At 34.3% G+C, this 144,179-nt stretch overlaps 4 protein-coding genes and 1 long non-coding RNA gene across 14 annotated transcripts in view; 2 read left to right on the plus strand and 3 right to left on the minus strand.

The window, feature by feature from the left end:
* Positions 1-14,825: 14,825 nt before the first annotated feature.
* Positions 14,826-96,670, minus strand: LOC126827047 (zinc finger protein squeeze). Of its 6 annotated transcripts, none has more exons than XM_050556216.2 (5): positions 96,515-96,670; positions 83,111-83,306; positions 63,557-63,858; positions 27,132-27,316; positions 14,826-15,957 (listed from the first exon to the last, which is right to left on the minus strand). In XM_050556216.2, the coding sequence occupies exons 2-5, from the start codon at positions 83,212-83,214 to the stop codon at positions 15,154-15,156; spliced, it is 1,395 nt and encodes a 464-aa protein (XP_050412173.1). In that variant the 5' UTR covers positions 83,215-83,306; positions 96,515-96,670; the 3' UTR covers positions 14,826-15,153. The 6 variants fall into 6 exon arrangements, with proteins under 6 accessions (XP_050412173.1, XP_050412172.1, XP_050412174.1 ...); XM_050556215.2 differs by lacking the exon at positions 96,515-96,670 and adding an exon at positions 88,472-88,718; XM_050556217.2 differs by lacking the exon at positions 96,515-96,670 and adding an exon at positions 87,750-87,823.
* Positions 96,671-99,686: 3,016 nt separating this feature from the next.
* On the plus strand, positions 99,687-115,931 carry LOC126827046 (protein Spindly). Of its 4 annotated transcripts, none has more exons than XM_050556212.1 (11): positions 99,687-99,803; positions 102,187-102,383; positions 106,353-106,529; positions 107,578-107,763; positions 108,629-108,778; positions 109,554-109,652; positions 110,080-110,190; positions 110,620-110,760; positions 112,475-112,572; positions 113,466-113,650; positions 114,171-115,931. In XM_050556212.1, exons 2-11 carry the CDS (start codon positions 102,222-102,224, stop codon positions 114,554-114,556), a joined length of 1,695 nt encoding a protein of 564 aa, XP_050412169.1. In that variant the 5' UTR covers positions 99,687-99,803; positions 102,187-102,221; the 3' UTR covers positions 114,557-115,931. The 4 variants fall into 4 exon arrangements, with proteins under 4 accessions (XP_050412169.1, XP_050412170.1, XP_050412167.1 ...); XM_050556213.1 differs by lacking the exon at positions 99,687-99,803 and adding an exon at positions 99,888-99,928; XM_050556210.2 differs by lacking the exon at positions 99,687-99,803 and adding an exon at positions 99,972-100,113.
* Positions 115,932-121,877: 5,946 nt separating this feature from the next.
* Positions 121,878-135,234, minus strand: LOC126827055 (solute carrier family 25 member 36). The gene is made up of 7 exons (XM_050556235.2): positions 135,106-135,234; positions 133,743-133,970; positions 131,599-131,676; positions 126,526-126,626; positions 126,152-126,218; positions 125,506-125,765; positions 121,878-124,355 (listed from the first exon to the last, which is right to left on the minus strand). The coding sequence occupies exons 1-7, from the start codon at positions 135,141-135,143 to the stop codon at positions 124,156-124,158; spliced, it is 972 nt and encodes a 323-aa protein (XP_050412192.1). The 5' UTR covers positions 135,144-135,234; the 3' UTR covers positions 121,878-124,155.
* Positions 129,813-138,236, plus strand: LOC126827061 (uncharacterized). The gene is made up of 3 exons (XR_007682555.2): positions 129,813-130,031; positions 130,996-131,113; positions 136,793-138,236. It is a non-coding gene; the product is annotated as an uncharacterized LOC126827061 (long non-coding RNA).
* A 3,258-nt stretch (positions 138,237-141,494) lies between these two features.
* LOC126827041 (myogenesis-regulating glycosidase) overlaps positions 141,495-144,179 on the minus strand; it is a 7,268-nt gene continuing 4,583 nt past the window's right edge. For both annotated transcript variants that reach the window (XM_050556202.2, XM_050556201.2), the window contains exon 2: positions 141,495-143,908. In XM_050556202.2, coding sequence (XP_050412159.1) covers positions 141,892-143,895 — 2,004 coding nt within the window. In that variant the 5' untranslated portion in view covers positions 143,896-143,908 and the 3' untranslated portion in view covers positions 141,495-141,891. The remainder of the gene's footprint in view (positions 143,909-144,179) is intronic.

Below are 144,179 nucleotides of genomic sequence, written 5' to 3' on the forward strand. Positions count from 1 at the left end.
CTGAATAAATTAACTCCTGGGCAAAACAGTAGTAAAGATCCCCAAAACAAAACTAAATTACATATGTTTCATACAGATCCTTTCGAAATTTTGTTGAAGATAAATCATAATTATATGCATGACCTAAGCTTAATTAACTTTGAAAATATTTATCTAATAAATAACCCTACAGATGCTCTTCAAATTTGGTATGAATTAGTAACTCCAATAATTAATCACCATGCTGCTATCAGAACTAGACGTGTTAAGTCTGCTATCAAACCTCAATGGCTCACTAGTCAAATTTTTAATTTAATGCCACAGCGTGATTTCCATAACGACACCGAATATAAAAAGTGTCGAAATCGTTTAAAAGCAATGATTCGTCAGTTTAAATCAAAATACCTCCAGGATCTGATCGGAGATAACAAAAATTCTAAACAGATATGGAATGCATTAAATTCAGCAGCTAACAAAAGTAACAGCAGTCCCCACATACCACTGGATAGCAATATAGTTAATGACTTCTTCTCTAACATAGCCGATAAAATTCTCAAGGCTTGATGATATTAATTTAAAAACATATGTAAACTCTAAAGTACCCGATGACGTATCTTTCCAAATTCCGTTTATGAAAACAAATGATGTAGTTAATTCTCTACAAACATTAGATATTTCCAAGGCAGTCGGTCTTTATTCAATAAATCCACTATTTCTCCGCTTAGGTGCTGTTCAACTTTTTTGCTAGTCTCGCACACATTTTTAACCTGTCAATAAATCATAACAAGTACCCTTCTTTATTTTAACAAGCTAAAGTTATTACTGTTCATAAAGGGGTACCAAAGATGACCCAAATAATTACAGGCCGATATCCATTCTTCTAAATATATCAAAAATTCTTGAAAGACATGTTCAAAAACATCTTAACAACTATTTAAATAAATATCAACTTTTATATAGTAATCAGTAAGGTTTCCGTTCATCTAGCTCTTGTCTAACAGCCTTAACACATACAGTGTATTACTGAAAACATGTATGATGACATTAACAACAAACTCCTTTGACGAGCAATATTCTTTGACTTTGAAAAGGCGTTCGACTTAGTAAATCATGATATTCTTATTGACAAATGTAAACATTTTAAATTTTCTAGAAAATCAATTCTCTTTCTAGAATCATACTTAAAGACCAGAAGTCAGTGCACGTCTGGTAACAGCATATTGTCTGATAATAAATCTATCACGGTGTGCCCCAAGGATCAATATTGGGATCCATGTTATTTAATATTTTTATAAATGATTTACCTTTATACCTACCCTCCAACACTGACCTCTTTGTGGATGACACTGCAACAGTCTACACTTCTGGGGTCTACTGTCAAAGAATTAGAACAAAAATTTCAACTCGATGCCAATATAGTATTAGCGTGGTATGATAAAAACCATATGAGATTAAATATATCAAAAACCAAAGCTATGCTAATCACGACGCAACAAAAAAGAAATATCCTCCCTACTATTTTGAATATTACATTACGTAATGAACCATTAGAAGTCGTTTCCTCGGTAAAAAAAAATATTGGGTGTTTTTCTCAATCATAATCTATCTTGGAAAGATCATATCGAGTATATTTCTAAAAAATTAACCCAGAAACTATTTCAACTCCGTCAAATTAAAAAATATCTTCCAGATCCATTCCGAATCCTTTTCTACAATGTATATGACCCGCATATACATGTACTTAAATTAATCTCTTAACTGATGTGTATATTTATTTTTTTCTCTATTGTAAATTATTGTGGTGTGTTGTTTAATTTATTAGCTATATTTTTTGTATTATATTTTCTACGAAGGGCAGGCTGTTAGAAAGACTATTATAGCCTAATCTTCAATCCTTATTATTATTATAACCCATTAAAGACCGAAACACGAGCACTAACAACTAAACAAAATACTGTTCTACCTACCCTTAGTCGAAATGGTGTTCCTATCAAAGAGGTCTCGGATCACAAATGGAATAAACATATTAACAACATCATAGGAAAAAACCCCCAGAAATTCTGTCAGTTGTTTAAGATCCCTTAAATGCAGACTAAACCGTAAATCGTTACAAACCATCTATACATCTTTCATTCTACCTCATTGTAATTATTGTGACGTCATCTGGGACAGCTGCACTATGAAGAAACCGATTTTATTACGCTAAAAGAGAGACGCAGAAGACATAAACTCAAATTCATTTATAACATTATGAACGGCCTTTCTCCATCTTATCTTCATGATTTAATCTTGACAAAAAGCGCACATTATCATCACCGTAAAACCAGTCTACCTAAATATCAATGTAAAACGGATATTTTCTATAATTGTTTCACACCTACGTCAATTAGAGAATGGGACAAATTAAGCGAAGATACAAAAAAATCAATATCTCTAAATATTTTCAATTCGAAACTTATAGCACAAGATTCCACACCACCTAAAACATTTTCGTTTGGGTCCCGCATAAACCAAATCATTCATTCTAAACTGCGTCTCTCTTGCAGCAATCTAAATGGACATAAATTTTTACGTCATATTTCTGACAATCTATCTTGTAAATGTGGACATCTATTTGAAGATACTGAACACTTTCTATTGAATTGCTCCGTATATTGTAGCACTATGCTTCACTATGCAAAGTTCGGCAACCAAATCAAATATGTCATACGATGCAGTTCTAGGAGTCGCTGGCTAGATGTGGAAAGTCCAGTTGCCCCAAAACTCCCCACATCCAACGTGTGACGCATACTCTCTCCTTGTTGACCTTGTGATCGTCTAGTGTTGTCTCTGGTTCCATTTGGAATTCTTTACTTTACCTGGTTAGGACGTATCTTTAAATGTTTCTTTAATATCTTACGTTGTGTATATCTTTTTGTCAGTCCCCAAAATATCGTATGATTAACAAACAAGATGACAGGAACAAAAGTACGGTTTCTACAGTTGTATATCAAGGTGGATACAGGGGTCATTCCGTGTCAAATGGTTCAGTTTTCAGAAATTGGGAAATCCACCGCCTCGACCTCCACTCCCCTCTGCTCATGCAGAGCATATCGTGTTTCTGCTACATTCATCAATATAATAATCCTACATATGTATGCACCTAAATGAGCAGCACTCAGAGAATCTGATTTTATCACATTCTTGGGTAATACCCCAGATACCACGCCAAACTGGGTGCTGTCTCTTCCCCGTACAGTTAATGAGCACAACATTTTCTTCAGAAAGTATAATAATGACACCAATTTGTTGAAAACAAAAAAACAACAACGACTTTTATTTCAAACATTTACGATTTTATTGAACAAACAAATATTATTTTGACAGGTTAGTTAAAATTTGTGTTGACTAAAAAAGAGAAAATCTAAATATTAAAATCGTAAGATGGTCACAAATATTTGTATCGATAACTGTTCTTTTTTTAAACCTTATATTATCATCATTGCTCAGCAGATTGAAATGACTGCCATATCAATTTAGGATTTGTAGGGTGTTGATTTAATTTTTACCAATTTTACAAGAATTTCATTAAATTATATTAATATTGAATTTTAAACAGTAGATACACCTCATGACATCATTGTTGGGTAGAAGTACATAAAAATACCTACAAGTACATATAACCTACAAATTCTATTTTGTTCCATTTTTTAATGTTCAACATTGTGTTTTGCTTGTCTTCCCTACTTCATAGGAGGCCATCCAAAGTGAAAAAAAAATGGAACGATGTATAGATCTGTATTTTGATCAGTTTGATAGAATAGATATATGTATATGGTTAAACCATGAAACTAAAAGAAAAAGAAGCTTATCACATATTATGTTATAAATTCAACCATAATCATAAATATTATATATTAACCATCAATTGATGGATATTCGTAACACTTTGGATTAAATCCACACAATGCAAGGACAGATAAGCGCATTTAATATATTTCATTAGGAATCAAACTTTTGAAGTTTGTTGTGCAATTTGAAATACTACATATATACATTATATATGTCCTCCTTTCTAAATGCTATGTACAACATGGCTTGCAGCTATTTATAATATAATTATGGATACATGGGAGAAATACAGGTATATTAAAAAGAGCTTGAATATCCTTAATTAACATAATTAAACAGTAACATGCCACAATACAAATCTAAAACAAGGACTTCGGCTGTTGGTAAAATAATAATTATCGATTAATATGATTTGAATATCCATTAAGATTGGGGCTCATTCGAATTAGATTTTATTAAGACATATCTGCCCAGCTACCCCTCAGCTATAAATGTTTAACTTTCAATTTATGAGTTGTACAAGTGTTTAATGGCTTTCAAGCAGTTTAAAAAAGATATCCAAGTAGGTCAGTGCTTGTTGTTGAGATCAAGGTTAATTTGAATATATCATTCAAAATAGATTACCTCATGTATTCACTTAGTGAGAAAAATGCCTTACTAAACTTGTGGTCCTGTTTTACTTGTCCTTGATATACATTTAAAAAACATAACTTAATTTGACACAGGATATAAGAACCAAATCACGATCTATATAACTGGGCCACATCCTATTCAATATCAATTTTTGAAAACCTAAGTCAATAGAAACTACATTTTGCAAATCTATGATTACAGAGTGAATACAATATTACATTAAATTACTGCATGATATACATGAGATATGAATACGGTTTCTAATAATAATGATTTATAGATTATATTTTTTTTGTCATTTATATCCAGGTATAAAGCTTCAGAACATATCAGTAGAGTTAGTTAATCAACAGTTACATCATAATTAGTTGGGAAGTATGGACAAGTTACTAGTATTCATGAACAGTTATTAGTAATACTACTCAAACCAAGAAACACAGAGCTGAATTCAACAACACAATAATGTGTATGATCACCATTAGAATCAATGAAAGGTTGATCCTGCCAAACTGTCTGGCAATGTGACTTATGGCTAACAACAATTCTACAATATCTGTAGCTCTTGTTAAACCTGATACAATTTCTATGGGGTTCAAATCCAATAATCTTTGTAAACTACTAAAGAACTGTAATGTTGTGCAATGCTGGGGAATCGGTTAGAACCCAATCTTACGTTAGTTCTTGAATGGATGGTGGGCAAGCAAATGGTTTCTTTGCAGTAACAAATGATAGTTATGTTGGCCAGGGCTTGCACAGCGGTTGTTTGTTGGGTGAATGATACGACAATCACAATAAACACAACTAACTCGGTTCACCTGTAAATGAACCTAGTTTGGCCACCAGTCATAACTTGAGGGAGACCTGTCAGAGCCTTGTAGTCTGTCAAACAGTCAAATACCTGCTTCCTACTAAGATTTCCAACAGTTTGGTTGGATAAATAATGCTCTGTGAAACATCATATAGCTTTTTCACTGCTTACAGAAAGTAGCCAGCCTCAAAATGATCAATGGCATTCTTTCGTTGAATGAACAAAATTGAGACCCAAGCAAATTTTATAGCAAATTGTTCCTTTAGTTCCAGCATTATGGCTTTTGTAAGATTAATGGGAATTTCATACTTATTCGGCTTATTTCAAATTATGTTCTGACCAAATATGCTGTATTCAGGTGGCAATGCTAACATGTTGGCTACAGTGCTGGATGGGCCTCGCCAAGTCTAAATCCTGGCAGTAAATTCCCATCAATAACAGCTCGATGTTATGTTCTTTTATTGCAAAATAATTTAGCTTTCTGGACGAGGGAGGGGGTCAGCTATATGTTTCTTTTTTGATTTCCAGTAGTATATAATTTCTTGGGTCATATTTCAATCAAAATGAAAAATATAAATACTGCCATTTTTGAAAACATTGATCTGCCATTATTGTTCGAATTGAAAATACAAATATATTGATGATTTAAGTGCCATTCTTCTCAAAAATAAATAAGGAGTTATAGATTAAGACCTTTTAGGACTGTAGGTACCAGTGCAGGATTCCCCCATATGATTGATTATACCTACCCAATGGCAATGGAAGGAAGAGAACATTTATCTGTTACATTTTGCTTCTCGATTTTGGAGTTATGGTTGTTTTGGTTTTGGTTTTAAAGCTAAATAAAAAATTATACGAATTTACATCCTAATTTAATATATATTAATAAAATACCAATTACTTTAACGTTAGGTTGATCATAAAGTCATTTTAATCCACTCTCCATAACATTTTTAAATAATTAAAAGCCTGTTATCAGAAATGTTTGAAATCAGGCACTCAGACTCAGTACAACATTAATAATTGTTCTCTATTTTTCAAATACCCATATTGAATGATATGAATATTGCACAAATGAACAAAGTGATATTTATACTGTCAATGACTTTGTCATTGTGAATAATTATGACTATTACTGAATAATTTATGTAATTATAGGCTTTTTTTAAAAAAAATCCCTTCTGTATTCTCATACATCTTCTATACTGGTGAACTTATCATACAGGTATTATAGTGGTATTGCACAACTCTATCTTAATTACTCAACTTTTTAAAAAGAAAAAGAACTATAATATACATATATTATATATGATACAATGTCACTATTACCAAAACATGTCTGAAATACATGTACACCCTCTACATTTTGAATATCCTACGTGAATTCATTTTAGATTAATTTGATGTTAATTATGATTGAAAATCAAATTTCTATCCATAATCAAAATCACCTTAGATTTTATATTTTAATCTAATATTATGAGCGATTAACAGATAATTTTAAAGAAATACTATCAATTGTACCCCATGCTTAAATATGGCTTCTTATTTTTAGTAAATCAGTTAAATTTGTATATTTATGTGTCCAATTGATGCCATGAATGCAAGTCATTAAAACTGTATCTTTTAAAGATATTCAAAAATTAGAACAACAATCTTTTAAAGATACTCAATAAAATGTAATTAAGACTATAAAAAATTTATCTAGACAGTTCAATCATCTTTTAAAGATATAACCGTAAAAAGTTTTATTTTTTTAAATACATAATAACATATAATTAATAATTCTATAAAATAGTTTATATTTTGAAGATACTCAATACAACGTGATTTAGATAATAGATGGTTCAATTATTTTTAAAAGATAATGAATAAATGTAACTTTGGCTATAGATATTTCATCCATCTTCAAAGATAATGAACAAAATGTAATTTAGACAATACATGTATATAGTTCATGTATAATAAAATGCAATTATGACTATTTTAAAGAAATTCAATAAAATGGAATATATAGTTCAATCATCTTTGAAAGATAATCAATACAATTTACTTAAGACTATAAAATAGTCTATCTTTAAAAGATAATCAATATACTACAGATAGTTCAATCATCTTTAAAAGATAATCAATAAAATGTAATTTAGACTATAAATAGTTCAATCATCTTTAAAAGATAATCAAAAGACTACAAATAGTTCAAATATCTTTAAAAGATAATCAGTAAAATGTAATTTATACTATAAATAGTTCAATCATCTTTAAAAGATAATCAATAGACTACAAATAGTTCAAATATCTTTAAAAGATAATCAGTAAAATGTAATTTAGACTATAGATAAAATGCAATTATGAATAAAGTGTTATTAGGACTATAGATAGTTCAATCGTCTGTTGAAGATACTCAATGAAATGTAAATTAGACTATAGGTAGTTCAATCACCTTTAAAACATCATTAAAATGTTATTAAAACTGTAAATAGTTCAATCATCAGTTAAATATACTCAATAATATGTAATTTAGACTATAGACAGTTCAGTTATCTTTAAAAGAAAATTATTCAAATGTAATTTAGACTAAATAGTTCAATTGTCTGTTAAAGATACTCAATAAAATGTAATTTAGAGTATATAAAGTTTAACCGTCTTTAAAAGATACTCAATAAAATGTAATTTAGACTATAGATAGTTCAATAAAATGTATTTAACATCATGGGTATGAATAGTTAATCTTTTAAAAACAAAATGTTATAAGACTGCAGTTTGAAGAGATTATAGTTTATTTTTTTTATAAATTCTAAATGATGTGTAAATAACATGCAATGCTATAAATAATCAATCTTTCATGCAGTCTACAAACTGTAATTAAGACTTTGATTTGGGTCTAGTAGGACGTTAAACCCCTTTTTTTTTCATTTGGGTCAAATATAAAATTGTTGATGCATTGGATTTTATGTGTTGATTTTGTGGGATGACATACTTCTTGAGACAAAACCAGTGTTGAAATATAACAAATTTTGTGTTCCACAGTCAACACTTACAATAGTTCCAAATGAGGCTAAATTTGTAACCAAGTAGAAATCTGCTTTAATATTTAGAATAAAAATTTCCTCATATTTGATCTATCCCTAATCTAAATAACAAATAAGATCAATCCAATTCAACCCTTCATTTTTACCAAAATCAGAGAGCTATATTTCCTTTCAGATAACAAAAGGTAATTAGCGTAAAAGACTATTATAGATCATTTTTAATCATAGCATTGCCAGGAAACAAATATATGTCTACCAGCAGCATGACTGTTAAATTTTCTGAATATTGATAGGGTTCCTACGACACGTTGAACAATTCTGTAGTGTTTACAAAGTTTCAGTGACAGGAGTGACTTTGAATTTTGATGTAGTTTCTCCTTAATTAGTATCCCAGCAAGTTTGAAAACAAAATATATAAAAATGTTGGCCTATAGCATTAAAAAGATTTTTGTGACAGGGGCGCATTGTCTCTGCAGAAAAACATTGTGTGAATTTCCACAATTATTTCTTAGGACCAGTCGAACGATCCCATCAATTTTGATAATAATTATGTAGTGTGTTTTCAAGAATTGTGAATGGACAGACAGATGTGTTTATCGTTTAAGCATACTTAACGGCAAAAGGATTGATCCAATACTACCCAATACTAATTCAATACTACCAAATACCACCACATACTACCTAATTATTGTGAGAAACTATCACAGTTGTTGACTTATACCAAAAAATAACAATTTTTTTTAGTTAATTTGTAGAATAAGCAAAATCTTTGCGACAAACTTCAACCATATACTACCTTATTATCATCCAAAACTGAAAGAATTCTTCAATTACTTTAGTATTAATGAGTTAATTGCTATAAAGGTAGGTTGCCAGGCAACAAAACATATGCCCACAGCTGCTAAATCGTCCGAGCAGTCGACAAAGGTTATCGCATATTTATTCTTTTGTAGGTAATTAGGGGAATTTAATAGACAATTTCATACAGATGACATTATAATTTTCGTCGTTTGAGGGTTCACAAGGTTCTAAAAACTAAAACAAGGGCCGTAACTCTGGAAGTAATCTACAGAAATTGTTGAAATTCGCGGCAATACTATATACCGGATAACACCGGAAAACAACATTTTATACTGAATACCGGAAAAACACTAAATACCGGAAAACACACTAAATACCGGAAAATACCCTAAATAGGTAACCCGGAGACCGGCACCCTAAATAGGTAACAGGGAGCCTGGTCCTCTGTGTGCCTTGGTTAGGGTTAGTTTCCGGTTTATAGTATAGCCCTTCTCCGGGTTACCTATTTAGGGTGGTTTCCGGTATTTAGTGTGTTTTCCGGTATTTAGTGTTTTTCCGGTATTCAGTATAACATGGTGTTTTCCGGTTGTTTTCTGATGATTTCTGGTATCTAGTATAGGCCGAAATTCGACAGGCTTTATCGTTTTACTAATTGAAATAATTGCTGACATTCAATAGGCTTCTTCATTTCACTAATTTAAATGATGCATATGAATTTCATACAGATTAAACATACATTATGCAAGAGCGAAATCTGATTATTGCAAGTCTTAATTTAGGCTTCAGATGTTATAGAAATTATAAATTAGATCTTTATTTAAACAACAAGCCCAAAATCAACTCTGTAGACCCACGGAGGGCTCGGCTACAGCTCGGATTTAAATAGGATATCACTTATCAATTAATTCAAATATGGCGCATCCTGATGAGAATACGTCAGTTAGATCGAGGCTAAATGATAGAGTGTACTTAGCGAGGCCGCTGTAGAGCGTTTCCGCATGCCATTGAAAACTTTACTTGATAATCGAGATATGTAGGTGGAGTTAACGCCTGTCAATCAAACGATCAGCCATGGTGAAGGCACATTTCACTACCATTTCTAGTCAAATATTACAACGATGATAACTATGTTCAGAATAAAGTAATTTGACTGAAATTTTCAAAATATTCTTTTTTCATCATCTACTTTTGAACTGTTATAGCAAGAATGGCCAATTCTCTGTAAAAATCTCCCATAATGTGTCTTTAAGTGATAACTTTTGTCGTTCAAGCGTTCACAAGATTCAACAAAGCTAAACAAGGGCCATAACTCTAGATGTAATCAATGGAAATTTGCTGAAACTCAATAGACTTGTTCGTTTTTCTAATTTAAACGATACATATAAATTTCATACAGATCAGATAATAACTTTTGTCGTTATTCACAAGGTATAACAAAGTGAAACAAGAGCCAGAACTCACAGAGTAATTAACGGAAACTGCTGAAATTAAATAGGCTTCTTCGGTGCACTAATTTAAATGATGCATATCAATTTCAATCAGATCGGATGATAACTGTTGTCATTAGAGTGTTCACAAGATTCAACAAAGTGAAACAAGGGCCATAACTCTAGATGTAATAAATGGAAATTGCTGAAATTTAATAGGCTTCTTTGTTTAACTAATTTAAATGATGCATATAAATTTCATACAGATCGGATAATAACTTTTGTCGCTAGAGCATTCACAAGGTACAACAAACTGAAACAAAGGTCATAACTCCCGGCATAATTAACAGAAATTGCTGAAATTCAATAGGCTTCTTCTTTTCACTAATTTAAATGATGCATATCAATTTCAAGCAGATCAGATGATAACTGTTGTCATTAGAGCGTTCACAAGATTAAACAAAGTGAAACAAGGGCCATAACTCTAGATGTAATTAACAGAAATTGCTGAAATTCAATAGCCTTCTTTGTTTTACTAATTTAAATGATGCATATCAATTTCATACAGATCGGTTGATAACTTTTGTCGTTAGAGTGTTCACAAGGTGCAACAAAGTGAAACAAGGGTCATAACTCCAGAAGAAATTAACGGAATAGACTTCTTCATCTCACTAATGCAAACAACATATATCAAATTCAAAACAATCTAATGATAAATGTAGTCTGTAGAGTGTTCACAAGAAATTGTGGACGATGGACGGACGGATGGACTGACAGACGGACGGACGGAAGGGGGCGACGGCAATATACGACCACATTTCCATGTGGGCGTATAAAAAGTGTAAACATTTGAAATATCTATTTATAGTGTCAGTGATACATGGAACGGCTAAACAATGAATACATGATTTATTTTCCACAAACATTTTGTTATCCAAACAATTGTACTTTTATCTCATTTTTCTGTAATATTGGCCCATTATTTTATCGAAATGGTTTCATTTTTGATAGCATGGGGTAAGTTTTAAGTGATAACAGTGATAATTGGAATAGCGAGACACTGACAATCACATCTGTCGAACATTTTTTTTTCATGTTTTCCATTAACTCAATTTTTCACATCAGTCATACATTTTTTTTCATGTTTTCCATAAACTCAATTTTTTAATCAATTGAAGTATTATTTTAGTTTTTCACAATAATGAAATAGAATCATCCTGCCTCATACTTAATAGGGTGGTTGGGTGGCCGTATAGTTAACGCACGAGCGTTTGATCATAAGGTCTGTCACTGAGTCGAGTGCTGTATATGTGACAAGGAGTATCGTTGTCTGTCCAACCTTGGGGGTTTTCTATGGGTCCTTCGGTTTCCTCCCTAATTTTTCTGTCTCTCTCCATACTTAACAACATGGAATTACGACTACAGACAGTTTAAAAATACTTCAAAAACAGAAAGCCCAACAGACAGAAATGAAATGAAATGAAATGGGGTTTAACGTCCTACTGTTCTGCTCCTAACCTGGGCTAATGAAGACGGGCAATATACCCCAACATAAAATGAGGGGTGTATAAAAAATTTTTTATATCTTTTAATGATATGCAATATAACATGTTATTTCTACTACAGATAGTTTAAAGATACCCACAAATGTATATATAAAACTGTTATTAAATAGTAACAATTATTAGTCATGCCACAAAGATTTGTATCATGCAACTGGCACAATAATTTAAACCTCGTAACTATACATAATTGTTCCCTAATTTTTAACTTCTAATCTGACAGATATATAAAAAGATTTAGTTACCTGTTAATATTATGTTTCATACAATTAGTGTTTTTAATAAATTCATAATTAATAAAAACAGTTCAGCAAATTTCCCTTTAAAGCAGATTTATATATATACATGTATCCCAGATACACAAAAGAACATGGAAAAAATATGAAACAGACATCAGATTTAGTGCTTATAAAAAGCTAAGCAGTACATTAATAAATATTACAAAAAAAAACATAAACAATTTTACACTTGATTGATCAATAATTGCACATTTTAGCACAGCTCATACATTTTATGTTATGAATCAGTGACACATAGAATTTAATTCTCAGGAATAAAACACTATATAAGGTGCAAAAGTTGTGGTCTTAATTACCTATTATATAGAAGACCCAAATATCACACTAAAATTAGAAACAGTACATCTACCATGTAGCCTATGAAAATATACAAATGGTTATTAAATATATATATAAATGAATGCTTTAAGCTTATTTTTAAAAGTATTTTCCCATTACCAATTATGAAAATCAGCGATTATTTTTTTTTTTTAAATGCAAGGCCATTAAATCGTTTGTGTAAATTAAATATTTATATATATATATATACACATATGTAAATCATTAATATAGATAAAAGGCTACCAATACAATATATAATTTAATTAATAATCTGAAGCTAGGCTTACATAATATATAGGTTTATAACAAAACAAACAAAAGTTTTCAATGCACATTTATCCCAATTTTTACTTATTTAGCAACATTTTTAAAATGCTGCACACAACTCTAATAAAGATTCATTTAAATACACTGAATACTACAACACAACTAATGTTATCAACTAAATTTCATCCTTTCTAAAGCTGTACATTATTATTGACATTAAAATACATCATTCTACTTTCTGCAAAGCAAAAGTTACTGGACACTTACATTTATTATGCCCTTTCTAGAACAGCTGTATCCATTCAGGAATGTCTTAGACCAACAACTTTCTCAAGATTCTAAAAATCTTCTTAAACAACAGACTCTTGATAAATCAACTTTCTATGATACTAGAGACATACATATAGGTTATTTACTTGTTAAAAATCATTTCATCCCCCCAAATCTATCTAATAACAATGCTTTAAGAGAGAAGAAATTACCCTTCAAAAGCGGATTATACCCTACATGCTCTGGCTAAGAACCCTGCAATATTTCTATATCTTTAAGCTACACTGGACCTACACAAAGCTCCTATTCCAATGATTACTTTATATTTAATTTTGTTAAATTCTAATCGGTCCTACTAAACAATCAGATAAAATCCCATTCTGACTTAGACCTTTAAGACTGTAAGCTAGGACCACATGAAAACAACAAATAGTCTTAGAAATATGGAATGGGTGAAAATAAGGATCTGAGCCCCAGGGTCCTGTTCCTCCATAATCCGCCCTGACCTATGTCAACACATATGTCAGTATTACTACAGTTACATGAACATTCACATCATTTTTACTCACATGTACCATTAAAAACCTTATAAATAACTCTATTACTTTCTGAGATTGTGTTATCAGAATTATTTAAGTATTTAGATGTGGAATCCAGTGGTGGATATAATTTGACTATGACTAGCAGATCAAGATGATGTGTATTTTATTGTATATTTTAAAAAAACATTTAAACCCAAATAACCTTCAGAAGATTATTCTCAAATACTCTATTGTGGGGCCTAATTGATCTCATCAATGTTTCTCTTCAATTTTTTGCACTGGACTTCTGCAACTATAATAGTGGGCTTAACAATATCAATATCTTGTCTGTGGTATCACCCGAGGTGAACGCAGACGTAAAACTCTACGAACGAACATAGAAATACCAATGTTTTCTTCTACCGAGAACAATTTAATCTGTGATTTTAATAAAATATTAGGTCACCAATAGATGGTGTACTTAATATCCAAAAACAGTGCCAATGTTTTCTTCTACTGGGAACAATTTAAATCTGTGCTTTTAATTAAATATTGGATAATACTTTTGTGCTCCCTACCCATAATACTATTTAAATTTAAAACAGTCATGGTAACTTAACAATAAAAGTGCCAATGTTTTCTTCCACTGAGAACATTTTCCATATCTGTGATTTTAATAAAATATTAGTCTATAGCTAGTCCTAAATAGATAACACAATTGGTACTCCCTATCCAAAACACTATTTATATTTTAAAAACACAAAATCACCAGTACATTTACAATGTCCTATATTGGACTTGAAGGCTGTTTCGTATGTCTGGTGATTTTTCACACATTTGAATTATATAGTTAGCTGCAATAAATTCGTGAAAATTTACAGTTCAATATAGCACCAATAAAAATTCATTCTTTTAATTCAAGGAGACGTGAATAGGTGATTCATGTGTAAATTAAATTGGGAAATGATTTTTTTTTGGGGGGGGGGGGGAATTGCTTAATATAAAGGGTAATAAAAAATGTGTTAGACACTGTGTGAAAAATGGCCTTGAAAACTTGTGATACAGGGGAAAAAAAAAAAAAAAAAATACCTGTACGTACACACACGATAGCTTTATACATTTTGAATACTGAATCTATCATTTCTGTTTTAAAAGTTATCTCCCTTCAATATTATATAATCCTCTAAATGGTGATACACAACAAGAATGAATATAACAAACATATAAGTTAACAAAAACATTATATATTATAATGTATTATTATACCTATGTAATAACTAATTGTTTTTACCTTTTTATAATAAAACATATGTATAATTAATTACTTACACTATACAATAATAATAACCAACAAACCAAAACAAAGAAATGAGTCATTTCATTCATTAATTAACAACATTATCTAATTCCCAAGTGGAGAGAAAGGCATTGTATCAAGTAATCTAGAAGGAGCAGTTGGTAAGGTCATATGATTAGAGGCCATAGGATTGACCATCATGTGAGGCAACCGATGTGACAACCTCATAGCCGAATTGTTAATTTCTGCACTGTAGTGCTGATGAGCAGGAGTTAATGTTGAAGGAGAAAGATGGCGATTAATGTGGTTAATATGGGCAGGATAAGGATTACTTGATACATTTAGATTTAGAGAAGGATAAGGACTAGGGGAAGTAGGATGATCAATGTGATGTGATGGTAAAGGAGAATACAAATCTCGCGACTGCTGATGCACTAAAGAGCTTTCCCCTAATGAACCCATGGATGTGGGGATAGTGGAGCTGGGGCGACGAGAAATGGACTGATTCGAAAACATTTGTAGACTGGCCGATGCCAGTGGCTCGTGAAGCAGTAGTTCTCTTTGTGCTCTTCTCTCTATCAGATTTAAATCTTCTGCTGTATGATCTGTTGAATTTGAAAAAAGGCTGTTGTGGACCTGGCCATTTTGTTGTCTTTCTGTTAAAGACATATTTTCTCTTACTTGTTGAGCATTATGTGACAATTGTCTCTCTCGCATGACCTGTCTTAGATCTAGATTATGGTCAATACGAGTGATCACACAGTCATTTTGATTACCATTCTCTCGATTACGTAAGGGCACCATAGTCGGCGCGTTGTACATTGAAGGATTCTTTTGTTTCCTTTTTCGTTGACGATTGGCTAGATCTTGAACCTGCTGTTGGTCCAAAGGCTTTATGTGAATATGCATCTGAAAAAAAAGACAAAGAAATGGGGTTTAATTTTCACTCAATACAAATTTCTATTCCAATAATTTGCTCGCAGACGACCTTATTCCTTGTCACGTACAAGTGTTAGATCAAAACCATGTCAATTGATTCAATAAGAGAACTTATGATTTTAATTGCACGCTTTAGACCATTTGGCTACCCACCCATCTCTAGTTCTATTCGAGTCATCTTATTTCCTTCAACAAAACATTTTATCAATTTCTGAATATCAGTAATTTGTCAGATATTCTGTAATTAATTTTGGGAACTTCCATTCTCCAATGATTTGAGTACAAAATAATGTTGCATTACATCAAATGTAGTTTATATTTCTATGGCAAATTCATAAGTTGTAAACAATGTGGGAATAGCCCCACTTTCATAATAACTATGTTTACTTAGTTTACTAATTGCTGTACAGGTGTAATAAAAACAAACACTATCACTGGTAATACAACAGATGAATAAATATATATTTCTACTCTGTTTTCTCCCAATTACATACAATAAAAGGTGAAAATAGCTTTACATTAAATTTTAAGTCCTGCTTTTGGTATTACTAAACCAAGGGCAATAATACTAAACACTAATTGACAAATCTTGTTCAGATTCAAGTTCTGGTAGGACATAGTACTATTTTAAAGTCTCGTTATTTCTTAATCCAGGGCAATAATGCCAAGAATAATTAACAAATCTTGTTCAGATCCAAACTTATCTTAATTTTTATGTATCTAAATACTCTTGTAAATACTTATGATATGCCATAACACCTCCTGTCAATCAATCTGTAACTATTGTATGTATTGCTTTTTTTTTTCAAATCACAACCTAGCTCTCATGAATTGTTTCCAAATGACGTTAGTTCAAATGAAATAGAACATTCTATTTAAAATCCCTGTCAATCGACTGTATTATATGTATATGTATTTTCTTTTTTTAAATCACAGCCTAGCTTTCGTAAATCATTTCCAAATGAAGTTAGTTCAAATGAAACAGAAAATTCTATTTAAACTGAGAAAGCCAGGTATTTCACGCAATAGATCCAATAACTTCATTTGATAATTTATACAGACACTAGCAAATTCAGAAGGAAGTATCTACCAGTAAACTTTTTGTTCAATGTAATAGACATGTGCACTTTACAAGCTGATTTATAGCCACATATTAAGTTTTAAAAAAATCAGATTAAAACTAGAAGTTGTTTTTGACAATTCTTAAGGGCAATAACTCCATGAACAATGAAGGTTTGCAAACACTGATATTTTAATCAAACAAAAGTTAGAAATTTGTTCTTTTTTATTTCTACATGTATTTAGGCTATATTTTAAAAGCTATCAGCTTGGAAAAAAACTTTAAAGAAAGACAAGTCACCAGGCAACAAAACATACAGCAGCTATGTCATCCGATCAGATCACAAAGATTGTCAAACAAGAACACTTTGGTATTGATCAAAGTCTTCATTTTGAGCTATTACTTAAATTTAAATCCATTTATTCAGATCATCATTGAATTCCTCTCCAATGTCAGAAATTGCTTCCATTAAAAACATTCATCAAAAAGCTGTTTATTTCAATGAATGTATCCATAATGTGTAATAAAAGACAATGGATTGTGTGATTTAATGAAGAGATATTGGAGGCAAAACGGGCAGAAAGAAAATGGTGACGTGTGTTATTGCTGCTTTTAGATCTTTCAGCAGCTTTTGATACTGTAGACCACAAGGTGGTTTTTTTAGGACTTGTTGGTCAATTTGCTGTTGCCCGTTTAGTAAAATCAGTAAAAATGAGACAATTGAAACTGTTGATTGGGCACTTATCATATCAATATAATTCTTTACTCATTGGTTTATCATCTCACTTAAACATACATTATGCAAGAGCTAAATCTGTCTATTGCAGGTCTTTCTTTAGGCCTGAAATGTTATCTAAATTATTAATTAAGCTATCCAGACCATAATCAACTCTAGATGGTATCGCTAGCCTGCGATCTTTAGTGGATTATGAGCCGATTTACTGCATAACTTTCCTTCACGATTTAACGATTAAATGGATAATCGAGACTATGCTGTTTATCGTACTGACTTTAGTAATGATGATCGAGGCTAGGCGGAATTTTCAATTGCTTAGTTCTCAGTTCATAGTGGATCAATTTGAATGAAATTTTCAGCAAATTTCCTTTACATTATCTAGTTTTTAACTATTATAGTAAGAACTGTCAACTTGTTATCGAATCTCCCATAATGTATCTTTAACTGATAAATTACAAAAGGGTTGAGAAATGTAAATATCAAGATCATATCACACCTGTTTTCATCCAACTCCACTGATTACCCATTGTTCTTACAATTCAATATAAGTCTTTCTTTTAACTTTTAAATGTTTAGATCATATGAAACCATTGTATCTATCATCTCTTTTAGAAATTAAAACCCCCTACTGACCTAATTATATATTGAGGTCCTCAAGCGGTCAATATACTTGTCTGCTAAAGAGCTACACCGAAAATTTAAAGTTCACAATCATTTACAGTGCAGGCCCCCAAATTGTAGAATAAACTTCCATTTGCTCTCAGAAGTTCTGTTTCTTTATCAAGTTTTAAATTACAATTTTTTATTTAGACAAACTTTTGATTTATAGACTTATTTTTACTATAAGTATTATGTTTTTTTGCTCCGGAAGTTCTGTTTCTTTATCAAGTTTTATTTTGACGAACTTTTGATTTATAGAATTATTTTTACCAAATGTATTTTTATTTATACAACTTAATGCAGTTTTTCATTTTGACAAGTTTTTGATTTAAATATTTATTTTCACTACTTCTAGATATACAATTTCAAATATATAAATACATTTATCATTCTTCCAGATTTTTAAAAGTATGGTTTGATATCTGTAATGTATATTATAAAGTGCATCTGAACATGATTTTATAATAGTAATTATCAGAGCTTATGATCTAAAGCATTAGACCATTCAACCACCGAACTCCCCAATCTTTAATGTAAAACCCTGCATCCAAATTGTGTTCAAATTCCTTCAAGATCTTAAGTTGTTATAAAATTGCACACATCTACTGTCAGATCAACACGATGGGAGTTTGTTAGATACCCTGTAATTTCACCCAGCAGCAAGGTCTCAAATCAATGTAAAAAAATCCCCCTGATTTAGTTTTAAAAAATCCAATAAGCTTTTATCAAATTTCACATATTCACAAAGTCGAAATGTGAACAGAAGGATAAATAAGCAAAATGTGCTCGAAACTTAATATATATAAATGGAGATAACTCAATGATTTACGATCGTAATATTCAAAATTTTCGATACTGTACCACACCATATGCCCCATTAAATAATTACACCATGATTTAAAAGGATCCTTTGCTGAGAAAGTTCAAGATTTTCCGACATAATTCACCTTGTAAGCAGTGTATGATGAAGGGCCTGGCCAGGACATTGTCTTCTTGATAGGATTGGATGAAAAATTGAGGTCCCGTCAACACACTGGCATCCATGTAAAAGAACCCTTGACAGTTGGAATTTGAAAAAAGAGTAGGCCGTAGCTCTGTTTTCCGGGCAAAATTTCCCTCATAGCACACTGTATGGTGTATGCCTGTGTTTATAAGCCCAGTCTGTGCAGAAAAGTATTACGTTAAACCCCATTTCATGTCATGTCAAGATTATCACAACAAGTTTCAAAACATTCCATCAAGCACACTGTCCATGGAATCTGCCAATGTCACAGGTTATTAACAAGAAAAAAACTTTTTCATTTTTGTGGTTACACTCTACTCGTTAATAACCACGATACATAGATATTTAATGATGAAATGAAATGAGGTTTAACATCCTACTATTCTGCTCCGAACTGGGCTAATGAAGACGGGCATTTGCCATACAGTGTGCTACGAGGGAAATTTTGCCCTGACAGTGGCACTATGGCCTACTCTTATATCGAATTCCAACTGTCAAGGGATCTTTTACGTGCGAGCCAATGTGTACACGGGACCTCAGTTTTTTGTCCCATCTGAACGACTAGACAGCTGTCCTTGTCAGGCCCTCCATCCTGCATCACTGACAAGGGGGAACCACGCCAGATAATCTGGATGAACTTTCTCTGCCAATGCAGGGATCGAACACAGCGTCTTACCCACTTAGCCACCGTGACCCCCATTTTTAATGATAAAGATAGATTTCTATACAGCTAACGTACAAAACACAACTTCAAAGGTTTTACCGGATAATACAAATTTCAAAAGGATTTGTCGATAATTTTAACCTCTTTATTGAACAAGAAGTTTTTGGTAGGGATGTAAAAATAGAGGCAGGAGCAAATCATTAAATATCTATATGCTCAACAAGCAAATCAAATTTCAAACAAAGATCATAAATGTGTTAAAATTAGCATATATACATCTATGTGACGTCAACCTATATATAACCTAAGGGTATAAAATAATCATTAGGGTTTCACACTGCGTAGCTTGTGTGAAACACTATCGTTTTTGTTCGGATTATTCTTATTATTATTAAGCTTTGACATTTCATATGAAAGCTTATTGTTTTTGTTAGGATTACTATATTTTTTTTTTTTTGTTTGGCAAATCTTTTTCACAGAATCTAACCATAGAATCCTTCTGAAACTTTTATCTACCCCCCAAAGAATGGGTGGCGGCTTTTGTTTAAATATATTTTCTAAACGTTTTACGAATCCAAAATCAACAAATTTTAAGAACGAAAGCAGTTAACCTACATAGCTGTAACTTTATGACTATTTGACAACTATTTTACTAATTCTTTTTTTTTTGAGTACCTTGAAACATTTACTTCAAATCTGCTTACCGATTTCAATGATATATTAGAAATTTCCTAACTTATCTCGGTATGATCCCCTTGGAGAAATTAAGGGACATAGTTTTGAAGAAATCCCCAAAAAAGTAGGTCAGAATGCCTTGAAATTTTTTATCTGCACTAGCTAAGAAATTACTGATGCGTACACAAAATATTGAGTTTGTCAGTCGAATTGGATGTGCCACCATCTTGAAACGTGAAAAATCCCTAAGGCTTTTGCGATATTTTACTTACAGACATGGGAGTTACATTTGATTGCAGCTCGAAAACTACATGTCGGATCGATATGATGTCTTCAGTTTTACTGGAAAAGTGGGTGTTGTCGTTTTCTGAAATATTGCTGTAATATTAACGATAATCATCAGATTTTAACATATGATCCATTTTTACATTGCTATGCTACTTTTGATTTTTAAATTTTGATGAAATTTCGAAGATATTAGACACCAAATTTTGAAAATTAAACTTTTTTATTTATGAATATTATTTCTTGATGGTATTTTACAAAGGATTAAAAGGTCATTTGACTTGAGCAAAAATGTGAACAGCTATTGACTAATTCAGTTTTTCAGACAGAATAATTATTTATTGTTTTATTAGTATAAAACAAAATTAATATGCTCCCTGGTCCCAAATGTCATGTTTTTTGTTACCAATAAAATTTCGTGTCGCCACCGAAAGTGACATGATTTTACCAAAAACTACAATTTCGACAAGTCGGTACCACTTTTTGAAAGCAAATATTAATTTTTACAAATTTGATAGATCAAGATGATTGCCCACTCTAAAGGCTTACGCACTCATTTTTTTTTAATTTCGGATTTGTATTTGCGCCATTTCAATTTAAGGGTGAAATTCAGGCTTTTCATATTTTAAAATATTTTTTTCGTAATTTTCATAAACTTGTCGTATTAATCCATACGAAGAAAAGGTATGTTAAAATTAGTTTGTATGAGCAGTTGGATGGGTCACTTTTTATTTTATTTTGCCTGTAAATGAGTCAATATGTTCATAAAAGTGACACTATTTGGTGCCTAATGTCACTTTTGACCAGGTCAAACTAATCTAACATTTTCAATGTAACCGGAAATGGATTCATTTGGGCAAAATCTGTATTTTTAGCCTTCAAAACAAATATTCTATTCAACTGAGTCATATTTGTAATTAATTGTTTATAATCAAGCTATTTGCTGCTAATCAACAAATAGATATCACTAAATGGTTTCTAACTTGTTCAGTTGTGGAGAAATAGGCAATTTTTTACAGGTTACTTTTAAAGGTTTCTGGTCCATAAAAATGTCAATTATTATTCAATTTTCATAATTTTGCCTGTAAAGGAGTCAATTATTATTGGATATTCATAAAAGTAACTCTATTTGATGCATAATTCAAATGTGCATTATATCTATTGAAGTAGAATTTAAAATTGACACCAGAAATGATGTCATTTTGTCCAAAACTATTTATAATCTTCAAAACAGATATTTTATTCAAATGAGTCCTAATTGTTATGTGTTTAAAAGTATGATATTTAATTCCATTTAACAAATAGAATGAACCCATATACATATCACAAAATGGTTTATAACTTGTTCAGTTGCAGTGAAACGACGATTTTCTTCAAGTCAATTTTGACGGTTTTTTGGTTCATAAAATCGTTAATTATTATTTGATGTTTATAAAAGTTTCACAAATGAAATGAAATGTTGTTTAATGGCACGTCAGCTTCAACAGGGCTATAGTGCGCCAAACATATGGTGAATCCAACGAGACAAATTAAAAAGATATCCCATAAATGAATTTATATATGTAAATAAAAACAAATATCACAGAAAATATATTAATTAAAAATAAATATAACAAATCTTTAACATATTTAAATATTAAAACGATATACATGATTAAATATATACAATTAAAATTGAGAATAAAAGTTTGCCTCTTAAAAATGTTCGCACTTTATCATATAGCTCCGGTTCAGCAAATAGCTGACGTCTGACTGGCAATGGTAGTATTTAGATCTGATATACTTGAAATGCTTGCACTCAATCAAGATGTGTTTTACTGTCAAAGGAACATGACAGTGAACACATTCTGGTTGAGGCTCTCGCTTCAAAATGAAAATATAAGTTAAAAAGGTACGACCAATGCGAGAGCAACACAAAACAACCTCATCCCTCCTGTTGGTTCTATAGGAGTTTGGCCAGTCTCCTAAGAGACATGCGCACTATATCATAAGGTCTGTCATTGAGTCAACTGGCGTGTTTTCGATACCCCGGTTGTACATGACAAGGAGTAGGGTGGCCTGTCCAACCTCGTGGGTTTTCTCCGTGTCCTCCGGGATTCCTCCCACTGCTAAAGACCCCTACGTGCAAGCGAATTATTGAAATAAAATTTAAACCATGTGTTAGTCCCGAAATGACCTAGTCTGTGTTGAGTGGACGTTAAACCCCATATATCTCTCTCTCTCTCTCTCTCTCTCTCTCGCTAACTTTATAGCCGTAAGTTATTAATCATTTTTGTCAGGATCACTATTTTGACATGTAATACGTGCTAACAAATGTATAAATGGAATTGGTATAGCTGGATTTGGTTGATTCTGCTTCCATTATATAAAAGGTGTCCAATGCTTATGTGGAAATCTGTTTCATTGGTATCGAAAGTGAAGTAAGTTCAAAGGTTAACATGGCACTGGTGAAACCTGTCATTACTGCGTTGCAGTTCTGATGATGATTGTTTTTTTCGTAGCAATAATCCATATGAAAGAAAATATATGTGAAAATTAATTTGTAATATGCATAGTTGCCGAGAAATAGGCGATTTTGCATGCATCACTTTTCATGTTATTTTGCCTGTAAAAGTGTCAATTGTCATTCGATTTTCAATTTTTTTACAATTTGAAGCCTAATGACAATTTTGACTAGGTCAAACCAATTTAACATTTTCACTGTCACCGAAAATGACGGCATTTCAGCAAAAACTGTATTTTTAGCTTTCAAAACAGATATTTCATTCAAATGAGTATGATTTGTAATGTTTTTAAAATTATGATATTTGATTCCAATCAACAAATAGAATGAACCCATACGGTCATACAGATAGCACAGAATGGTTCATAATTTGTATGGTTGCAGAGAAAATTATGATTTTCTACATCTAACTTTTCAAGGTTTTTGGTCTATAAAAGTGTCAATTATTGTTTGATTTTCATAAAATTTTCACCATGTGATGCCTTATGCCATTTATGATTTCATAAAAATAATTAAACATTTTCATTATCACCGGAAGTAATGTCATTTTGGCAAAAACTGTTTTAGTCTTCAAACAAATATTTTTGGGGAGTTATATTTATTATTCGTTTAACATTATGATATTTGATTCCAGTGGACAATACGATCATATAGATATCAAAAAATTGATTCTTGCATCTTCCCTTGTCAAGAAATAAACAATTTTGTCAGGATCACTTTTTAAGAATTTTTTAGCATTCAATTTCCCATTAGAAAGTCAGCTAACTTAGCGGTAATTTAGTAACAAATTTTGTCAGGATCACTTTTTTGACATATGTTAACACATGGTAACGAATGTATAAATGGAATTGATATTGCTGGTTTTGGTTGATTCTGCGTCCATTTAATAACACATGTGCAATGCTTATGTGGAAATCTGTTGAACGGTTTCACTTGTACCGGAAGTGACATAAGTTCAAGGGTAACATGGCATCGAAAGTGTCATAAGTTCAATGGCAACATGGCACCGGACGTGACATAAGTTCAAGGGTAACATGGCACCGGTGAAACCTGTCATTACTGCATCGCAGTTCTAGTTGTATTTAGAAATGCCATAGCATATAAAATGCAACTATAATTGTTAATGGTACAATTTGCCAAAGGCAAAGGTCATAAACTATACCCTTTTGAAGAGTATGACTTCAAACCATGTTTTAGTTATCTTATGACAGTCATGTAGTTCAATGTAATTATTATTTCACTGAGCATAGTCCGTGGCAATTTATACAGATATTTTCTGCTACACCACCTGATGCCACTAATTATTTATTTGGGAAGGTTGCATAGCTAACACTGTCAATGAAGATAAAGATCAGATAACTTTATCATAAGAAATGAGATGTGCATAAGAGTGAATCAGAAACTGTATTGATAGGCAGTTACCATCCAAATGTGCAAATATCAAAAGTGACTGGGATCTTTGGGATATAAAGATATGTTTTAAGTTTCATCAATAACGGATAAAAATTGTGACCTCTAGAGGGTCCACAACCTTTGTATTACACACCTCTACACAATTTGCGTACAAAGAGCGTCCATTTGTCGGGCAGTTTCATTTCGATTTTTCCCAAAATTTCGAATTCAACCTTTATTATGGTGGAATGGTTTTTAAAATCGGAAAAAAATTTTGACCTCTAGAGGGTCCACAACATTGATTTACCAGATGTTTACACTATTTGCGTACAAGGGGCGGCCATTTTGTACGGCAGTTTTGGCCCGATTCTCACAAAATTCGAACTCAACAAACATTACGGTGTAACGGTGATATATTTGAATGTTTTTTAAATCGGATAATAATTTTGACCTCTATAGGGTCCACACGCTAAAAATGCGATTTTTCGTACAATCAGGTGCCATAATTCAGAAAGTTATGGTCCGATATGCGCGAATATTGACAGGAACCGAGACCTGTGGGTTATAAACATACATTTCAAGTTTAAACCAAATCGGTTAAATATATTGACCATTACAGTGTTCACAAGCTAAATACATGATTTTCCGTACAATCAGGGGCCATAATCCATGAAGTTACAGTCAGATAATTGCCAATATCGAACAGAACTGAGATCATAGGGTGATAATCGCATAAAAATTGTGACCTGTAGAGTGTTCACAAACAATTGTGGACAGAAGGAAGGACAGGGGCGACGACAATATACGTCCACATGAAAATATGGGGGTATAAAAAGCCAAGACAATAAAAATATCCTCCACTGGATATGTTTAAAAATCATTATGAAGACTCAATAGGTTGAGCACACAAAAGATCTGACGATATAATTGTGACCTCTAGATTGTAAGTACGATTTCACAAATCAATGGTTCTAATTGTTGCAAATGAAATGGGGTTTAACGTCCTACTGCTCTAATGAAGACTGGCATACACCATACAGTGTGCTATAAGGGTAATTTTGCCTGGACAGCACTATGGCTATCTGATATCGAATTCCAACTGCCAAGGGATCTTTTACATGCACGCCAATGTATGCACGGTACCTCATTTTTTCGTCTCATCCGAACGACTAGATAGCTATCCTTGTCAGCCCCCCCGTCCTTCAACTCTGACATGGGGAAACCGCATCGGAAAATCCTGATGAATTTTCTCAGCCAATGCAGGGATTGAACACCCAACATCCAGGCTAGCGAGCCAGCGTCTTACCTACTTAACCACTGTGGCAATTTCCTTTCAATTAGTTAAATAGCTTATTCAAATTATTCAGTTTTAGTTTTTAGTGACCTAGAGTGTTAAACAAGGTTTCATAAATCAAGAGGAGCAACTGTTGTAATAACATCAAGAAATAATTCAAAAACAATAGTTGTCTGCCTCTCATGAACAATTTAAAGGTGTAACTTTGGTAGTAATTGTTGGAAATCATTTTATATCAGACAGGATGTTCCCTTTCAAAATTTCAAAATAATCCAATGAAAATTGTGACCTGTAGAGTATTATCAAATGTAACTCTGAAAGCATTTCTCATAAATCATTCAAAATCAGTTGTGTCTTCCATTTAACCAGTTCAACAAAACACAATTTAAATATGACCTGTAAAATGCAAACAAGGTTTTGTACATCGGGGGAGTTATGTTTATTACATCAAGTGGGATAACATTACCCTAATAGCAGCTTTTCCACGACTACCTGCCCTCCAACTATCAAATTTTTTATAAGCACCTTACCAAAAGTACAACACACCCATGTCTGTATATAAGCAGGTACGAGGAAATGTGAATGTGAAGGATAGCAAATGAATAATGCTTAAAGTCTATCTGCTTTTGACATAATTTTGCAATGAGCATAGTCAATGTTTAGAGTGGACCACAGTGTAATGCATCATCCAGTTGACAGTTCCCACTAGAATCAAGACAAATAAGAACTAAAGTTAGAAAATTCCACATATTTCTGAAATTTAAACATGAGACTTTCCAGTTTGGTGTCCAGACACAGGGGATAATTAGATGAAAAGAATAGACGAATGTAGGTAGGTGTATATAAAAAAAAACCCTCTTTTTTATTCTTACTTTTAAAGTATGTGATTTCAAGCTGCTTTCATTTGTATAACATCGATGGCAAATAACACATTTAAACTGCTTAGTTGATGCTTTTTTAACTTGATCATCATGGTTTCGTAAATGATGTTGAAGATTAGATAACTGTGCGAAGGCTCTTTCACACCCTTCTACGTTACATCTGTAAGGTTTTTCTCCTACAAGTAAATAAAAACATTCAATAATGTGGTACATGTATGAAAGTTTGAAACAAATTAAGAGGCTTGTCAGAACCCCAAATTACTTCACCAGCAACTAAGCCATCCTTTTCTGCATTTACAAGCTAAACTAGAAGTACAAACCAGTGGCTGCCAGGCAGGATACGGCCACATTTTCGAGAGATGGATAGAGAACAAGCTAAAAAGAAAGTGATTTTTCCTACAATCAAGGGCCATAATTCAGAAAATTACAAATCGATATGCGCAAATATCGCAAGGAACCGAGATCTTTGGGTTATAAACTTACATTTCAAGTTTCAACAAAATCGGATAAAAATTGTGACCTCTATAGGGTCCACAAACTTGATATACCATATTTTTACGCTATTTGAGAACGAGGGGCGGCCATTTTGTCTCTCAGTTTTTGGGCGATTTTCACGAAATTCAAACTCAGCCTTCCTTAGGGTGTAACGATGATATAATAATACGTTTTTTTAAATCAGATAAAAATTATGACCTCTATAGGGTCCACAAGCTAAAAACGCAATTTTTCATACAATCAGGGGCCATAATTCAGGAAGTTACGGTCCGATATGCGCAAATATCGACAGGAACCAAGAACTTTGGATTATAAACCTACATTTCAAGTTTCAACAAAATCGGATAAAAATTGTGACCTCTATAGGGTCCACAACCTTGATATACCATATTTTTACGCAATTTGAGAACGAACGGCGGTCATTTTGTCTGTCAGTTTTGGGCCGATTTTCACAAAATTCGAACTCGGCCGTCCTTACTGTTTAACGGTGATATAATAATATGTTTTTTTTAAATCGGTTTTCGTACAGAAAGTTATGTTCCGATATGCGCGAATATCGAAAGGAATCAAGATCTTTGGGTTATAAGCATACATTTCATGTTTAAACCAAATCGGATAAAAATTGTGACCTCTACAGTGTTCACAAGCTAAAAACGTGATTTTTCGTACAATCAGGGGCCATAATTCATGAAGTTACAGTCCGATACACACCAATATCAAAAGGAACCGAGATCTTTGGGTGATAAACCTATATTTCAAGTTTCATTGAAATCGGATAAAAATTGTGACCTGTAGACTGTTCACAAACAATTGTGGACGGACGGACAGGGGCAAAGACAATATACGTCCACATGAAAATGTGGGCGTATAAAAATTAAATTGGGATATAGTATGTATATATGCTGTATCTGGGCAAGCTTAAAGCAATAGTTACATTTTTTAAGTCATGTGTTTGAAATGTGTTAAAATAAAGCCTTAAAGTTACAACTTCATATTTTCTAAGAAAGTCAAAACATAATTATTTCTATGTCTTTTGCTCAATAGGTTGTCAACTCACTATTATACGATCATAGGTTATCTTTCTCACACTTAAAAATCTACACACCAGAAATATAACACAATTACCTCCCTTGTTTTCCTATTCCCCACCATGGATTTAGCTATCTTCAAATGTTTGAATTTGAAGTTGAAAATGATATTTTTGCTAATTTCTCAACTGGCAATAGTGAATTATAGGATTAAAAGGATTATTCTTTAACAAGGTAGGACTGTTTATAGATACCATCTATTTTAGGGCTTTATTTTAATACATTTTAAAAATATAACTTAAAAATATGAAATTGTATCTTTGAAACACATGAAATCTATACACAGTCCTACTTAAGAATAATCCTATTAATCCAAAAATTCACTTTTACATTATCAGTTGACCAATTGGCAAATATATCATTTTCAAATTGAAACATCAACGTTGAGGTTCGCCAATTCCAGGGAGTGGTGTTATTATTAGAACAATATGACGTGCAGATTTTCTTGGTCAAATCCGTCATCATTATTCTTATCTGTTTGATCAAAGACCTTGACAATCAAGACAACTCCCACAGATTTCCCCATTGCCATTATGCAGACTTAGTTTTCCAGTGAAAAGAAACTAAATAATTTCCAAGTACCACTGTTGAGTAGAAAAATTTCAAATTCCCATGTGCTAGAATGATACCTATGATTGTATAATAGTGATTCAAAAGGCAAAAGATATAGAAATAATTGTGTTTTGACTACTTAGAAAATATGCAATTATCACTTTAAAACTGTTTAACAGATAGCAAATTTCGTAATTTCAGATCATAAAATTCTGAATTTCAGAGGGGTTCTTCATTGCCACATTAAAAGAGAGAGAGAGAGAGAGAGAGCGAGAGAGAGAGAGAGAGAGAGATATTTTAGGATTAATGTCCACTCAACACAAAGTAAGTCATTTCAGGACTAAATTAACATATGGTTCAATTTTTATTTCAATAAAAGCTTGCGGGAAGGGGTCTTGTAGGGGTTTTTAGCAGTGGGAGGAAAACGGAGGACCCAAACCCACGACGTTGGACAGGCAACCTACAACTTGTCACATTCAAGCAGAAAATTGAAACCACTCCACTTGACTCAATGACAGACCATCACTCGCACACGTCAAACCACTAGACCATCCATTGAAAAGTCCCACCAATTTATCTAAAATATCACCTAAAACTTCATCTTTTTTATATTACAAGATCAAAGCTAGATATTTGTAATCAGAACATTCAAAATATCAACAGGATTGTTCTGTATTCTTTGTGAATAATCTTATCATATTTTTTTAAAATTCGATTGAGAATTCTGTGCTGTTTTCAAAGATAGCTATAGGTTACCTGGCAACAAGACAAATGCTGTCAGCAGCATTGTCTCTATCATTCAGACAAATATTTTACAAATATTAGTTTCGATGGGTTGTTAACACTAGAGCATATCTATGTCATTGGCTAGAATATCCAGTCTTTTATGTTTTCATATGTGTTTTTGGCTTTTGATAAGAGAGCTAAATCAAATTTGGTGGCAACTACATGTAACTGAAACCCCTTCAATTCACTTGATTTGATATTTGTTTATTTGGTGCAATGTCTATTTTTCTGTCTTGTCCGCAGGTTTATCTTGTAGATTTTTGTTTTGCGTGTAGTGCGGTCCTCTACTGTTTGTATGAATGTAATGAGTTGTCTATGTATTATTGAATGCATGCTGTCCTTCATGGACGTTTTGATGCAATAAACATCTTATCTTATATAACATTTACTGTTTGCAGTTACAGAGCATAATAAAGGAACTAATTAAATAGCCCTGAAACAAGATATTGACCCCAATGAAATTACTTTAAGAATTATCATTTGATGTGGTTGATTATCCAGTGAAATATTGTCAAATATGGACAATTGGCTCATAAACTTGGTATGTGGAAGATTAAGAGGGTCTGGGTGTCCGAGACTAACAGCAGCCAATTGCAAGTCATACATCCATCTACAAAAAGTTGTCATTAGTCAAATAAAAAGCAACTGGTGTCTGGTTGTACAACATAGGCATAATCAAGGGTAATAACTCTAGCAGTATTTATCAAAAACTTTCAAATTTAGTATATAAAATGCAATAATCGAAAAAAAAAGAATACAAGGTGTAAATGACAGACAGCCAACCAGCTGCTTAGCCCAAGCAGAAAATTTTCATTATCAAACTCAGTCAAGATATTCACCTAATGGACATCTAAACCAACTATAACATTCTTCCCCAATTAGAAGCAGAGTTATTCTGTCCCTAAAAGTGTGACGTACAGACAAACATACCGACTGATGGACAAACCCATGTCAATAGTCTGCTGCTTTCATAGAAAGGCATGGGACAATTAGAAATTGATAGTCACTGGCTCACTATACAGGACTTCCAGGATTTGATGTCGGTATTGATTGATAAAGTTCACTATTATTTTCAACCATGGCTTCCTTTTGTCAGTAGTGCAGAATAGAGGACTGGAAAGGAACAGTGTCTAGTTTTTCAGATGGGACAGTAGAAATTTGATGAAGAATAGGCGGAAACAGGTAGCTCCTTATTCATTTTTGGAAGCAGGTCTCCGATCCGCAGACAAGACCTTTGGCACCCATTTTGCAGAAACTTTTTGTCATTCTTAACTCGTTGCCGATAATGTGCTCAACACTGGAAATATGTCAAGTGATCAATCATAGATCAGCCATCACCATGCACCTGAGTAATGTTTTCTTGAACGGTTGCTGTTGATGGCCTTCAAGGATGTGGGGTCATCTTCAAGGCTGTATTTGCCACGCCTAAATTCTGCAGCCCACTTCTTTGGAGACCATGTCGGCATGTATCTAGCTGTGTTGGAGTTAGTCTTTTCAGTTGCAGGTACTTGATGACTGCCCTGTAGCCAGTTTTGTCCATTTCTGGTGATTTCAATAAGCCAATTGATCTATCCTTTTCAGGCTTAGAACTATTCAGCTAGCCCTCATATCAATCAGTAAATAGCAAGATTGAATTGTGGACGATTTTCTGATGGACATACAATCAATATATGACAACATACATTCTTTAATTGGTTTGTGATACCTGTTTCTATTGATTGCAAGTTTCTAACATTTCAATGTGGGCAAACATAAAGTCAAAATTGGTCTCAAAAGTCAGTTCAGTATGTAGATTACAGAAAATGTATCAATTCATTTGCATATTTAAGCTGGGTCAAAAGGACTGAGTGTATTATTTACATCTTATACTTATATTATTTGAATCTCCTAAAAAAGTATATTTGTCTAGAATCTAAGACAAATATAAATGAATCTACATAAGGCGGAATTGAGCATGGTATAACATGGCCCACAATGACAATCACTGAACAAATGTGATCAATATATTATGTGCATCTTATATTTGGATCCTCGTAAAAAAATCGATTTGTAAAGAAACTAGGCAAAATATAAATGCATTAGAAATGAAATGAAATGAAATGGGGTTTAACGTCCTACTAAATAAATTAGAGCTAGGCGATATTTAAAACCATCACAGAAATAAAAAAACGTCAAAAATACTGTTTTCACCAAAATATCGAAAAAACGAACATACCGCGATATCGCGGTTTTGATTTTTCTGGATGATATTTAATGTAAATACTGAAAAAAATGTCTTCCTTTTTATGTTATTTACGATATTTTATTGCTTAATGATGAATAAATTGCAATAAATACTGTTATAAACTCTTGAGTGTTCATTCCACGAAGTCTGCAAATGCCGCTCACTTTTCCACCCGACCAATACCGTTAGAATTATCCCTGCTTCTGTTCAATTTCTATGCATCTTGATGAATTGTTTTTACCGATGCTTTGATTTTCCAAAATAATTAAATTTTAATTAAGCAGAAATATAAATAATGCCAACTATATTAACAGTTCCGGTAGACTGATTATCATTCAGCGTCGGACGTGTCATGGCGGTCCGTGATCCGGAAATAAATATTTGACTAAATCAATGAACACATTTAAACATAGCACTTATGTTTTATAGTTTAATTTAGTATTCTTGTATTGTATAATGCATTTTCAAGAATAAAGTGTGCTTGAATAAGAAAAACGAGTTTGCAAGGGTAAATGAATAGCATCCAAGTAGCTATAAAAACATGCACTGTCGAAAGAACGCAAGCTTTTTGAAATGTTTTTTGTACCTCCTTCATGTAAATATTCTTAATTTAAATAAAATATCATAATTAATATATTGAAAATTAAAACTGTAATAAGTCCCCGTGACTAGGTAGATCAGTGTTTGAACCAGCTCATTAAATTTTGTTTGAAAATTCGGTAGGCCTACTGTAGCCCATAAGTATATGCTAAAAAAAATTAATAATATTATTGACTACAAGTGAATACTCTGGGTGTATTTTTTTAACTTTCTATGCATGTTTATTTACATGTAAAAAGTGATAAACTGAAATTATTGATATCGGTTTCAAGGGATATCACCCAGCTCTAAAATGAATCCACACAAGGAGGGACACATAACATCTATTTCTGTGTCTTTTGTAAACTGATTGCATTAGGTCATGTCCAAGTTTTATCAGTGATTTATATTAGATTCTTTCCCAAGATGAACAGAATATGAGGTTTTTTTTTACAATAGTGAAGATAATTAATGCCAATAAAGTATGATCAAATCTTATCATGTTTATGTCAAAAACTCTTTTGACATTAAATCTATATCTCTGATTTCATAACAGCAAAAAATACAAATATGGAATTATTGATAATAAAAATGGGATTAAAAATGGTGTTGTGCTGCTGCAACAATTCTAGGATACCTTAATGTATCAGATTTCCCCCACTTAATCATGTGCCAGAAAATGCAAGAAAAACTGGTGCAGTGAAAAATGCGGAGTTTTATTGATTCGACATCAACTGTAAAAATATACTTGTCTGCCTGAACTATTTTTAATATCGCTAAAGTTAAAACCTTACAATGCTGGCAAACAAAATGTCATTGTGATCTCTCTCTATTTGTAATATTGGCATTTTTCCAACTTGGATTCAGTCACTATAAATGAATTATTGAGTTATTTTTTTTTTAATATAATGATATATCTGTTTGAAAACAGCTACATTAGAGACCAAAAAAATCTATATATCCCAAAAGTATTTACATCTCAAAAGAATACAAATGGTAAAAGTATCTTTATTAAAGTCATCAAAATTTTTTTTTAAAAAAACATGTATGCATCAAATAATGATGATGTTCATTACCTTTGATAGATCTATATAGTTCTGGAAAGCTATTTTTATACCTTCCACGATGTTGGAAAGGCAACCCTACTCCTTGTCACATACAAACAGGGAATCGAAACTCTGGCACTTGACTCAATGACAGACCTTATCATGCAATACGCACACGTTAACCATTTGGCAACCCAACCCCCATCACTAATTTAAATAATCCATATGAATTTCATAGAGATCAAATGATTACAAGTGCCATAACTCACAAACTAAAATAATGCATATAAATTTCATACAAATTGAATGATAACGTTTGTCATTAGAGTGTTCACAATGTTCTACAAAGTGAACAACGGCCATGACGCCAGAAGTAAGGAACAAAAATTGTTGAAATTCAATAGGATTTTTCATCTCACAAATTTAACTAATGTAGATAAATTTCATGCACATTCGTTACACTAATTTGCACAATTCATATCAATTCCATACAGATCAAATGAAAACTTTTGTAGTTGGAGCGTTTACAACATTCTACATAGCAAAACAAGGGAAACAATGCAAGAAGTAATTAATAAAATTTGATGAAATTATTTAGGCTTCTTTATTTGTTTTAGTAATCCAAATAATGTACATAAATTTCATACAGAGCATATGATGACTTCAGTCGTTGCTACTAGAGCATTCATAAGGTTCTAAAAAGTGAAACAAGGGCCATAATTCTAGAATTAATAAAAGGACATTGCTGAAATTCAATGGTTTCTTCATCTCATTTTTGTTAACAAACATTTAAAAAAAATCTGATGATAAATGTAGTCTGCAGCATGGTTTCCAAGTCAGCTGTATATGCCGGTCGAGACAGAGGGCTATGCAAAATGACTGTAACTAGATCTGACCCATTGGTCATTTTGCACGCCGTAAAAAAAAATTGTTTTTGTTTTTTTTCAAATCCTAATTTTCTAACAAGCGATCGACCTCCACACAATAACTATAAAATTGAACAGCCAGAACAGAATAATGCACACATACAGAAGCCACATGATCTCATGATTGGTGTTATAAAGTTCTATACATAGTCATCAACAGATTATGCCGAATGTTGTCTCATTATTCATGAGTGTCTGATAGAACAACAATAAAAGTTAATTAATATGTGGGAATCTTATCAATGGCGTGAAATGGTCCATTGTTAGTCATTCACTATTAGAACACCCGCATATTGCCCACATGTCATAAGCATTTTCTAGAACAAAGCCACTTTACTGTTATTAAGGTCCTGCAAGGTCCTGCACGATGTAAACAAGATTATTATGTATGATGTTCGACAAAAGGCAATCAGATATGAAGTACTACTCTTTGAATCCAACCAACTGTCATTATCAAATAAAAACAGCATAGAAAGTACGTAAATACTCAACAACGTACATGTTGGGAGAAAAATTCATTATACTTTTTTGTACAGTGGTATTACGGCCTTGTGGGAATTGTAGAAATAAAATCTAGAGATTAGTTAACTTGCTCACCGAAAAATTAAGAAAATTACGTATATTCCAGTGCTATTGTGTATAATATTGATAATTTCACGTGTTGCAAGAATGTCGTGTATATATGGTTACTCTTATTATACACAACGATATATTAGGTGGCGCTAGTATCAATAGCTGTGAAGTTAGTTATCCGCTAGTTAATTACTGTAAAACATGAAATTATTGCGAGCATGAAATTATTGCGAAAATTGCGTGCGAGGCCCTCTCGCAATAATTTCATGTTCGCAATAATTTCGTTAAAATGTCGGCCATATTGAATTAACCCCCCGCCTCATTACTCTTCACAAGAAAGAGTCCCAATAAGTACATTAGAATCTGTATGAGCAGCCACTCCTTTTCAGCAGCATCTCCTTGTAAGCGGTCACGATAAATTCCCCCCCCCCCCGGTAAAAATTCTGTTGTTTCATCTCTTTATTCAACAGTCACTCCTCTAACGCGGCCAGCGGTCACTATTACAAATAAATTCAACAAAACATCGCCCATTCAACGGCCATTGTTCTCTTTTACCATCTTGTCGTTCTTTGTAACACCCCCGCTAATCCCGTGAGTAGTAGTTAATTAACTGGATCCCCACTGATCAGGTAAAAAGAAATGTAACCCGGGATTATCTATTAATTAATCTTTTGTTTTTTTCACGCGTAACCACACATTATTTGATACTGATTGAATAAAATAAAAGTACCGAGTTTTGTCATGATCATCTAGTATCTCTTTTCCATTGCCACTTTATTGTTAAACAGACGTTTTAGTGCCTCCTATAATATTACATACAAAGTTACATCCCCTGTAAATAGGAGATAAAATTAGCGGTGTTTTTTTGTTCATGTGCTTTTTTGATAAAATAAAATTAATTCATCGATGGATAATGGATAAATATTATCGAATGCATCACAATGGTAGACAGTAGTATCGAAGGTTGGTACAAAATGACAAGTTTACACTATTTGCTGTTACTAATGATCACCAATCAACCGATGTTTTAAAGAGCCGACTGTCACCTCAAAGCTATAATCCTCAATAGTTGTTTATTTACTGTTACTAATGATCACCAATCAACCGATGTTTTGAAGAGCCAACTGTCACCTCAAAATTAACATTCTACCACATTTTATTGACAAATTTACTAAAAAAAATTATTTAAATTCGCAATAATTTCATGTCGCAATAATTTTTTCCCCACTATAGAAATTCGCAATAATTTCATGTCGCAATTATGTTTCACCACCCCAACTCGCAATAATTTCATGTTTTACAATAGTTATTCATTATTAGGATTATGTCACAATTCTGCGGTCCATAACGCCACAAGAGATAGTCTAAAAACGATAAATGTGAGAAATATACCGTGGATAATTATATATTTATCTTCATTTCGAAGTTATTGTATTACAAATCAAAATTATCCAGATCAGTCTGTTTTCAATAGAGCACGTGGTAATACGTGTGAGGTACTAGAATGATTTTTCCATGGCCAATTCAGCTATTTCGATTATTTAAGTAGCCAAAAGGGAATAATTATCATAAGCCTAAATAATATTTCATTTTTAAGTCCAATATATAATTTTTTGTGTACACCATACTGACTAAGTGGTATAGACACGTGAATTGACAATACCCTACCACGAATAAAAAACATGAAATATGAATTATTTTGCGATGTTTTTGTGTGTTATCTAAAATGACCAGCAGTGAAAATTTTGAAGTGGAAGCCTTGGTCTGCAGAGTATTCACAAGAATTCTAGAATTGATTAACAGATTTTGTCTCACTATTTTAACAACATTATAAATAGATCAGATGATAAATGTAGTCTGCAGACGATGGGCAGATGGACTGACGGACAGGAGCAACGACAATATACAACCATATTTCAATGTGGGAGTATAAAAAGTAGGATCTTAGTGGGTTCTGATAGAAATTCAATGTGAATGTTACAATTCATTAATTCACACAATGCTTCTCGAAAAGGTTTGACAAAACATACTGATCCATTTCATTTGCTGAAAAGATTTCTAATCCTGCCAGTGCGTCTACCAGGCCACAAAATTTCAGACATTGTCGTAACCAGAGAACAAGTTACCAGTTATATCTTTTGGTTCATTTGACGTAACTTTATGCAGGATATTATACAGTTTTCATATATCATAATCATATGCTATGATTAATATATTAACTGCAACAAATTGTAACTGAACAACAAGAGATTGTTTCCATTTTCAAATTATTTTTTCAATCTCTGATTTCTGACAACACACTAATCATACCGTTATAATCATAATTAATAATCATGTCTGATTAATATCAGTTGCTGGGTCAAATACAAGATAAGACAAGCCAACAATGAGGCCGATATTCCCTTGCCAGCTGCTTAGCCTAAGCAGAAAATACTCATCATTGAACTCAGTAAAGACATTAACATACTGATAATTTCACCTTCAGTAGAAGCAGAGTTATTACGGACAGCCAGCTGCTTAGTCTAGGTAGAAAATGCTCATCATCAAATGCAGTCCAGAGATTCAACCAAGGCACATCTACACATTTGAAACAGAGTTATTTTGTTGCCAAACAAAAAGGGTAATGGACAGCCGAAGAGATAGACAAAACAATTTTAATAGTCCCTTTGTCACCAGACATTTATAATATATTTCATTGTAATTTGCTGCTGCTATTTGGATCAGATGAAAACCCTACTTGTGCATAGAAAAGAACCTGTGATAGTTTGAAATTGAGTAACCATAATTCTTCTACTCAAATTGCAATAACAGAAATAAAAATCACCATGACTGACTCAAAATGACCAATATATTTGACCCCCCATGGCATACAGGGTCGCGGTTTAGGAAATTTTAAAAATTGAGTTATTGTTACTTTCACATTCTCCAACTCATTACCTTCAATTTGATGTATAGTGTGTTTGAAACGGGCAAAAATTGACTGAGCTCTGTCCATTCGAAGCTACCCAACTCACAAAAGTAAGTTTTGAGAAAAAGCAAGTCAAAGATTTGGTATGTTCCAAAACAAAATCCCATAGCAACAAGGCCATTTATTTGCTGTTTTGTCGTTGTATATATCTTTCCATGGGTTTTCAGGGGTGCTGAAAACGAAAATCGTAGTAAAAATTTGATCCGACGATTTCCGCCATTTATTTGCTATTTTGTCGTTTCAGGAGCTAGTGGTCAGGAGATTAAGATTGTTGATTGGATAATCATCAAAGAAGCCGCCACAGCTGTACGCGTGTTCATTTAACACGTAAATTAAAATAAGATTTTGCGTGTATTATTATTATTTTCAGGTACCATAACGGTATCAAAATATGAGTCCCTATAGAAATGCCAATTTCATAGTCAAGAAATACTTACACGTTCACTTTCGTGCATTCTGGCTTGGATGTAATTAAACAATGGCAGACTCCAGAATCGTCGCAATTCGGCTCGTTGGTCGTTCTTATTTTTCCGACCCATGGTGATAAGAGAATTTAAAAAAATAATATCCAAGATGTATTCCTTACTTTGCATGCCGTATGAAGAAGCGACAGTAAAAGGAATTCTTCTATCAATAAAATTCTCTTCGAAAAGAAAATTATTGGCCATTTTGTTTATTTCCATTTAAGGCCTATAAATTATTTTTTTAAAGATGATATGAGATATCAAATAATTACCGCTTGGATTAATTATTCGGAGTAAATAAGGAGTTGTCGACGGCTTTATCATTGACCCGTGACAGTTGATTAGTATTACTCAATGACACCCACCCGCATGTCGATTAATTTACATAATCAGCCACGTGGTTTGGATTAACACTCAACGGCAATCTATATACGATCAGAATTAATTTTTTTTTGCTACTTATCAGAGTGAATCGCATGTAGGTAACCAAAAACATTATCCATAATGCTTTTCACTCGGTGTCTGGGCCAATCAGCAAACGAGTTGTGTAGACAGCATAGCAACAAGCGGCGGTGGTCTATATTTTTTAGGGGTTTTAAAACTCGATTGTATCCATTCAAAATCAATTCATCGACATTCATTTGATCATATTTGTAATCTAGAGATTCTCTGCTTAACAACGATGCCAATTATTATGCAAATGGAATGACCGGCCGTTCCGCAGCGAGCGAAGAAAAATAACTAATTTCGCATAGAATTTTAAGAAATAGCACAGATTTAAGAATACGGTACTCTTACAAAACGTTCAAATAAAGGTGGTCTAAAATATCTTATTGCTAATTTGATCTTTTGTGTCGATAGATAGTATATTTATAGACTCATTTTTGTGAAAATCTCAATTTCGATCAAAATCAATATTTTCACTTATTTTGTCTCTAGTCCAAAATTAGATTTTGCGTATTCCGACTCACTTTGATATACATTGTCACATATTGTGTTGACTAGAAATTAAGCAACATTCCACATAAGTATTGGAATAAATTTCTTTGCCACATACGCTATTATGAAGCAGTTACATGAATAGTTCAGGCTGCATTGAAAGAGTGAAAAATAAAATTTAAAGCCATTTTGTGTTTCGGTTTATAAATCTGAGATCAATAATGGCGCTGTTTTCCACATTTGTCTCAAAACTTTTATACCCGTTTAATCAATGAAAACTTGGTTTAGACAAGCTTGAATGCCTTTGACCCAAGATACAGAAACCAGGTTGTTTTGGGTACTGGTAACTAAAATATGAAATGCTTTAACTAGGAAATCAACTCGGTCTTCTGCAGCTGACGCAACCGTGACCTGTTTCTAATAAATAGATTCGGGTAATTTTTTGCACGTAATATAACGGTAAATGCAACCTACCAGATTTCTTTCCAGAATCTTATTGACAGATATTTGAGCAGATTCATAATAATTTGTGTTTGTGTCGCCAAGAAAAGTTTAGACTGTGAAAGTTTTCTGAATTGTCTAAACTTCAATTCTTTATGGTCCAGTTAACTGATTGATCTTACTAAGTTCTAAAATAATCAACCAAGAACTCTGCCCTGTACTGCGTTGAAAAGATTTCATCAACATGGATGGGAAGATAAATCAGATATCAACAAGCCCAATGAGTTTTAAAAGATTATATGTTGAAATTTAATTGTCATGTATCGCGTTCAAAAGCATTCATAAGAGTGAATGTAAACTCTGCTGTCAGTGAGGCAAGTAATAAACTTATTACATGTAGAACAATTACTGACTTATTTCCGCAATCAATGTATATGGAAAATATATGTAGACAAACAGTAACTACAAACAAGGGTTTACCGAATACATGGCGGTTACAAAATGCGTCTAATGGATTACCATTAGGAGGAGGGGGTCGTGCACCAACATCATTAGCTGCCGTCCTTAGGGTATAAGAAATAAGTATACCAAGTTCCAAGATAATCCATTCAGAATTGTGGCCTGTAAGCGATAAACGCAAAAATTGGGCTTGGCTCTGCCCCTGGGGATCGGGACATGCAGTTGTCGTCCTTAGGCTATAAGGAATACATATCTAGTTAAAATCTCGAGTATCCGATGCCATCGAGAGTCGATTATGGTCTGGTTTTGTTAATAAATGTCTAATTAATAGTTTATATAACATTTCATGCTCTTACATAATGTATGTTTAACTTGCTTACCGAAAAATTAAGAAAATTACGTATTCCAGTAGTGCTATTGTGTATAATATTGATAATTCCACGTGTTGCAAGAATGCCGTGTATATATGGTTACTCTTATTATACACAACGATATATTAGGTGACGCTAGTATCAATAGCTGTGAAGTTAGTTATCCGCTAGTTATTTAGTTATTCATTATTAGGATTATGTCACAATTCTGCGGTCCATAACGCCACAAGAGATAGTCTAAAACCGATAAATGTGAGAAATATACCGTCGATAATTATATATTTATCTTTATTTCGAAGTTATTGTATTACAAATCAAAATTATCCAGATCAGTGTGTTTTCAATAGAGCACATGGTAATACGTGTGAGGTACTAGAATGATTTTTCCACGGCCAATTCAGCTATTTCGATTATTTAAGTAGCCAAAAAGGAATAATTATCATAAGCCTTAATAATATTTCATTTTTAAGTCCAATATATAATTTTTTGTGCACACCATACTAAGTGGAAAAGACACGTGAATTCACAATACCCTACCACGAATAAAAAACATGAAATATGAATTATTTTGTGATGTTTTTGTGTGTTATCAAAAATGACCAGCAGTGAAAATTTTGAAGTTGAAGCTCTGGTCTGAAGAGTATTCACAAGAATTTTAGATGTAATTAACAGATTTTGTTTCACTATTTTAACAACATTTTAATGTAGTCTGCAGACGATGGGCAGATGGACTGACGGACAGGAGCAACGACAATATACAACCACATTTCAATGTGGGAATATAAAAAGTAGGATCTTAGTGGGTTCAGATAGAAATTCAATGTGAATGTTACAATTCATTAATTCACACAATGTTTCTCGAAAAGTTTTGACAAAACCTTCATATGGCAAAGTGCAGGGCCTCTAAACATACTGATCCATTTCATCTGTTCAAAAGATTTCTAATCCTCCCTGTGCATCTTCCAGGCCACAAAATTTCAGACATTGTCGTAACCAGAGAACATTCAGAATTGTGGCCTGTAAACGATAAACGCAAAAATTGGGCTTGGCTCTGCCCCTGGGGGTCGGGACATGCAGTTGTCGTCCTTAGGCTATAAGGAATACATATCCGAAGTTCAAAGACGATCCATTAAGAATCGTTGCCTGTAAGCAACACACAGAGACACAAAGAAAAAACGAGTATGGCTCTGCCCTTGGGGGTTCAGCAATCACCAAACAACAATAGGGGTCATCCTTAGGGTATAAGGAATAGGTACACAAAGTTTCAAAAGGATCTGTTAAGGAATTGCGGCCTGTAGGCAAAACACAAGACACAGAAACATTGGGGGTTGCTCTGTACCAGGGGGGCGGGCATGCACCAAAAATAAATAGAGGTCAGCCTTAGGGTATAAGGAATAAGTATAAAAAAGTTTTCAAGACGATCGATTACGAATTGCGGGCTGTAAGTGACACACAGACACACAAAAAGAAAATGGGCGTGGCTCTGCCCCTGGGGGTTGGGCATTCACCACAAAAAAAGTGATGTTCCTTAGGATAGAAGGAATAAGTATGGGAAGTTTCAAGGTGATATGTCAAGAAATGCGGTCTGTAGAAAACAAACAAATACAAGAAATGGGCATGGCTCTGCCCCTGGGGGTCGGGCATGCACCAAAAACAATAGAGATCATCCTTAGGGTATAAGGAATAAGTATGTTAAGTTTCAAGATGATCACTTAAGAATTGTGGCCTAGTGACTTGAATTGTTAACACCATTCTCTCTTTCTTGATGCAGGGGGTTGGATGGCTGAATGGGTAGCGTGCGCGTGCTGTATCATAAAGTCTGTCATTGAATTGACTGGCGTGGTTTCGAATTCCCGGTTGTACGTGACAAGGAGTAGGGTCGCCTGTCCAACCTCGGGGGTTTTCTCCGGGTCCTCCGGTTTCCTCCCACTACTAAAGACCCCTATGTGCAAGCGAATTATTGAAATAAAATTAAAACCATATGTTAGTCCCGAAATGACATAGTTTGTGTCGAGTGGACGTTAAACCCCATTTCTCTCTTCAATTTGGACACCTGAGATGTACTGTACAATAATAATTAACTACCACATTACATATTCATCACATTATCAGACATTAAAATGATATTGTACTGTCTGACAACAGGTAAAAAATCAATATGTCTGCTGATAAAGTACAAATTTTCTAGGCATTTAATGTACGCAAGATCTTTCATTACTAATAGTGTATCAATATTTGTAGATCAGAAATTATAGAGGAATAGGGGGAGGAGCATCTTCCAAACAAAGTTATATTGAACTTCCTTCATGAGATAACTTTGACTACATACTAAACTTATGCTGTCTGTGCGTGTACAGTTAGCTCTGCTCAAGAACAGACACTAATCAAGCTATTTGATTGACATTTTACTTCCTAAATCAACAAATTTAGTTGAAAACACTTAGTATACTTCAATAATTTTGAGCAGTATTTATTCCAATTCCATTTAATAAATTTGAAAAGGTTTATTTAGTCTTTGTGTGTATGACAGGTGTTAAATAGAGTAGAAAACATTACAAAATATAGTATACTAATTTTTGGATATGGCAGCCATTCAGTGCAGAGATCTATTCTCGAAGTTGATAGTTCTCTGTGCGCAGAATGTTTTGACCCATGTCTAGATAAGATAAAGGGGGGGGGGGGGGGTAAATAAGGTGTGTGTGTTGCAGTTGTTTACATTGCTTGAATCCAGGAATATAAATTCATTTCTCAATAAACATTGGTCTATATGGGTTCAACAGTTCAAAAATACCTGGACTTTATAACATAAAAGGAAACTAAATATGTAGCTTTTAAACTTAAAGCAGAAGTATGCCTATATAATATCAACATTTTATTGTTGTCATTGTGACATATAAAATAATAAACTTAGGCTTGCAAGCCATGTGAGGTCACCAAATAAACCCACCACAAGCGAGGTAATCACTGTCCATTTAACTGTCAAGACATTTACCTAATGAACATCTACACCAAGTTTAAACATTCTACCTCAATTAAAAGCAGAGCTGTAATGTTCCAAAGTCTTGACCAATCCAATTGAGTATCGCATTCACCTAACAGACACCTTCACCTAGTTTGAACGTTCTACCTCAATTAGAAGGAAAGTTATTGTGTTCCAAAGTATCGACCAATCAGATTGAAGTCTCTACTTTGCCTAAGGAGAAAATGTTCATCATCAAACTTTGTTAATAAGGTATTGATGTAATGAAACTATACATGAAGTTTTACCACTATCACTCATTTTGAATCAAAGTTATTGAGCTCCAAAGTCTCGACCAATCAAATTGCTTATTGCTCTGCTTACCCTAACCAGAAAATGCTCACTATCAAACTTAATCAAGGTATTGATGTAATGAAACTATACACAAGTATCAATACTCTCACTTAATTAAAACCAGTTATTGTGTCCAAAAGCATCAACCAATCAATAATTGCTTATCTCTGCTTAGCCTAAGCAGAAAAGGCCCATCTTCAAATGCCATCAAGGCATTCACCTAATGAATAACTAGACCAAGTTTGAATATTCTACTTCAATTAGAAAGAGAGTTATTGTGTTCCAAAGTCTTGACCAATCAAATTGCTTATCGGCCTGCTTACCCTGATGTAATGAAATTATACACCAAGCTTCGTTACTCTAACTTAATGCTAATCTTCAAACACCATCAAGGCGTTTACCTAATAAACACTAAGGCTGTGCAAAAATATCGATATAATCGATAATCGGTAGAAGTTATTTAGCGATACGATAATCGATATTGAAATTCAAATATCGATTATCGGTATATTTACCTTCTGACGGCAAGTTACGGTCACTTTCACATGACTGAACTTGCCTTAGTCTGGCATGCAGACGAATGAATGAATACACAACGTCAACACAACTATTTCCCCCCTCTGCTTACAAACTGGCACATTTTAAATATATATTATTGTAAAAAACTAAACTTTAAGATTAAATACATTATTTTAATATTTTCGTTGTTTTTGTTGTTATTACTAGTTGAAACTAAAATAGGTCACACACTTTGTGAACAATGACAATCGCACGTGATATATAGTAAAATTAGAATTATCTCCCTTCTTTGTTCTTGGTTGATTTGTAGAGAAATCGTCTGCTTTCACGATAAAACTAATTGTATTATTAATGATCAACTCCGCTTTTATTACAGCCCATACAAAACACGTTTTTGACTTCCAGGGAAAATATCTATATCTCTCGTAATTTCGTGGAAGAATTCTACTTTGGTTTTCATCTAAATTAACCAATCATAAAAATTCTACTTTGAACGCCCGTAATTATTTTTTTATTGTCCAATCAATAGACGCCTTCTATTTTATTTCATTCTAGTAGTAGTAACACTGTGTGATCGCCAGTCACTTGCAAAGAGAAACCATGTATTGTCTTTGTATTTATCGGAGATAAAAAAAAGGTTCAAATGAATCAAGAACAGAACTTAGAATAATACTCAAGTTAGTCCTACATTTAGCAACTAATTATTTTACATTAATTGATTTTTTTACGTACATCGGCACAGTATTAGACTAGGATAATAACACTACTGTAACTCGATCAACACAAATAACAGGTCGGTAAAGTTCGGATTTTTCCGGAAAAATGATAATCGATTATTATCGATAATCGCTGACAAATTATTGCCGATAATCGATATTGAAATTTCATATCGATTCCCAGCCTTAATAAACACCTACACAAAGTTTGAACATTCAAGCTTAATTAGAAGGTTTAATGTGTCCCAAAAATGGACGGAACGGACAGACAGACTGGCAGACAGAAAGATTTTAATAGTCCGGAAGATTGGGGGAGGGGGGGCATAAATTCCGTAGGTGTCCAAGTAACTTTTAGACAGGATCAAAACATCTGTAGAAAGACATGCAACCGACTTTTAGACAGGATCAAAACATCTGTAGAAAGACATGCAACCGTCTTGAAAAAATCCTCCTCTCTTGCACGCAGCACTTATTATTTTAAATATCTGAGTGGTGGTCTCAAAATGTCCAATGTAACAAGTTGATCAAGTTGAATGTACGACCCATCATTTGATATAGCATTATAATATATGTGTCATGATAAACTGAGGACATTGACATTGACAGTAACATTATCATGTAACTTATATTTTAATCTGTTTTAATGTCATGTCGTCTGTGTCAATGAAGAAGTGTGTGTGTATATATACAGTATATATGAGATGACATCTCCAGAGCATGCCTGGAAATAACAAGTCTGACACGGACAATGTCAAATTGAATTCCGCGACTTGTCAGGTGAAACTTCCAAACAGTCTGTCATTTTGTCTGAGGAAAAATTTATCTGCAGATTTTCGCCATTTTTGGAAAATGAAAGTACGGTAGACTGCTACCTTTCATAAAGTTTCTAACTTTACTTGCTATCGTACATGTAGCTCTACATTCTATAACTTGCATGTCACAACCCACAATCCGAAATTTCACATAAAAGTCTATTAATCCATAATTTTACTTTTTTATCTGAAAAATGTCACAGTCTAGTCAATCAACCATGTGGGCTTGCTTCTATGGCCATGGTCGTAGTCTCGGAGTTCCATTTCCAGACATAAAGATAATGTTGGCGAGTGAGGGTAGCTCTATAATTTGAAATCTAACTATTCTAACACCCAATGGGTACAGGGTCATAACCAGAAAAAAAAACTACGGTAAACCAAATATTGACAGGGTCATACCCGTTGGGCAATCAAATATTTTTGATATCGTGGTTCAACTCCACGACTGAAGGTTCTACAATGTCTCGAAGACAGGCGTAGTAAATTTATCGTAGGTGCCGAATACTAAAATTTACCGATTTTTGTCACATATATTCATGGGAATCTTACGAGATGAAACATACATTGTTGTGGAATTTATACGATGTCATTCTTCAGAGATTTGATATTTTCTCAATAAATCCAATGCTGATACACATTAAGCAGTCGTCAGTCGAATGGTGTAATTCGGTTGTATGTATTTCAACATAGAACCATTATTACAAATTTTGATGAAACCTATTTCTGAATATTTACAAAATAGGCTTCCTGATAATTTCTTACATGTTCGTAAATTACAGTAAAATAATTATCCATAAAGCAGAAGTTCCATATTATATTATTATTCTGATGTAGTATTTACGACATAGTAATCTCTGCACGTTTTCACGGTAACGTGTACATAGATTGCGTAGCCACTACAGTTTATATAGGGATTTATATTTTAAGATTTGCATGGTCAAAATAAAATGGGAGATTGGTCAAGATTTGTATGGTTTTCAACATTGATAATCTAACTGATACTTTATCAATTAATAATACAGCAAACAAATAAGTTCCCCAAAAAAGATCGTATTTTCAACCCTTTATAAAAAAGGCGGGAAATTGTCACGTGATTAGGCCAATATATATATTAACGAATGAAGGGTGCCGATGAAATTATGGATTTATATTGTAACGAACAATAACTCCAAGTCTCGATCATACTTTATTTAATCATAGTTAAGTTCTCAATGGGTTGTGTGTATTTTAAATCCGAAGGAAGCGTGACCCAATTATTAATTCCTTAAACATCGTGTTCGTGCTTCATTCCTGAGATAAAATAACACCTGCATTTCCCGACCGACATGTATCTACCCCAAGTATCATGACATTCGAGGCAATTTAATGGGTAACATTTTTTTATCCGTGACAAATCAAAACCTATTTCAAACAAATCAAAACTAAGCAAAATTGCCCTGGCTCACGTCATGTGGATCGCAAAAGATATTAGTCAACAGAATAGATCTTGATAGACATTGTGCCAACCCAAATGTCAGAATATTATGTCCGACTCAATATTTTAAATGTCAGGAAGTATGTTCATCCAGCCTGTCATAGTGTCAGACACACATTCGAAAGTTATTTCCAGCATTGCTCCAGAGATAACATTTCACCATGTTCAGCAAGATGTCTTTTAATTCTAATTTCTATTAATAATGACTTATAATCAAGTACAAAAAACAGGTAATATTAATATTACACAGGTTAAAACAGTACAGGTTACTGATGCCCAATTAATTACAGACAGTTTATAAAGAGATCCATTTATTATTACTGCGACCCAATTAATATTACACAGACATGTATTATTACTGAGACCCAAATAATATACTAAACAGCATAAAAAAGGTCAGTACGATTTCAAAATCAGAGAGGCACTTGATTCAAATCATTGACACATTAGTGATTAATTCATCACAATTCCAAGACATTATGAGAAGGTTTAGAGTCTGTACACAGTCTATACATCAGTATCTGGTGTATACATGGAGTGGACCAGACGATTGATGAATGCCATTGGCACCTGGAACCACACTCTCAGAAAAGTCTGGCACAATCCATTGGCTGTGTTTGGTCTCGGTACGGCTTTATTAAGTCTCCTCTGAATTTCATCCCAAAGATGTTCAATCAGGTTTAAGTCTGGCCAGTGCATAACGTTGACACCGTTCTGCTGTAGAAAGTACCGAGTAACTCTGGCGGTGTAGACATGGGCGTTGTCATGCTGGAAACGTTGTTTCGATGACGTGTGAAATGTGGTATGACGTGGGGCCTGACAGCTTGATCGATGTAGCGCACTGCTGTGATGCCGCCTCCTCTCCCTGGACCATGATTTTGGAACACCAGCGGACCCACTGTCTGGTTCAGGCCGATTCCATCTCAAAACAATATGCTTGGACCTCCCTGTAAGTTTTGTTCCATGACACATTGGTCAGTTAACGCTGGCCACGTCGACGCCATATTCTGGTCCTGCCATCTGCAGTGTTGCCAGTTTTGGTCTTATTGGGCAAACCGTTGACATTCAAGTCAATGGCGAGGGGTGAGGATCGGTCCACGGTAAGGTCTACGACAATGGATGTTCTCTTTGGTGAGACGTCAGCGCACTGTATCGCAACTGATGGGTCTTCCGTGTGTCCCACTGTCTGACGTGCTGTCTCAGATGCCTGTGTGAAGGGATTCTACACTTGCTGTCGCACAACATGGCGGTCTTGTCGCCTTGTGGTAACCTTTGGTCTACCAGTTCGGGGGCGATCATCCGTGGTGTTGGTGGCCCAAAAGCTTTGCTGAAGCCTTTAGACGGTCCAAACATTGACCTGGAAGTGATTGGCAACGACTTGGGCAGTGTGGCCAGCGTCGAATCTTTCATACGCCTGAGTTGTCGTGAGTCGTGGCATGCTGCTGACGTTGGAGTGTGAATGATTGTACCAGGTATGGGGTACATTTTATAGGGCTGGTCCCGGTGAACAGCATGTGCAGCATGAGTTACATAAAAATCATCGAGAACACATTATCATCTCAGAAGTAAGATTGTGTTTTTGAGAACATTTTCTGAGTTCAATTCTGTGTTTGGGAAGGAGCCTTATTGCTCAGGTAAAGTTGGAGATGTGGTCACAAATATACAATAAAAACATTTGGCAAGTTTTATGCAATGCGTCTATTCAGAGTAACATACCAACCTGACGTTTCTTTTGCTGCTTAGTATATTACACAGACAGTTGCTAAAGATATACATGTAGTATTATCAAGACCCAATTAATATTACACAGACAATTGTTAAAGAGATGCATGTATCTTTACCAAGATTCAATGACTGTTACACAGACAGTTGTTAGCCACAATTTAAACCCCATATCTTCACCATAAAATTGTGATTTTCAACATTTCTATTCTTTCAAATTCAATTTTTATACGCCCACATTTTCATGTGGACGTATATTGTTGTCGCCCCTGTCCGGACGGACGTCGTCGTCCACAATTGTTTGTGGGCACTCTACAGGTCACAATTTTTATCCGGTTTCAACGAAACTTAAAATATAGGTTTATCTCCTAAGATCTCAGTTCCTTTCGATATTGGCATGTATCGGACTGTAACTTCATGGATTATGACCCCTGATTGTACGAAAAATCACGTTTTTAGCTTGTGGACCCTATATCCAATTTTGTTGAAACTTGAAATATAAGTTTATAACCCACAGATCTCAGTTCCTGTCAATATTCGTGCATATCGGACCTTAACTTTCTAAATTATGGCCCCTGATTGTACGAAAAATCGTGTTTTTAGCTTGTGGACCCTATAGAGGTCATAATTTTTATCCGATTTAAAAAAACATTTTGGTATATCACCATTACACCCTAAGGATGGTTGAGTTCGAATTTTGTGAAAATCGGCCCAAAACTGACAGACAAAATTGCCACCCCTTGTTCTCAAATAGTGTAAAAATATGGTATATCAAGGTTGTGGACCCTCTAGAGGTCATAATTTTCTTCTGATTTTGATGAAACTTGAAATGTAAGTTTATAACCCAAAGATCTTGGTTCCTTTCGATATTTGCGCATATCAGATGGTAACAACCTGAATTATGTCCCCTGATTGTTTGAAAAATCGCGTTTTTAGCTTGAGGTCCCTTTAGATGTCACAATTATTATCCGATTTAAAAAACGTTAAAAGATATCACTGTTACACCGTAATTTTGGTATATCACCATTACACCCTAAGGATGGTTGAGTTTGAATTTCATGAAAATCGGACCAAAACTTCCGGACAAAATGGCCGCCCCTCTACCCAAATAGTGTAAAAATATGGTATATCAATGTTGTGGACCCTCTAGAGGTCATGATTTTCTTCAGACGTTGATGAAATTGAAATGCATGTTTATAACCCAAAGATCTTGGTTCCTGTTGATATTCACGCATATCGGATCGTAACTTCCTGAATTATGGCCCTTGATTGTTCGAAAAATCGCCTTTTGTTTAGCTTGTTCTCTATCCATCTCTTGCAAAATGTGGGCGTATCCTGCCTGGCAGCCGCTGTTTTGTATTTGTGAGAATTGATCTGTGATACATTCTAGCTAAATTAGGAGCAAAGTTATTCTGTGGGAGATTGCCAAAATCTGTTTTTTCTCAAACATCAAGGTCCTGACACCTCTACTATATCTAGTAAAAAGACCAAACTCACACAGTTTGTAATTGACATAGTGATGTTACTACACACTTAATTTCAGACTATTCGGGATGAGATCTGTATACTGATTGGACAAACAGTGGACTCTTGTCACATCCAGCTTCTGAATATTGCAGCATTCTGTGAAATAGTTCATCATTTTCATGTCCCAATTTATTTCCTTATAATTCAACCAAAATCATCCGTATTTTGAATATTACGATTTACGACATCAATCTGCGGTCCCGTCATATGATTTGCATTAAATTAACATCGTTTAATTCGGCCTTCAATCCTTTGATGTTCACCTACAATTTAGATTGACAACCAATCACTAATCAATTATCAGTGAGATTAATACTTGTGTCGGTCTTTGTTGATTATCTTAATATCAACAGAATGACGCACAAGTGGCTTTAACATCAAAGCCTTTAAACATTCATACACCTCAGCCAAATCTACAAATTTAGTGTAGCGGAGGTTTGCCGAATAAGCCTTTACAGTTAGAGTAAAGGCAACGCGGCGTGTTGATCTTGGTACCATTGAAGAATTCCACATGCGCATTTTTTGTTATTGAAGGGTATTCTCCTGAAAATATTTTTGATTGTGATAAACTAGTTTGTTTTTTAGCGCACTGTGTGATAAAAATACAACATCGATATACAACTGAAGATTATACTTCTGGTATTCGAAGACCTGAACAATATAATACTTCCAGTATTGAGTATTCCATCATGCTGTGTAATCCGGCATATTTTAATGATCCAGTGCGATGACGGAAGTGACAGATACCTCTGTAATTAAAGGTAGCAGATCACAAAAAACTTTTTTTTATCTTTTCAAGGTGTTTACTACCTGTTTTAAAATACATTAGTATACTTTATAAAGACTGTAGTTATTCATGGTTTACCTGGGACCACGGAAATTGGCTTCCACAGGTGACCACGACCTCCCATTTGATTATCGTCTAGCCTTAAAGAGCACATCAAGTAACAAAACTAAATTTTAAGTACTTATAGCCAGTGGTTACTATATACACTTAACAGCAAGTTCACACCAATCTGATTAAAATTATTTGACATATTACCGTTTAAGTATCAAACACCCGAATACACTTTTCAATTACAGCCTTAATCAAGTTGATTGGCCAATGATGTCACAGGGTCCGCACATACAATATACACTATTATGACCTTATCACTATCCATACACACATAACACCTGTTGACTTGTGTTTATTCATGTCTAATTAACATACTGACCTAATCATTACCACATTATAATTATCTACATGTAAGCTACAAATCACTCTATAACGCAAGAATATTTAAGGGCTGACCTTTCTCATCTTGAATTGTTATAGATTACATACTTGTGACTGGAGTATTTTAGAGGAGTGAATTTTAAAATGCCACATTATCTTTGTTTTGTTGAGAGTTGCGGAAATTCCAGCAAAAGAAAAGGGATGGTTCTCTTCCGTCAAAAGAAAAGACATTCTTGATCATGAACATATCCCATACAACCAGGACAACGAACATGAATCACCAAAGAACTATATTACACCTAACTATCAATTTAGAATGGAAAGAATTCTAAGACAATTACATTGCCGGTGTCAGATTAAATGAGAAATGTATAACAGTAGGAGGACACCGTAGGGCAGATACTCCTGACCACAATGCTAAGGTTTGCTCCTATACTATGCTGGACGCAGTGAAATCTGGTGTAATTGATATACTGTTAGTCAAGTTAAGTCTTAATTTCGTAATTTTCACGTCGTTGCAAAGTCAAATAAAGATGACAAGGCTTGTGTGAACCTATATCTTTGATATGGCCAGCGAACAAAAGATAATTATCTAATCAGCATTCTTAATCCTGAGAGCACTCAGTCCTAAAATCAAGGTGTTATATAATTTTTGATCCTATGTCTGTGCAACTTTTTAGTCAGTATTGATTATTGAGAGATATTAACGACACGTGTACACTTGCCATATTAATACACAAATAGTCAGATGCCTCTTCCCAAACAATCTGTTATTCAATTTAGTTGGTTACCAACAAAATTAATTAGCCCAAATTTAGTTGTAGGCCTACAGTTAATTCCAACGTAGTGAGATATTTTTTCCTATTTCATTTTTTTACAGTCTATTTTAGAGTAATGCAGTCAAATCCAGCATCCATGTGGAGAAGGGTGGTCTCATTCGAACTGTATGATGACTTCAGGAATATGTTATAAAGTTGGCTACTCAAATCGGTAAATGGATCTGCGAAAACCTGGTGAATATGAGGCACTTCTTCGATGTCTGGCATGAAGCTAAAATAAATGTTAATTATAACACTAGAAGAATTATAACTGTTTCTTCCAGATTTGAAAACAAATTTGACGGCACTTTGAAAAAAACAACATTGTGACAGCATCAATCTCTGGATTCCAAGTGTGCTGCGACCACAGACGAAGACGATTCAATGCAGTTACTATGGAATAAAACATTGTTGTCAATCACATGCAGAATATCCACCACAAAATGATCGATGCTTGAAACCATTTTATTTCGTAAAAGCCAACAATTAATTATCTTTTGACTTTAAGGATGTTTGTAGTGCCGTCAATAACATGAAATGAAATGTTCTGCTCCTATGCTGGGCTAATGAAGATGGGCATATGCCATACAGTGTGCTGTGAGGAAAATTTTGCCAGGGCAGCGGTACTATCGCCTACTCTTATATCGAATTCCAAATGCCAAGGGATCTTTTACATGCATTTCAATGTATACACATGACCTCGGTTTTTCGTCTTATCCGAAGGACTAGACAGCTGTCCTTGTCAGGCCCTCTGTCCTGCATCACTGACAAGTGGGGGTCGTCAATAACAATTTTACACCCATCTTGTTGTTTTCATAGAAAGCGAATTTGTTCAGGTTTACTGTTGGCTTACTTCAATTTATTCTGATCAAAAGGACACCAAGAATATGGCTACAGTGGCTGTCTTTGTTACTGTATTATAAAACAAATTATAAATTGGATCTTAAAATAAATTACCCAAAAAATTATTTGTAGTCAATTTTTTAACTTAATTAGGCGATTAAGGAACCAGTCAGGCATTAATGAGTACACACATCGGCTGTATTTAGGTAATTAAGGAATAAACATTCCGAATATGCATTTTAACCTTAAAATGACTGTTTCCAGCTCAGTCCTTTATAGTGACATCAGTTTAGAACCACTTCAGCATGTCATTTCGGGTCCCAAGGGGGTGTCATAGCATAAGTTTGATCAAAAACTTTGGAACACCCCTCACCCCCACCACCAATCTAAACACTTTCTTCGATTTTTGCCCGGTCTTCTTGGAGTTACACGCTTAACAAACATGAATCGTGACAAAGAACTGGGATTAATAAAAATCATTGAAATGATCCTTGAAAAGAAATTAAGGAGTGTTAAATTAATTTCATGGGTGTTCCTTACCTCCCTTATTATGGTCTCTGACTGTAAAAGTAGATTTTGACATGTTAATTTAAAGGACCTGATAATCTTACCAATGACCTAGTTTTTTCTCAAATGTTGACAACCCATCTATGAATATTAGTCAGAAAGATAGAGACTAATGTCAAATATGTTTTCCCCTCCAATTAAACATGCAATTTGATAGGCCTTCAGAAAATAGTTGATAATCCATAGCCAATCATATGCTGATTCCTTGGCCTATGATCTAAAGCTGCTCACGCATGTCTAACAGAAAGCAGAACCACTCAACAATAGTGTTAACATGCCAACAGTGAGGCTGATGTCCCCCACCGAAATCCCAAAATAAATAGATGACACATATTAATTAATCGCATATTTATTTTTTTCAAAAGTATCAAGCAATCAAACTGATTATCAACTATATACTAAGTTTCATCACTCTCTATCAGATAGAATAAAAGTTATCCCAAAACATTGACCAATGAAATTGCTTAGCTCTCCTTAGCTTTAGCTTGAAATGTTAATCAGTCAATACATTCACCTAATGAAATGAAATGAAACGGGGTTTAACGTCCTACTGTTCTGCTCCGAACTGGGCTAATGGAGACGGGCATACGCCATACAGTGTGCTATGAGGGAAATTTTGCCCGGACAGTGGCACTACGGCCTACTCTTATATCGAATTCTAACTGTCAAGGGATCTTTTACGTGCACGCCAATGTGTACACGGGACCTTGTTTCACCTAATGAACATCTACATCAAGTTTAAACATTCTACCTCAATTAAAAGCAGGGTTGTTATGCTCAAAAGTCTTGACCAATCAAATTGCTTATCTCTGCTTACCCTAAGCAGAAAATGCTCATCTTCGAACTCCATCAAGGTATTGACCTAATAAACACCTACACCAAGTTTGAACATTCTAGCTCAATTAGAATGAGAGTTATTGTTTTCCAAATAACTTACCAAATAAATTGCTTACGGCTCTGCTTACCCTGAGCAGAATATGCTCATTATCGAACTTAGTCAAAGTATTGATGCAATGAAACCATACACCAAGTTTCATCACTCTCACTTCATTAGAACTAAAGTTATCTTGTCCCAAAGCAATCATCAATCAAATTGCTTATCTCTGCTTACCCTGAGTAGAAAATGCTCATCTTCGAACTTCATCAAGGCATTGACCTAATAAATACCTACACCAAGTTTGAACATTCTTGCTCAATTAAAAGGAGAGTTATTGTGTCCCAAAAAGTGTGACAGACTGACGGACGGACAGAAAGACGGACGTACAGACAAACCCATTTTAATAGTTTCCTGTTTTCTTCAAAAGGCGGGGGACAATTATTAGAAAGTGTCAATAACTGAGACAACCATTGATACCTTAGCATATGCATAACTGGCAACATCAGCTCCTGTACATTCATCATCATGCAAATGCACTAACTTAATTATGGCAATGTGAAATTTGTGGATTTGCAAAAGTAAGTTTCCATTCCAGTATCTCAAAATTTTTTTGAGGTGACAAATATATTTTCCTGGTAGTTTGGATATAGTTAAACTTATTAAAACCTTTAAAAAGTTTTATGGCCGTCATATTGATTTGATTGGTAAATATAACGTGTCTCTCTCGGCTATTATTCTAGATATATTTAATTGACACGTATACTATTACTATCTCCCTGATAATATCTACTACATCGTTAACACAGTTCATCGCGTGCATTTTGCATACCGATAGTTCATTGGCCAATCACGCTATTTTACTGACATTTCGCCTAATAGTTTGGATGCAGCTATGGCGGGTGTGGCGCCAGGCAGGGTAAGCTTACTCTTCCGGACACCTGTTACCACTGTTTGTCGTGTAATTTGTACACGAGGAGCAGTCCATTTGCTGATTACACTATTTTGCTTGAATACACTATTTTGCCTATAACGTTTTTTAGGACTTCGAATTCTGTCTTATGGTTTGGATTGTTCGTACTTGGTTTTATTTTATTTCTGTATTTAGCAACACATCTGTCAAATAAATCTGTCTTTCAAATATGTAAACTTAATCAATATTCTAATTGTGTCACACATGCAATAAATTGTAAGAAGTATTTGTTCAAGAATAATATTTAGGTGTTCTTTGTATTCATATGAGCATGGCAATATAAAATCATACAGTCATATTTCACAGAGCTGACTATTTTAAAACAGATTTATCAAAATTTAACGGTAAATGAGAAATATATGACCTTTTTTTCATAAAAAATGTAATCTTAAAGTAGATTAGTCTCTAACATTGAAAACACAAATCATTTGTCAATTTAAATCAACATTGATGTTGTGATCAACATTGATGTTGTGATCTTACCGGTAAAAAGGTGGGCTTCTAATATCCAATATTTAGGACAAAATAAACATTTTACCATTGGTAATTGTGTACCGTAATGCGTTTCAGCGCAATTTGTAACAAGTGACTAGACAAGTGAACGAGGCTCGACATATTCCACACGTCATGTCTAACGGTGACGCCATAGTCTTATCTGGAGCGCATGCACAATAAATACTATAGGTGTAGACTGGAATAACCAGACGCAAGACTTCTGGCATATTTCGATGAACATAATAGATTTGAAATTAGAGTGAAAACAATTGAATGTAAATCAGTTTATATACATTCATATTACATTATTATATGCCTTGTGACCCATTTGTGTCAATTTCTAAGTCCTAAAAATTTGCGATTTAGCTCCTTTAAATCCCTGTGCAGAGATTTTCTTTCTGAAAAACTGAACCCAGCCTCAACTCATTATTATCTCACTATAGGGAGAATAAAAACATAGCCAATCATGACTCACACTAGTATTATAATGTTTGGGAAATATTCCCTTATTGTTAGTTCGTTTTTCATTGAGTGAAGTCTGTATCACTACAGGCCCGGGACTGTACAGCGTAGTGGACGCTTACGGCTATCCCCCAGATTCATTCACTTGGTCTGATGTGTATGCTTTGTTGTTTGTGATTATGTCTGTATATTGTGTCTTGTCCATAGATTTCTCTTGTGTATTTGTTTGTGTGTGGTGCAGTCCCCCCGCACTCACTAGTAAGTCTTTTAGAGTGATTGCCTAGAATGTGGCAACAACCTCCATATATTTATTAAGTGTTAAAAAAAATCCCAAAACACTAAAGTATTACAAGATGTTGTCACTGCACAAGGTGCCTCTGCAACACCTTTAGATGGGATTGAGCAATTTGATTAAAGATATCAAGTACTTTAGTCAAACATGTCTAATTTGCACCTTTTAAATTCCCTGAACTCACCATTGAAACAACAGGGCTATCAAATTATGTTGAAATCCATCGATCAACTAACCAACCAACCAACCACCCAGCAACCTACCTACCAAATTCTCATTAATGACACTGTTGCCATGCACCAATTTTACATACAGTAAACTTCACATAAGTCGGATCTAAATGGACTGACCAATTTTATCCGAGTTACCATAGATCCAAGTTAGCCAAAGACCCAGTTCAGCTCTGAACACAGGTCTCATTATCTCCCTGTACGTTCAGGAACTGTCATATTGAATCCTTGTCGAAATAAAATCGGTTCCTAGTCAATTTTACCGCGCAACTCTTTACTGCTAAACGGTCATGTGTCAGTCTCTGTGAACGCCTGAACAATGTAAAGGAACATTTTAGTGAGAAAAAAAGACCTTGCTTACCTCGCTAGAATCAGTATATGCGTCCCCTTCTGCTAAACGGCTTTGGTGGTCGCCATTGATGTCTAGATGTGGGGTGGCGTACTGATTTACGTGGCTCGGCCATATAAGAGGAAACGAAATGTAGGTAAGCTGGGGTGGGGAAAAATTAGAATAGTTGAAAAGCTGAGAAACTTGAGTCAATTATTGCTTTGCCTCACTCAATTACAATCAAATTTTTTCAAAAATTCCAATTTCGTTTCGTCTTATATGGCCGAGTTGTGCAAATTTGTGAGCTGCCCTGCATTTGGATTTAAATGGCGTCACCCAGGCCGTTTGGCGGAGGGGAATGTATTTTTAACAGCATGTTGTGAACATACTGCTGATCCGACTTAGGTGAAGGAAAAAAGCTGGAATTAGATCAAATGGACCGAACATTTTGATCCGAGTTGAGCAAAGATCTGACTTAAGTGCAGAAATTTAATAAGAAAAACATACAGGATCAAAGGGTCCAAACGATTTTATCCGAGCTGAGCGAAGATCCGACTTATACGAATCCGACTTATGCGAGGTTTACTGTATTATGCGATAAAAATGCTTAAAAGATTCAAAATACAATTTTAACATAGAAAAGCGACCATGATTGACTCGTAATAACTATTTGAGGATTCTGGAAGATACGCAAAAATATAATGAACGAGTGGCAACAGCTACACAAATAATTTTCAGGTCACGGAAATATTTAAATGGTTTTTAAAATCTGATAAAAATTATGACTTCTAGAGGGCTACAAGCTAAAAACATAATTTTTTTAACAATCAAGAGCCATAACCCAGGAAGGTAAGTTATGATATGCACGAATATAGAAAGGACACCAGATTTTTGGGATATAAACACATATTTTAAGTTTCATCAAAATCAGATCAAAATTATGCCCTCTAGAGGGCCCACAACCTTGATATTCTATACTTTTACACTATTTGTGTACAAAGAGTGTCCATTTTGTAGGACAGTTTTAGTCCGATTTTCACAAAATTCAACCTCAGCCATTATAAAGGTGTAACCCTGATATATTCAAACGTTTTTTTTAAATGGGATATAAATTGTGACGTCTTCTGGTACCACAAGCTAAAAACAGAGATTTTTTGTATAATCAGGGGCCATAATCCATGAAGTTATAGTCTGATACATGCCAATATCAAAAGGAACCGAGATCTTTGAGAGATAAACCTATCTTTCAAGTTTCGTCAAAATTAGATAAAAATTGTGATCTGTAGACTGTCCACAAAAAAATTGTGGACGGACGGACTGACTGACAGGGGCAACGGCAATATACATCCACATGAAAATGTGGGTGTATAAAAATTATTCCATAGTTAATTGTTTTATGTTATTAGGGGTTAAGGAATCAGGAGTTTATGAGTACACATCCTGGCTGTGTATATGGTAATTAAGAAAATTTCTAATATGCATTCGGTCACTGTGACATCACTGGCGTTTGAGCAAATTAAGAGTGTTTATAATAATTGGCAAAGTTGTTTTTTACAGGAGGTCTACATTTGTGACTTTGAGTGAACATGGCTCAATTAATTTTAATCAGATTGGTGTGAACATGCCATAAAGTGTACATAGTAACCACTGGCTATAAGTACATAAAATTTTGTATGGACATTTTATGTGCTCTTTGAGTACATATTTGCATTGATTAAGCAACAAATGTCAATGGCATATTGCTACCTTAAGTCAAGTTAACTTTTTTCTTAAACCCAAGACTAAGTATATCCAAATTGGTATATCATTATAAAGTATTGTTAATTACAATATTACTGTCAACACCACACCATTCTGCTTCTACACCAAACCTATCTAAATACATATACTCTTCAAAAAAAGTAGGGGATATTCAGAAACAATACAAAACTGCAGAAATGCACTGTGGTTTTATAAGAGGTAACCAGTGTATGTTAATAACAGGCCAATTGCCTACACATGAACATAAATAGTTCATGTGCGGCTTATCTGACGGCCCCATTTCACTCGCAAAGAGATACACTGTCAAAAGTGAAAATGGACGTTTTTGATTTTTGTCTTACTAATGAGTAATTGCTCCACCAATCCGCAGACATTCAGCAATTCGTCATGGCATGCTCCTAATCAACCGTCCAATCATGATTTGGGGCAATCTGACCCACTCCTCTTGCAGTGCCACTGCCAATTCTTGCAGTTTTGTCAGTTGATGTTGACGTTGACGAACAAGTCTCCCCATCATGTCCAAGACATGCTCTGTAGGGGAAAGGTCAGGACTCAGGGCTGGCCAAGGCATATGGACAATATGGTGATGCTGGAGGTAGTCATTCACGACACGAGTGCGGTGGGCACGGGCATTATCATCTTGAAAGATGAAACGTTGAGCACAGGGCAGAACTATAGGTGCCAGGATGTGGTCACGGTAGTACACACTAGTGACCCTTCTGCCAGTCATGGTGATTCCTCCCCACACCGTAACAGACCCCCACCCGAATTTGTCATGCTGTCTGATGTTAATTGGTGAAATCCAGAGTATATCTAGACTCATCTGAGAACATTACACGCGCCCATCGACGATTACCCCAATTTCTACGCTGCCTACACCACTGCCGCCTGTTTGCCATGTGCTGGCGAGTTAATGGAGGAACAACGCGCGGTCGTCACACATGCAAATGGGCTGCATGTAGCTGATTTCTAATCGTTTGGGGTGTAACTCGAATTCCTGTAACTTGGTACAAGTTTACAGAAAGCTGATTGGCCGTTTGTCCTCGATTTCGCAGGACCTGTGTACGAATGTATCGATCCTAGACTTGTGTAGTGGCTCTAGGACGACCTGAACGAGGTCTATCATCAGCATTTGAAGCATGCCAATAGCACGTAGACGTTCATCATGTTGAAGACGTCTCATTGCAAATTAAACGTAACACACTAAAGCAAAGATACGCTTAACAGTAAATCTTATGCAAGAACCGATAGGAAAGCAAACATGGATAGCATAAACCAGCACTCGGCAGTTTTCATCAACCCTTCCTTGAAGTGTCAAATTTGACAATGAACCCCTCCCACGTGTATGGTGCTATTGCGTGTCGCACGTGCAGCTCAGTGGTTCTGTTGGGGCGATAAGTTCTTCATCTGTGAACTTACTCTAAAAGCACGTCAAGTGTCCATGACTATTTAACATATCACAACCTGCATAGGTATTTGCATTTCAATATCCCCTACTTTTTTTGAAGAGTATATTAACATTCATTTCTAATGGAAAACCTATCTGAAAATACAGCAATAATTACATATAACAGGTTTTAAAATTAACTTTAAAATATACATATCCATAATTCTGTAATTTGAGGTGCAGGGACATAATATTATATGTTTGTTTTTTTTAGCTGGTTTTATTCTAACAAGTAAATATATTAACATTTCTGATTCAAAAACCCTTTTCAATGATATATGACTTTCCATATGGGAGATTATAATCCAGATATGATCACTTGAAGAAAGGCTGGATAATGCTGGTTGAGTAGAGTTGAACAAATACTGCCCAATATTTTAAGGAAATGTTGCCAGGCAACAAAACATATGCCCACAGCAGCTAAATCGTCCAAGCTTTCGAAAAGGGTTGTCACATATTTATTCTTTTGTAGGTAATTGGGGGCATTTACAAGAAAATTTCATACAGCTAAGATTATAATTTTCATCATTGGAGGGTTCACAAGATCCTACAAACTGAGACAAGGGTCTTAACACTACAGAAATTGTTGCAATTCAACATGCTTTTTCGATTTTACTAATTTAAATAATGCTATAAATTTCATACAGATCGGATGATAGCTTTTGTCATTCGAACGTTCACAAGGTTCAACAAAGTAAAACAAGGGCCATAGCTCTAGAAGTAATTGACAGAAATTGATGAAATCACACAGGCTTCTTTGTTTCACTAATTCAAATGATGCATATACATTTCATACATATCCGATGATCACTTTCGTCATTCGAGCATTCACAAAGTTCAACAAAGTGAAACAAGGGCCATAACTCTATAAGTAAATATTGGAAATTGAATATACTTCTTTGTTTCACTAATTTAAATGATGCATATAAATTTCATACAAATCGGATGGTAACTTTTATCATTCGAGCATTCAAAGTCTTAACCACAGGAAACCTCCATAATATAGCTCTTGTGGCTTACAGTTTGCCACTACTCCGGCAATATCTCATTTACCAAAAAAAAAAACAATTTAAGGGGTTTCACCTCAGAAAACCTCCACACAGGCTCTTGTGTCCTATGATTTGCTACGAACCACAACCTATGCTCCTCCATAAAAAAAAATTTGAGTTGTTTCAATATGGGAAACCTCCATAAGGGCTCTTGAGTTTTAAAATATATGCCCCTCCACCCTGATTATTTGTGGGCATTAACCATGGGGAACAGTTACAAGGGAGCTTGTATACTATGGTTTGCCACTACACAGGTAATATCTTATTTCAAATTTTACACACACCCCTCCCACCAATCAATGAACTTTAACTATATATGGCCCTGATCATTTTCCACCCACCAATCTACGAAAAGAAATAAAAAAAAGCGCCAAAATTATTTTTTACACAGTCCATTAATTTTAAACTGATAGTAAATTTACCAATTAGCTAATAAACAAAATATTGTTTTAATGTATCACGATATAGCTTAATATAATATTTCAAAATAATAACTTTTATTCAATTTCAACCAGCTGCATACAGCAGGCATTAGAAATGGAATAACATAATAAAAAAGAAATCTTTCTTGATCATAAAGTAGGAAATCTAGTATTAAGTGTTCATAAACAAAGCACTGATTTCCTGTTCTTAATTCTTTTTCTCCATTTTATTCAAATAACTCGTGTTTCTAAGCTAACAATCAGCCGTAATATATTAAATACTTCCCCTCACAGCGTGTGGTGTGGTTATGTCAAAGTACATGCACATAGATATATCTTTACTGTGGTATATTCACAGCCAACTATTCAAATAGCTAAATCCACATTTTTTACCCCACAGCTTAGTGTAGGTCATGCTTGATAAAGCAGATTTGTAAAATTATGTACATGTTATAGGACTGTGGGAATATCTTAAAATTAATATATAGACATGTCATAAATCATCTGAATCTATTAATTTACATATCTGTGAGAAAAAAAGGGATTTTTTTCTACCCTGTATTTGAAATTATATTACACTGAAAATATATATTATTCATTATTGTGGAAAGTTTATGAAAAACAAAAAAATAGCAGACTTACCTGTATGTATTCTGACATGTTGTTGAAGATGTGAAAGTTGTTTAAAACATTTATCACAGTATGAGCATTGGTGCCTTCGTAAACCATTATGAACCAAGTCATGCTGACTTAACTGCTGCTTACTCCGGAACGGCTTCAAGCATGTCGGACAATGGTGCATTTTATCCCTGGAGGATGTTGGTAGAAGACTGTTTTGTTGGGCGCCGTTGTCATTTTGTGGCTGTGACTGTGACGTCGACACTGGAGGGGGTGGCAGTGGTGGTAAAGGTGGAAGATCTTGATCCCCTTCTCCCAACTCCTCCCTGTTGGCAGACATTAACCAATATGTCAAAAATAGTTTAAAATTCTGAAAGTATGGATCCATCCCAGCGAGCATATGTTAAAAGAAGACAGCTATACATAGATTGCTATTCAGTCAGCTAGACCTGCCAATCTGCTGCATAAACTCCCAACAACCTATTTACGTCTTTGAAAAAAATATGCAGACTGAAAAAAAATTGCTTTCAATCATAAACCTCTCTGTTATTAAAAAAAAATCCTTCCTTTCAATAGCCTATTTTTTATTGAACGCAGCTGTTGTGTAATGCAGTATTGAGATTGGACCACTGCTAAATTCATGTTCTAATTAAACCATAATAAAGAATGTTTATTTTCTTTCGGTATCAAAGCCGCCGAGAGAAAAAATAATAAAAAGGGGGCAGACTGACTAGTGTGAAGACTGAAGTGTATTATGCGTTGACCTGCCGAATATCTTATGATAATTTGGCAGCATGTAATTTGAATGCATGTTATGTGGGTCGTGTTATTTTTTAAAACATACCCTACGAACAAGACCAGTCATTCAACTAATAATCTCTATACAGCCGTGTGCAGTTATATACCAGATCAACGAATAAATATAGATATTTTTTTAAGCCTGTCTGAAATTGCATCTGTTTGATATAGTCTGTTTTTTTTTATTATCTGTTGCTATGCAACTAACTCTCAAATACTGAATAACAATCAATAAAAAAATAAAATTCTTGTCATATGAAGTGATTGGAATGCTTTTTCATAATTAAATATTCAAATCTTTGTCATTTAATAAAATACTTGTTTAACCTGTGTCTTAAAAGATTTAAAATGAGTTAAAACTGCTTTAACTGAATAATTATAAGAATATAATCTGCATGTTTATTCGTAAAATACCATAAAGCAACATTTAAGTGACACATTAATTCTATATGCATCAAAACTGTTACATATGATATTCTTTTTTTGTTAATAAAACAAAGTGTATTGTTCACCATGCCATATCAATTGATTTTTAAATATGCAACAGAAATGTGAATAATCAATGGATTTTATTTATAATATTTTATAATCTATTGATAAAATATGTACAACATTGTAACATATTCAATAATACTTACCAAGTTTGGTGCTTGGTCATGGAGTGTACTTTCAAATTTATATATTTCAATGACTTAAATTAGGACTTAAAAAGATTTTTCATTGATATGACACAGTTTAAAAATATGTGTATACTGGAGAAGCTAACCCTAAGCTTATGGTGTGATATTTCAAAATAGTTTTCACTGGATTCCTCAAAAATGAAAGTCTTTAAAACTGTGTATAAATAATGATACATATAATAAATCACTTTGTTTCAAGATTATAAAGATACTCTTTTGTTTCAGAAAACTGTCCACCCGCACCCTCCATTTTTATAATTAAACGGTAATAATTGCATAGAGGTATAATTTGTTCACCATATAGCCATGAATATATCTATTTCAACTCACACATGTCAGCCTGACATAACCCATAAAATTTATGACTAAAAAGTGAACGACTCATTCTGAAGCAAGCGAGCGGAGAAAAAAAAATCCAAATAGATGTAAGATTATTGATTCGATAAATCCTTATATTATTTCTATATATATGCAGCTCTTTATTATAAGCATTTGTATAAATAAAGACAAACTATGTATATGCTGGTCGTGTTCTGCCCTGAACAAAATCAGAGAAAGATATTAACTAGTCAGTTCTCTCATCGTGCACTATATGTACTAGGTCAGCTTGCCCTGGTCTTTTTTCATCTTTTTATGAGATAATTTGATATAGTAGGCTTTAACAAACACAGAGTGCAGTTAGACAATTGGTGACATTAATAACTGAATATCCACGATTCCTCATTGAAAGAGGTTTCAAAACGAAACAATCTCTGATCCTAAAATTATAGAAAATAACCTATGATTACATCTTATAGAGGTTAATTTTTGATAAAGTGGCTTGGTTACATGTGGGTGATCAAAAGTAATTTTCTATTTTTAACCACAGCTGGGAGAATATAGTCTGCACTGCAGCACAGCTTTAGTGAAGATTTACTTTCCACAAACTCGGGAAGAGATGCAAGAATTTAATTCTGATGTAACAAAAATGGTATTTTCTTGATATGGGTCAATTGGGGAAAAGAATGCATTGTACATGTAGAAATATAATATATTGATGCCTAACATTTTCTACTCCATTAATATAATATGAGTAATAAAGCAGATGTATAAATTCAATATTAAAACTTAATATTTATATTAATCAATAGCGTTTTTCAGGGGATTTTTTTTCCCATTTTATTGTTTATTTGTCAACAGTAAAGTCTGACAGTTTGGATGCACTGGCAATTTAAGCTGCTGATAGTGATATGAACTTTTGGGACATCTTAATCCAAGCTAAAATTTTATCAAATTGGTCACTTAACATTCAATTAAGATAGAAAAAAAATATCAAAAGCAGATAATCTCCCAACTTGGATTCAATTGGATAAAAAAGAGGCCTATCAAAATATTATACCCAATGCTTATAGGTGGCCCTGTCTTGTTTATATCCCTTAAATGGCGATCAGCAGTTTTCAATTTTAAAAAATTCTGGTACATCACTCTTCCAACAGTCAAGGGCTGCATTTAATGGCAAATTACACCTTGTCTTATTTGGCGACAACCATCTATGTCGGTGCCTACAAAGATTGTTTTTTATTTAATTTTTAGTTTTAGCTTGATAAAGATGGTCCACCTATTTCTATAATATAGACACTGAAGACATCTATACAAATCAACCTTTAGACATCTCTATTAAAGAGCTATTCTTTAGTATAATTTAGTATCACTAAATTTAAAGTTATACACAAATTGAACAGATTTTACCAATTCACAGGGAAAAAGAGAAATTGTGACATATGACATCACTACATTACTCTTTAAAGATACATTCCCACAAAAGTATTATCGGGGAGTTATTTCCAGTAAAAGTATGCCAATTTTTGTAAATATGGCAAGCAGATAAAAATAAATTCTTGGGGTATGGGGTAGTTTTTACTGATTAAAATCTACTGAGAGGGATTTTTTTTAGCAAACTTTTGATATCGGTAAATAAATTAGATTGAAAATGTTTTAGTACAAATATTTTAAGTTTTAATTCTTTACAAAATCTTGCCAATATAAACCATAATTTATTCAGGGAGTTTAAAAAATGGTCAATTATTCACCCTTTTAAATGCTCCAGCTGAGTCCCTGAGGTACAGAAATCCTAATCTAAATCCTGACCACCTATATAATACCTAATCTTAGTTGAAATCATATAAGCAGTTCTGAACAAATCTAAATCTCCACCAACCAAAACTAATTACGTATCCTTCTGAAGAAGACGTAAAAAATATAAATTTATTCCGCCAGATACAGGTTAGCTGGACAAACAGAAAGGATGTCGTAAGATTTTTTCAGTAACAAGTAGTGTATAAAAACTTTACTCCAGAATGCGCAAGATGGCCAATAATCATTTTCCTTATCTAAATTTAATAAAAATATGGACTTCAAAGTGTTTAGATGCCATCTTGAGAATATGTTTGTGGATAGAAATGAAATACGGTTCTTAGAGAAACTATATAGCCATGCAAAACGTGGAAATACGCACACACTGCAGCTATGTCCGAAAAGAAACTTGGATGCGGAACAAATATAATAATAAGGATCTAGGATCCTTAAGAAATCTAATGTCTACGGTGTTCACAGATTTTTCTGAACAAATAAGGCCTCTGAACACTGAATAAATCGATAGGGTTCATCCTCCACTCATTTAAATAAAATCTGTTAAAAATCGTAGTCTAAAATGCACATTTTAAATCTAGCACTGTAAGTTGTGTTCACAAGATATGACATTTTGGTTATCTGGGGTCATAACTACCAAAAAATACCAATTTTTATACCAGCTATGTTCCAAACTTGGCCCAAAAACATGATAATAAAAGTGCTAATGACAACAAAAGTTGAATTTTCTCAGTTATGGCTGGATTGATTTTTATCAAATTTGGCATGAACAATGCTAAATGCAAGTTCAAGAAATGTGAGGGACACTTTTTGGCTATAGACCGTGGTTAGTTTAGTATCCATGGAAACGCCAAAAAATGATGAGTTTCCTTGCTAAAATGAGATATCCATAATGTCTCCCTTAGATCAAAAGTAGAGATTATAAGCAACATTTCAACACCAAAAACGTTAAAAAATAACTACTAAAGTATTTTAAACGAGTTTTTATAATTTTCGGTAAATTCTTTGAATACGGCCACAAGAAGTTTTAACATACAACAACTCGGATGTAAAAATTAAACATTTATTTCAGTGCACTACTCCGCTGCTCTCAAAATCATTTTATACATTCAACAAGCGGTTGCCATGCAAGATATGCCCACATTAATTGCAAGAGATGGACAGAAAACCTGCTAAAAAAACAAAGTGACTTTTTGTACAATCAGGGGACATATTAAAATCAGATAAAAATTCTGACCCCTAGAGGGTCCACAACCTTGGTATTACATACTTTTACACTATTTGAGTACAACGAGGGACCATTTTGTCTGGCAGTTTCAGTCTGATTTTCTAAAAATTCAAACTCAACTGTCATGAGGTTGTAAAACTGATATATCTAAACGGTTTTTTAAATCGGAAAAAAATTATGACCTCTAGAGGGTCCACAAGCTAAAAATGGATTTTTTGTACATAATTCAGGAAGGAATGAACCAATATGCGTGAATATCGAAAGGAACCAAGATCTTTGAGATATAAACATATATTTTAAGTTTCATTAAAGATACATTCCCGCGTACAAACTTTGTGATTTGATGATATATTTGGAGTAAAAACTTATTCAAAGTAACCAATCTATCAAAAATTTGCTTCAATTCCCTCTCAAAACTTTGTATTCGCTGGGGATACCTATAGCTATAAGTAAGCTGTTGTTAGATGCAATGTCTATCAACTTAGCTTCATTGTTTGAGGGTCCATGTTCAGAATGTATTTATCATTACTTATTCTACATTTACCATACATATTGAGGCCTAAGTAAATTCTTAATTATTTCTGTCAACTTCTTTTTCCGACGTTTAATTGAAAAGTCTTTTGTACGTTGACACCCAAAACCGCCTAACCATTTGATCAAGAAATAATAACCGCTCCCTCACTTAAGCTGGCACACAATAAGCTGGCAGATAACAGTCGGGTTGCCAGTTAGTGATACCCTAACAATTTTGCCCAGTGCTTGCACCATGGGCATTTTTCGGATAATCCAAAATGTTTCTAGTAAGATTGGGTGTCTATACTTTCCATATTATACCAAATTTGACATATGACCTGATAAATACTTTTCTGGGAAAGTATCTTTAAAATCGGACAAAAATTGTGACCTCTAGCAGGTCTACAACCTTGGTATTACATACTTTTACAATATTTGCGAAATTTGAACTCAATTATCATAAGGGTGTAACAGTGATATATTTAAACGAGCTTTAAAATCGGAAAAAAATTGTGACCTATAAAGGATCCACAAGCTAAAATCGTGATTTTTTCTTACAATCAGGGGCCATAATCCAAGAACTTACGGTTCAATATGTACGAATATCAAAAGGAACCGAGCGAGATCTTTGGGACATAAACAAAAGTTTTAAGGTTCATCAAAATCGGATCAAAATTGTGACCTCTAGAGGGTCCACAACCTTGATATTCCATACTTTAACACTATTTGTGTGCATAGAGCGGCTATTTTGTCCAGCAGTTTTACGAAAATCAAACTCAATCATTATTAATGTTGTAACGGTGATATATCTAAAGGTTTTTTTAAATTGGATAAAAATTATGACCATGTACAATCAGGGGCCATAATCAAGGAAGTTGCCATCCGATATGTGCAAATATTGACAGGAACCAAGCTCTTTGGGTTATAAACATACATTTTAATTTTTAATCTAAATCGAATAAAAACTGTGACCTCTAGAGTGTCCACAAGCTAAAAACATGATTTTCCATACAATCAGGGGCTATAATACATGCCAATATTTACTTGAAAATACAGACATTTGTATGTGTACAAATATTTTGACTGAAATTGATTATGGATTTTATAGTTTCTTCATCTAATTGTCTACCTAAATATTCAATCTGATTAAAAATACAGATCTATATTTCGTTTCGTTTTTTATACTTTCGATGGCCTACACTACATGAAGATCTGACAAGTTATAGCGATAGGTCACGTCAGGGGTCAAAAGACCGACTTATGACCCTATGACATCAGACATTTGATTAAACAATCAGCATTGATGTGGATTACCCACAGTTCGGTGAAAAACATGCCTAAAGCTTGCCGTAACAGACCGTTTCATTGGCTTATCCCTGACACTATTCAGAACACGAGTTAAATAACTACTCTTCCAGATCCAAGTGTAGTAAAGACAAGTAAAAAGAAATTTTAAACTATAAAAACGAAACGAAATAGGATCTGTGTTTTAACCAGATTGCCTAAATATTCTTCCCATTTTAAATAGCAACTGGTTTAATAAGCTTCATATTAATTATTTTAGTATAAATATCTCTCTGCAGAATGAACATTATAGAACAGATTCAATTTATTTATTGTATCAGTATATGTGACCTGTGCTGGAACCAGTGGCTGCCAGGCAGGATACGGCCACATTTTCGAGAGATGGATAGAAAACAAGCTAAAACGAAAGTGATTTTTCCTACAGTCAAGGGCCATAATTCAGGAAATTACAATTCGATATGCGCAAATATCCAAAAGAACCGAGATCTTTGGGTTATAAACTTACATTTCAAGTTTCAACAAAATCGGATAAAAATTGTGACCTTGATATACCATATTTTTACGCAATTTGAGAACGAGGGGCGGCCATTTTGTCTGTCAGTTTTGGGCCGATTTTCAAGAAATTCGAACTCAGCCGTCCTTAGGATGTAACGGTGATACAATTATACGTTTTTTTAAATCGGATAAAAACTATGACCTCTATAGGGTCCACAAGCTAAAAACACGATTTTTCGAACAATCAGGGGTCATAATTCAGGAAGTTACGGTCCGATATGCGCGAATATCGAAATGAACCGAGATCTTTGGGTTATAAACTTACATTTCAAGTTTCAACAAAATCGGATAAAAAGTGTGACCTCTATAGGGTCCACAACCTTGATATACCATATTTTCAGGCTATTTGAGAACGAACGTCGGCCATTTTGTCTGTCAGTTTTGGGCCGGTTTTCACGAAATTCGAACTCAGTCATCCTTAGGGTGTAATGGTGATATAATAATACGTTTTTTTAAATCGGATAAAAATTATGACCTCTATAGGGTAAACAAGCTAAAAATGCAATTTTACGTACAATCAGGGGCCATAATTCAGGAAGTTACATTCCGATATGCGCGAATATCGAAAGGAACCGAGATCTTTGGGTTATGAGCATACATTTCAAGTTTAAACCAAATCGGATAAAAATTGTGACCTCTACAGTGTTCACAAGCTAAAAATGTGATTTTTCGTATAATCAGGGGCCATAATCCATGAAGTTAGGGTCCGATACATGCCAATATCGAAAGGAACCGAGATCTTGGGGTGATAAACCTATATTTCAAGTTTCATTGAAATCGGATAAAAATTGTGACCTGTAGACTTTTCACAAACAATTGTGGATGGACGGACGGATGGACGGATAGGGGCGACGATAATATACGTCGACATGAAAATCTGGGCGTATAAAAATGAGACAGAATGCGCACATTCTAATAATGAACTACAGACAAAAAAAGTGAAAATAATGATTTTGATCAAAACTGAAATTTCCATAAAAATGGGTCTATAGATATACTATCTATCGCCCTAAACGATCAAAATAGCAATAAAATATTTTAAAAAACCTTTATTTGCACATTCATAAATCTTTCTTTTTTCTTAAAATTATCAGTGAAATTAGTTATTTTTCTTCGCTCCAATCCTTAAATATATTATAAACGCAAAACTTGATTCAGTCGTGCAACAAAGTTAACAGAACACACGTACAGCTGTGAAGGCTTCAACGATGATCAAGAAACTAAATTTGATTACCTAATCATCAACCATCTTAATCTCCTGACAACTAAGGTGCTAATTAATTGATGAGATTAAACGAAGTTATTCTCACCAAAGTTATAATATACAAAACATACACTACTATTGTATGGACTATTCTCATTTGTTCTAAATTATAACACTATCATAGGAAATGTGAATATGCCATATGTTTTATTACAAAAAGAGTGCATTGTGCCAGATAAATATTCAAGTTGGTGGGAAAGAATATATTAACATTTTTTTTACATAAAAATTATTATCCATTTGGGCGAAAATTGTTGGATCAAATATTTACTATGATTTTGGCCTTCAGCATTCCCGAAAACCTGAAGAAAGAAATATTAAATGACAAAATAGCAAATAAATGACATGGTTGCTATGTGATTTTATTTTAGAACATACCAATATCTTTAACTTGCTTTTTCTCAAACTTACTTTCCTGACATGGGCAGCTCCAAAAGGACACAGCTCAGTCAATTTTTGCACAATTCAAACCAACCACACACCGTTTTTAAGGTATTGAGACTGAGAATATGAAAATAACAATAACTCAATTTTCAAAATGTCCTCTTTGCTAATCATTTTGCCAGCACGGGTCACATATATTCTTAATTTATGTTCATCATTATTCGCACATCATAAGTAGTGTTTAAATATGTTAAAGCCAGAATGTGTCAAATGGCCAATACTCATTTTCCTTATTTAAAGTCGTAGAACGCGACCAGTCCTCATATGACCCCAATGCCTCCCACCAAATCTGAAAAACATCCATTAAAAACTAGTCTCAATCACATTCACAAGGTTTTTGGAAACTTTAGCCTCTATTGTGTTCACAAGTCGATTGTTGATAGACAGGCAGGGTGACGACATAATATGCCCACACTGAAATATGTAGGCATATGAAAATCAGTCAAAAACTGTAGTCTTTGTTGGAATAAATCTGATAAGCATCCAGGTAACATATCTATCAATTCTGACAATCTTTTGAGTGGTTTGAGAAAAAGATAAGAATATTTGCCTGGCTCCTTTAAGGCTAATTAACTTTATATATACAACTGGCGGTAGTTTTTTCTTTGATGTCCATAGCAGTTATATCTCATAACAACCTGTCATGACGTCATCATAGGTTGATATATTCGTTCTTATCAACCGCTGATGACGTCATGACAGGTTGATATTTCATATCAACCGCTAATGACGTCATCTCAGGTCGATATATTCGGCTCATATCAACTGCTGATGACATAGATGATCGAAATAAAACAAAAAACACAGAAATAAATTTTTATTCTTTTGACAATTAAAAATTGTTATGGTACAGTTTGTAACATTCCAGGCCGAAATAGACGGCGTACTTTTCGATATACATGTATTTAGATCGGTTATCCATGTCTAAGACATGTCAGAATTTTCTTTTCGTCCACATTGCGATTATTTCTCCACACACTACAAGACTTGAAAGTATTTATCGCCCAAGAGTTCCTTTGTAAAGTATTTTTGGGTACAGTCCACTTAAAACAGTCGGTCAAATCCTTCTCTGAACATACCGAAAACCTTCAATCATGGTTTACTGTCAGAATTCTTGGAAAAGAATGCCTTTTGGTCCAAATTTTCTGCAGGCTCTGGATAGATCCTCATCGATATTTGCATTCACATCTATTCCATCGTCAATATGTTGGCTAAAAAGAATTGATTATTCGTCTGACTTCGTATTACTATCCATTTTGTTTTTGCTTTCAATTCAATAGTCCAAAATGGTGATGTATAAACAAAAACATGCACGTAATTACACGTGATTACTTCGGTAATTTTCGCTATTTGGCGGAAACTATCGAGCAATTATCCAATCATTGTTGCCTTTTAATGGAAAAGCCCATTAAATTTAAGGGTGAAATGGCGTTGTATATGTCGGATATAAACCTACTCTCCCTCGGATTGATATACTTAAACAACAGCATCACCTAATTAACATACCTACCAAATATGGTTGAAATGCATCAAGTGGTTTAGGACAAGAATCCTAAAAAAAGATAAATTTGTAAAATCAAGGTGCAACCCCAATGGGATCAACCAAATTCATTTGAACAAATAAGTTACAAGCATAACATTTTTTTATATATATATCTGTTAAGTACTTTCTGGGAGTAAGTTAAGCACTAATCATTAAAAGTGTCACCACAATTACTTAACAAAGGGAATCATCTCTAGAAGTAATCATCAGAAATCCATGTAAATACATAAGACACATCATTTCAATTAGCTAGAAAACAGATCACTTGGCCTTACCCTTGTCATAATTAACATCATTAAAAATATAAAAACAATCCTCCAAGACAGGCTGAAAATCTCAAGTGGAAACCTATTATGTAAAAAAGTCTGCAAAATTGAAAGATATTCATTTTCTAAAGATGGGGTCAGGTGATAAGAAAAAATGGGATCGGATGGCAATAAAAGATAGATTGCCAGGCAACAAGAACATAAGTCATCTAAGCAGTCCAATGTTTATTTTGTAGTGATGGGGTCAGGTGGTAATAAAAGACGGATTACCAGGCAACAAAACCAAAGTCATCTAGTGAAAGGATCAGATGATAATAAAAGACAGATTACCAAACAACAAAGATTTTTCATAGCGATAATCTGCACAAAATTTGAATTAATCAGTTGATAACTTTAGCCTGTAGATTGTCCACAAGATTTGTTTAAGTGATCAAATGTCACAATTCCACCAGTAATTATTGGAAATTGTTTAAAATCAATAGGCTTCTTTGCCTCATGAACAAAAACACAGATGGATAAAAAGACTATCAAGAAGGGTGAAGACACTATGTGGACCATTTCAATGTGGACCTATAAAAATTCTCAAAGAAGGGGATTGATGAGAAAAGAATCAGCCAACACTTGGACCAAGAGCCATGGATGAATGAGAAAAGAATCAGCAAACATTGATTAAAGAGCACATAAAGTGGCCATTCAAAATTTTATGTACTATAGCCGGTGGTTGCTATATACAGTTACGGCAAGTTCACACAAATCTGAATAAATTAATTAAGCCATCTTCACTTGCAAACATAGACCTCTTGTAAAAACGACTTTGCCAATTATCAAAAATGCATATTAGAAATGTTAATTCCTGAATTTTGCTATATACACTGTCGGGATGTATACTCATTAATGCCTGACTGATTCCTTAATCCCTTAATAAAATAAAACAATTAACTCAGAAATTTTTCTTAATATGTGCAATGAGCGAGGCAAATTAGAATAGCTTAAAAGAGTGATTTATTTTTAAAATTTGTTTGTATAAATGCCAAAACCAAGACAGTCACTGTAGCCATATTCTAGTTTCACTTTGATCAGAATATATTGGAGTAAGCCAACAATACACCTACAATTAAAACAAGATGTGTGTGAAATGTAGCCAATGTAAAAAATTATGTCCGCTGTTATGAAACAAATGGTTTTCAAGTAATAATCATGAGCTGAATCAAAATAAGGTTTAAGGTTGCGAAAATGTTTTTAAAACTAACTTTCTGAATTGAATTCACATGCATATTTGATTCACTCTATATTAACTTTGAACTTTCAGTTTATAGAATGATTTCAATCAAATTTAAATTTTACCTCCGATGTGAGTAGATGACAAGAAAGCCAGAAGGAGTAGAAGGAATGAAAGTTTGTGTTATTTGTTGACTAACTGCTAACTAAGTTTTAAACAGTAACTGATGCCAAGTTGATAATGGATGGTAACAGTTGTATTGTGGGAAAGGAACCTGGGAATTTGTTTTCTGTTCCTGTTTTCAGAAAAATTCAATAAAGTAGACCTTCAGTTGACCAATCAGGGTTTGAATATTAATTTACTAAAGTAACCCCTTCTTTCCATAATACTTTGTACTTGTTAAATTTATGAAACAATCAGTTTTCATGCTAGATATGTGCACATTTTCCAAGAGATGAACAGAGAACAAGCTAAAAAAGTGATTTTCGTACAATCAGGCCTCATCCTGAATGTTACAGTATCAAAAAGACCCAAGATCTTTGGGATATCAACATACATTTTAAGTTTCATCAAAATCGGACAAAAAATTCTAACTCACCTTTCATTAGAGTGTAACAGTGATATATTTGAGTGTTTTTTAAAATCAGATAAAAATTGCGACCTCTAGAGGGACCACACGCTAAAAATGCGATTTTTTGTACAATCAGGGACCATGATCCAGGCAGTTATGTTCCTATATGTGTGAATATCGACAGGAACTGAGAACGTTAGGATATATTTTAAGTTTCATCAAAATCGTATAAAAGTTATGCCCTCTAGAGGGTCCACAAACATGGTATTACCTACTTTTACACTATTTACGTACAGGGAGCGGCAGTTACAATCTGTTTTCATGAAATTCAAACTCGGCCCTGTAGTCCCTGTGACGTCACGCGCCAATTAACTGGATTAAGGCTGTAACCGAAAAATTGAGATCTATGTGTTTCTGAGGATCTGACACATAAACGGACATATGAAATAATCTTAATCAGATTGGTGTGCACTTTGTTAAAGTGTTTATAATAAATACTGGATTCAACTACATATGATTTTGATATGACCATAATATGTGCTCTATAAGAATTAAGATGGTCATATTGACAATCGTTTATATTGTTTATGAACTGAATTGATAGTAAGATATGCATGAGAAACAGTCACATGAACAAAAAACACACCTCCCTATCAAGTCCATATAATTTTTATCTTTGTCCATGAACTTTCCTGATAAAAATTTGGTTTCAATATTTGATTCATTACAAAATAATGCACTTAAAACATCGAAAGCCCAGCCTATCACAAATGGTCATAGATAATCAATTGCATATAAAAGTCTGTTTATTTTACATGTACAAAGGAATGACTGAACAGAAATGAAATGGAGTTTAACATCCTAGTGTTCTGCTTCGACTGGGCTAATGAAGATGAATGATTGAACAGAAAATTTGGTTTCAAGGCAACAAAACATACACCCACCACCAGTTTTGTCATCTATAAAATTAGCAAGGATTTTGAGAGTGTTGCTGAAGCAGTACATGTCCCCTACTGATACTGCCAATATATTTCTGTGAATAAATAATTGAAGGATACTGAATTTTCACTCAATTAGATACACCCATGTACCATCCCTCAATCAAATATCAGTACCTCAAAGTTTACCCAAATATTTTTTGGGAAAACAGAAGTTTCATTCATTTTACTTCAACAAAAGGCCATAATTCAATAAAACATTAACAAAATCCCACAAAAGGAAAACTTGATCTGCAACCCTGCTAACAGTTTGCCAAATCCCAATCAAATACCTCAAAGTAAATGAAATGAAATAAACTGTAACATTATATAATTTTCTGCATAAACCCTGCTTTTAATGTGCCAACTCGATGTGATTTGGAATTGAAAATCGGCTAATATTATACATTAGTTCATCTTTACTGCTAGTGCTGCATCATGTGGAACACTTAGTAATACGCCCTCCAAGCTCGAAAGTCAAAACATACATGTTCTGAAAACTGAAGAATAGAATAGTACTACTCATTGATAAAATCATCGAACTAAACCTCGAAAACTAAGAGACAACCAACTTTCATGTCGTACATATATGTGCCTGCTCTAAAATCATTGTCAAGAAATCCTGCAAAGTTTCTAATATAAAAAAAAAACTTTGTAAAATTTTCATTTAGAACTTTTTTCTATATTACAAACTTTTTGCTCCCCAAAATTTGAAAGGCAATTGAGCCTTCTTTATGACCTATTGAAAAATCTCGCCAAGCTTTTAAAAATTGCGTTGAGGACTCTGGCCTAAATGACATTTATAACATTTCATAAATATAAAGGCAAACAGGTGACAATAAAAATAAATTCAATAGAGTTCTTCCTTACCACCAAGGGACTAATTCCCGTGCATTTGAAAAAAAACCAAGCCAACAGTGAGGCTGATGTCCCCTGCCGAAATCCCCAAATAAATAGATGACACATATTAATTAATCGCACATCTATTTTTTTCAAAAGTATCGAGCAATCAAACTGATTATCAACTATACACTAAGTTTCATTACTCTCTATCACATAGAATCAAAGTTATTTTGTCCCAAAGCATCGACCAAGGAAATTGCTTATCTCTGCTTAGCTTAGCTCGATATGTTAATCATTGAACTCAGTCAAGACGAACATCTACATCAAGTTTAAACATTCTACCTCAATTAGAAGCAGAGTTGTTACATGTATGTTCCAAAGTCTTGACCAATCAAAATGCTTATTGCTCCTTAGCCTAAGCAGAAAATTCTCACCATCGAATTTAGTCAAGGTATTGATGTAATGAAACTATACACCAAGTTTCATCACTCTCACTTAATTAGAACTAATGTTATTATGTCCCAAAGCATCAACCAATCAAATTGCTTATCTCTACTTACCATAAGCAGAAAATGCTCATCTTCGCACTCTATCAAGGCATCGGCCTCATAAACACCTACACCAAGTTTGAACATTCTAGCTAAATTAGAAGGAGGGTTATTGTGTTCCAAAGTCTCGGCCAATCAAATTGCTTATCGCTCTGCTTACCCTGAGCAGAAAATGCTCAATATCGAACTTAGTCAAAGTATTGATGTAATAAAACTATACACAGACAGACAGACGGACGAACCCATTTTAATAGTCCCCTGCTTTCTTCAAAAGGCGGGGGACAATAAAGACTTTGTTGAGGGCCTGACTGGGAGAAAACACAAGAGATCTGAAATAAACATTCCAACTTCTGATAGGGTTCTTCCTCATGACAAAGTAAATCATTACCAATTTGGAAAACTTTGTAAAGAACTCTGTCATGTAGAGTGTTCACATGAAATTCCTCTGAGTAGATTTAAAGATAGGTTTCCAGGCAACAAAACATATGCTCACAGTAGCTAAATCAATGCATATATTTATTCTTGTATAGGTTATAGGTGGCATCTACAAGACAATTTCATACAGATTAGCTAATAATTTTCATCATTTGCGGGTTCACAATTCAAGGTTCTACAAACTGAAACCAGAGCCTTAAATCTGGAAGTAATTTACAGAAATTGTTGAAATTCGACAGACTTTTTCGATTTAGTAATTTAAATAAAATGCTAAAATTCAATAAGCTTTTTCAGTTCACTAATTTAAATGGTGCATATAAATTTCATACAGATCGGATGATAACTTTTGTTGTTCGAGCGTTGACAAGATAACTCTAGAAGTAATTAACGGAAATAGCTGAAATTCAATAAGCTTCTTAGATTCAATAATTTCAATTATGCATATAAATTTCATACAGATCGGATGATAATTTTTGTTAGAGCATTCACAAGGTTCAACAAATTGAAACAAGGGCCATAACTCTAGGTGTAAGTCAAGTGCAGTAAAGTCAAACAAGGAACATAACTTCAGAAGAAATTAATGGAAATTATTGATATTAAATAGGATTCTTCATCTCACTAATGTAAACAAAAAATTATGTGGAGGGACGTACAGATCTACAGACTAGGGCGGCGTCAATATATGACCACATTTCTATGTGGGCATATAAAAAAGTCACAGGCACTTGAAGGAATTAAAATAAAACTTGTTACTACTGCTTGACTACATACTACAACAACAAAAAGGTGTATCACCAAAACACAACAACGCATGTTTGTCAGGCGATAATGAAAAATTCCGCTGGTATTAACTCCGGAGCATAGTTAGACTTTTAAGTTATAAAAACGGGCCACTTTATTTCGGGCACTTCATATTGCCGACTAGAAGGCAAGGTATGTTTTTCCCCAAAACTATCATATTAATTTTTTATCACATTACAAGTCTGCCGGAGAGATCAATTAAATTCTCCTAACTAGGCCTATGTTACATACCAATGAGAGTATTCAGCTGTCATTCTGAGATTCTCAATTCACGGTCTGTTATGAAAGTCAATTTTAGTTTTAGTTACACGCCTCGACCAATCAAAATAAGGGCTTCCCCAACACAACGTCATTGATCTCATTTCGTCTTACTTTCAGTCTGACAAAGTTAATAATCGCTGAGTGAAAATGCTTCAGGTTTGATTCGTAATTAATAACGCTGTAAAATGACCAATTTAATTAAATTGGTAGCTGTATAATGATCAAATAAAGTCTCGTTGGCAATAAAAATAACAGGAAGTGTTAGAACTAGAGAGTATTGTGATATGATAGCAGATGAAATGTTTTCAACGAGTTATTGTAGTAAAATGTAAATGTAGTCAAGCAGTAGTAAAAACTTTTATTTTAATCCCTTCAAGTGCCTGTGAAAAAAGTATTCAAAAATGTTTAATTTGCTTTTCCAACAAAACTGAATGAACTCCACACCTGCAACATTTATACAAAATAAGTGTTTTAGTCTTAATCTGCAGATACATATACCGGTATATTATGAAATCAGTATGCATCCATATATTCTTCAATGAAGGATCCAGACCTAGTTCCAACAAAATTCAGCAAGACCTCTGTCCTGTGCTGTTTTCCAAAATAGGGAATCAATACCTATGCATCAAAGTATTTTGAATATCGAAAGGATATGGCTTAAGAACAATTCCATAGAATAATGTATCCTATAATGGTGTTCACAGGTTACTCTGCAAAATGCTGGACTTCAATATATAAATGGAGAATATTTGGAAAGATGAAGTTATATAATTGTACTGTGTACTGAGTATATAGAAAATAATCTTGCAATCAAAGTCCTTAAGCAGAGTCCCAAGCCGAATAATCTCATCAAGTTTCAATAAATCCAAGATAATTTTCCTGGTTTTCATTTGAAAATTCAAAATGTATTGGAATCAATAATTTGCAAAACATTGAATTTTGATAAAATTCCTTCTTGTGTTCCAATGAATAATCTCACTGAATGCCCTGTATTGTGGTCACAAGTTTCATAAACTTGAACGTAAACCTAGGATCAACTTTGAGTTTTGATAAATTCTATCTATCAAGAACTTTGTTCTTCTGATACCAAAATTCAAAAACATAAATAGTGATATAACCATGAAATTTGTGATCAAAGAAGTTTCAAATTTCGATGGGTTTCTTCCTTACGACCAAATGGACAATCCCTGCAAGTTTGAAAAACAAGCGTTTGCCATGCAAGATACAACCACATTTTGCAAGAGATGGACAGAGAACAAGCTAAAATCAGTTACATATATGAACGGCTTTTAAAATCAAATTGTGACTTCTAGAGGGTCCCATAAGCCGAAAATGTGATTTTTCGTTCAAATCAGAAACCATAATTCAGGAAGTTACGGTTTGATATGTGCTAATATCTAAAGGAATCGTGATCTTTGGGATATAAACATATAGTTAAAGTTTCATGAAAACTGGATAAACCTTGTTTTATCGGTCAGTTTCGGTCAGTTTTTCACAAAATTCGAACTCAACCACCATTATGGTTTAAAAGTGATATATTTGAACATTTTTAAAATCATGACATTTAGATGGTCAACAAGCTGAAAACTTGATTTTTCGTACAATCAAGGGCCAAAATCCAGGTAGTTATGGTACGTTATATGCCAATATCGACAGGAACCAAGATCTTTGGGTTATAAACATAAATTTTAAGTTTCATCAAAATCGAATAAAAATTGTGACATCTAGATGGTTCACAAGCTAAAAACATGAATTTTCGTAGAAAGAGGGGTCATAATCCATGAAGTTATGGTCCGATACACACCAATATCGACAGGAACTGACATCTTTGGGATATAAACCTATATTTCAAGTTTCATAAAAGTCAGACAAAATTTGTGACCTATAAAGAGTCAACAAACAAAATGTGAATGGACACACAGACAACTGGATAGATAGGGGCGATGGCATAATATGCTTTCATGAAAACGTGAGCATATAAAAATTGAGTACAGTATTCACAACAAAAGTCAGATGGAACGATGGACAACAGAAACAGGTGGTGACAATACATGTATATGTCCCTATTAAATGTGGGTGCATAAAAATAAACTAACTATATGTGATATGAGCTTCGTCATACTCCTCGCAGTGTTTCGTTTGATTAGACCTAATCCCACTCAAACACTGCCATACTCAGCACAAATTTCTGTCCCAAATTATGACTGTTTAACAGTACGATCAACAACCAGTACATCACTACTACGTAACAAAATCAATCGGGATTAACCAGAGCTCTAAATATGTAACTGTAAAGTGTTTGGTGACAAACGTGGCAACATTACGTCAGAACGTGCGAAATGTACTAAACTTAATTAACCAGTGCATAACAGAATATTGCAAAGGAACTAATTGTGTGATAAACGAGGCTATCCAAAATAGTTACAAGGTAAACATTAGGTAATCGCCGCGCGTGGAATCTTTTTACCATCTCTTGGACCACACAGCAGAACAAAGAGAAGGACTGTCATGTTACGTATTGTGTTTCAACAAACTGGAGAGAAATACAACATGTGCTTTTCTGATAAAATGAATAATTCATGGATTTTCTTCACAAAAATGGATAAATATTATCGAATATTTAAAAGTAGACAGTAATAATTGGTACAAATAAACACGTTTATAGAATTTATAGCGGAGATTTGAGTCAAAGAGTTTCGGCCAAATTTACCTATGTAAGTATCAATGCATCCAAGGGTACAAATTTTCTTTAAATCAGTACTAACAAACACTGGGATTTTTTTTAAAGAGGTCATCCCTGCTAAGTCATGAAAATTCCCTTTATTTTACTCAGAAGAGATTTGATTTGACAATGATAATGGACATGCTCCATCAAAGACTCAAGTTTTCAGGTTCAATACAGCATTGGCTGGAGAGGGATTTCTCGGGCCATTGCTTTGGGAATATGCAGCTTCGTAGGTATATTGTGCACAATGAATGTGAATTGGATTTTAAAGCTGAAAGTGTTGGGTTAAACTCCAAGAATATTCTATGAAGCTAATTATACATCCTACCCTCTATATCCTACATTGCATTTATAAACTCTAAAAGTCAAGTTAAAAATGGTGTATCAAAAGATGCACACTGAAAATTATGCGTGGGCATATAAAAAAAATAATTTACATATTTATCACATTGAGATAGACAATCAAACCCCTTACATTGATTTTGATATATGTGGAGATGAAACATCTATCAATTGGTTAGGTTGATGTAGACGTGATAGAGAATTCAGGTACATAAACATAGCATGGTCACGAATCATTTGGGCAACTGTACACTTCCGTCACCAGCAGATTTTAAATTTTTTTATCTTCCCATTTAGATTACAGCTTCTTCCACCACAGAATATAGATACTGAAATTGATGAATAAGTCAGTTAGAACATTTACCATATCCAATGTAAAAACAGACTTACTTAATAAACACCCACCCTTGTCTTTTTCTTGGTCCACACAATACTCCCAAATTCATTAAGCGTTGTATGTACTGAATGTTGATAATTTTCAGTCACTGGAAAAGTTATTGTACCTGTGTGCTTCAGAAAGAGAAAAATGTCATTCATACTAACACTACTTTCAAATGCTTGGTTAAAATCTGTTCTTGGAAGCCCCCCGCTACTTGGATGCTCTTCAAAGCGCATGGGCTGGGAAATTATTACATAAAAAACAGCATGTCGACAAAATATACTCAATTACTTATTGTTTTTAGTAACACCTATATTGTTAAATTCAATTTGTCAAAGTAGTCAGTTTACGTCACATTTTGGAAATACTTGAATAACCCTGCTCAATCCATCATCATCATATTACAATGTATATAAATATATTTTTTTATTAAACTGAATATAGTATATTATTTTGTACCTGATATTTTTAAATCATTTTAAGAAGTAGAAGTAAATCCCAGGATTTTATCAAACAAAATATTAACTGTGATATAATTCAAATGATTAAAAGCATTTTCTTTTATTTTAATTTTTTTTTAAATATTTAGAATTCAGTTGCACAGGTTTTGAGCTACATGTAAGAGATATTGTTTAGATACAACCAATATCGAAATCTGGAAGAAACTTTTGTATCGTGATATTGATTTCCAATGCATCAGGAAAAAAAAAAAATTTATTATGAGAGAATACTCAAAATATTTAGTGTGGTTTGGATCGGAACCTTGAAAATTCATTTCTATTACATTGAATCCGGATTGAATGCACTAAGTTTGATTCAAATTCAATTGATTTCAAATAGTTTATGGGCATTTATCACGCCGATATAAGTATCATTACAAGCGCTTTATCTAGATAAATCCATATTCTTAAGTTCATCAAATGTATAGACAATCCAATTAATCATGTAATATCAATTAAGTCACAATAAACTGAAAAAAAATATTATCTCTTCTGGTGTAAGTTTCTGATGGAATGCCAAACAATGGTTTGCCAGAAAATCATGCATGCAATTACAATAAATAAAAAAATATCTTAAAACTGCAATATTTTAGACTAAAAGGCAAATATACTTCATATCATACCGGTCTAATTAAAATTATAATTAAATTAAATAAGTTTTAATTAAACTGATATCATACATAGTAAACAATGATATAATTACCAAAATTTATTTACACTGATATCATACACAATGGTATAACTGGTTCTAAAATGATTTCAGTCCATCAGTACCAACTAAGTTATGGCCATCTAAAAGTAACATTACTTTCTACCAATTTCACTGTGCTATATAACCCACTTCTATCATGCTTAGGATGGTTTCTTATGATTGTTTCAATAGTTTGGATCTAGATTTCAGAAGCCAAAGCTAACAGATACAAGCTAACAGTGAGGCTGATGTCCCCCGCCGAAATAGGAAAATAATTAGAGGACACATATAAATTTATCACAAATTATCTTTTACAAAGTATTGAACAATCAAACAGTATATCTTTACTTATAGTCTAACAATCAAAGTAGGAGAGTTATTGTTTTCCAAAGTCTCGACCAATCAAATTGCGTATCGCTCTGCTTACCCTGAGCAGAAAATGCTCATTATCAAACTTAGTCAAGGTATTACTGTAATGAAACTATACACCAAGTTTCATCAATCTCACTTAATTAGAACTAAAGTTATCGTGTCCCAAAGCATCAACCAATCAAATTGCTTATCTCTGCTTACCCTAAGCGGAAAATGCCCATCTTCGAACTCCATCAAGGCATTGACTTAATAAACACATACACCAAGTTTGAACATTCTAGCTCAATTAGGAAGAGAGTTATTGTTTCCCAAAAAGTGTGACGGACAGACAGACGGACAGACAGACAGACAGACAGACGGACGAACCCATTTTAATAGTCCCCTGCTTTCTTCGAAAGGCGGGGGACAAAAATATAACCATAGGATCTAAGGCAACCAGAAGAGTCACAAGTTGGTGACTTTTAAAATCGTAAAAGTAAGTTATGTATGTGAACACTTAAATAAAAAATGGTATCATGTTTTGAAGAAAGAGTAAGCAAACCCTGCACATAATTCAACACTACCCATAGCTAAATGGAGCAGTAGTGCAAACTTGTTGTCAAGCAGACGAAGTTACTGGTAGAAAATAACCTTCAGGCCACAAAAAAATGAGAACATAATACATAACAGATTTCTTGAAACAACCACCATAACTGCCCAATGGCTTATGGAAAAATTTGAATTTGGATAGGGTTCTTTTGTGTACCCAAATTTTCTATCCATCAAAGTTGTTAAATATTCCATAAAAAAAATCTGTATGTCCTGTATCGCATTTAGAAGATTTTATGAGTTTCGACATGAAGAGTTAGATGACTCATCAACTTGAGAATAAAAAAATCAACAGCTTCAATCCCCAAAAAATATAAATCATCGAGCAATAATTATAATGGTTTAATACTGTGCAAATAATTATCAAACTTATTCAAGCTATTAATGTGGTGACACTCTTCACCAAGTTTTATGACAACATATCAGAATCAGAGTTATCATGTTCCAAAGCATTGACTAATCAAATTGCTTATCTTTGCTTAGCCGAAGCAGAAAATGTCGGTCATTGAACCCAGTCAAGATATTCAAATAATGAACATCTACATCACATTCTACATCAATTAGAAGCTGAGGTAGTGTGTTCCAAAGTTTCAACCAATTAAATCGCTTAAACTTACATTATGCAAGAGTTAAATCTGCCTATTGTAAGTCTTTATTTCGGCTTCAGATGTTATAGAAATAATTAATTAGGCCTTTATTTACACAAAAAGCTCAAAACCAACTCTGTAGATCCACGGATGGCTTGGATACAGTTTGGATTTAAACAGTTGTCCATTTGAAATTAAATCAATAAATGGCGGACCAAGCTAACGTTTACCATTAGTCACTGATGTCACTACCGGAAACTGGTGATGAAAGGCCTGCCTGCCATGCGAGGCTACCATAGCCATTGAGCATGTTACTTGATAATCGAGAATATGTGGTTGGAGTTATCGTCTGTTAATCAAACGATCGCCAATTCTCGTAGACGGTGCAGACACAATTGATGCCTATTTCTAGTCCAAACTTCCAACAGTAACAATTCCGTTCAGAACAATGTAATTTGACGGAAATTTTCAACATTTCTTTTTTTTATCATCTATTTTTGAATTATTAATATTATAGCAAGAATGGCCAACTCTTTATAAAACTCTTAACTAATGTATCTTTAACCTGAGCCGATTTGCACTAGAAACAAAGCTTCATTCAATTAGAATCAAAGTTTCTTTGCTGTGTCTTTAAGCATTGACAAATCAAAATTGGTTATCTCAACTTTGCCTAAGCATAAAATGCTCATCATGGAACTCAGCCAAGACATTCACCTAATGAACATTCTACTTCGATTAGAAGCAGAGATATTATATTTCAAAAGGTGTTATGGACAGACAGACGAACAGACCCGTTATAAAAATTACGAACAAGTGCGGTGCTCCTGCACTTACTAATAGAGTCAGCATGAAACAATTCAGTGTTACAATTAGACTGATCTTTCTTATGAACTTTTTCCTGTGTGGCATGGCTTCCACATACACTGACTCATTAATTACTGAATGTGATCAAAATATATTAGGTGTTCCCTTTCGACTGAACAACAAAATTACCATGTTTTAAAAATGTCTGTTCAAACATAAATTGGCAAATAACTTCTGAATTTTGATGTGTTTCATCCTCATGATACAGTACTTTATAACAGTGTCTCCAAGTCAGAAAAAATTGTGGACTGACAACAGATGGAGGTGACATTAATACTGTGTCCACATCAAATCATTGCAATTATTTGACCAAAGTGTCTTGTTCAAGTAGCACATAAAAACACAATCGAAGGATAAAAATAAATAAGTGACGAACAAACTAGATAAAACATAACAATACTTTTTGAAAAACATTAAACCAGCTGAAATTAACCTACAAAAATATACATTAGGCCTAACATATATATTCAGCTTAATATACATTACCCAGACATGCAGACACAATTACATAATATAGCATTGACTAGTTAAAAATATGGGGTCATATTAATACATACAAATCCATATTCAACACAATACATCCATATACTTAACCTCTATAAGTAATCAACCATATAACCACATGATTTTCCGGAATACCTTCAAAAACTACACTGCACTGAGCTTTGAATTATCACTCGACTTAGGTTTAAACTATTTTCTAAAAATAAAACCTAAAAAATGTCACATTTTCTTTAAATACATGTACATACATACATGGCCGTACAGCATATAGACCTATATAGATGTACCTGTATATATGTCAAATACATATCAGTTAGGCGATTAGAAAAAAAAAGATTGGTTCTGTAATATTAAAAACTCTCCTGTACATATATATCTAGACATTGTCTATAACACATAGAAATCTACATATTAATGAACAATTCTGGTGAATGCTGTTGTATATAAGTAATACAGGTTTATTCATTTTATTTCAAAAGCAAATAATATATATCATAAATTTTAAATTTCTTCTACTTGAAAAGGAAAAATGCGTAGGATGTGTATGTATCAACATAATGCATTATTTTTAGTTTTAATATTACATGTACATGTATATATAACAGTGATGTATTTTTTTTTAAAAGCCTCGTCTGGCTTGTTGTGGTTTGAATATAACATTCATAAATGTCAAGATGACATGCCCGCTTTACAGATGTCATAGCCATATAGTTAATATATATATATATATGCCACCACTTAAAACTAGAACATGCTTATATTATAAGCCTATATATTCTAAGACATGTACACCTTTATACAATCAGAGATCAATTCCTAAATACTAAAACAAATTGTTAATATTTAGTAGTTATTTTTAAAAATGAAGTAATTGACCTGGCATTGACTTCTGTTCATGCAGAGCACTCGTGGTGGATATAAAAAATGTCTATCATAATTTTCAGATAAATGTTAAAAAATTAGTTATTTTTAAACTAAAAAAAAATAATTAAATAAAAAATTAACATACTTTTTCCAATCAAGGTGCTAACAGATTTGGTTAGGTATCAGGCAAGGCAAATAGTTCAGTTTGGTATATGCTTACTAATGTAATATCCACATAAGCGCGATATTAATTGAATAGGTATAAATTATCTGATCTGTGTTTATGAACTGGTATCAAGCATAGAACCTCAGTATGTAGTATAAACATGTATTTCCCAGTTCAAGTGTGTGACATCAATGCAATGAAACATCCTTAGTTTATTGCTTCAATATATCCAATGTTAACGTAACTAGTTCATCTAAGTTATTTTTTATCCTGCATGATTAACAGAGTTGCATCCCTTTAGCAATAGATATTCTTGGTTTTGAGAAATTTGCTGAAAACGCAGGACTGCTGAATGATTTAAAGGGATACTAGCCTCGTTTCAAATTTTGTTTTCTAAAAATACTGGTTGGAATGTATCTTAATAGGGGCAAGCTATATTTCATTAGATAGCTCTGGAGTCTGGACCTCATTTCAATACCAACCTTAAGTCTCACTTCTTCTGATATCAATTATTGAGGGGCTCTATGCTTCAAACGATATGTGTTCTGGCATACTAAACTTAGGCTATCTATCTACAGTTTACTCCCTTGAGAACAGACACTAAGCTAGTTGGCCGACATTTTAATTTTAGTTGAAAACACTATGTATACTTCGAGAATTTTGTAAAGTACTTATACTGCTTCCAGTTAATAAAATTGAAAAAAAATTTTCAGTCTTTGTGTGTAAGTCTTATGTGAAACACAGTAGAACCACATAACAAAACAGGATATTGCAGTCATTTAGGGCAGAGATCTATCCTCGAAGTACGAAGTAAATGGAACTCTGTGTGCAGAATGTGTAGCTTCTTGGGTCCCTATGTTGGCCGAGTAAGTTCTTCAGGAATTCCCACCGAAGGATAGAAGACATGAGCAGTAAAAAGGGGTGTAGTTGTTTAGATGGCACAAATAATTGAAGTTTATCCGTGTACACATTAGTGTGCATGTACAAAAACCATAACAGTTGGAATAGAATGAAGAGTAAGCAGAAATGCTGCTGTCTGGACAAAATGTCCCTCAGTCATAAAACAAATGTTATATCTCTATTAGCCCGAATAGTGGGAAGTTAGCCCGAACAGTAGGAAGTTAAACCCCATTTCATTTCATTTGGTTTAGAAAGAGTAAGAATACCCTGCCTCACGCACAACAACTAACTACTGAATAAAGCGATGGTTTAACCTTCGATTTTGGCAGTCAAAACCACTGGTTCAAGAGCAATTTGAGGTCATCTGGCTTATCTGATGTCCATGAATTCAAAAGACATTACTTTATTATAAGTTGCACTGACCTCGCCCAGTCTCTTTATGACACATTTGGTCCAGGAGAGAGTCAGACACTTTTGACTTTGAATATTGGGGAATCTGCCTGCAGATCATACACCCTGTTATCTATCCAAGTCATGAACTTGATTCCGATCCCGGGTTTCTATATTAAGTGCAATAGTGTCATCTGCCTAAAATAAAATGAACTAGGTTCTAAAATGACCTGGTTAGTCTCATCTGGATATTCAAACACATTTTGCTCTCTAAACAATTGAGTCCCGTGGAGTAATCTAGTCTTATTAAACACAGAGAGTGACACAGAATTCAATGCCATTAACCGTCAGAATTGCTATCAGTAGTTAATAAAACTGATCACAGATATTATAAATGTTAACAATGAGAGCAGAATCTGGTAAATAACTGTGCGGTGATACGCAATTATCCCCAATAGACCGTCTAATGTCGCACTTCTTACCACACAAATAATTCTTCCAGGGCCCCTTTGTCAATCAGTACCAATTACTGCCATCAGAAAAAAAATGTGCATTGTGTAATATGCTCCAGTATATCTGTAGCAGGATCTTATTTTAAAGATACGTTCCCACATACAAACTGGGTGATTTGGTGATGTATTTGGACTAAAAACATATTTGAACTAATTAATCTATCAAAATTTTGCTTCAAATCCTTCTCAAAACACTTGATAACCCAAATTTACAATTAGCAAATCATGCCGAGATCGTCTTCTTTCGCCATGTTGGTTATTTTTACTAAAGCAGCTTACTGAACCTGTTATGAATAATCAGCAAAATTACCGTTAAATGTGCTAATTGGGCTACTCAGATTATGAACCACATTTTCAAGTTCTCACTAAGGTATGACTAAAGCCGACAAAAAACAGCCAATTAAGATCCCTGGGCTTTACCCTGCACTGTTTCATTATAATATAGCACCTTTGGTATCCGAATTAAGGTTTTGGGGGTCAATATTTTATGAACAAGGTCTAGGTCATATTTTATTTTATTTTTATTTTATTATTTTTAATTCTGTTTTTAATTTTGGATCTATATATTAATATTAATGCTTGGTTAGTCATTAGAGGCAGACAGCAATTATTCTGCCAGTCAATTTAAATTATTATAGGCTGGCAACTAAAGTGGTTGATCTGTTAAGTTTTTTCTAACTAATGTTTTAAATGCCTTAAGACTTATTTCTTCAATAGTATTTTTTTTATGTAAAAAGACAAATGTATTTAAGATGATTCATTGGTTAGAGAAACTAGCTTAGGGAACCTATATACATGTACTAGTTAGAGGTCCGATTTATAGGAAATTATAAGTTGTTTAATTGTTGTTGTTATTTGCTCTTGAAATAAAGTGCTGAAGATCCATTCCAAGAATCTGTATTCATTTCCGATACTTAGAGAACACACGTCGGCGAGCTAAATTCCCTGAAAGTCACACAGTGTTAATTTCACAATGTATCAACAATGGTATTGATATCACCATGCAAGAGGAGACTTATTTTTAGTTTGGTACCTCAAATCACCAAAAAAGTGTTGGTGAATTTAAGATTCATATAATTGCTAAAAATTTAACCAATTACTATAATATGTTGCATAAAAAATAACCCATGAACATTATATAGGACAATAGTATTGTTACAATACTATCTCATATTTTAAACTGCTGACTTTACTATGTGCCATCAAGCTATAAATATTGCGATTTGTCATGTAAACTTCCAAGAATTACTACACAGTGGGGTTCCCATACAGTAAAATAGAAATGAAAAAGCCACATACTTATTTCAAATAGCCTGTGCAGCACAATTCAGCATACTGTATTGAACTTTGGTGTTACCCAGGCGCAGATTTAAGGGGTGGAGTGGGCGCCCCATGAGAACAAATAAGCGCCCCCGTGAGACAAGGTTGCCTGTAGGGCCCAGTACAAAGAAATTATCTGGCGCTATCTGAATTTTTGTTAATGCCTGCAACACTCGATTTCATAATGTAATCATTCCTCCACTCATCTATAGTCTTATACTATCTATATCACTATCTGATATTCTTCCACTCCTCTATGGTCTTGTGCTATCATATTTACGGTTATAGTGTATCCCTAGTTAGTAGTACCACTTGTGAGTGGGTTGTGGGGCTACAGACTGTACAAATGTTCTGTCAACTCTCACTAAACAGGTGTCCCATTTCTTATCCTCTTGTTCACAAGCATTTGCTCCAATCATTGAACTCAAATGCCAGGGAATTGACTAAAATTTTCGGGCCAACTCCCTAGTGCCCTCAATTCTGTTATGGCATCCTCTGTAGTCTTCTATTATCTTATCACTATCATATTCACGGTTATAGTGAACCGCCCAGTTAGTACCACTAGTGTGTGTCAACACTCACAAAACAGGTGGATATGACAGGCAGATCCAGAGATTCTGTCCCATTGACTGCCATTTCTGATTCTTTAATTTACAAGAATTTGCTCCCAGCAATGATCTCAAAAGCCAGGATATTGACTCAAATTTTCCAAATTTTCTCCCCTTCAGTCACTGCCCCCTAAGGTTCATAAAAAATTAAATACAAAATCAATAACAATCATAAGATGACATGAACTTCATGTCAACTTGAATAAAACTGCTTTCCGGCAACTATATAGGCAATACGATCTATCAAATCTTTAAATGACATCTAGAAGCACGGTTAACTATTCATAACAAAACACAACACAAGGTATATATGGATGTAACTACGATCTATGTTCTACCGGGATGCTCAGTGTTCTAGCAAAAGTTGCTCAGTTAATGAAAAGAACCCTCATTTGTCTCAGTAATTATATAGATGGCATCACGCTTCATTCTATTAAGAATAAATTGGTAAATAATGTCTTGCACATTATTTTTCGTCTCTTGCTTCACTCATCTTCCCAGACATCAGGTTTTTGGGGGGTAGGGACTCCAAACATGTACATACTAACTATGAAGGTAAGTGATGACGTAGAGCAGAGTTAGGTATATACCTAAATTTAGGTTCGTGTCAACACGTTTTAGGGTAGGGGATTCCCTGCAAATGGTATAAGGAACTACTTAACACCACTGGGCATATCTGCAAATGAAATATATGGCCCCAAAAACCTTCATTTCGAGACCAAAACTGCTATTTTATGATAAAACTGTGCAGAGTTATGCCCCTTTATAAATTTGGATTCACGGCAGAAAGTTTCTGGTGTAATGGAATACCCGAAAATGGCTCTAGAGAGCACTGGACATCTATGAAAACCATGCCATATAAAAGTTTGACCCTGACAACCTACTGCACGGCGTCAGTTTCATGTGTTTCTCTCAAAAATTGACTAATTTGTCTCTGTCTAAAGTTTTACCTTTTAATGGAAAATGGCTTAAAAACCTGAACTTTACCCTCAAAATTTGGGACTTTCAAAGTACCCCAACTTTGGTCAACTCTTAGGATGTCATTCAGTACATCCAATGCTACCAAAAACCATCAAAATATCTTTTCTTGCAATATTTTGGGGGTTGACCCTCTTTTTTTCATAAAATGACTGGACTATGAATGGTAAATCACTTTACATTGCGACCCATTTGTGTCAATTTCTAGGTCACAAATATTAGCGATTTAGCTCCTTTGATATTTGTTTTACAAATCAGGCATTTGTCATATCAGATTTGTAAATTTTATCTTTGTTTAATACAGAGAACAAGCTAAAGAAAAAGCGTTTTTATGTAAAATCAGGGGCAATAATCCAGGAAGTTTATATGTGCAGGTATCAAAAGGAAACAAGATCTTTGGGATATAAACATAAGTTTCATTGAAGTCGGTTAAAAAAAACAGCGACTGCCAGGCAATATACACCCACATTTTGCAAGAGATGGATAGAGAACAAGTTAAAAACAAATGTGATTTTTTGTACAATCAGGGGCAATAATCCAGAAAGTTATGGCCTGAAATGTGGAAATATCAAAAGGGACAGAGATCTTTGGTATATAAAGATATGTTACCGAAGTAGTGGGCCTGATAATTGAGGGACAAAGTCCTGAAAACGAAGCGTCATGCTGCATGGAAGGATCTAATTTTGATAAAATTAAAAATGGATGTTTATATCCCAAAGATCTCGGTTCTTTTCGCTATTTGCACACATTGGACCGTAATTTCCTGGATGTATGAAAAATAGCTTTTTTCACTTGTTTCTCTAAAAGTGAAATTTGGTTTCTGCTTTAAAAATGGAACAGAGAATGTAGTCTCAAATCGGGGGGGGGGGGGGGAGGGCATTCTTGTACCAGCCTCTCTCTATTTCTAATTTACATGTATGCAAACTCAAACGTAGTGAGATCATAGCTTACTATATTGTGTACCTGAAGCAAAGAATTAGCTGGAGAATCTATATAGTACATGTAGGTTTTACAGTGCCATAAGTTCTAAATTGCCAGAAATATTCAGTTTTAGAAATAGTATTGAATTGAGATCTTAGGGCTGTTTGTTAGGCTATATGTTAAGATATTGACAGTTGCAAGGGAGATAAGTTGAACTGGTCCATGAGGGAGGATATTGCTGCTGTCGTGCTGATCACTATGATAATTGGGGATTAGATTTGCCTATTTCTAAATCTTCTACATATGTGGCTGATAGTAACGGATTTGTATGTGAGGCGTATTTAACCTTTAATTCATAGAACAACAAGATTTATCAATTTGAATTTTGAACTATCTAAGATACCTAGTTCGGCCAGTGATCCTATATTATATTTGAAGATTTTTTGGGTTGGACTATAATAGATTTGCTCCACATAATAGACCGGGAGCCCAGGGGGTCAACCTAGCTGAAAAGTGTACCAATTTTCTCCTATATGGTATCAATGTATGTATATCTGATATCATCAGAATGTAAGTCTGCCGGGTTTCTGGTGGTGGGTGTGGTATTCCACGCCCTAAATACCATGATCCCCAACTAGGCTAGATTAGCTCAAAAGGGTACCACACGAAAATCTTACTGCAGTGTACCGTACATCTTCAGGTATTACAAAAACACTCTGACAGACATTTCTAGTGGTGGGGTACCCCTGATAGAGCTATGTAATTGCCAGACATTTGTAGTGGTGGATTAGCTGAAATCTGTACCACCTAAAACAGCTTTGGAGTTGTTCAGTTTGTTCAGTTTGGAGTTGACAGGAGTCATGAATGACCACTGCCAGACAGTTTGTGCGGTGGGTTACCCCTAACAGACACACCCCAAAATGCCACGCCCCCAAATAGGCTACCTTTGCAGGCACTGTTCCCATGTTCTAAAAAATTAGATTTTTAGCTAGGATGCATAGGATACTAATACCTAGCACGTATGGAAGAGGCGGTAAACTGCGATGGCAAGAAATTGATTTTTGGGCAAAAAACATTTTATGCTGCTAAAAATAAAATTGTTCCTACAACCGCAGATTATCGCATCTTCCATATGTGCTAGGTATTAGCATTCTACGCATCCTGGCACAATTTTTAATTTTTTGAACCACAGGAACAGTGCCGACTAATCTATCCTAGTTGGAGGTCGTGTTATTTTGGGCGTGTCTATTAGGGGCAACCCACCGCACAAACTGTCTGCGTAAGTTTGCATTTCTGCTACATGTCATATGTACATGTGCAAGTTGCGATCCCCATATACAGAGCTATCTGACAGTCACACTAGAAGTTGTTCTAGTCTAGTTGTAGGCTACTAATTAAAGGAGCTAAATTAATCGCTAATATTTGGGACCTAGATATTGACCCAAATGGGTCACAAGGCATATAATAATGTAATATGAATGTATATAAAATGATTTACATTCATTTACATCCGTTTTTACTATACTTATTTCAAATCAGTTAAGTTCAGGGAGAAGTCAGCTCAATCGATGGCAATTAGCTCTTGCGTCTGGTTATTCCACTTCCAGTAACTGGTAGTAATTATGCTCTCCAGATTGTGTCACTGTTTGACATGATTTGTGGAATTCTTCGAGTCCCTTGCTACATGTATATGGCACTGAATTGCGTGCGTGATGGTACACGATTCGTGTTATGGTAAAATGTTTATTTTGTCTTAAATATTAGATATCTTTTCCCGGTAAGATCACAACATCAATGTTGATTTAAATTGACAAATAATTTGTGTTTTCAATGTTGAAGATTGTGGATAATTTATATTGAGTTAAAGACTTATATAGCTCCTTTAACTTAAAGGCTCAATACCACTCTTGTTGTAACTGAATAATATGTCCCAATCTTTATTCTGGTCAACATATTGTACTATTTTACAATATTCCAATTAATTGATGATACAAATTTCATCTTAACACACCTATTTTAAAAAATTCGAAAAATTCAACTAAATGATTTGAAAAGCCTGACGTAAAGCTTTTCAAATGTTACTTGGATTTAAAAAATATTTTTGAGCCCTCTGGACAAGTAAATTTCAAATAGGATTTAATGGATAATTTACAAAACAGGTAGGACACTACTAACACATCTAGTACTTAGAATAAGGCTATTTTTTTTATTTTCTGGAGCTGCCAAGCCAGCAAGAGTGTTATTGTCCCTTTAATACTAAGGACATGCCAAGATAACAACTTTCTTTACCAAATTACAGTACCGTACCCGCCCAGGTACATACTGTAATTATTGTGTGTTCAGTACAATGTCAACAAGTAATTAAAATTTCATAAAAATCATTTAAAACTTACGTATTATGATATCTAGTTATATCCATGCTGTAATGTTCATTTTGTTGTACAATTAGAAACTATCACACGTCTGTATTTTTTATGAATCAAATCTCACGCTACCATCTTAATTAATAGACCCGATAAGCAGGTTTGTATTTACGTTTACTTTCCAACTTTAGATTCATTCTTGATAACCAAGTCTTTCGACCCTGCTATCTAAAGAAAATAAGGAATCTCCGGGCTAATTCTACGAAACGAAAAATGAAATACGTGCACTACCGTTAATGCTGCAACAACAACCACAATATTTTATTTACAGCATTAAAGACAATGACTTGGTACCGAAAGACGGCGATTTGAGCCACCAAAAATCCCGAACACCCAATAACTCCCTCTTAAATAGTATAGTCCGGGTCCGGTGGCTGAAGGGGTGGGGGTGGGGGCAATCGCCACCCGAGCTGTGATTTTATGAGAACAAGTTTTTCTAGAACAGTTTTTTTTAGTGTAGATTCCGAATCTGGGTGGTGATCAGGCGTTTGAGGGGGCGTTTTCGAGATATAGGGGGTTCAATGTCTACAATTGGGGGGAGGGGGGATGTCATTATAAATGTTGACATAATTGATGATCATTTTATACTCTTCATAAAAAGTATAGGGGGTATTCAGAAACAATACAAAAGTGCGGAAATGCACTGCTGTTTTTATTAGAGGTAACCAGTGTATGTTAATAACAGACCAATTGCCTACACATGAACATAAACAGTTCATATGGCGGCTTATATCTGACGGCCCCATTTCACTCGCAAAGAGATACACCGTTAAAAGTGAAAATGGACGTTTTTGATTTTTGTCTTAATAATGAGTAATTGCTCCACCAATCCTCAGACATTCAGCAATTCGTCGTGGCATGTTTCTAATCAACCATCAATCACGATTCGGGACAATCTGACCCACTCCTCTTGCAGTGCCAAGGCCAATTCTTGCAGTGTTGTCCGTTGACGTTGACGTCGACGAACACGTCTCCCGATCAAATTAAACGTAACACACCAAAGCAAAGATACGCTAAACAGTAAATCTTATGCAGGAACCGATAGGAAAGCAAACATCGATAGATAAACCAGCACGCGGCAGTTTTCATCAACTCTTCTTTTAAGGGTCAAATTTGACAATGAACCCTCCCACGCGTATGGCGCTATTGTGTGTCGCATGTGCAGCTCAGTGGTTCTGTTGGGGCGACAAGTTCTTCATCCGTGAAAATACTCTCAAAGAATGTCAAATGTCCATGACTATTTATCATATCGCAACCTGCATAGGTATTTGCATTTCAGTATCCCCTACTTTTTTTTTTAAGAGTATATATTAATCAAACATAGATTTCTAGGACTGCCCATCTCTAAAGGGTATATGATGCCCCTGGACAACTGTTTTGATTTGTGGGGAGGTGGGGTCGGTGTAGCAGCTGTTCGTGTGTGGAAGAGGGGTGGGGGGTAAACTTGGCGGGAAATGAGTTCACGTTAATTTAAATGATTTTCTTAGAGCATGGTTAAAACATTACTTTTAAATGTGGGGTGGGGGGGGGGGCAAAATGTGGTTTTTTTTAGGACAGAGTACCAATTTCGTCATTCAAAATATTAAATTATAATGGTACTATTCAAGAGAGCTGGAAATGAACATAAAAAAAAGACACAGAATCAGAGACATGTTTAGTTTAGATATTAGTTTATTCTTATAGTCTTCAACATAATATGAGCGGGATAGATATCTTCTTGCTGGCTGATCAACATCTCGCATATATTCTTTGGATATGCTTCAGATACCCATTCACATTGTAAATCTTCATTCCAGCCTTGTATCGCAGGGTCATCTTGTTCGATCACCATGGTTTTGCAGCCTGTCTCCATATTGTTGCAACATAATTGTTGCGTTTAATGTGCAGCAAAGAATACTCAGGCAAGATGGTAATAAAGAAAGAAGGGTATGTTAGTTTTCATCACAATTAAGATTCCTCCAGAAGATCTTTCTTCTAATGTTATCGTACAAGGTACAAATATTTTTTTCTAAACCAGCAATTACGTCATAAGAATCATCACTTGTCTGCCCCAGCTCTTTAAAAATTGTTAGAAAGTTGGAATTATAATGAAAAAGAAAGACAGATAGTCATTACCACTTAAAGTATGTAGGCCGAGATATTCACGACACTTTCAATACTAATCTTGAAAAGATCAAAAAAGATATCAAGATTAGTATTAAAAATGTTGAGAATATCCTAGAACTGACAACAAACCACGAGGACACCAAAATAAATTAATGGAGGCTCTGAAACAATTTTGTATTTTGCACTCTTGCTCGGGCGAAATAGACATCCCAATCATTCTCCTCGCAAACGATCATCCAAAATATACACATTTTGATCGATAATGAGACGGGCAAAGGTAGAAAATATCGCCGAAGGCGACTTACAGCAGTAGGTGACGCTAGAAGAAAGATTTTCTGGGTGAAAAAATAACAGACTCTTCTTTGTGACCACCTTGCCGTAGTGGCCTTTGCTGCATGGCTGGAATGAAGATTTACAAAATATGTGAATTGGTATCTGAAGCATAATTAAGGAGAGAGAGAGAGAGAGAGAGAGAGAGAGAGAGAGAGATGGGGTTTAACGTCCACTCGACACAAACTAGGTCATTTCGGGACTAACATATGGTTTATTTTTATTTCAATAATTCGCTTGCGCGTAGGGCTCTTTAGCAGTGGGAGGAACCGGAGGACCCGGAGAAAACCCACGAGGTTGGACTGGCGACCCTACTTGTCATTCAAAGGATATGCGAGCTGTTGGTCAGCAACACAGACTAAAAATAGGCTATTCAGAGTACTGCCATTTATTTCAGTCAATAACCTCAGTCGTTGATGACCTTACTCGCAAAGTGGGGTATACATGAGTTGTTTTGGGGGATTGAAGGAAAATTACATTACAGTATTAATTTTAATAAACAAGTTTGAAAATGGAGGAAAATAAAAGCTATGATAAACGATATTTGAACAAGTGCGTTTTTTGTTTAATTAAAATTACAAACTATTCCCAAATTTTTAACAGCCATCGACTGATATATTCGACTGACAATCTCGACTGGACTTTAATAGCCGTAGAATATTTTTCTGGATAATAGAGACTAACATTCTTATTAGTATGCTACTTCCGTTTTGTATACCCATATTTTCTTCGACTAATCTCATACAGACTTTGTACCAATATTTATTTCATATTACTCCATCTATGTTACATAACTTTCAATCCAAAGATATTTTGGGAAAAGGTGAGAGTCGGGTTGATATCACAGAGCCTCCCCCTCCTTTTTTAACACAATGGGGTGGTCTGCTTCCAAGTAAAACCAGCGAAGATTATTTCAAATTGTGGAATACAAAACGAATGCGATTGGAGGTCAACCTATATTGGAATTTGTTTGAACATATTTTTAACATATTTGTCCTAAACCTGTAACTTATGTTTAGTATAGGCTACTTGCTACACAGAATGATAAAAGTGGTCAAAAATAGGCTACTAATAAGGATTTTATTTCGTTTCGGGCGTTTATTTTTTTTTTAGGAAACTTAAACTTAAAGGCGGTTTGTTTGAAAAATCTTGTCTTTTTTTTTATATATATAGATCTATTAGGTCTACGTGGTAACGGTAATTAAAAATTAAATTCAGTTTGAGAGGGAAGCCACGGTGACTCAGTGAGGGTCAGAACTGTGAGCATGCCAAAGGGAACAGCTAATCGTTCGGATGGGACGAAAAGCGAGGGCACAAGGGCGAGAGTACTGAGTAGCTAAAAACAATTTCACCTGACCTGGCAAACTTAATTTCATTATTTAGGCCTAATGCATACACGTAACATCTTAAAAATAAGTCAATTTTATACTACCCAGCCCAGCCCAATGTAGTGAAACAACTTTCGTTTATCTGCAAATATTGTCACTTAGTAGTAGGCTACTGTAGCAATGCAAAAGCTTTTTTAAAGTTTTGAATCCGACTAAAATTGAATATTTACTAGTTCCCCCCCCCCCCCTCCCATTAAAGAAACCCCCAAAAATTTCAAAATCGAATAAGTAATAAGAATGTTATTGCACTTTTATGACCCAAAAATGATTGAGTCAGTATACACTTTTTTTCTAAATTGCAAAAAAAAGTGACCAAAGACAACCTTCATGACGTAATTAAAAGTCAATTTAAAATGTCTGACAAAGCCAACAATTATCGCTTCGATTTAAAAAAGAGATGGTTTGTACGTCCGTCTCAGGTTAGATTATATGCTTAATTGTAGTTGGATGTGTCAAAAATGTACAGTAATAAATAACAATAATCAATTGACATTGTTCTTTTGAAGAAAAAATTGATAGTTTTGCTTTTTGAAGTTCGATTTGATTCGCATGATCAAACAGTTTTGCCAGGTAGGCCTAAAACTATCTATATAATACCATCTCTTATCTCGAAAAACACGGAGGGTTGAGAGATAAGGTTTCTTATCTAACCAAGGTCTGTGTACATTAATTAAAGAAACCTTGGCAGTTGGAATTCGAGTATGCGAAAACTACACTGTCCAAAATTTTCTCATAATCATAGCACTAGCAGTAGCACACTGCATAAGTTGTAAACACATTCATTTTCGCCCGATCAGTGTCAAAAAATAGGATGTTATTAAAACCACATTTCATAATTCATTTCACATTAAAAGAGATTTCTACTAGTTCAATACCATCATAATTTAATAAAAGTCCAAAGGCTAATGATATGAAATAGGCATGGCTTACACTAGAGTAAATCCATGATGTTATTTTAAGTTATGTCCTGTGGCAAGCGACATTTGACATCAGAAAGTGTGAGTGCTACAAAAAGCCGTAACTTAACACTAAATGTTGTTTATTTCTGCATTAGTAGGCTATTTAATAAATTATTATGGTTTTGCACTGTTACTTGTTAGCGTGCAGACTGTTCATTGGTTGGTCGCTATTATCAAAAAGACATAACAGTTAACACAGGACCTAGAAACTTCTCTCATTATTCTGTGATTGGATTAACAAGAATTATATTCAAATTAGGTTACAAATTGTGATAATATTATAATTAATATTCTGATCTGGGCTCTTGAACAGCTAAAGGCCTATATGTTTTGTGTAATAAATATAATAAGGCAGATCTGAAGCCATCTAATTTTAACTACATGTATTTCTGATAATGGTTGTTACTCTTCATCAGCTTTTAGTGCTTTTGTGAATGCTCACATTACATAAGCTTACAGAAGAATATATGTGCCAATGTTTCGCTTTCTGGCAACCTATCCTTTTAATGTGTATATAACTTCTAACACATAAGATAATTTTATACTATTAGTATTAATACTAGTATTAGGCTTCTGAGGACAAATACTGTGGCAAACAAACTTTAATACAACTGCAAATTAATATCGTTGAGCCAAGCAAAGTTTTTCCCTTGGACAGGTGACTTGCCATCACTCCAGGTACTACCTGAGGTAGTCTAAATTGCATAATCCTTTGATTCGCTGTTGCTCTGGGTCCTCTCGTTTCCCCTCACTGCTGAAAAACCCTACTCACCGGCAAGTTTGTGTTGAGTGGACATTAAACCCTATTTCTCTGTCTGCCAACATTGTGCATTAATATTTGATTATTTTCTTATTTCAGTTTAAAATCACCCTCTGGTTGTTAACTGCTTAATAATGAATGCCGAGGAAGAAATTCGGGACCTCAAGGAAAGACTTGAAGAGCAAGATGGAAACTGTAGGCAAGCTGCTGAGATTGGTAAGGCGCTGTTAGAGGAGAATATACAGTTGAAATCAAACATGGATGACATAGTAAAACAGTATTCAAAGAAAGTTGAAGTAAGAAGAGCATCTAAATTGATTGGAAACTTAAAGATACATATTAGTTAAGAGTTTAATAAAGAGTTGGTCATTCTTGCTATAATAATTCAAAAATATACTATTCAAAAAAAGTAGGGGATATTTGATTTTGGGGGCATAATACTAAAATATGCAAATGACTACGAAAAAAGTCACTATAGAACCTAACAGAAGAAACATTTCCAGTTACATGTGACGCCCAAACGCACCAATAGCTACCGCATGGAATGCAGGTGATGCTTGGGATCATCATGGGGGTCCAACCCAAGATTTGCACGACTCTGACTTTGAATGTTACAGTCATTGTGGCATTGAATTCCAGGGTGGAAACATCAGTTTAATTGTTTTAGTGACCAGAAAACAAATTTTGATATGCGTCGGCTTACCCAAAATGAAAGGTTACGTGCCCTTGGCATGCTACAGATCGGCACAACACAGGCGGTTGTGGCGCGGACGATGAATGTTTCTCAGTCTGTCATAAGCAGGCTATGGTCCAGATACCGTGATACACAATCTGTACAGGACAGACCACGCTCAGGTCGACCAAGGGCGACAACTCAAGCCCAGGATCGGTTTATCCGTACCTTGGCCTTGAGAAATCGTGTCATCACAGCAAATCAGATCAGCGCTCGTCTTCAAACAGACACTGGTGTGAGAGTGAGTGGCCAGACGATTCGGAATCGACTGCATAGGGGTCACCTTCGCGCCCGACGTCCTCGCGTGATCCCTTGTTTGAGAGATCATCACATTCAGGCAAGACGTCGTTGGTGTAGGGATCGTCAACACTGGGATAATCGACGCTGGAGCAATGTGATGTTTTCAGATGAGTCAAGGTTCACTGTTGATTTTTTGGACAGACGTAGGAGGGTGTGGCGTCGTCGAAACGAGCTCTTCCAAGCCGTTAACGTCATCAGACATGATCGATTTGGGGGTGGTTCTGTTATGGTGTGGGGAGGCATCACTGTTGCTGGAAGAACGGCTTTACATGTTGTTGCAGGGCGTGTTACAGGCCAGTACTACCGGGACAACATCTTGGCAGTCCATGTTGTGCCGTTCGCACGACGTCGTGGCCGCCGTTTCATCTTCCAGGATGACAACGCAAGATGTCACAGGGCCAGGATCGTTACAGGTTACCTCCAACAACAGAACATCACCACATTATCTTGGCCAGCACTGAGTCCCGACCTCTCCCCCATCGAGCATGTCTGGGACATGCTTGGACAGAGGTTATGTCAACGTCAACAACGTCCTGCCAATGTCCAAGAACTTGCTGCAGCGTTGCAACAGGAATGGGACAATCTGGACCAAAATGACCTTAGACGTCTCATTAGGAGTATGCCACGTCGGATCAATGCTTGTTTGGCAAACAGAGAAGGATTTACCCGTTACTGACTTGGTTGTGATGCTGTGGTAACTTTGCTGTTTGACCCAGGGTATCATTTTACCCTTATAATGGTCAGTCTGTGCCTTACTTAGTCTAACGATCATTTGGAATAAATCGATGAATGTGAACTTTATTTCATTTTGTCATTTGTTTCTTCGTCAGTTTCATTAGGTGACTTTAATAACACTTAAAAATCAAATATCCCCTACTTTTTTTGAATAGTATAGATGATAAAAAAAGAAAATAATGAAAATTTTATTCAAATTACTTCAATCTCAGCCAAGTTATCATTGTTTGTAGTTTTGACAAGATGTGTGCATAGTGGTAACCAGGGCACTAATATATTCGGGACTTAGCCTCGCTTTCCCATTTTTAAATTAAATTTTTAAATGAAGAACCGTTTTAATCTAGTTAAAATCCTGAGTATCCAATGCCATCAAGAGTTGATTATGGTCTTGTTTTGTTAATAAATGTCTAATTAATAGTTTATATAACATTTCAGGCCTAAAGAAAAACCTGCAATATAGGCAGATTTAGCTCTTGCATAGTGTATGTTTAATAAAGAAATAAAATGCAAAATTTGTATTAGAATAAATTTATTGATCATTTGAAAAGAAAAGAAAAATGCACGTAATATGCCAAAAATTAGAGATGTAGAATTAGTTTAAAATTGTAATTATTTTTTTGTTTAGTTTCATTGATTGGAAGATAATCTTTTATATATTTCACATACAATATTTATACTACTGAAATTGAAGACACTTATTAAAATTATCACAAGTTTATTAATAAATCTGTGTATGTTTTGTTATATACACAATAACTCAGATACCGTGAACATGATTCGTCAGATTTACCCATAATTTTGTCTGTGCATTTAGAGCTGTGGTTCTCAACCTTTTTTTTGGCAACGGCACATAGTATGACTCCAACTAAGTAAAGAAAAACGGAGCCATGAACTTATCAGTAGAGACCAGTGAATACTCAATTGGGATCATGTGGCTTTACGCATTTTCTTAGTTTGCTGTTAAAAATTTCGCGGCACACTTAGGAAGATCTCGGCACACTGGTTGAGAATCACTGATTTAGAGTTTAGCATTTAGCAACACAACTTCAATAGTCATTCCCTGTGTTTCACTAGTGAAAATATCAATCCCCCTATACTGTAAATAGTAATGTGAATCAGATTTCTAGATGGGCAGCCAGATTTTACTGGCACTTATCCTTCTGGTCAAACTGCTATATAAATTAATTTTAAGCCCTGAGCCTTAACTTTGTGCAACTAGGTCAAAATAGCCTGTCAATGCAGACTTCAGTTCATTCACCCCACACTTGTTTGGACAGATCTAGTGTGTTGGCTGCTCACATTAAATTTAGGGATGTTAATTTTGGCAATACACTGGATTTACCACTAAATACATCATTTTATGTTAGAGAACAAAATGTGTGGAAATTAATGCAACTAGTGATAGATCGTATTTACACTTTAATAACTTACCTACATCTATTCTGTGTTTGCATGAATTTCTTATTTTTATACACCCACATTGAAATGTGGCCATATATTGCTGTCGCCCTAATCCGACTGTGGATGCTCTAGAGGCTAAAGCTAATAATATATCTGATTGAAATTAATACACATGAGACGAAGAAGCCTATTGATTTTCAACAATTTCCGATAATTACTGCCAGAGTTGTGGTCGTTCTAGAAGTTAAAGTTAATATCTGATTGACTTTAAATTTATACACATTGTTTAAGGTCATGAGACAAAGAAGCCTATTGATTTCCGATTATTACTACCAGAGTTATGGTCCTTTGAAAAAAAATCTTGTGGGCACCCTGGGGACTAAAGTAAATATCTGATTGACTATAAATTTATACACAGTGTTTAGGTTATGAGGCGAAGAAGCCTATAGCTTTTCAATGATTTTCGATAATTACTGCCAGTTATGACCCTTGATCACTTGCGAAATTTTGTGGACACACTAGAGGATAAAGTAAATATAAATTTATATGTAGTGTTTTAGGTTATAAGATTTAACACAAACAATTGTAACAAATTCTAATGATTTCTGATAATTACTTAAACATGCATTATGCAAGAACTAAATTTGCCTACTGCAGGTTTTTCTTTAGGTCTTAAATGTTATCTAAATTATTAATTAGACATTAATTAACTTATCAAGACCATAGTCAACTCTCGATGCGATTGTTAGCCTACGATATTTAGTGGATTTGAATACATTTGTGATAGATGATCTAATGTAAAAATTGAATCTCTAATATCTTGGTTCAGAGTGAAGCAATTTGACTGAAATTTTTAGCATATTCTGTTTTCATTATCTTTTTTTTTAACTATTATAGCGAGAACTGTCAGCTCTTTACCATATCTTACCTAATGCCCCTTTAATTGGTTGTTACTCGTAATCAGATTTTTGTGTGTTGTAAATGCTTTTAGTACTGACAAAAGAAAATAAATGGGACAACTAAACTGATGTGGGCCTATGATTTGTTTCCTGGCAACCAATCTTTTACACTTTTAATATATTTTTTTTATTTTTAGACTTTACAACAAGATAATTATTCACTTTCACTCAAAGTAGAAGCTCATGCTAAAGAAAAACTGTGGTTTGATGAAGAAATGTCCCAGTTAAGGACAGATTTGCATACACAGAAACAGAGTCTTTTAGAACAGTTTGAAATAGATAAAAATCAGGATTCACTTTACTACAAGAAACAAGTATGTTTTATTTACTCAGAGCAGATTTGTCCATAAGTGTCCATACTCATTTGATTAATGTTCAGATCTTGGTTTGGATTGTTCGTACTTGGTTTTGTTTTATTTTATTTTTATTCCATAAGCCTATTATTAACCATTATATATAAGCATTTGGTTGAATATACCTAAAATTAAAACCATGACTTCATCAATTGATTAATGGAAAAATTGATTTTGGACCCAATTTTTTATGAATTTTTCCTAACATTAAGATATTGTTTACTGATTTATCGTTTTAAATTTTAGAATGCTTTTTATTGAATCAATTTATTAGATAAGCTTATGCATTCACAAGAATATATTTATAGGGTAGTTATTTCCAATAAAAGTATTTTAACTTTTTGGGTATGGGAAGTAGAGACACCCAGTCGTACCAGAGAAATACTGGATTCCCTGAAGAGCATCCATTCCATGGGGCAATAATGTAAGGGTATCACAAATATTTATGGTAACTATTAGAATGTTTTGAGAGGGATTAGAAGCAAACCTTTAAAATAAAAATACTGAAATTACCTAGGTTTTGTTCAGGGGAACATTACATCCCATGTCTCTCTCTTGAATTAATTTTCAATGTTCTGGTAGCGTTTGTTTGGTGTTGCTGTCTGTGCTTTCTAAGAGTGTGACCCAAACGTGTTAATTTTATATGGCGGTGGTGGTGTTTGTGTGTTTGATAGCCGAATGGTTAGCATTTGCGCGCTGTATCATAAGGTCTGTCATTGAGTCAACTGGCGTGGTTTCGATCCCCCAGTTGTACGTGATTGCCTGTCCAACCTCGTGGGTTTTCTCAGGGTCCTCGGTATCCTCTGACAACTAATAAAGACCCCTATGCGCAAGCGAATTATTAAAGAAATAAAATTGAACCATATGTTAGTCCCAAAATGACCTAGTTTGTGTCAAGTGGAAGTTTAACCCAATTTCTCTCTCTCTCTCTAATTTTATTAGCTTATTATTAAAACCTTAATAATGATAATGATGTTCCATGGTGGTAGCTTGTAAATTTTATTTATAGATGAATGAATTAAAGTTAGATTATGAACAAGCGCAAGCCATTGAAAAACAGTTAAAGGAGAAGATTGAACAACTAGAGGAATTACTTCAACAACAGTTAAACCAAACTCAGATCTCTTCCAAAAGTTTCTATGGTGATGAACTTAACGAGATGCAGCAAGAATTAATGAAACTTCAAGCTGATAATGTAAGATTTTTTTTTTTTTTCTTATGTTGTTTCAGCATTGACAATAAATTATCTTATTTGTTTTCTGGATCCATCAATACAGCTACAAATAGCCACAAAACTTATTTTTGGGACAAATTTATTCAAATTAAAACTGGAAGTTATCACAGTAAAAATTCAGAGAGTAGCAAAGTATGATACTTAAACTTTTGTGAGAAATACTATAAGTGTGCTGTTCAAAATTTTTGTGGCACACTTAGGAAGATCTTGCACACAGGTGTGCGGTGGCACACTGGTTGAGAATCACTGCCATGGACTGATAGTATAATGTTTACATATCACTCAGTATACAATTCCCTTTGTGTCTATTGATAGTCTATACAGATTAGCATGGACAGTTCATATGTTTAAGCAAATGGCAAAGGTAGCGTTTTATTGCAGCTTTGTTTTAATCTGAAAAGAAGGTAGCAGGGAGAAAGCAATATGTGTCTTCTGTGGATCATTGGCTAGCTTCTGCAAATTTTTAGAAGGTATTTGGCAGAACATATTATAAGTAAAGAATCAGCTATTGGATTTCTTGTAAGCTTATAGGAAAACCGATGCCAATATGTTTTAGTGGATTTTTTCTTGACTAGGGATCTATTGCCCTGCCAATGTTTTGCTAATTGTCTCTCAAGTCATCATGAGTTGTGCATTATTGAGAGGGAGAAATGAGGTTTAATGTCCACTCATCACACACAAACTAGATTATTTCAGGACTAACATATGGTTCAACTTGGCTCAATGAAAGACTTTATGATCTAAAGTTGCACGCATAAAACCAAACCCCCCTATATTGCTTTAGAATATGGCCATACTATATACATCATTCTATTTGTATTTTCAGACTAATTTAACAGCACAAATGATTGATGCTCACATGGAGTTGAAATGTTCTCAAGAAACATGTTCTAGTTTAAAAACTAAACTATGTAGTAAAGATGAAGAGATCCAGGAGATCCAGTGTCATATGACATCATATTGTAATAATGTAGAGGTAAATAGATATCACGGTTATTACAACTATAATTCAATACTATATGTATCGTATTGAATCGTGATAGATATTCAGGTGAATAAATTAAACACGTAACAAAGGAGCCACAGTGGCTTAATGAATAAGGCTCATATTCACTAACCAGGAGATCTGGGGTTCGATCCTGTTCCTGGTCGAAAAAGTTCTTTGGGATTTTCCAGTGTGTTTTCCCCTTATGTGTGATGGAGTACAGAAAGCTTGTCAAGGAACAGTGTCTTGTCGCGTGTGTATGTAGGATTGCATGTGAAAAAACCCTTGACAGTTGGAATTCAAGATAATAGATAGTAGGCCATAACGCCACTGTCCTGGCAAAATTTCCCTCATAGAATACTGCATGGCATATGCCAATCTTCTAAAGCCCTTTTTGTGCAGATAAGTAGAATGTTAAACAAAACACCTCAAGTACAAATCTTGCACAATGAATTTACAGAATAATCTATAAAATAATAGAATGGGCAAGTATTGATTCTGGCCCTTGCGATTTGATATGTTTATTGCGGTGATATATCGTTCCAGCACTACTGCCATGTGATTAGTTTTTGTCAGTTCAAGATAATTCCCAGCCAATACTGTAATAATATCTCATTTCTCTCATTACTTGTACATCTGATTCTGCATCACCATTTTTAGTGTTGAGTGTCTTTTTTTGAATCAATATATAACTACAATCAAATGATGAATTACAGGTGTAGTTTGCAAAGATGTCTTATCTTCATTTTGTTTGTTTTTTGTATAGAAATTGAAAACGGAAAATGTAGATTTATCAGCCCAACTTGAAGCTCTGAGAATGGAAACTAATTCCCATAATAAAAAAGGCAATTCCATATTTTCAGAGGTAAGTATGTCAGTTATGTTTGGAATTGTGGGTAGTTGGTATTCAAAGAGTCAACATAAACACTGCCCCCTGAATACAATTCTCCTCCCACTTTCAGTAAATAAAATCATCAGATTTCAGAGTGACATAGGTAAAGTGTAGGTGAGATGTCAAGGACAGTTCCTCTTTGCATATTGACAATGCCCTGGTTTTGGAACCTTTGTCATTATGCCAAACATGGCAACACACATAGCAAGAACTGAGGAAGAAAGTTGCTCTTGCGATTGAAAATTTGCATGCTTTATATACTAGAATGTTAAAAGAATGTTTTCTATTTCTAGCATCTGGTGGACATTGACCTTAAATATAACTCTGATAGTTGTTTTATTGTTGAAAAAATTATTTTGGGGTGTTAATACACAATACTTGTACCATGTTTTTAATTTAGCTTGAAGATAGAAGAGTGGAAGCAGAGAAAAGATTAATATCACTGAGAGTTAAAAATGAAACTTTAAAAGAAAAATTAGAAATTGAAAAGCAGTTACATCAAAAGTTAAAGGTACACAAAACAACTATCTTTTTCTTAGTTCTTCTTTTACAGTTACAAAAGAATCTGACCGAGAGAGAAATGGGCTTAAATTAGGTTATATTGGGACTAACAAATTGTACATATTGATTTCAATAATTTGGTTGTGTGTAGGATAATTTAGAAGTCGGATGAAACTGGAGAAAACCAACAAGGAAAAGTAGGTGGCCCTATTCCTTGCTATATACAATGTCACTTGAATCAATAACATACCTTATCTAAAGAGCACACTTGACCACCCAGTATCTGTGTCACTGTGTTAGAAAACGGAAAATAAAAATTCAAAACATATCATTTGAACTTAACAACACTGGCTGCAGAAATGTTTAAATAATGAATTATATTTTAGGATTATTTGAGGTTTAGATTATTAATGGATGTTTAATTTTTGTTATAAAATAGATGCAGATGGTAATGTTATTAAAGATGAGTACAGGACGTAGTGATAGTTCTACAGTAACAAGATTACAAACACAATTAACAGAAGCTAGATCAACTATCAAGGAACTATTAGAAAAACTGGAAAAATTTGAAAATTCAGAGGTTTAATATTTATACTATTATATTGGTTAAATGGTCAGAGTTTACCCGTATTGTTGACATGTCATTATGTGGGTTTGTCTGTTTGTTTTGTCCGGGTATATTTGCGACACTGTTCAACTGATTCTGACCAAGCTTATGTCGCATATCCGACCTATGGCTATAATCTAGTTATAACTGGTATTTTGCCCATCAATAGATATTTTTTACTTTTGATGTTCAAGGATAGATGACTAAGAAAACAATGATTTTATGAAATCATTATAGAGTAATGTTAACTTTAGGTGGTCATAACATAGTTACAATTTCATCTATTTTAATTGGATCAATATTATGCTATTTGATAACGCTACTTTTTTTTATGGGAACTTTAGGTGGTCATAATGTAGTTAAGAATTAATCTATTATAATTTGACCAATATGTTTTTTGATAACACTACTTTTGATATGCTAGCATATTCATGTGGACCTATATTGTCGGTGCCCCTGTCTGTCCATTTGTTTGTCAGTTCACAATTGTTTGTGGACATTAAACAGGTCACAATTTTTATCTGATTTTTACGAAACTTGAAATATAGGTTTATCCCAAAGATCTTGGTTCATTTCGATATTGGCATGTATTGGACCACATCTTCATGGATTATGGCCCCTGATTGTAGGAAAAATCACAGTTTTGCTTGTGGACACTCCGATTTAAATATATCGTTTAAATATATCATCCTTACACCTTGAAGGAGCAGAACAGTAGAACGTTAAACCCCATTTCATTTCATTTCTTACACCTTGATATATGCACATATCAGACCACAACTGCCTGGATTATGGCCCCTGATTTTGCGAAAAATCACATTTTTAGCTTGTGGATCCTCTACAGGTCACAATTTTTATCTGATTTTAAAAAACATTTAAATGTATCACCGTCACAGCATAATAAGGATTGAGATCGAAATTCTGGTAAATCGAAACTAAACTGCCGAACAAAATGGACGTTTCTTGTATGCAAATAGTGTAAAAGTAAGTAATATGAAGGTTGTGGGCCCTCTAGAGGTCACAATTTTTGTCTGATTTTGATGAAACTTAAAATATATGTTTATATCCCAAAGATCTCAGTTCCTGTTGATATTTGTGCATTTCAGACCGTAAATACTTGGATTATGGTCCACGATTGTACGAAAAAACTCTTAAATATATCACAGTCACACCCTAATGATCATGGTTGGGTTTGAATTTCGTGAAAATCCGACCGTAACTGCTGGACAAAATGGCTGCTACTTGTACACCCTAATGATGGTTGGGTTCTAATTTTGTGAAAATCGGACCGTAACTGCTGGACAAAATGACTGCTACTTGTACACAAATTGTGTAAAAGTATGTAATACCAAAGTTGTGGACCCTCTAGAAATCACAATTTTTTTTCCTATCTTAATGAAACTTAAAATATATGTTTATATCCAAAAGATCTTGATTCCTTACAATATTTGTGCATATCAAACCGTAATTTCTTAGATTATGGCCCCGGATTGTACAAAAAATTGCATTTTATTTTAGATTGTTCTCTATCCATCCTTTGCAAAATGTGGGGGTATCTTGCTGGCAACCGCTGGTTAATGTGTATGGATGGAAAGTCAATATTGTGTCATTGATTGTTTAAAGCTGTTAGATAACAAACACCCTTGATATTAATATTAAAGTAGCGTAACTATTATACATTTAATAGAATATACAGTTACCTAGTATAACAGATATAGAGAATAAAGTAGATGAAGAAGATAAAAAATATGTTCAATATTTAATTACCATGTTAAAAACAAAAGAGTAAGTCTGGATTCTTTTAATCATTTTGATTTATTTATTATAATATTCTGCAGCCTGGAGTATATGAACATGACTTCTTATGTCTGCCCCTGAACAGCAATCCCTAGGATTTTCCAGCATCTTTTCCGCTTGTCAGTGTTGCAGGATAGAGGGCCTAGCACGGACAGTGTCTAATAGTTTGGATGAGATGGGGTAACGGTGTCCCGTGTACAGGTTGGCTACCCCTAAAAGAGCCTTTGACAATTGGAATCCAATTGCTTTTGGGGCACGATTTCCCTCATAGAAAACTTTATGGCGTATGCCCGTCTTTGTGAGGTCAGTTGGTTCTGAAAAGTAGGACGTTAAACCCCATTTCATTCATTTATACATTTGAACAGCCGTTAATCTTTGGCTCAAAAAACGAAATAGCTCTGTAACTGGGTTTTGTAACTATTATCCTTAAATGTTTTGACACAGTATGTTAATTTGGAAATATTGAGATTACGAATAAGTTTAAAGTTGACAATGCATTGGATTCTGAGACAGTTGGCTGAAATTATACTCCATGGATATGGGAGATGGAAGGAGCAACAGTCACATTAGAACTACAAAATTTTTGCTTAAGTTGCTTGATCGAGATAACATTTAGTTACTTTTTGTATATAAACTTCTGCATTAAATTTTAGCAATGTAACATGGAAATTGGTAATCATGTTTGTGAATTCCTATAAACAGTATTTATAAACAGATGTAGAAACTTGAAATGTGATGTTTGTAATAAGCCACATGATCTTTTGACAAAATCTAAACACAAAAACAAAAACCTCTCTCCTGCATCAGATTTTTTTGACAGATTATCTGAGAACTAGAATAAGTTTTTTGTATGGGTTGATGATTAAACTTGTTATTTATAGAGTGGAAGTAAATCGTGTTAATAATGAACATCGCTACAAGAATTTACAGTTGTTGGATGTTAGTAATAAACTTCTAACACAAGAAAAATCAGTGGTGGAATTACAACAAAAAAATGATGTTTTACGCAGTCAGAATATCAAATTAGCCTTAAAAAATGAAGAATTACAATTAAAATACGAACCAGGTAAGATTTTATCAAGTTTTCACCTTCCAGGTGAAATTTATACACCGACATTGATGTCACTGTTGTCTTATCAGTCAGTCCACAATATTTGCAGATTGTTCATAGAATCCAAAGTAAAAATTCCCATATAAATCTGTAATTCTTTAATAATAGGCCAATTTAAACCACAAGCCCACCCCAAATAATTTGCAAATATTCCTTCCTTCAGCATCGACACCCCTTCCCAATATAAATATTGTTCTTACAGAATTAAGAAAGACATTAACAGGCATAAATCCTTTCAATCTAGCTCTGTTTTTGTACGAAAAACATTTACTTGTATATTTGACCAACTACTCCTACTGATATCGGTAAATAGATATACACAATCTTTGCTGCCCTTGTATAATGGTGATGGATGTCACTTGCAGAAAAGTAGGATTTTAAACCCCATTTCATTTCATTTCTTTTACAATGTTTTGACAACTCATAAACAGGTATGAAGAATGCAGGATTAAATTGTATTATTTTATATTTATAGAACAATTACAAGATCAGGACAGTAAACAAGTTCTACAAAGACAAAAAGAAAAGATTCCATTAAGTGAAGTCAACACTGATACAGCAGAACCTCAAATAATTGAAAAAAACAATACTAGTTTAAGTGACTCTTCTTACTTACAAATCGCTACTAGGTTAAATATTCCACGAAAAAAAGTTCCACTATCATTTAGAAAAACTGTCTCAATATCCAATGATGTGGATATCGTGAGTCCGGATGGTAAAGTTGAAAGGTCATCACTCTCAGATGATAAAGAGGAAACTGTGAAGTTAGAAATTAAAGGAGCTGTGAGACCAAAAAAGGAGCAGAAAGTTAAACAAGTTAAAGTCGAACCAGAAAATATACATGAATGTAAACAACAATAAGACAATATTTTGTTTTCAAAAACATACTGGTTAATTAGATTAGCCATCAGTAAAGCAACAGCAAACTTATAACTGACCAACTGCCAAGTCGTTTATTACTAACAGAATCTCCCTCCGCACTCCAACAAACACATTGCATATTCTAAGAGATCAGAAAGAAGTGACAAAGAAATTTCATTCAATTTATAATTCTTGTAATCAACCTATTGATTGGTGATGGGAAATCTTCATAGCATAATAATGTACCATGTTTATTGGCAATCTGTTTCACAGAGAATTACGAGTCTAGTAGTAATATCTCTGTCAAAGATGACTGCCTTAACACGTGCCGTCACAGCACATGGCGTCAATCATTGGCTGAATGGCGCATGCATGTTTACCTAAGACATTACTGCTTCGGACAGAATGCTGCCTTTTAGTCATTTTAATACCCATTTACACTAAATAGGAAATAATTTTTACCTACAAATACTTCAAACGCCTTTATTTATTTTTCCAATACATAAAAAAAATGTTTTAGTATTTAATTTGTCGCAGGAAAAAATTTAATATTTGTGGCTCATTAAATCGCATCGATATCATCCTTATCAGTGATTGTAGCGGCTAAGCGAAAATTCACTGCTGATCAGTGTGGTTTATTGGATTTAGAACTCATTTAAATTTTGTGGCCAGAGATCCCTTTTGAAATTTTGTGCTAATAATATATGTAAAATAAACAATAGTGTGTTTAAAAATAGGGGAGACAACTGTACATAAATGTCCCTACGGTCATATTATCTCCCCTTAGACCACAAACATACTCAAAAATTATTTATCTACTTATCTTTTTAATTATAATTTAATTTATGTTGCAGAAATGTATATTTTGATTGTAGATTATAATTTTTTAATCTACGATATAGCCATATTATCACCCTTTTGACTATACACGATGCTAAAAAATTTTTTATCAAATCAAGTCTTATATGATAATATTAAAAATATTGATTGTATATTGGATTATTTACTCTATGCAGGTATGGTTAGTATTACAATGATTGTGTAGATTTGCTGATCCTGTCTGCTAATAGAACCATGTTATAGTGAGATACTCAAGGTTTAGTCAATAGGCAGGAATCAACATGGATAGTATTTTGTATGTGATATACATGGATTTGTACAGCTGAATCTAAAATTGATATAAATGTATGATAAACAATATACATTTTTATTTTGGGGGTTATTTTGTCTAAAACATTTTCCTATTTGTATGGTAACTAAAAATCCAGTAAGTATTTCTATATGCACAAAAATCTCATCGATTCTTGGAAAGTTGTATTTATTAGCTTGTTCATTTGAAAAAGGGGATCACAATCTGATTAAAACACAGATCCTATTTTGTTTCATTTTTTTATTGTTCAAAATTTTGTTTTACTTGTCTTTTCTACACTAGGATCTGGAAGAGTTGTTATATTACTGGGGTTTTGGTTGAAGTGAGGGATTAGCCAATAAAACGGAATGTTTCGGTGAGATTTTAGCGTGCCATGCATGGAACAGGGGGTAAACCACTAGAAACGTCAATGCTGATTGATTAATCAATGTCTGACGTCAGAGTGTCTAAAGCCATCCAAATAACCTCTTACGCGACTTGTCACATCTTTATGTAGTGTAGGTCATCGAAAGTATAAAGATAGGTTGCCAGGCAACGAAACATACGCCCACAGCAGCTAAATTGTCAGAGTAGTCAACAAGAGTTGTTGCATATTTTTACTTTTGTCGGTAATGAAACCTTTATAATACACTAAAATCAGATTAAGAGTAACAACTCATTAAGTAATTATTAGAATATCATTAGAACTTGTTTGGACCATGCTAATGTTTAGTATACAAAACATTTAATATCATAGATTTAGCTGTTCAAGTTATCAAAAATCATTGAAAATCAATATACTTGTTCGTCTCAAGACCTTAAACTCTGTGTATCAATCTAAAGGCGATCACTGTGGCTAAGTGGGTAAGACGCTGGCTCATTAGCCTGGAGGTCGGGTGTTCGATCCCTGCATTGGCCGAGAAAGTTCATCCAGATTTTCTGGCATGGTTCTCCCTTGTCAGTGATGCAGGAAGGAGGGACTAACAAGGACAGCTGTCTAGATGTTTGGATGGGACGAAAAAACGAGGTCCCGTGTACACATTAACGTGAATGTAAAAGATCCCTTGACAGTTGGAATTCGATTAGCCTGTCTTCATTAGCCCAGTTCGGAGCAAAACAGTAAGACGTTAAACCCCATTTCATTTCATTTCGTATCAATCTAAAGTCAATCGTATCGATTATATATAGGCGTAAATATAAATATAAATATAAAATAAATTAGATGATAAGAATGGTCTTTAAAGCATCCACAAGTGATCAAGGGTCATAATTCTGGCAGTAATTATCGGAAATCATTGAAAATCAATAGGCTTCTTTGTCTAATGACCTTAAACACTGTGTATAAATTTAAAGTCAATCAGATATTAACTTTAGCCTCTAGAGCGTCCATAAGATTTTTCAATGTGATCAAGGGCCATAACTCTGGCAGTAATTGCCGGAAATCGTTGAAAATCAATAGGCTTCTTCATATCATGAGCTTAAACACTGTGTAAAAATTTAAAGTCAATCAGATATTAACTTTAGTATCTAGAACGTCCACAAGATATTCTGAAGTGATCAAGGGCCATAACTCTGGCAGTAATTATCAGAAATTGCTGCAAATCAATAGGCTTTTTCATCTCATGACCTAAAACACTGTATAAATTTAAAGTTAATCGGATATTAACTTTAGCATCAAGAGTGTCCACAAGATTTTTCAAAGTGATCAAGGGCCATAACTCTGGCAGTAATTATAGGAAATCGTTGAAAATTAATAGGCTTCTTTGTCTGATGAACTTAAACTCTGTGTATAAATTTAAAGTCAATCAGATATTAACTTTAGCCTCTAGAGCGCCATAAGACTTTTCAATGTGATCAAGGGCCACATCTATGGCAGTAGTTATCGGAAATCGCTGCAAATCAATAAGATTCTTCGTCTCATGACCTTAAACACTGTGTATAAATTTAAAGTCAATCGGGTATTAACTTTAGCCCCTAGAGCGGCCACAAGCAATTGTGGACGCTGGAGGGGCGACAATATAGTACGACCACATTTCAATGTGGGCGTAGAAGTATAGATCTGTATTTTAATCAGATTGAAGGGTATCAATGCTGATGTCCAATGTTCAAGCTTTTTAAGATAGGTTGCCAGGCAACGAAACATACGCCCACAGCAGCTAAATCGTCCGTGCGTGAACAAGGGTTGTCGCATATTTAATCTTTTGAAGGTAATGGCGGGAATTTTGTCTACGATACCTTAGGTGGAAGTGGACGTAAAACTCTAGAAACGAACGAACGATGGGGGGTGGGGGGGATTTACAAGACAATTTCATACAGGTCAGATTTTATTTTTTGTCCTTTGAGGATTCACAAGGTGCTACAAGCTAAAACAAAGGCCTTAACTCTGGAAGTAATATGAAATTCGACAGCCTTTTTCGTTTTACTAATTCAAATAATGGAAATAAATTTCATACAGATCGGATGACTACTTTTGTCGTTCGAACAGTCAACAAAGTGAAACAAGGGTCATAACTCTAGACATGATTAACGGAAATTGCAGAAATTGACTAATCCTCTTTGTTTCATTAATTCAAATAACACATATAAATTTCATACAGATAAGATGATAACTTTTGTCATTAGAGCGTTCACAAGGTTCAACAAAGTGAAACAAAGGCCATAACTCTAGCAGCAATTAATGGAAATTGCTGAAATTCAATAAACTTCTTAGTTTCACTTATTTAAATAATGCATATAAATTTCATACAGATCATATAACTTTTGTGTTAGGAAATTCACAAGGTTCAACAAAAGGAAACAGGGGCCATAACTCTAGTCATAATAAACGGAAAATTCACTTCATTGTTTCACAAACTTAAATAATGCATATAAATTTCATACAGATCGGATGATACCATGGAGGTGTCTCTATGGATGATACTTTTGTCATTAGAGCATTCACAGGGTTTGACAAAGTGAAACTAGGGCTATAACTCTAGATGTAATTAAAAGAAATTGCTGAAATTCAATAAGCTCCTTTGTTTCACGAATTTAAATAATGCATATAAATTGCATACAGATCGAATGACAACTTTTGTCATTAGAACGACAAAGTGAAACAAGGGCCATAACTCTAGAAATAATTAACAGAAATTGTTGAAATTCAATAGGCTTTTTCGTTTCACTAATTTCCATGTGGGGATATAAAATTGATAAGACGCTGACCTGGAAGTCGCATGTTCGATCCTTGCATTGGCTGTGAAAGTTCATCAGGATTTTCCGACGTGGTTTCCCCATGTCAGTGGTGCAGAACGGAGGGACTGACAAGGACAGCTGTCTAGTCGTTCGGGTGGCACAGAAAACCAAGGTCCCGTGTACACATATGCGTGTACGTAAAGATCCCTTGGCAGTTGGAATTCGATATAAAAGTAGACTGTGTGCTGCTCTCTGGTCCAAATTTCCCTAATAGCACACTTAATGGTGCAAAATCCCATGCAATGTTTTCTTAAAATTTCAAAACTTAAATATTATGAGCTAAAATGTTTTCCTGTCTTCATTAGCTCTTTCATTTAAGAAGAGCAACTAAGTACGAAAGCCCAGAAAGGCTCATTCCAAATTCATGTCTTGCCAATAAAATAGCAAAATAGAAGATAAATGTCGCCGATGCGGCGGTTTGGCCTATACATTCAATATCCGTGGAACTTTTACACTGGAGGAATTGAGTAAGTGATCAAGTAGCCTACTTGGCGGTAGGATTTAACGCACCTGGCCAAATCCGTATAGGTCAAATACGCCGCATCGGCGACACTTATCTTCTCTGCACCAACCATGATGATTGTAATGTCACGTGATCATGTCGAATTTGGAATTTCGCATTTTGAATCTAGTAATTTGGAACGGGTGTTTATCCGGTCCAGGCATCAGATAGGTAAACTAGCACTAATTAGTTGTGTAAAATTACAATTTATTTAAATTCGAATTTGTTTAATTGAGGGGGGCTGCCAATTTGCTATTTTATTGGTAAGACATGAATTTGGAATTTCGCATTTGAAATTTGAAATGAGCCTTCTGGGCTTTCGTAAACTAAGGTTAGCGCCATTGGTCTTAAATTCTGTCAGACGTGGAGAGCGGGCCAGTGATTTCGGTCGCCACATCCTATGTTCGACCCATGCATCTTTTCTTACTACATATCTTAGTAGCCTTGTGATAGTCTAGTATTTTCACTTGTCATCTTTGCTTCCCCTTCATGTTGTGTATTTACTTCTTACTGTTTTCTTAAGACGTGTGTCTTACCAGGAATAACAATCCAACAGTTCGTTTTCACACTTTATATATCATAGCTGCTTACATATGGTACAATGCATAATAGAATAAAGTCATTCTCTCAAACCTCATCCAGCCAGACTCGCTGGGCGAGTCTGCTGATAGAAATTGCTACATCTTTCCCCTTCCAGAATCTGTCTGCTGTCTAGGAACTCAGATGGTAATCTCTCCCGAAAATAATGAAATCTGGCTTAAAAGTTTGCCATGATTTCTTTTATAGGACCTGTGGACATCACGCACAGACTAGGCTATTCATGACCCTGAACCTGTGCAATTACTAATATGATTGGTCAATTAAACCAAATGATGCAATAGGTAAATTTCCAATCACGTGTAATCTGGTAACATGTTGTTGACACATGGAACCAGCTATGTTTTGGTTCTAAAACTCTTTTTTACGTAGCAATATGCCACTCATTCGTAACAATATGCCACTCATTCGCGAACTTGATTTAAGAACATATATGTGTATCTAATAATTTGCCAAAGATATTAATTAATACAATATAATGCCATCATTTTTCTCTATTCCTTGTCTATAAATTTGAAAATGTCAGTATTTCTACATTTCTTTTGTTTTTAAATTCAGTTTTCCTGAATAAATTGGAGGAAGAATTTTTAATAGGGGTTCTTCCTTGTCATCTTGAATAACAGAATTTGAAATCGGTGTGGCATTACAAGAACTTGATTTTCTACACTGGCTATTCTTGACATTAATATGAGTTGTGAACCACGGACAATCAACAAATAAGACCCCGGCAAAAAAGTCTGTCTAATGCAAATGTAATGGGACCATTTCCATGGAAATGCTGTGAAAATGTTTACTTGGAAAATAGGCTTTTGAGTAGTCTGTCAAGATTGATTTGTTTTATTCTGCAGTAGGCAATGGAAGCATTTACAAGACTAAATACTGAATTAATTTGACAGACTTGTTCTTCCTCTTGTGGTAGGCCACTGATTATCAGAAATTGAAAATCAAATACTGCATGTAAATGATTTTTCATTGCGATCAAGGGTAATAACTAAGCAAGTAATTATCAGAAAACTAAATTGCACATGCACAGTCATTTGTTGCTCGGCATAAATTTAGAGGGAATCAAATGATAGCTTTAGCCTCTAAAACACAGAGGGTAATGACAATATGTAACACATTTTGACGTGGGGGTCAAAGAAAAGATAGGTTGCCAGGCAACGAAACTTACGCCCACAGCAGCTAAATCGTCCGGGAAGTCAACAAGAGTTGTCGCATATTTTTAATTTTCGGTAATGAAACATTTATAATACACTAAAATCTGATTATAAATTTAAAGTCAATCGGATATTAACTTTGGCCTCTAGAGCGTCCACAAGATTTTTCAAAGTCATCAAGGGCCATAACTCTGGCAGTAAATATTGGAATTCGCTGAAAATCAAAAGGATTCTTCATCTCATGACCTTAAACACTGTGTATAAATTTAATGTCAATCGGATATTAACTTTGACCTCTAGAGCGTCCACAAGATTTTATGAAGTGATTAAGGGCCATAACTCTAGCAGTAATTATCGGAAATCACTGGAAATCAATAGGCTTCTTCGTCTCATGACCTTAAACACTGTGTATAAATTTAAAGTCAATCGAATATTAACTTTGGCCTTTAGAGCATCCAAAAGATGTTTCAAAGTGATCAAGGGCCATAACTCTGGCAGTAATTATCGGAAATTTGTCTCAAGACCTTAAACACTGTGTATAAATTTAAAGTTAATCGGATATTAACTTTAGCCTCTAGAGCGGTCGGACGGACGGGGGCGACGACAATATACGACCACATTTAAATGTCGGCGTATAAAAATGAATTGGACTATAAAGTCATGACCAATGAATGGCCAGGTAAAAAATAAAAAAAAAATATATATTTTCAGATAACTTTATTTGTATGGTAGAATACAGACACCATAATAATTAAAGAGATTTTTCACTCACCTTTTCCACTCAAAATTATTTATATGTCATTAATTTAATAATAGCTTCCAGAACATGACCTCTGATTAGGTGGAAAAGGGTTGATTTGGTTAATTTGATTTATCAGTTCTTAAAAATTTGGCTAATTATACTATAGAAAGTTAATGTTCTGTGTCAACAGATCACAGCATATTTTCTTACTGTAGGGTTTGCCCCAAATCGTAATAACAAATCAGATAAATCGAATTCAACAACTACCTAAATCAAAGAGATTTTACTCCTTAAGTATCAAATATCACCAGCATCACATACTTACACTGTTTCAAAAACCCAGAAAATTTACCATTATAGTCAGAATTTAAAATCAATTTTGATTTGGAATTATATCCAGAAATTAAAATTAATTTTATCCTTAAGTTTCTCTTTTCTGGAAAAAGTGAACAAGACTTACATAAATTCAGTATTGAGTTTTTAAAATGTGTTGTCAAGGTTGTATTAATATGTACCACTGTAATATGTATTTACCCAAGTAATGATAAAAAGAAAATGAAAACAGCAACCTGTCCACAAATCCACTCTAAGTATTATGAAGTTTGCCTAATATTCACACTTTATTTATAACAATTATGACATTTTAAACATCAAAAGCTGTACATTTATAAAAATATCTATGTACATATAGTATATGTGGATGGATGATATATACAATGAACTATTTACAAATACACTGTCAATCAAAGTTCATTTTGTCTTTTAAGGACCACAATAAAAAGAAAATGTCTCATTTTTAGTTATGATTGTGTAATTATAGACAAAATTGGTTTTCATATTTTAATATTTACTGTCAAGTCACTTCAATTGATAACATATATGAATACAGAAGTATTCTTAACAATTTTTTTTGTTGAGGACATTCATACGAGATTCCAGGGATTTGTTTTGTTTTCTGGTGAAATTCAGGCAATTACACTATAGGTTATTCTGAATACCACAATTTTATTCTACATTCACTGGCACAATTACCATTTTATTTATCTGCATAAATTTTTTTAAAGATGTTTTGAAATCTGATTTTAGAGAGTAACCCCTGATCAGTAAAGAAGGAACCCAAAATCCTAGCATGTCTGTAATGTCATATTGTCTACAACCAGCATAAGTTTAATTTTTTAAAATGAACTCCTTATATAAAAACAAATGATGAATTTCTTACATAAAAAAAACAATGAATTTCTTACATAAAAAAAAACAACGTTCAATCAACAAATCATCTAAATAAACAATCAATCAAAATAATTATAATCAAATCAAGTCCACAGTCAAATATGAAATTACTCTTTGGTATAACATCAGGCTACAAATTAGTAAAATTTTAGAATATGATTTCCCAATAACTAAGCCCATGAATTTAAAATTATTAGATTCCTACAAATTGCTAATGGTATATTAGAATGCTTAAAGAATTAAATGTCAGCACGGTGAAAAACCATCAATTTCATTGATGCCCCCATAAAAGTACCATGAAATCATTTCGAGCGAAATTTAACAGTACTTTTATGTACACAATTAGTTTCATAACTTTCAAAACAAAAATAACTTTCAAACCAAAAAGAATCACAGAACTGTTAAATATATCACATTTAAAATGCCCAACAATAATATCAATCCCATAAATATTTCATAAATTCAATTGAGATTAACAAAAAGATTAAATATTTTTAACACTCGTATGGTTACACTTCCTTATCCATATTGTGATAGCGTTTTAGCACTATAAATAGATTAAGAAAATTAAGGTTAAATTATACAATAAGACTGAAAACAAGCCATTTAACAATATGTTTCCGTCATAAAATAAAGATAACTGGGTTTTATCATGCAATGATGAAGACTAGAGAAGCCTAGTTGAAACGTCACTACAGCTAAGTAACTGTTATTATATATAGTTACACATATCTTTATTTTATGTTTGTCATTACTAAATGCCATCTAAACAACAGGTTTAGTCAATTGATAGACTTATCAGTAAAGATGATGAATTGAAATAATTTAGAAAATTATGGTACCGAACAGATCTACGAGATGAAAAACACTTTTACACTACATTAAGTATTAGATACTATTACACAAAAATATACAATCAGAAATTTTCACAATTGGCAGATACTGAATATTTTTTCAGGGCAGACTACTTTTTATACAGTTTTTCAGATTTATAAATCGAATCTAAGGTCAGTGGTCATCTGATAATAAATACACAACAAATTCGTAAGTAGCCATCATTATAGCACTGTTTGGAATTTGACGAACAAACTGAGTAGCAAGACCACGATAAAGCCCTGAAGCACCTTCCTCTCGAAACACAAGTAAAAATGTTTGCAGGAATGATTTATATTTATTTCCTTCTTCTCTTAACCTGGTTCTCACAACCTCTGCAAAATAATAATTCATAAATTGAGTTCATCTGAAGTAAAATTGCAAGCAAAAAAAAGAAAGCCATTATTTTTAAAATTTGTATTCTATGAGATATTTGTTTACATGCTATGGGCATATGGATGTGTTGCTGTAATAACTGTGCGTAGTTGCAGAGGTATGTTAATCATGTGGTTTACTCTTTAAACGTAAACACTTTATGTGACCTATTTCAAATATTGACTAGTTTTAACAAAATGTCACACTGACATGTCTAGACTAATACTATCAACAAGATAAAACGTAGAAACAAACAAGATCACATAAACAGTTGTTTATCCTGTTGTTTATTTGGAATGCACCAGGTACAAGTCTGTTTCAGGTGTCCAGTTACTATGCAATTACTACACATATCTGTACAAGTTAATAATAGTAACATAAATAGGTCCATTTATTTTCCTTTATCACCCTATAATACATTCTACAGTTGAAAAGGAACTATTTTTTTTATTTTCAAAGAACAGTTCATTTCTAATTAAAAGTAACTTTTTTTTTTTTTATTAAAAATGAACTATTGTTATTCAATTGACCTTGATGGAATCACTGGGTCAATATAAAGGACTTTGCAATGGTTGAATTGCTGTCAAAAAATGATGTATCACAACGCCGAAATGTTCAGTAAAAGTGAAATCTACAGCAAAGAATTATATTTATCTATTTGTGCATGTAAAAAGGGATTGGGGGATAAATAAAATCTCCTACTCGTCTTTTTTCATATCGTTTTTTGTTACTTTATAAACTTGTTTTGATATTTTTTGATATCAAAAAAGACTGGTAGGAGATTCTCTATATAAACATTGTAATGAGATTTCAGTTTTTTTCACTTGTGTGATGGAAAGAATTTGAAATATGCTTGTTTCATAGACCATTAATGGCACATATGTACAAAGCCAATATTGTTGCGCAAAAGTTTTCATGCAAAATGTAAACAAATTATTTTATATAAATTTTTGGCATTATTCTGTAAGCTACAGGTCACATTTTCAATATTTATTTTTATTATATTGCATCATCGAGTATTAGCTCTTGGAGAAAATATTTGGTGAATCAACAATAATTTGAATTTCAAATATTTGGAGACTAAACAAAGATTGTAAAATATCTACTTACCATGAGGATAAGCTATCGTTGTAGCAACAGATTTTGATGTAGCAGCTGCCACCATACACTTTAAGAAATCTATGCCATCTTTATCATTTTTGTGACTAGCTTCAATTAGTTTTTCTTTTAGATGTTCATAAATCACAAAATGAATAACAGTTTCAGTGATTCCAAAATATGATGCACTTATGCCCTTATAAAACCCCAATAGTCCACTTCGATTATAAACTTGTCGAACACAATCACTACATTTTAAATTTGATTCTCTTCTGTAAAAATAACGAACAAAATAAATAAGTGGCCAGACAATAAAACATAGGCTCACAGCAGCTAAGTCATGCAAGCATTCCATAATGGTTGTTAGTTTTTTAATTTTTTTGTAAGTAATGTTATCATTTACAATAGACTAACAATTGAAGAAATACTAATTTTTATGTAGGGGTCATCGTCAACTTTCATTTTGTGAAGCAGGTCTATAAGCACAAACTAATCGGTCAAGTCTACCAACTCTAATAGAGTCTGCCTTGATTCCTGTTTATTCAGATCATTGGCATGGGTAAATAAGCAAATCATAATAAACACACTAAAGCCTGCAAAAACAGACAGCAATATAGAAGTGAATTAATGTTAAAAATATGTTTTTATGTTTACTTACTTCTGATCTAACTGAAGACGAGTTTTGACAAACCATATTGGATTTGTTAATGTCGAAGCTATAAAACCTACAAATAGTCAAATTAACAAATACTGAATTGGATAACTTTTACAACATGGTAAATCAAGAGCTAAAATTTAAGGGAACTCTTTAAACTCAAAATCATTCTACTTATACTAGAACTAAATAGCCGCAAGTACTGTATAATATTAATTCATTTATACTGATGATTATAGTAAATATATTTTATAGAGCCAGTCTTAATTCAGTAATGGTCTGAAAGCATTGATCTAGACATTGTTCAAGTCAACAAGGTTATTTTTAGAAAAAGCTTAGTCCTTGAACTTCTCCGGGGTACAAAAATGTAAACAAACCTGCAGTGATGGCTGAAGACATATGAATACAGGCAGTATCAGGATTTAATCTCTCATTCAAAAATTGCTTGGTGTTGGCATATGTGAAGAAATAGATAGCTCTGTAAAAGACAAATTAAATATTCACTATTTACTTTTTGGTAGATATACACCATCCTTCAAGAGAGATGGGGTTTAACGTCCACTCGACACAAACCAGGTCATTTCGGGACTAACATATGGTTCAATTTTATTTCCATAATTCGCTTGCGCGTAGGGGTCTTTAGCAGTGGGAGGAAACCGGAGGACCCGGAGAAAACCCACGAAGTTGGACAGGCGACCCTACTCCTTGTCACGTACAACCGGGGATTCGAAACCCCGCCAGTTGACTCAATGACAGACTTTAAGATACAGCACGCACGTGCTAACCATTCAGCCATCCAACCCCCCGGAAACCAGAGGACCTGGAGGTTAGACAGGCAACCCTACTCCTTGTCGTGTACAAGCGGGGAATCAAATGACAAGATCACATCCCCCACCCACAACTCACACTCAATGTGAAGATACCAATTGAGATACAAAATTTAGTGTGGGGACGGGTTATCGAATTTGAAAATCTAAGATATTCTGTCAACATGTCACATGCATATTTTTGTGTCCCTAGGCCTTCATGGTCAGCAAATGTTTTTAAAATGTTTTTGTGCATAATCAATGTTTTTGTGCATAATCAATGTTTCATTATGTAGGCCTAATGCATGTAAACATGACTGACACTAATAAAGATTATCATCTTCTAAACACAATTCTTGTTTAGTCCAAGGTCTTTAGTAAGATAACTTGTGTGTACAAAGGCAATATATACTGTTTGTTTTAAAAAATATATCTAGACAATTATGTCAAAAGACGAGAAATATAATATTAACTTTATCTCTGAATATGGCACATGTATATTGTCACATGTACGATTAATATTTACGCATTAGAAAATGATTACTCTTATCAGTATTTTTAAGTCTGTGTGTTTTTCTTTGTGTAGACATACTATTTTTGTAGTTACAAACTTACAGAAATATACCACATAAACTGACTATCATTTTCTACCTTGTTTAAATAATATAAAAACATGTACTTGTACAATAACCTGTACTAGTAAAGTAATTAGTAAAACAAACAGCACGTTAGAATTGGACTTCAAGCTGCTGATCACCTTGAGTGAATTAGAATCCGTGCATTCAGTATTTACAAAGATATGAAATGAAGATACATGTAGGTTGCTAGGCAACGAAACATACGCTCACAGCAGTAATTATTGGAAATGTTGAAAATCAAAAGGCTTCATGAGCTTAAACACTGTGCATAAATTTAAAGTCAATCAGATATTAACTTTAGCCTCTAGAGCATCCACAAGATTTTTCAAAGTGAGCAAGGGCCATAACCCTGGCTGGCAGTAATTATCAGAAGTCGTTGAAAATCAATAGGATTCTTCATCTCATGACCTTAAACACTGTATATAAAGTCAATCAGATATTAACTTTAGTCTCTAGAGTGTTCACAAGATTTTTCAAAGTGATCAAGGGCCATAACTATGGCAGTAATTATTGGAAATCGGTAAAAAGCAATAGGCTTCTTCGTCTCATGAACTTAAACACTGTGTATGAATTTAAAGTCAACTGGATATCAACTTTAACCTCTAGAGTGTCCACAAGATTTTTTCAAAGGGATCAAATTCAAGGGCCATAACTCTGGCAGTAATTATCAGAAATCGGTGAAAATCAATAGGCTGTCTCATGACCTTTAACACGGTGTATAGATATAAAATCAATCAGATGATTAAACTATGGTCTCTAAAGTACCACAAGATTTCATAAAATGATCAAGGGCCATAACTCTGGCAGTAATTATTAGAAATTGTTGAAAATCAATAGGCTTCTTCGTCCCATGAGCTTAAACACTGTGTATAAATTTAAAGTCAATCAGATTTTAACTTTAGTCTTGAGAGCGTCCACAAGATTTTTCAAAGTGATCAAGGGCCATAACTCTGGCAGTAATTATCGGAAATCGGTGAAAATCATTAGGCTTCTTTGTCTCATGGCCTTAAACACTGTATCAATTTAATGTCAATCGGATCTTAACTTTAGTCTCTAGAGCTCCACAAGCAATGATGCCAGACCAGTGGATGGACAGGGGCGACGACAATATACAACCACATTTCAATGTGGGCGTATAAAAATGCATTCAGCATCACACAATACATAAAATCCAGCGCTACCTGTTTAGTAAAATCTTTTACTGTTGACATTTTGATTTGTTTCTGTCTTAATTACAAGTTAATTACATGTATACTTTAGCGTGGAATAAGAGTATTATTCATCAAAACGTTAATAATTACTAGACTAATAATTATATATTTTCAGAAAAATAGAAATAACGATCAGCGATTTTAAATGTTAAATAATCTATTTGAATACATTTTAGCATTGATTAAATCATTAAGTTTTGAGAAATTCGTCCAAAATGTCAATGACAGTTAGCAGCTTTAAGTTTTAATAAAGCACTGAATTGTGTTGATCTGACGTGTTATTGCCCAATTCCATTAATTTTTTGTTGCAAAATCTCGAACATGTAATTTTGTTTACAATGTCAGGTTATATGTCTCTATTAATGTAAGAAAATAGGTCTCTGGCAAATATAATGATAACAATTCTCCCTTTTTGTAAAAGGTAGCCTTTGTTACACTTGCATGGCAGCCTTTGCAACAATATAGTTCATATTTGCGACTTGTACCTTTTACGTTTTAAATTATTTTTTAATCACGCTGGTCTAACTGTATAGCAACTTCATATCATGGTTCATTTACTGTGTTAAACAGATAATAATTGGCAAATAGCCATGTTAAGCTTCATTCAAGGGATTGACCTAATTATATAACAAAGGATAATAATTGTATTATCAAGGTCAGCTTAAATCCTGTACATTTCCATGTTAACACTTATGATAAATTTACATAAATATGTATCTATTCAGTTTTACAAACATTTGATACGTAATGTATCTATTCTGTCTTTCAAACATTTGATACGTAATGTATCTATTCTGTCCTTCAAACATTTGATAGGTAACCTAACAAACAAATTATTATTCATTAAACTTATTAACAATTCACAGCCAAATGAAATCAATGATTTAACAAATTACACCATGTAAATATGAAAGACGTACTACTTTAGGGACAGCTTAGCACAATTACACACTTAAATGTCTTTAACCTATGCATATCAACAACACATTTTGTGTAACTTGATGATCGACTATAATACACACGTGATTCACATCTAAAGCTACACAATCTAGTCACGAGATTTAACTTTAAATACCTATGTCTATATAAAAACACTTGTTTTTGCGTTTGCGGATATCGGCTAAGTCTGTCAATTTGAAGAAACAGATGCTATGGGAGAACTTGCTTTAACAGTTGACTACAAGAAGGCAGATTCTTGTAAATTTATTCAATCTGCTTCAGGGACAAAGTAAGTATTGTCCTGGTCTCAGATCTTTACTAACATTCTAATTGATTATCTCAATGGTACATGTACACCAGTCATTTTGGGACAACCATTTTGTCATCTTTGGATAAATAAGTTATAATCCATATTTTAATAATTATTTTGCTCTCATGGTAAAAACCGTGAAATTTTTACCACCTTTATGGTTCTCTGTACACCAACAGAAATTCATGGATATTGTGTTATGTCTTCTATCCAGTAAACAAAATTGTTGTTACCAAACTTTTAACCCGTTAAGTGCGTAGCTCATTATATAACGTCCTGGACAACTGCCACTCACTGTGTGTAGGGCGTAATATAACGCCTTGGAGGTTTTTTCCCCAACCTATTCTTAGAACATAGTTCGTCCCTTGGGGGAATCAATTGGGAATTCCCCCCATGATCGCAGCATGTGTAGGATGTTATATTACTTCCTGGACAACTGCCACTCACGGAGGTATTTTCCCCAACCTATTCTTAGAACATAGTACATAGTTCTTCGCCACTTCTTCAAATTAATTACACAATAGGGGGTAGTTAACATTTTAAAAACGTCAGGCTTAACGGGTTAATAAATAATGTGTGGATATCATTATTTTAACTCCTTGTTGAGGAATATAATGGTCTAAAAGTTAAATGGATATGCACTGAATTGTATTACAAGCTACACATGGACACCAGTTATTGACTACATGACCTTCACCTGCTGACCCACTCTTATTATTTGGATGAATTGATAAGAGAAAGATAGCTCAATAAGCAGGTGAAAGCTAAAATAACACTGTCCATTAACATGTTTTTCAAAAGACTACCTACATACATGTACATTGTGCCATTAATGCCTACACATGTATGTACTAAAACATACATGCCAAGAAATTTCCAGGAGGGGAAATTCTCTGACTGAAATAAATTTTACCTCCCCAGTAAACCTGTGTTCTATTTATAGATCAAGTGTCTGGCACAAATCATGATGGAGAGTTTTCAAGGTCTAACAACCACAGGCAGTCTTACTACACCTACACTGACTAGCATAGGCTACATACAGCTGCCAAAAATATTCTTAGGTAACTTTAAATGTTTTTTTTTAGGCTTATACCAAAATCATAAAATGCTGTTAACTATACTATAGAGAGTCAAGGATCAAAATAGGTTGCATAATGCACTATGAACTTATATGATAGGTAGTAATAAATACTTAGATAGCCATGTTGGATTCAGTTGATATATTTCATGAGTCTAGCAAAATCTTTTTGTTAGTCTTAAGTTTTGTTAATTATACAAGTCCTTTGTTTACATTCATTAGTTTCACCAGAATGATTGACATCAAATACTTCTGTTATTATTAGTTTTGGCTGTGTTACTTAACACAGTTAAATATCAATTGTGTATGAAATACCAAACAAAGGCTGTCTTATGCAATATGGAAAAAGCTGACATCAGCCTAAAAATTAAATCCTTTATAATATCTATCTAGTATAATATTTGCATGAATCCGAAAACTGCTTTTGCCTTTTCTCAACCAAGTTTAAATACTAATTTTAATACTAACCTGGACGGAGCAACGCCGACTAGATTAGGTCCCAAACCTTTGAATAAACCTTTAGCTCCCTCTGTTACAAAAATATGTCTGAAAAAAAAAATTCACAGTAAAAAATGGAATAAAATCTTTTTTTTTTTTGTTTACAATAATGTTACAACCATAAATGAATGAAGTACAAGTAGAAAGGTTTATTTCATTTTTCCAACTTTCAAATATCTGTACATGGAGGTTGTTGGAGTACCTCCTTAGACTCCACTCAACAATCCCATCAAGTTTTAAAAATTTCCACAATGAACTTTGTCCTGGGAAGATAACTTCACAAAATGCATTCGAAATTGCCAAAATACTATAATTATCAAAATAGTAAGAAATAACTTGCTTAGAGCAAAGCACTTGACAGAAGCATCACCTGAACTCCATGAAAAGCATTATAGGCTATTAATAATATTATTTTGCACACAACACTGAATGAATTTTAAACTATAATATCTCAAATTGGATCAAATTCTACATATACAGATTGTACGTACATACAAAGATCTCCAAACAATAATAAACCGTTTGTCTCAGATACAGTTATATCAACAAACCAGGTTTTTCCATAATCCATCTAGTTGTGTTAATATTTAACAGTTATTATCAACTGTTATTAATAATTACTGAAAGCACTGATTTAACTACCACATTTGATACTATTTCCTACACTTTTACTATCTTTATTAATGACCTATGATTATGTGTTATACAATAATGGCTACAGTAGAAAAGGAGCATTGACAGTAATATCTTGATTATATTGACAGGTAGAGATTTACCTGAAATCCAAAATCATTAATTTTTCATGTCAAAGTTACATGGTAAGCAAAGCAATGGTAATTATTGAATACACCAACATGTATCTGACCAAGAATTAAGGGACAAATAACTAAATAACAGTATGATGTATAAATAAATTACTGAAGATCTGTGTACGTGATAATCTGTCTGTGTGAAGGTAACCTTTCTGTTGAAATCTAATGCCATCGCAAATACCAACACATACATGTACAATATTACAAATATCAGTACCATGTTTTTTATTCTAAGTTTATTAAATAATGTTTGTTCTATGATGTTCATTGTTTACCCTAATTTGAACTTGACCTCACAGGTACATGTACCTGTAACAGCAGTTCATTGGTGTTATAAGGTATACCTTGTAAGTACAAAGCCATCAACTGGCTTAATGATGTAATATTTCTAACTCAACAGAAGACATTTTTTGCCAAGAACTGAGAAATGTTTGAACTTTGAACCAGTCAACACTATCCATGTTAATTACAGATACATCATGTCTTCACAAAAAAGTTCTAAGAGTGTATTTTTTTTTTTAACACCTGACCTATGATGACTTTAAATGCAACTGAATAAGCACACCGTTGTCTGGATTTTGAATAACAACTTGGAAATTGGTTGCTACCTACTACATATATGCTAATTGATATTAATTGCAATTTACAGTATTAAACCATGTTGTCTAATTTCTTGGTTGCAAAGTAATGTAGGCTACCTAGACATGCAACTTGTAAGCCTTTTCTTTTTGTAGATCAACCTGACTGCCTCAAGGACTGAACATTAAGACATCCATTTGACACCCCAAGCAATTTATCAAAAATTTACGCTTTAATGTAGGCTAGAAATAAAATGTCATGCTAGAGGCATAATTCTCTTGTTCTTCCAGTTTTATATTTATGTAAAGTTCTTTAATTCAAGAGCATGTAAATTGGAAAATAGCACACATCCTTTTAGAACAAGGCAAAATAATGACAAAATAAACGCAATATTTAAATTCTCACTATGTATATTTGAGCTATTCAGGATCAAAGTGTAAACAAGGATCATTTAAATATTTTTGTAATGCAGGCAACCATCCTTACTGATAATATAATTTGGACACTAAATAACTTTTGCTCAGAGAACTGTACTGTTGTTTGATATTTCGGTCAGAAAATGTTGCTTTCAGTGACATGACAGGTTGATAGACAAGTTGATAAAGCAAAGTGACAGTTGGAGAAAAATACCCAATTTTGACCCCTGTAATGGCTGTATAAATCATAAATATAGTTAATACTTATAATAGAGGCATAAATTGTAAATTCACAATAAGCACTTACCTGAGACATAAGATTATACCAAGAGACACCCGTCCTTTGCCACCTGAAGAATAATGTTCGACATTGTTCAAAGCGATATTGCCACATGATGATTGACTGGCAGCTGATGCTGATAATACCCGTACATCTGTAACAAATGATGGTCCGAAAGTTGCTATTGAGGACTGTAATCGAGTCTTGACAACTTCTAGTGGACAAGTCAATATTGCTCCAACTGTTCCCGCTGTCCTGTAATGTAAGAAAATAATCATAGATTTGATTCAAAATCTATATTTCACACAATAATATACTGTACATGGAAAGACAGACACAAGCAAACTAAACAAGCAGACTATTGTATGCATCCATTCATAATAAATGAAATGGGGTTTAACGTCCTACTGTTCTGCTCCTAACCTGGGCTAATGAAGACGGGCATACGCCATACAAGTGTGCTATGAGGGAAATTTTGCCCGAGCAGCAGCGCTACGGCCTACTCTTATATCGAAATCCAACTGCCAAGAGATCTTTCACGTGCACGGCAATGTGTACACGGGACCTCGGTTTTTTCGTCCCATCCGAGCGACTAGACAGCTGTCCTTGTCAGGCCCTCGATCCTGCATCACTGACAATGGGAAACCATGCCGGAAAATCTGGATGAACTTTCTCAGCAAATGCAGGGATTGAAAAACCCGACCTCCAGGCTAGTGAGCGAGCGTCCTACCCACTTAGCCACGTGATCCCCCATTCATAATTAAAGACGTGTATTTTGACAGTTTAGGATAATATTAATTATTATACCCACTCAAGTAGTTTTAGGGTGCCTTTCCCGGCTTTAGCTTTATTCTGATAATTGAAAACTTTTTTAGCCTTTTACTTTACAAAGAATCATAATATGTGTGTATGGGCTACATTCATTGTGTTTCTTTTTGTAAATAAGACAGTCTTTTGGCACTATTTTAATATCATTGTCAAGGCATTACACAGTAGTTTAAGTAACCTGAAGTTCCATTTACTTGACCTGAGAGGATAATAATGCCAATACCCAGTCCCAATCATGCCAATGTTTATCAAAAAAGGTGAAGGTCAGCCAGGTTCCACGGAATGTAAATTTCCTCGACAAATTTAGTTAATTGTTAACAAAACCAACGTATTTTATGTTGCATTTAATAATAATTAAATTTGACATTTTGAAAATCTCAAAGTAAAATGCAGGGCATTGGGCATTGAACGGGAGAAAGAACTTTAAGAAGAGTCACGCTGTGGACTGATTTATGAAGATAAAAAGAAGGGTTCACAGTGACAGACTGATGTGTACAGAATTATCTCACTAGACCTCTTTTATTTATATCTTTTTTAATACAAAATATTGCATAGTACATACCCTCCAGCCAATAAATGTATTATATGCTCGCGTTCCATGCAGCCATCCGACTTGAATCACCACAATAATAATAATGTCAGACAAATTTACTCATCACACACGTTCACGTGCCGAAATAAAACGGACCAATCAGGACTCCTGCTACTGCATGACCAACGATTTCATTGGCCAAAAATAATACGATAAAAATAACCATTCACGCTTTGTGCACGTGAACAAGTCCTCGTAAATAAAGTGTCCCAGTTTATACAACGATAAAACAGGTCAAACATTGTAAATGACCTGGAAATGTTCGAAGAGCAGACGGACAAAATTGCAGAATGGAATGTGATCGTCAACACAAAATATCTTTGATTACTCGATTTGCATTGTTATAATAATTCTCTCTCACCGAAAGGGTCTGACAGACTGAATTAGTGACTAGGCAGTTAATTGTCACTAGATTGAAATTTATGTGTTTATAATATAACCTTGATCATAGATTTTTAAAACATGTGCCCTCAATCAATATGGTAATAACTGTCAGAGTTATGGCCCTTTGTTCAGTTTGAAAAATATTTGTTCACCCTCCAGACAATCGGATTTGCATGTTTTCGATAACACTCTTCTCCGATTTTACAGCCAAAAGTGTCAACAACAAAATATGAAAAATGGGGGACAGGGAGAACGAGAAAGTTGCAATATTTTTTCATAATCTAATTGCTATACTACTACAACTAGTCTGAAATTTTTGGGGGATCACGTGGCTAAGTGGGTAAGACGCTAGCTCGCTAGCCTGGATGTCGGGTGTTCGATCCCTGCATTGGCCGAGAAAGTTCATCCAGATTTTCCGGCGTGGTTCTCCCTTGTCAGTGATGCAGGACGGAGGGGCTGACAAGGAAAGCTGTCTAGTCGTTCGGATGGGACGAAAAACCGAGGTCCCGTGTACACATTGGCGTGCACGTAAAAGATCCCTTGGCAGTTGGAATTCGATATAAGAGTAGGCCGTAGTGCCGATGTCCGGGCAAAATTTCCCTCATAGCACACTGTATGGCGTATGCCCGTCTTCATTAGCCCAGGTTAGGAGCAGAACAGTAGGACGTTACACTCCATTTTATTTCATTTTCATTTCATTTCTGAAATTTTTTGGCGTTTGTGGGTTGCCTCCCTTGAGTGCTGTCGTGTGTTTCCACACAGGACCGGCAAAAGCAATTCTTGATTGATGACGGGGGCGGGAGTGGGGGGGGGGGGGCGCGACCGTCCTAGGAATTTGAATCTGTAATGGGGTTTAACGTCCTACTGTTCTGCTCCTATACTGGGCTAATGAAGACGGGCATACGCCATACAGTGTGCTATGAGGGAAATTTTGCCCGGGCAGCGGCGCTACGGCCTACTCGTATATCGAATTCCAACTTCCAAGGGATTTTTTACGTGCACGCCAATATGTACACGGGACCTCGGTTTTTCGTCACATCCGAACGACTAGACAACTGTCCTTGTCAGGCCCTCCGTCCTGCATCACTGACAAGGGGAAACCACACATAAGCACCACTGCAGTGACATGGGGAAACCACGTCGGAAAATCTGGATGAACTTTCTCGGCCAATGCAGGGATTGAACACCCGACCTCCCGGGGGTCTAGATCTTCGGACAAGTAAAATCACTCAGCATTGAAGTTTTTATGTTTTTTTTTTTTTTAATCCCTTAGGGCCTACCATGAAAGCACTGCAGACGATGGTGATTTTCTGTGATGCTGAACTGAACAAATATATGCATAATAATACCAAGGTTGTAGACATTCTAGAGGTCACAATTTGTATCGAATTTTGATGAAACTTACAATCTATATATATATGTTTGTAACACAAAGATCTCGGTTCCTGGCGATATTGGTGCATATTGGACCGCAACTTGTTGGATTATGGCCCCTGATTGTAGGCTACGAAAAATCAGACTTTTAGCTTGTGGGTCCTCTAGAGGTCACTATTTTTATTGATTGTAAAAACCGTTCAAATATACCACAGTTACACCATTACGCACGGCTGAGTTCAAATTCGAAGTTCAAATGGCCGCTAACCTTTACGCAAATAGTGTAAAAGCATATAATACCCAGGGCTACCCTTTGGGCGACCTTCGGTTATAATTTTTTCATGACTACGAACGCGGATGGTCCGGACCATCGTCTGTTAAAAGAAGGATGCCCCCATGGACATGGTAATGTCATTTAATTCTGCTTTAGACCTCGACGATAACCCTAAAAAAAACCCACTTACTCTCAAGGAAGGTCTATAATCTCTCCACGGAGGATAATGATTCGCTATGCTATATAATGTTATATAGTTTAATAAACAAATAATACTTTCATGAAATTAAAAATGCGCTACTCAAATTAATTTTTAGAGACGTCAAATTCCTTGTCATTTGACTTCACATTTTGCATAGCATAAATAATGAAATAATGCGTATTTTTTAGACTTACATATATTCAGACATAACCTACGAGACAAAAAATATCTGCTCATCGAAGTCGCAACCATCGAAGTCGCAAAATATCGGGATTAGCCCTTTAAGCACAAGGAAGGTCTATATCTATTCTCTCCATGGAGGATAATGAATCGGTGTGTTATATAGTTTGATAAACAAATAATACTTTCATGAAGTTAAATTTGCGCGACTCAAATTAATTTTAGAGACGACAAAATTCCTTCTAATTTGACTTTACTTTTTGCATAGCGCAAGTATTGAAATTATGCGTATTCTTAGATTCGGACATAACAAACGGGACACAAAATATCTGATCATAGAGGTAGCAACCATTTAAAATTCATTCAAAATTTCCTAAAATCATATACTTAAGAAAAATAGATTCTTTTGAAATATTCTACACTTTGGTTTCATCGACACCGCCATCTTGGAACTACTCCGACCATGCCACAATAGCATGGTTCAGTATTTTCGGACTATGGTCCGGTCTAAATGAAATTCGGATTCAGTTAGTTCGACCATAGACAGGAAATCACGATAACCGAAGATCGCCCTGGTAGTTCGACTAGAGTACGGAAATCTGTGCAACCGAAGGTCGCCCTGTCGTGGCCCATCTAGGCGACCTTCGGTTATCGCGATTTCTTGACTATGATCGAACTAACTGAATCCAAATTTCATTTAGACCGGACCATAGTCCGAAAATACTGAACCATGCTCTTGTGGCATGGTCGGAGTAGTTCCAAGATGGCGGGTGTAGATAAAACGTAAGTGTAGAATATTTAGAAAGAATCTATTTTTGTTAAGTATATGATTTTAAGAAAGCTTGAATGTATTTTAAATGGTTGCTACTTCTATGAGCAGACATTTTTGTCTCGTATGTTATGTCTGAATCTATGTAAATCTAAAAATTACGCATTATTTCAATATTTGCGCTATGCAAAAAGGAAAGTCAAGTTACAAGGCATTTTGTCGTCTCTAAAATTAGTTTGATTCGCGCAAATTTAACTTCATGAAAGTATTATTTGTTTATGAAACTATGTAACATAGCGATTCATTATCCCCCATGGAGAGATGTATAGACCTTCCTTGGGGTTAAGGTTTTTTTCAGGGTTATGCTCGAGGTCTGAAGCAAAGTAAAATGACATCACCATGTCCCTGGGGGCAGCCATCTTTGAACAAATTATAACCGAAGGTCGCCCTAGATGGTAGGCCTATATACGATGAGACCTTGACGAAATCTGCAAGTGGCCTTAATATTAAGATCTAACCCGTTAAACTCGCGCTAAACCCCTAGTTAAAGCTCGTGCCTTTGCCCCCTTAACCTTGGACTTTGCCTCAGCTTTGCCCCTCCAATCACCGACGGCTGGCGCCGCCACTGCCCTATACGTCGATTGTCAGGAAAGCCTACACAAATTATGATATAGTATGAGTATAGAATATAATTATATACAGAAATTATTTAGGCATTGCAATGTATTTGTGTTTTTTAGTTGTTTTTTTTTAAAAAAAAGTTTTTTGGGTTTCCTAGACACAAAACGGTTCATATAACCTAAAGCATGCTGTCTTGGACGGGTGAAGGTGTGTTTAAATGAATTGAAATGAAAGGCGGTATAGAAAAAGTAAAAAAGTGCATCTCGGCATCTGTGTTTCGTTTTGTCTATATGATTTAACCTTCAGGTTGTTTTCGGTTTACTAGAATCGTAATATCAGCACTGACTTGACTGTATACAGATTCCATCACTCACTAAAGCATGCATTCAACATGCGAATAACAGACAGATCCACTAATAACTCCCACGATTGGTACCCAAATCAAGTAAATTAATAAATAGTTTCCCTGTAATGTTGACATTTGAAATATTCCCCCTTGTCAGTGATGCATTTGCTGAGAAAGTTCATCCAGATTTTCCGGCATGGTTTCCCATTGTCAGTGATGCAGGATCGAGGGCCTGACAAGGACAGCTGTCTAGTCGCTCGGATGGGACGAAACACCGAGGTCCCGTGTACACATTGGCGTGCACGTAAAAGATCCCTTGACAGTTGGAATTCGATGTAAGAGTAGGCCGTAGTGCCACTGTCCGGGCAAAATTTCCCTCATAGCACACTGTATGGCGTATGCCCGTCTTCATTAGCCCAGTCGGAGCAGAACAGTAAGACGTTAAACCCCATTTCATTTCATTTGAAATATATATATATATTTATATATGGGTGTCATTTCAAAGGCCTATTATAGACGGGCTCTTTAGTTCAACAATTCATTTACGCACATACACCAGAATCACTCATAGTAAATTCTCACAACAGCTATAGGCGTGCTGGGTGGTAGGCAGGGTATTATAATAGGAAACTGCCCCCATAAAGTGCAAAATACAAAAGAAAACGGGAATATTTGATAACGCTCGAATCCGATGAGATTTCCTATCAGGGTATAGGAGGGTGTGTAACTATGTACCCTCACTTCTGAAAATATGCCCTCTCTTCTGAAAAAATGCCGTCATATCTGAAAAAGTAGCCTACGCTTGAATTTCGAAAGAAATGCCAGAAATGCTCATGGAAATGCCTACGTCAACGTCGTCATATTTCCATTGCCCGAATAACAATATTGTGAAATCTTTCCCTTCTGTCCTTCCCTTGTTCAAAACAAATCCAGTTAAACTAAAGACCAATCGCGCTCAATGTACGTACATGTACCGTCGATCAACCCTCCTTGTTTGTTGGCTATCAGTCGCAGTGTGGCTGGAAATCAGTCCGAGACCCAGTCCGCCCCTGGGTAAATATGTCGGAGCGGCCGGATTTCTATAGAAAACGGCTAATTTTAGTTTATTTCGGCCGACATCCAACCCATTTCGAACAGGCGCGGATCAAGATGGGTGCTAACCGGGTTACAGCCAGGGGCCAGAATGTTAAAGGTACCCCAAATTTGTTCTAAAGAAAATAATTTATTATGTCAGAGCACGACGACATACCCAATACTACCAATATCAACCTTCTGACATATAACTTGCATTTGTATGTGAGACAATGACCAAGGGCCCTATAGCTTTCCACATTTTCAGATCTTTTGAACTTAATCATAATCAATGTGTGGTATGCCATGGCTCAGATATACGTCAAATCTATTCTAGAATGTGTCATAGATTAAAAAAGTTCCGCCCCCCACCCAAAGTGTCCTAAGTTTAGTCTGCCTACCATCCTTCTGGGCCTCTTAATAGCAAATTCTTTCTTCACTACTTTTTAGCATCATTTTACTGTAAAACAAATTACTCTCTATTTATATCAGGCATAATAAAACAAAATACGAATAATCATTGTCATTCAGCAAGGTCATTTAAAATGTCATTGATTTATTTACTCAAACCCCCTTGAAAATGATATTTTTGTGAAAGATGGAGATCTATCACTTTCCCCCAAAATTTGCAAATATTGCTTCCATAGTCCCCGGAGCCACAGTTTCTTTCGTTACTTTGGAAAGTCTGGTGTGTGAAAGGTTGCCTGGCAACGGCAAGAATGTGTTAATTTCAGATGTGTTTGAATTCACCTGGGACAGTTGTATCTAGAAAGTAAGAGATGTTAGCAACATACCTCCCAACCGCAGTATGGCAAATAAAAGATGTGTCCGAGACCCCCTTAACCCGAAATCATTCCAAACAAAGAGAAAATATAAAAATTGTCGTTGCAGACAAACTAAACAATCCCACTAGTTGACGCCGAAAAGTTAAGTTAAATCCCATTTTAAACCCATTTCATTTCTCCTTAAACAATGCATTGAATATCACTTTTTATTGAAAGCTTTTATCGTCTTCAAGCTAAATTTACGGTGTTCTGAAAAAGTAGCTTTTCCATGTTACCCGAAAACGAGACAATTGGAAATAGAAAATCAAAAAGGGTTTTGTTATGAAAAACGTATTTTAAAACAATAACTCATACAGATGAATTTAGCAGATATTATTTCGATAATTACAAACAACAAAGGGTGGTAAAAGTTTCCATAAACACAAGTATATAAACGTCTTTATAAACAGCTATAATCAACTGATCATAATCCGCTATGCTGCAAACGGTCCACCACCTCGATTGTTGATCGCAGGATAACAGCATTATTAATTCCTAATTATCTTACAATGATTCTAAAATGATCTAACCATATACAACAATAACAAATTCAGAAATACCAATTGTATACGGATTAGTTACGACAAAATTTGCGTGTACATATATACATGACACGCACAATTGTTTTTTAAGACCCAAGTCAAGCTCACCAAACACTTATGACGGGAAGCAAAGGGGTGTTAAAAGGGTACTAAAAGTAATGCATTGTCTTCACTTTATTTTTGTGAAATATGGTAATTCATGAATTTCGGCAGTATAATTTGTCAACCATCGCCCGCCTTGAATATTGACGTTTCGAAGTTTGTCCAACCAGTTACCAGAAGGTAGATAAATGTTCCTGGAAGTCGCACCCTTGTCAACTACGGGTGCCACAAGAATGTCATTACCTAATAAAAACTGATCATCGATAGTGAACGTGTTGGAGTCTTGTGGCGCAATCCACCATAGAGGTCTTACGATAGGGTTTCCGTTAACAACGGATTCCCGCGCCAAATTCAGAAACGTCGAGATATAAGATTCGTGGAGTTCAACAAAATTTCTTGATATTGTTGTCAGCGTGTTATTATTGTAAATCCATGGTGGAACCGAGAATTGCATAGATGGCATAAACGCATTGACTTGCAGCCATCGTATAAATAACTCGGCATCTGGATAATTCCGAGCTTCTAAACCCGAAGAGTTATCGTAAGCATTCCCACCAATCATGTCTGGAAGAACGAAAGGATAACCGATTATTCCAAACGTGAGTGCGCATGGTATGAGTGTTCGCAAACCATTATCTTGAGTCCAAGAAGAATCACGGTCCAACATTCGAACGAAAATGGGTAGATGCTGCGTTCTTGCTCCAACTCGAACTTCCTGGATTCGTAGATCTGTATCCGCTTTGAAGGCGAGTTCAGCCCATTTTTGTGTATAAACGTCAGGATTCCGATACGTTGTGTTGACACTATAGACATTTGGTAACCAATTGACCTCCCCAGCATCAAATTTAAAGGAACTTATGTTATACATGTCTTTGAGTCTTTGAGTTTTGTTCAAGTACCATTCTACGGCCATCGGATTGGTGACATCGAGAATTCCTGCAAGGTCTCCTCGCCACCAACTTACCAAAGCTGGTTGTTTGCTGTCAAGTTGACGCACTAGATATCCATTTTGAGCACCTTCTAGAAATGAGTTCGAATCAATGTTAAAGAAAGGATGAAGCCAGATGGTAACACGAAAGCCTCGATCCCTTAATCTCCGAACCATTCCAGCTGCACCGGGGAACTTTGTCGTATTAAAATCCATATCTCCATACTGAAAAGTCCAGTCATCGTCTAATTCTATCTGAGAATGACTAAATCCGTTGGATGATATATCACTAGCAAATTCCTCCAGCTGATTTTGATCAATGTCCTTTTTGTACATTGCCCAAGTAGACCATATTGGTGATTTAAACAGATTTACATCTGGGGTATCTGTTGGGTTTGGTATATACTTCTTCGACATATAATCATGGATTTGTTTAATATTATTTGCATAGCACAATGAATAGTTTAGAAATGGCAAACTGTTATCGTTATTGATATATGGATATTTTCCATATTTTGCCAAGAGACAAATTTGAGAGCTGTTGTTTTCGTTTAAAGATAAATGAAGGGGGACTTCTGGATCTATGTACAGTCCAACGCCAAATGATGTCACGAAATAACGTTCTAAAACACCCCCGTACATCTTCGCATAAGAATCTTGGGCAACGTACGCGTCCATTTTCTGCTGGATACTATTCATTGGCCAGTTTTGATTGAAATCCTGAAATCCACCGTACCAATGGCCGTCCATGTTGAAGCAATCTTTGAGTTCCTGTGAGACAGATGACAAGGCAGTCCAAATAACATTATAGCAACTAATTCCATCTTCTTGTAAAGTTGTCATTTCTAGTTTACGATCTCCAGTCCATGTAACACAGATATTGTTATCGCTGCTGCATGATGTGTAGGACTGGGAATTAGTGATGCCTATCCCGATTCTTCCTTGGGTATACTGACCAATTTTTAGAGTGGGAGTTCCTATGAAGTCCACGTCTGCATCTCCTATTTTTTGTGGTTTAACGGGATCGGATTCTCCGATAGATTGAACAGACAGGGCCCAAGCGGTGATACCCCCAATTAAAGCAACGCATAGAATCACCAGAACGATTACAATTAAAACTTTTCTCCCGCCTGCCTCGGACATATTTTTGGTATATCTGAAAATAAAAATAAAACATCAGTAATTCTTAGAAACGGTAAATGCTGTATTGGTTATAAATCAATAATGGATGAATAAATGATGGAATTTAGATCAGTTCAGACTCCTTATGTATAACCCCATTCGTCCCACCAGCCCTGTATGTATATAACTGATCATTGACGATAAGCAGTATCTTTTGTTTTGTGATTTTAAACCATTCTGTGAATTCCTTAAGGTATTAATTGCTGATGCATACCTTGCAGGTGGTTTATAACTTCCAAATTTAT

The sequence above is a fragment of the Patella vulgata genome, chromosome 7 (assembly GCF_932274485.2).
Source record: "Patella vulgata chromosome 7, xgPatVulg1.2, whole genome shotgun sequence".
Classification (NCBI taxonomy): Eukaryota; Metazoa; Mollusca; class Gastropoda; family Patellidae; genus Patella; species Patella vulgata.

Coding starts and splice junctions, on each gene's coding strand:
- LOC126827047 (XM_050556216.2), bottom strand. CDS start 83,214: ATGATTCGTGACCATGCTATGTTTATGTACCTGAATTCTCTATCACGT. Junction 63,859..83,110: donor CCACATATATCAAAATCAAT/GTAAGGGGTTTG, acceptor GTCTGCCAACAG/GGAGGAGTTGGGAGAAGGGG. Junction 15,958..27,131: donor TGAAATCACATACTTTAAAA/GTAAGAATAAAA, acceptor CTTTTTTTTCAG/ATGCATATTCACATAAAGCC.
- LOC126827046 (XM_050556212.1), top strand. CDS start 102,222: ATGAATGCCGAGGAAGAAATTCGGGACCTCAAGGAAAGACTTGAAGAG. Junction 108,779..109,553: donor CATATTGTAATAATGTAGAG/GTAAATAGATAT, acceptor TTTTTTGTATAG/AAATTGAAAACGGAAAATGT. Junction 110,191..110,619: donor AGTTACATCAAAAGTTAAAG/GTACACAAAACA, acceptor GTTATAAAATAG/ATGCAGATGGTAATGTTATT.
- LOC126827055 (XM_050556235.2), bottom strand. CDS start 135,143: ATGGAACGCGAGCATATAATACATTTATTGGCTGGAGG. Junction 125,766..126,151: donor CGTCTTCAGTTAGATCAGAA/GTAAGTAAACAT, acceptor TTATTTTTACAG/AAGAGAATCAAATTTAAAAT. Junction 124,356..125,505: donor AACGATAGCTTATCCTCATG/GTAAGTAGATAT, acceptor ATTATTTTGCAG/AGGTTGTGAGAACCAGGTTA.